This window comes from Cyclopterus lumpus, chromosome 4 (genome assembly GCF_009769545.1).
Source record: "Cyclopterus lumpus isolate fCycLum1 chromosome 4, fCycLum1.pri, whole genome shotgun sequence".
Classification (NCBI taxonomy): domain Eukaryota; kingdom Metazoa; phylum Chordata; class Actinopteri; order Perciformes; family Cyclopteridae; genus Cyclopterus; species Cyclopterus lumpus.
In genome coordinates, this window is record NC_046969.1 from 14,510,819 (window position 1) to 14,654,997 (window position 144,179).

Here is a 144,179-nt window from a genome sequence, read left to right on the forward strand (position 1 = left end):
CCCACTGACATCAGGACAGTAGAAAGTCTCTACATCTCCGCCGGTAAATAAAAACACATCTTTTCCGACTACACCTTGAATAAAAAACGATTAGCACTTCAGTGGCACTTGAATGGCACTTACTTATGGTATTTTTGTAGTTTGGCTTTCTTAAAGAAATGTTACTTTCTTGATTATTGTTGTTCTGAGTTTGTACTCATGGTTGAATGCACTTATTATAGGTCACTTTGGATAAAAGCGTCAGCTAATTGACATGTAATGTAATGATTTTTATTTATTTAAACTTTTATTTAACCAGGTGAATCCCATTGAGATTAAAAATCTCTTTTTCGAGGGTGACCTGGCCAAGACAGGCAGCAACATAAGAAACACATAGTTACAAACGAAAAAACACAGAACAAGACAACTTAAAAGAAACTAAAAGTTAAGAGACAAGTGACATAACCAAGTTAATTTAAGAAACATTTACATTTTTGGGAAGCTGCCTCCATTTCTTTCATTTTATTTTTAAAAGCACTAAGTGGAATCAGTTCTTTGAGTTTTAAATTATTCTGCAACATATTCCATGATGAGGGTGAAGAGTACACAAAAGCCTTTTTCCCCATTTCCGTTCTGGTATTTGGGACGGTGAGCATCAGGAAGTCCTGAGAACGCAAAGAGTATTGTCCGACACTTTTCTGCATGATGAAGACACACAGGTAGTTTGGGAGTAGACCAAGGATTGCCTTATAAATGAAGGTATACCAATGACAGCGCCTACGGGTGGCCAAAGCAGGCCATCCTACCCGAGAGGATAACTCACAGTGATCCTCACAGGTCATCAGCATAAAAGTGACAATTAACGTCCACCACATTTTGGTCCAGATTATTTATATGAACAGTAAATAAAAGTGGACCTGATACAGAGCCTTGTGGCACACCTTTACAGACTGTTACAATATCAGCGAATAGACCCTCATACCTGATGCACTGAGACCTATTCTCAAGGTGAACCAAGTGACCGCTTGCTCCGAGAGCCCTAAGCTGAGGAGCCTCAGCCTTAAAACATCATGGTCAACTGTGTCAAATGCTTTTGACAGATCAATAAACAGTGATGCACAATGTTGCTTCTTGTCAAGAGCAACAATAATGTAATTTATCACTTTCAGTGCAGCTGTATAGTGCTTTCTTTTTTCTTGAAGCCTGACTGATAGGTTGATAGAATGGCATTGGTGTATAAGAACTCCTTAAGTGGTTTGCTCACAAGAGCTTCGAGGATTTTAGCAAGTACAGCTAAATTAGATATAGTTATTTTAAATCGCTGCACCTAAACCTTTAAACAGTGGGAGAACAAAGGCAGATTTCCATTTCAATGGTATTTCGTTATTTTTTACTGTCAGATTAAAGATATGCAAGTGGCTCTGCAACAAAATCAGCAGCCAATTTCAAAAAGTAAGGGTCTATACAGTCGGGCCCTGAAGGTTTCCTATAGGCTTGTTAGGGCTTTATGAACTTCCTGCACAAGAAATGGGTTGAAGTTAAAAGGCTGGAACACCAGTACAAGGTTTTACAGACCTTGGACAACAAGAGTCAAACAGAGAGCCAGAAGATATGAAGTGTTTGTTAAAACAATTCAGTGTCTCCATTTTGTCATGAACAGCGACAGAATCCTTCATAATAAAAGCAGGAACAGCTTGTGAGTTCTTGCTCACAGAGAGGGATTATATAATTTTCCAAAATGTCCTCGGATCATATCATTTTTCCACAGTAACAGACGAATAATATTCAGATTTTGCTTTCTTGATAAAAGAGGAACATTTCTTTCTTAGTTGCCGAAACACTAGTCAGTCAGTGGCAGAACTTGTTGTTCTTGCCTTAGCCTAAGCCAGGTTTCGCTCATGAATACTGTCTTCTAGATCAGAGAGAACAAAGCTACTAAACTGTTTCATTGTTCAGTTTCTAACATGCGTTCATACATTCTCCCACTAACAATGTCTCATATCCCTTTTTGTTGTTATGGTTATAATTTTGATCATAAGAATATGCAGACAATAATTCATGAAACACCACACAATTCAGTACTTTCCTTTTGTAAAGGAAGGTCCAGTGTTTCCTATGCTAAAGCATCTAGTAAAGGAAGCATTGAAGCACCTTTTGAGTCACTCCTCCCAGGCCGATATAGTTCAAAGACAGGACAGATCGGATACGGAAAGAAGGAAAAGGCACAACATCGAGAAATTAGAAAGTTCCAAGGGAATGTAAGGTATGTATTGCTAGATCCAGTTGGTCTACTTGCTGCGCCATCCACATCACAGAACTCTGAGAACATGGAGTCAATGCTGCTGTTCTTCTATTTTAATTTAACTTTAAGTACTTATTTTGACTTAATTTGTTTTATTTATTGTTTGCTTACTTCTTACCTCTTGTAAGGTAGATTTGATAGCAATATGTATTGCTATCAAAAGTTGATTAAAAAAAACGTTATTAAACAATTTTCTTAATGTGCATTCCAAAGGTTCAATTAGCCACTTTAACTTGTTAAGCAAATATTTAGTGGTTTCTGTTTCCAGCTCTACAAATGAATATGTTCATGTTTTCTTAGTTTACTTACTATGATGCGTAGGCTATATAATATATAATATATAGAATTGTGTTGGTCAGACAAAACATGGCATTTGAAGTGTCATGTTTGAACACTGGGATATTACGGTATTGAATAAATCAATAAATTAATCAGCAAAGGAATACTACAACATGGTACGAATTATATAGACTTGGTAATAGTTTATACAGACTATTATAATAATAACTGTCTAATTGTTCCTCTCTTTCCTCGCCTCCTTTTCCTATCCAGCTCATAAGCACACACACAAAGCAATCATGTCAAACAGTCGCGCGCGCGCACACTGGGCTGTAGAAAGCGTTTCATTGTCATGCGGGTCCTTACTCTTCACAATGAGCGACCATCATTCTCCGTCTGATCACACACTGTAAACATCTAACTGCGCAACCTACCCCTACCCTTTCCTGCCCATACCCTTTGACCGTACACGTCTGAGTAGTTTTAGGCGGCGGGGGGCGGCGGAGACAAGGGAACATGTGCGGACGCCTCCTGCTTTAAAGACCGTGTTGGTCGGCGCTGTGAGCACATCTTTTTCAGTGGAAGCAATGGGACATATTTTGTTGGACCAATGGTGAGTCTCTTAAATTTTAATTCAACAATTTGTTATATATTATTCATGCTTTACTTAATGAAAGAATATTGTGGTTGGAGCATACTGAATTTCTTTTTCCCTAAATGATACCTTTATTCACACTTGGAAAAATAGTATTATTAGTTTACTTTTTTTTTTTTACAATTAAAAATAAAACAAAAGTAATCATCCAGTTTATATTTTGATGACAAACAATGAATGATGAATGTAGCTCCTTTTTTGTACAAGAAAACTCCACAGGATAACTCTAAATGGTAATTAACTACATTCATAGCAATTAGACTCATTCACACACACATCAGGGGCTCCTAGGGGTTCAGTGTCTTACCCAAGGATGTTCTTACATATAAGATAAGATAATATGTTATTAGTCCCGCAGTGGGGACATTTACAGGATTACAGCAGCAAACAAGGTAAAGTTCACACAAGATAGATATATGTCAAGTAAAATAAGTGATAATAATTAATAAACAGTAGAAAACAGTAATAATAATAATGACAACGTTGGTTCTACCTCCAGCTGACTCTGTGTCACTAGGGAAATTACGTTAAGTAACTATCATTAAAAGTTTTTATTTTTTTATTTTTTTACTTTAAATCCGTAGTAATATTGGAAATTGTAACACCCAGTGATACCCCACTTTTACATTTGACCACCAACTGTCACGAGGGAAAACTATCACATTTGAGATTTATAAATCCTATATAGTTATCACTAAGAATAAAATACATAAATGCCCAGTGTCAATCAATGTATTGTCACATATACTTATATCCTATTCACAGATCAATTAAACATCTGGATCCACCAAATTACAAGGAAGTGGGCAATACAGTAAACATGATGGAGGAGCAGTCTACAGGCTTCACCCTGGCCGACTACGCAGTCTTTTCTGTCATGTTGTTGGTCTCTATGGCCATCGGACTCTTCCAGGCCCTGAAGAAGAGGCCAGAGGACGCCACCGCTGATGACTTCTTCACCGGGGGTCGGAGCATGCCAGCAGTGCCTGTCGGGCTGTCGCTGTGTGCCAGTTTTATGTCAGCAGTCCAGGTTCTGGGTGTTCCCGCCGAGGCTTCTCGCTATGGCTTTAAATTCCTCTACATGTGCCTCGGACAAAGCATCAGTTCCCTGCTAACGGCTTACTTTTTCATGCCAGTTTTCTTTCGACTGAACATCACCAGCACCAATCAGGTCATTATGAGCTTCCAGTTATTGCTCCAGTTTTAGTCATGAATTGAGGGGAGCATAATGTAAACAATGTGGTATATAAATCAGATTTCTCAGGAGAATAATATAAGAAAGGAGTTTGATTTAAGGGTTTTCACTAACAAAGACCACGCCAATTGTAATATGAGTTTACAGATGGTTTATTGCGTGATACATGAATGAAGGTATCTAGGGATGATTATAGGAGCCGTAACGAGACGGGTATAGGGGTCGTGAAGAGAGGGTTGGAAGGGTGCAATGGGAGACTGAGAGAGAGAGAGAGAGAGAGAGATATGGGAAGACAAGAACAGGCTTTGGAGGGATATCGGAACTAAGTCGAAGAGGGAGTGAACAGGTTTGATGTGCTACATAGGGCTCGGATGATTGGCTGAGTTCGGGGCGTGGTGTTGTATACCTTGAATAGGGAAGGTAGCACTTTAGTAGCACTTAAATGGCTCTTACTGACAGCACTTTGTAGTTTAACTTTATTGAAGAAATTGTACTTTCTCGAATCTTGTTGTTCTGAGTTGTACTCATGGTTTAATGCACTGTAATGTAAGTCGCTTTGGATAAAAGCGTCAGCTAAATGACATGTAATGTAATGTAATGTAAAAATGTTTATACTCTAGACTCTAGAGTCTAGAGTATAAACACCTCCATAAACACGTCTACCACCCACAGGTGCATTTCAAAATGTTTGTTGACAGAAAAAACATCTGTCTAGACACTAGACAGATGTTTTTTCTGTCAACATTTTGAAATGCACCTGTGAGTCTGATGTGTGGGAGGAATATAAGAGGTGAGGAAGGATGAGGAATGTGTGCAGAGATACTGAGTTGTGATGTAACTGTTGCATTCTGCCGGTCACAGTATCTGAAGATGAGATTTGGCAGAGGGATGCAGCTGTTGGGGAGTATCCAGTTTCTGGTGGCAACGGTATGTCAGACATCGCTGTGTTTTCTGATATAAGTCAAAGTTGTTTATGAGGATGTCACATTTTTCCCGCAGACATGGTCTTTCATTTGCACAAACTGAACCCTCACAAACGTTGTAACCCTATTTGTTGATTTCCTTGTTTTCCTTTTTCCCAGCTGCTTTACACAGGGATTGTCATCTATGCACCTGCCTTGATCCTCAACCAAGGTAGGACATATCAGCTGAAACTCCTCTCTCTGTATGCATTGAAGGGAGGTTTTCATTCATTTGACATTTTGGTTATTATTCTAACAATTCTTTGGATTTAGTCGATCTTTCTCCATGATCTTTTCAATTGTCCATGAATTCATCACTTTCAAGTGTATTTCTTGCCAGAAATCGACTTCAATTTGGAGGAAAATGTTGTGCTTTCACCTCCACTAGACTTACATATGTTTTTGACAGATTTAGTTACACTTTGTCAGAATTTATTAAAAAACTAATAAATTGGGATGTATGGTTTAAGCAACCAGCATTATATAAATTAGTTTCAATCAGCTCCACATTTACTAAGCTACAGTTGTCTCTTTACACATTAATGCATCACTAATTATAATCCAGAATATATATTCTGAAGTAGGCCACTCTGCATAATGAATACTTTTACTTTTGGTAATTTCATTATATTTAAACCCATCACACCCTTCTTTAGACTCTATAGTTGGCTTGCTGACAGAGCATTACAACACCAAAGTTTAACTTCTTTACAAATACATCTAAATGTTTAGCATATTGGATAAAGAATGTGTAAATAACAATGTATAAAGAACTTCTGCAGGGAGGACAATGTTTTATCAATGTCATATTTTTCAAGAGAGCTTCGACATTACACATATGAGCTTTCGACATTACACATTTCCAAATATGTGTTTAAAAACATTCAGTCATCAAAGTGTGGTGAATTATGTTCAAACACTGTTAATGGGTTGTCATTTTGGTCACATTTTATTTGACAGTAAACAAACAGTTATACCCTAGATAGTACAAGTAATTTAAGCAATGATCAGAAACTGCATATAATACTTTATTATACAGTAGGCTACTAAGACACAATTATACCAACATATACTCTAATTATAAACCAAATAGGAACTTCTTATACACAATAAGAAACATTTGAGATTATATGGGTTGATTAAAAATCATATACAATGCCATATAAGATCCAAAATATATATCAGACAATATTATACTGTTACTACCAATTTATGCTGCAATTAGACACCACATTTAGTGCTACCAACACAGGCTCTATATAACAAAACTCTCGTGTCATGTTCGTTTCTCTCCCCTTACTTTACTTTGACCGGTCTGTTTTAACTGCTCTTACATGAACACAATAAAATATTAATCATCTCCAAATTTAATTTGACACCTTTTATTTGACAACAAAGAATAGACACTGAAAATGTATTGCAAATTCGGTCCGGAGCCTCTCTGACAGAAAATCGCCTTATCAGTCGCCTATCACCGTGTTTACAGTGTAAAATGAAGACACATATAAGGTTTATATAAGGGGAAAGATAAGATAAGATAAGATAAGATATGTACTTTATTCATCCCCAGGGGCAAAGTTCTTGAAGCAGCAGCAAACATGTTTACATATATACATTACAATAAAATAAAATAGCAGGGAAGGACATATTACATTTAAGAATTTAAATAACAAAGGAAATGAAAATGTACAAATACAAATAAAATAAAAATGCAAGTGAGAAGATATGAAGCATTGTTTCGTCTGGAAGGTGTGGTTCACGTTGCGTGATGGGCATATAAGCATGGGATAGGGATGGATTCCCATAACAAACTTTTTGTGTGATGTTTGAAATGTGTACAAGGTGTGTATGTGTGTGTGTGTGTGTGTGTGTGTGTGTGTGTATGTGCGTGTGTGTGTGTATGGGAGGAAAAAATATAAAAATAAATGTCTTTCTCGCTCCTCTTACGTGTTTGTGATGTTCACCGGGCAGTGACATGTAGGCAGCAGATCGGTCAGATTTGACCCGAACACGAGAGGTGAGTTAAATAGACAAGAAAGGCTGTAATTGTGAATAAACACTGAGATCTCAGGGGACAATATATTTTATTTAACACAGTCTGACTTTCCTAGATAGTCATGTTGTTGCTCATTAGAAGAAACTGTTGGGTAAACTAAAGTAAATTAACTATATTCCATATTAAACACTGTGTTGTTTTTTAAAGCTACGGGACTGAATATGTGGGTGTCTCTGTTTTCTTACTGGAATCATTTGCACCTGTACACAACGCTTGTAAGTACGTTTCTTTCCTTCCATTTCATCAAACCAACCTGTCTCTTTTAAAAAAGAACAACATATTCATACTTACACCCAATACCTAAACATACATACATACACACATACATACACACACACATACATACATACACACACGCACACTTACAGTACATACATACATACATACTTACTCACATACACACACACTTACATACATACATACACACACACACTTACATACATACATACATACTTACTTACATACACACAGACACACGTACGTACGTACGTACATACATACATACATACTTACTTACATACACACACATACACACTTACATACATACATACATACATGCATACATACATACAACACACACAACACACACCTTACATACATACATACATACTGACATACACACACATACATACATACATACATACACACACACACATACATACATACATACACACACACACATACATACATACATACATACATACACACACACACACACAGTGAAAAAGGTCATTGCAGTTTTCTAATCTGTTGAAAATTAAAGCATGAAACAGTTTCTCGGTTTAGGTTTGCAAATATTATGAATCTTTGATATTTCTTTTCAGTTTTTGGTAGAATGAAGATCTCATAATATTGTTATTGTTATTTTTCAAGGTCAGCGTCTAGGATAACACCCAGATTTCTGACCTTTTTTGTGATGTTAACCAAATCATCCAAAAGACAATGAACAACCGATATAAACCGTTTGGTGGGGATGAAGTCAAGTGAACTGCAAACTCATTACGTTTGTTTGAGGAAGAAAATTCAGAGGAAAGTGATCTTGTGGGATTAATCCATTTATCAGCAATAGTAGTTGTAGTGTAGCTTTTGAACATCTTTCTCAAGTTGTTAACACACAAACTTCTATGTAGACACTGAAACTAGTGGAACAACAGAATATATCTTGCCATTAACCTTTTTATTTGTAAAAGTAAAAGGTATTGTGGTCTGTTTCTTCCATCGTCTGTCTGTAACAGGGTGGCATGAAAGCTGTGATCTGGACTGATGTGTTCCAGATTATAGTCATGTTGGCTGGCTTCGTAGCCATTTTCATCCACGGGACAGTTCTGATTGGCGGTCCTGCAGTGATGCTGGAAATTGCCAAAAATGGATCACGCATTAATTTCAATGAGTAAAAACACTGTTTATTTTGTTTCCCTTTCATTTCAACACATGAGTATCTGAATAACCCAACATTGCTTTTTGAACACATTAAGATGCTAAAACCATAGATTATCATCATTGTCCTACTGCAGTTCCTTGGCAGTCGTATCAAGTAAATTTTAATAATGATGCATCAATTTAAGGATTATTTCAGGCTGATGTGAAAAATAAAAAACAGAAAATACGACATATAAAAGGTTTTTCACTAGCAAAAGTTCCTTCCTGACCTGGGAAATTATACCTAAACTTAAACTCCAGGTGTTTAATAATGAAAATAGCCTGTATCGTGTGGAGTGTAACTGATTTGTTTGATAATATTTTGTTTGATATAATTTTGCACTAGTTTTAGTGTTGACCCGCGGCAGCGCTATAGTTTCTGGAGCCTGTCTGTTGGAGGTGCATCGGTTTGGCTGTCCATGTACGGGGTAAACCAAGCACAAGTCCAGCGCTACATCGCCTGCAGAACAGAAAGAGATGCCCAGTGGTGAGTGGAGACCTGTTTGTCATTCACATTAAGATGTATCAGGTGTTTAGACCAACCAGTTCAAAGGTTTCATACATTCTTTCATGGGTCACTGAGTTAACATTCTTCTGGTCTGGCAGGTAGTACCTAGTATGTTGACACGCATCTACCAAACGTCAACAGTATTCCTTAGAATGACAGAGAGTCATTAAACTGTGTTTGGATAGCATGAGGATCTTTAACAGCCAATGTTGCAGACCAGAGTTTCACTTTATATACAGGTGTTGACATAATAGCGTAATGTTTGTTTTCGGTCAACAATATTAGATCAACATTCATATCTGAAAGGTGAACAGACTAGACCTTTTATATTATCATACGTCGTTAATTTTAAATTTTTATTTGTAGTATCTTTTCTGAAATATTCATGAAGCTCTTCCTCTGTAAGATTGTTCATAAATGACTGGTTTAATTAATGAATTTATGTTGACAGTCAAGCCTTTAGTTTACATGCAAGGCATCAATAAGCACCTAATTCCTCCCCAAAACATAACAAAATATCCAACAGCCCTTCAGGCTTCACCAAAGTGCCTGAAATTATAAATTGTATAATAATAAATCCATCATCGGGCAAATCTAAAGTTGTATCTTTACCACACAAGTGAGTAGTGAATATGCAGCAGTCTAACATTGAAGCTGTGTCACTTTAATGTTGTTTGCTTTTGATTGCAGGGCGCTGCTCGTGAATCAAGTGGGTCTGTGCCTCATTGTGGGCAGTGCAGCAACCTGCGGCATCGTCATGTTTGCTTATTACATCAACTGTGATCCACTGCAGTCTGGGAGAATTTCTGCCCCAGATCTGGTACTAAAGATAATCATATTGACCTATGACAAACAGAGCGTGATGCTGTGTCAGCTTAACATTTAAAGAGAAACAACTATTTGTCCAACTACTTAATGTGCTACTCCACTGCGGATGTTTGATTAATAACTAGCTCACCGTGATGTGACTAATGTGTCACATCACATCTAGTGTATTTTATAGATTAACTAATCAGTTACTTTTTATTTCAAGACTGTGAGAAAACATTCTTATTTACAAAATTAATTTGAGTTGATTCAATTAACAACAACTGGAAATATATATATATATATATATATTTTTTTAACGGTTTCCCTCTTTCTCTCTCGTCTAATAAAGTACATGCCGTACTTTGTGTTGGACATATTCAGAAATCACCCTGGATTTCCAGGTCTTTTCCTTTCCTGTGCATACAGTGGGACACTGAGGTATTCATTCTTGGTTTCTCTAAACTAAATGTATGACTAATTTTTACCGATTAACAATATTCAAAATACATTAAAAAAAATATCAAAATCCATCTTTGTAAAAAAAAACATGTCATGCGCTTACGTAAGCATGTACTGACCAATTTCAACTAAAAGGACATCCATCAATCTGCAACTTTTAGCAACAAAGGATGTGTGTGTGGCAGGACAGTCCTCTGACGCTCGGCATCAAGCTACATTCTAAGCCTGTCCACTTTTTAGCGGTACAACGAAATGAAAATAATTGTACTTAAATTCCTCTCGTAACAAGTCTTTCTTTACAGCACGGCCTCCACAAGTATCAATGCAATGGCTGCAGTAACAATGGAGGATCTGCTGAAGCCTCGTCTGCTCCTCATGACCCAGAAGAAATTGATACTCGTTTCGAAAGGACTGTGTAGGTCAACCCTCACCAAAAACATCCACTTATTTGAGTTGTTTTACCTTTGCATGTATTCTTAAAACTGCTATTCTTTAAAAAACAACCGACAATCATGATATAAGGCAGAACACTCTAGATTTACATTGGCACCTACAGTCACTTCTTGGAGTACAAATCTTGTTGTATCCACTTCCTGTTGTTTGAAACCTCGGGGAATTTAATTATCTTTTTTTCCTCGAAGCGTTCCTGTACGGAGTTAGTTGTATCACAGTAGCTGCTCTCGCTTCCTTCCTGGACTGGGGAGTTCTCCAGGTATAATATCTAAATATTACTATCCACTATCACATGATATTTAATCTATATTTGACTGTAATAGGAAATGCCCAATGGTTCCGAACTGAACTACAGTATAAGATTTACTTACTCCAGAACTGCCCTTTTCTTTCCTTATTCAGGGTTCGTTCACCATAATGGGTGTGGTTAGTGGTCCATTACTGGGTGTATTCATTTTGGGGATGTTTGTCCCAGCAACAAACAGGCTGGTAAGTGGATTGATTTGTTTCCTGTGTTGTGCATTGTAGTTCATTTATTTATTCTTTTGTTCAGAAAAAACGATACGAAATATAGGCATACCTTACATTTTTGAGCTCACTAAAAGCCAGTGTTTTGAGAACCACAAAAGGATCTGTCAACTTATTTGTGGCATCCTGTTTGCCTCAAATTGCCTCACGTCTTCTGTGAAACGTTGTACTTGGTCTTTCAGGGGGCGTTCAGTGGAATCTTAGTGGGCTTCTGTGTCTCTCTGTGGCTGGCTATCGGTTCAAGTCTTTACCCTCCCAGTGAGGAGACCATGGGTGTGTTGCCCAGCTACGCAGGCGAGTGTGGACCCAGCAACATCACCCTGAACAGCAGCCCTCCCCAGAACCAGCACTCCATCTCCACTCTGCATTACCCCGACGACCAGGGGTCAGTGATTTCAGCGAGGCCTGCACTGATACAGAATGTTTTACCCCATGTCGTTTATGTTGGTTAAAGACGGAAAACAGCATCTATAATCACTATTTATTTGTACTAAAATGAATAGAAATATAAATGATGAATGATTTCTTTGAAGGAGCGATATACGACATTCAGAGCATTGATATAACAGCACCAACTATTTGATGTTTAAATAGAGCGGAATAATGTCTACCTAAGCAGAGAATGAAGTCACTCTCCCTCTGTGTTTGTTGTTATCCAAGCTTCCCAGTGTTTTGATGGCATCAAATATGACAAAATATATAAGTGCCCGGCTGTGTATTTTCTTATCAAATGTTTTATGTCTGACTTGCCGTACTTTCATCCAGTTCTCGCCCTTTCACCCACTTGCTTGTGGACAACAACACCTACCAGGCATGCTCCAAGGCTGGGGTGTTCAAGCAGACGGAGGAGGATGCTTGTGTAGAGGGGGCGAGGGGAGGGGAGATGTGAAATAATGTGTACTTTACTACCCCTTTGCTGTTGTAATCCTGTCAATTTCCCCACTGCGGGACTGTTAAAGGATTATCTTATCTGATCTGATCTGATCTTATCTTATCTTATCAAGACCTTGTTAAACCTGTTCTCGTGGTTAGACCGTTGAACCATCTGTGGAGAAAGAGCTCTATACATTCAGCTGAATTATTACAAGTGTCTGTTTAATAAATACTGAAAGACATTTAAGGGTTTTCACATCACGTTCGTTTCTCTAAATGGACATGTTGTACCGTAAGCACTGTTAGTTACAAGCCGCTGGCTCAGGCTTCGCCATGGGGGGCGGAAATCTAAAATGCTTTTAATCTTGTATTATGCAACTTTAATGAATACGGTTTGATAGTATAGTAAATAAAACAAGCAAGTCAGCCTGTCGTAGAACTAGATATGTGTTCCGACAATACAACTGAAAAAAATATTTAAATAAACCTTTTCTTTTCTGAAACTAGGGGCTTGCTTAACTTTTACGCCCTGTCCTACCTCTACTATGGTGCCATGGCAACTAGTTCGGTTGTTCTAGTTGGGCTGATAGTGAGCTATGCAACAGGTGAGAAGATACAAATACACACAGGGACACATTCAGAAGTGCTGTTCTAATACACTACACTGAGTTGCCAGTATTTTAGATATACAACCAATGCCTTCCAACACACATTTCTGTGCAATCCGAGCTTCTAATGTTCCATTTTATGATATATACTATATCAAAGAGATGGCATTCAACTCTGTTGTTATTTGTGCTGGTTAATTGCATTACATTACATTTGTGTTTCTCTCTACACACAGGACCAACAAAGAGGATTCATATTAAAGAGGGTTTGTTATGGTGGGATCTGAACAAAAAGCAAGTAGAGGTCCCCTCAGCGCACAGAGTAAGTACTCTATCACAAACGTGTGACTTTGGTGCTCATTGTTTTACTTGATACACCTTCAGAATGTAGAAACATGAGGCTAAAGTAGAACAGGATTAACCAGACAATAAAAACAAGAGATTCTCTTTGCTTACATAATGTGAGCCTGTGAGTCTGAATAGCAATAACAAGGTAAAGAAATGACTAAATACAATATTACTCCACAATGTAACTAGTACAGTTACAAGCACCCTTATGGTATGAATTATGTGTTGAGATATAAAATAAACGTAACATTGAAAAAGATAACTGATTGGTATCATTTTAAAACAACATATATGATAATATTGTGTAAATTGTGCCTCTTAAATCCTTTCCATTTCCTTCACGCTTGCTTTGTCTCCCATTCATATTTTGAGTTTAATCCATGTGCCAAAAAAAAGAGACAAAACAATACGCAATTCGCAAAGTTTAAAATAATCAATTAGATTGATAGATTTTTTAAAGTTTATACAGAGACCGTGATACTTTTGTTATTGTGAATTCTCATGGCCACAATAGCAGAGTGAACATCTTATATCTTTGCACCTGTAATTTAACTGATGGCAGATATGGTAGATAAGATGGAGGATAGGTTACGATATTACTTTATTCATCCCCAGGGGGAAATTTAGTGAAGCAGCAGCTTCTTCTTTACATATATACAATACAATAAAATAAAATAAAATAGCAGGGCAGGACATATTAAATTTACATTTAAGAATTAAAACAATTTAATAATAAAGGAAATAAAAATGTAAAAATAAAATGAAAGTGTATGTGTATGCATCAACTCTGGAAATCTTTACACCACAACTACACATTTAAATCAACATATTTTCTAAGTATTGTGCACCCAATATGTGTGTATTGGTGTCCATCAATGTTAGTTTCTTATTGTTTTCACACCAGAACTTTGTCTTTTTTGCAGGGAGACGAGGTAACAGATAAACCACAGCTTGTGCCTTTGAGGGAAATGCATATAGAAGACACAAAGAAGAAGAACCAGCAGATACTGAATCACCACTCAGAGTTTAGGTGTTAAACATGTTTTTTAAAATTCCAAATAACACTAATGGGAGGTTTTCCTCTCCAGTGGCAGTCAGGATTTTTATCAAAACATTTGTAAACACTCAATTCAACTCTTAATTCCTTAAGTGTCTCTTTTTAAGTATGCTCCACGTTTGGAGCTATGTTTGATTAGACAAGATTTTAATAAAGAATGTTAATCCTGAACATGTTATTGGGTCTTTTAATGGGTTGTACAGGTCTTTATTGTTGTGCCAAGAAAGGTAAAGACTCTAATCACAAACCCTCAGATGTTATTTGAATTCCTGTAACGCGAAAAGCTCTTTCATTCCAACATGTTCCATATCTTTAGCAATGTACACCTGCACTTCAACCAGTGTAATTGGATATGGGACGGGTGACCTGGGGTAAACTGTGTGTGTGTGCTTGTTTCATGTTTAAGTTCATGTACATTACCTTAAATGGACAGTAAACGTAGTTTTTTTTTTACATTAAAAACAAGAGATCTGTTGTGCCTGTGATACCTGATATGGCTTTCTGTGAACTGCAGGAAACATTGTAACTCTATTGTATCATTTCATAATAGGTCTTTAAAAAAGTCTATAGTTCATAGGTAATTACTTCAGTTCCCACACGCCCGGCATCAGTTGAGACCTGCAGTAGATGGCATCATTACTGTCTTTTTTATTGTCTATTGCCACAGTTGCGGCTGGTTTCAACTAGTGTACACTACCAAGTACAACTACCAGTGGTATTAGCAGTTTTCAACACCGTTAATCTATTTCAAGTAGGTTTTATAAGAATACATTTCATTAGTATTGTTCTGTGGAGGCTTCCTAGACAACGCCATTGGTAGACAGCTCATCAAGATAACTGCTTGTTTCAGTTTGTAATCAGTCAGGAGGATCCAGTTTAGTGAATTTGTAATCCGTGTCAAATTAACACATACACAAATACAGTATATATTGGGTGCATCAAACTTGGAATAGTGTTGCAAACATAGATGAAGGGTAACAAGTCGTATTACTGTTAATATCTAGATATTTCACAAGCCTATACTTTTTGGAGTATGTTCTCAAAACACTAATTTATGTAAGTGTATTTTAAATTGAAATATTGTACTTGTTTTGTCTCCTTCCTCTCTAAATCGTAATAAATATTTCTAACGTTGAAAATATGTTCACCTCTTTGGGGAGTTGTTTTTAATAATGTTAAAACGGTTATCACCATACATTTTTAGGTGTTAGATTTAGGCTTAAAGAAAGTAATTGAACTTTAGGTACTTAATTTACGTTGTCTTCTTTCATGTTTAAGGACAATAGCCATACTTCTACTGAAGTAGGATAGTCTGTATACCATTTCTTTATTTAGTCTCTCAATTTTTAAGGCCATTCCAAATGAGAGTATAGAATAAGAAGCTACGTGATTATATCCTGCCATTGATAATGATATTAAGGCGTGTCACTGGCTATATTTGGGTGTATACTGACACCTGCTGATGATTGAATGTCACTTCAAAATTCAGATGCACATGGCTGCCACACATCCAGTATGGCTGCCAGATACATGTAACCAATAAGTACAAAAGCCCTTCACATCACATGGTGGTCATTTATTGCATTTTCTTAATAGTTCATCCATTCTCATTATACAAAAGTAAGTATAACATTTCCAGACACTCGCTCTTCCAGAATAAATCGGTCGACCTAGCTGAAACTATTTCTTTAATGTTGTGGGATTGTGCTTCCGTGCACTGGTCGTGAATCGCTCAAACACCTCCATGTTGCCTCTCTGCCGCTCGTCTTCAGCCCGGTGCTTCACCACTCTTCTGCGGCCCTGTTAGAGTCCTCGTCCGCTACTGCACAGTCCAGGCGCTGCACGCCGGGTAGCGCCAGGTCTCTTTCGTTAAGCTTCTCCAGAAACGAGGAGAGCAGCCGTTTGTTTAAATGGTCCGTCAGGGTCCTTTCCTCTTCGGCAACAGTTTCACCCGAATCCACTTCATCCGCCTCGGTGTCCGCGCGGAGCTGCGGAGGGGCCGGCTGGTGGTTCAAGGACACGCCGTTCGAATGCTCGTCCTCCCCGGACTGCTGCTCCGTGCACCGCCCGGAGTCCGCTCCAGACTGCGTCTCCATCTGTGATATTAAAGTGGTTTGCAGGGCGGCATTCTCCAGCTGTTTAAGGCGTTTACTGTGCAGGCCGCAGGCAGGGGGTTCATTTCCAGTCGCGTTGTTGTTGTTGTTGTGAGGTGGCTCACCAGTTTGCTCCATCATGCTCTGCGTCAGGAGTGCAGCCCACAGATATGAAAGGCTCGTGTGGCGCAGACTGGGTGGTGTCGCCCCCTCGTGCCCACAGATAATACTGCACCATTACCGGACACCCTGCAGCTCTTTGCCAGTGGAAGAAAGTGGGATAAAAGTATTCCTTTAATAAGTTACAAGTTGCAATATACTGCATTACAAGTACAAGGCATGTGTGCAAAGTAAAAGTTCAGAAAAATAAGCAACATACTACTTTAAGGAGTGGTGGGATGTACATGTGCAAAAGGCCTGTACATAAATGCACTTTCTACACTACTGCATTTTGGAGGCAAATACTGTTCTTGTGTATCTCAGGTTATAAAAACAAAATATATTCAAACTAATAAAGTAATTAAAAATGAACCCCTCCATTATTAGTTGCAAACATAGTGATGCTATTTACTGATTAATGCATCAATAATTATAATCCAATAATTTAACATATATCATTCTCAAATGTGACCAATGCATACTTTTCTTTTGGTGCTTTATATTTTTTATGCTAATATCTTGGTACTTTTACTTTGGAATTTTGAATGCAGGGCTTTACTATTGCTACCAACACTGCTTAAAAGGATCAAAAGTAGAAAAGATTTTTTTTTGTCAAGGTCAGATTCATTGAAATGTGTTTTTAAGCAATACAGTACCTTAAAATAGAAGAACTTAATACAAGTACATTAAAGTTGTGCTAAAGTATATGGTTGGGGGAAAATAATATTTTTATAATCACCTTTTAATAGTGTCGTACTATCTTTGATTCTTGAGTAAATACATACAGTCACCTCCCACCACTGTATAGTATTCTAATAATTCTTCTTCTATGTGTTGTTATTATTATTGTTATATTAATAATAACAACCACATGTTAGTATTGCTGTTGTTGTTCTCATTATTATTATTAGTACATTTTCACCTAAAACCACGGAAATTATTCTTATGTTATCTCCCTATTTCTGTCATTTCTATCAATTCTATAATTCACAATTTCTGTGTATGCTTGTCTAGTTTGGGAAGTGGCCTCACAAAAAACTTAATCACAACTAAATACCAACGTCTTTTTTGTTTGTTTTGTTGATTGAAACAAAAAGGAACTCCAAAACTGTGTGCACTCATGTTTATTGATGTAGACATGGAGACAACATGATACGTGGCAGCTCTTTGTACACATGTGTTCGACCAAAAGAATACATATACAATTATATTTTCATTGCATGCTTGGGAAATTCATTTCGTCAATTAAAATCAATTTATTCAAACCTAAACCCAAACCAACAATAAGCATTCAACAAGTCTACGACCTTTGTCACGGGGCAATGAGCATATTCTCATATTGTGCAGGAAATGAACACAAACAAGCTAAGAAACGATGACACTAACTAAACATTAGTGCAGTTAGAGGACAACACATGTGGACACAGTGCTTAAGAGAGGCACTGGTCCAAAGAATGGCCACTAAGCGTACCGAGAGACTGAAACCTGAGGGTGGCAGTAATGCGACATTGTGAATGCGAACTTCCGTAAAACATCAGAGAAGAAGAAGACGAAGAAGATAGGACGATAACTCGTTTCCATAGAGACCGTGAATGGCCACCTAGCTGAGACACAACAGCGACAGGTAACACGAGCAGGTCCTCAGACCACTTGTTCATCACACAGTTCAGAGACATGCGCTCTTGTTCCAGCTGAGCTGCAGCTAACAGCCAGCGACGCCCAGCTTTAATAAACCCTCTGCTAACGTCACTAGCCACAAGCTAGCCATGCTATGTGTTATACACTTTGCTAAGTTAGCAATGGGAGTGTTGGTTAAACTAGCTACACTAGCTAGCGTTAACTAGCTGACACTCATATCGCAACTCGTGTTGGAGGGATTTTGTTGTTTCACGCGAAGGTTTTTTGGGGTCGGCATCCATAGTCGAGTCGTGTCAGGTGTTATTTCTATAATGTTAGTTTAGCCCCAAATCAAAATGTGTCTCGACATAACTACGACGCCCTGATCCCTCACCTCTCACCGACTAAAACCCAGAGTTGACTGTAAATAACCTTCCATCCTCCCTCCTTTGCTTCTCGAGGAGGATCCGTTGCATATTCTGATTCACGGTGCTCACAGGTCAACATGTCATTCAGAGACTTGAGAAGTAAGTGATTGAATGCAATTAACATTATAGCTCTTTGCTGAAAATCTGTGTTTTATGTTGCTGAATTTGATTTGACAGATTTCACAGAAATGATGAGGGCCTTGGGCTATCCTCGGTTGATATCCATGGAGAACTTCAGAACACCAAACTTCACTTTAGTGGCAGAAATCCTAATATGGCTTGTAAAGAGGTACGCTAAAACCACACACTACTGATCTATCAAGAAGTAACCACCTAATAATCTTTGTTTTCCATAATTCTGCACACTATTTCACATTAATTTAATTAAAAGTTGTACTTTGTCATATTTGGAACTTCCCAAGAAAGGAGTTCAAAGTAGTTCAAAGTAGTTATTACATTTTATAATTCTGGAAGCAAATCTTTGTTTACCATTTACTTTTACTCCACATTTGTTTTCTGCATGCCTGCTGTTTGGATCCGATGTTTTGTTTTTACTTAGATCCGCCAAAACTACATATTGACATCATGCATGTGAGGGATAGTGTGATATATTTCACTCTATATCTTTTCTCTCTATCACTCTGTGTCTCCTTCTTCATTGTAGATATGAGCCTCAGATGGATATTCCCACAGATGTTGATACAGAGTCAGACAGAATATTTTTCATCAAGGCTGTGGCCCAGTTTATGGTGACGTTTGTTCTTGAATTTATACAGAATGTACAGCTTACTCTTAGCTAATTAAGGGGAGGCTTGTTGTTAGTCGGATGTTTTCAACAGTGTCTCACTTGGTTTCAGGCAACAAAGGCTCACATCAAGTTGAACACCAAGCGCCTCTACCAGGCCGACGGCTACGCAGTGAAAGAGATGCTGAAGATCACGTCCGTGCTGTACAGCGCTATGAAGACCAAGCAGATGGCCATTGGAGACAGAACTGACGAGGACAACAGCAAGTTCAAATTCGACCTTGGCTCACGGGTGAGATGCAATTTCAACAGAATGTTATATCTACATACGTGTGTATGCATGTTACTGTATCTTTAGTTCTTTTTAATCTGAATAACCTAATAACTAAGCTATCAGCTCAAAGGAGTTTGACATTAACTGGCATTTTAATCAGTCAGTGTTTGGAAAATACAACAGGTAAAAGCATGCTGTATATTGTCAAAATGTAGCAGATGTGATTGTGCCCTGTAATTAAGTTGATTTCTATTCACTTTTATTGCATTACCTGACTTGAACAGCATCTAGTTGGTCACTGTAAGTCTGACCCACATCCATATAAATTCTCATAAAAAAAACCTCATGCTATTTATTTTTCCTCTGATGTAATTTTTTTTTTTTTTCAGCCTCCTATTCCATGTTCCATTTTTAATCTACCAAATCCAAAGTGGAAGAGAAAACCGTGTATTGCTGATGAGGTCTCACTCTGTCTTCACTCTAGATTTCAGATCTTAAAGCAGCTCGGCAACTGGCATCTGAGGTCACATCTAAAGGAGCATCTCTGTATGATTTACTAGGAAAAGAAGTGGACCTAAGGGTGAGTGAAAACGGATAATAACAGATACACATACTGGTTTCCATTTACCTTGATCGTGAGTCCTCACCATACATGACAGTGTTGCTGTTTCTCTTCATTAATATCATATATATCATTTTTTTACAGTTTGAAGATGAAATTGTATATAGTGGTATAAGTGCATTTAAATAAATTCAGTAATAGCTTTTGTCTGAAAGGGTATTTGCATTTACAATGTTAAACAGAATTGGTGTTTTCTTAAAGAAACTTCAAGACCAGTTTGACCTAAAACTGCCGTTATCCTTCCAGTCACTTTTTAACCCTACGCTATTCTTCTGTTAGTGCTGATGACACTGGTCGCATGCTGTGGCTTTGTTCTTGTTTGTTTTTCTGCAGTAAGCCAACGCTGCTGATCTCAGATGATAGCAGCTGCACAATTTTAATGCTGTGTATTTAAAAAGACATTAATGAAAGTGATTCAGGAGATGACTCTGCTGTCTATGTTTTCAATGTTGCCACAGGAAATGAGAACTGCGTCCATCGCCAGACCTCTGGAGATCAATGAGACTGAAAAGGCCCTGAGAGCTGCCATCAAGCAGGTGTTGGTATGTATTCATCATGACAATCCACATTTTAAATGTAAACCTGTTCTTAACTATGAAAAGGCACTGATTATGCCACCATTGCTTTGTGTTCATTGTCAAGGAAAGTGTGGAGAAGACGAAAGACATGCTGAGTAACGTTGTTTCTGATGAAACCAGCCTGGACGCTAAGATAGAAAAGAAGAAGCAGGAGCAGGAGAGGAATCAGAAGAGGCTCCAGACACTGCAGAGTGTCAGGTCAGTTCACAAGCCTGATCACTAGCAGACATGCTCAATGACAGGAGGGAGTCCCCGGTGCCTTTGGCAAGTTAAAACAACAAAACATAGAGTAAATGTGAGCTACCTTTTTTTTGTGTGGGGGAGTTATTTGTACTCTTTGTTCAAACGTTTGTCATTCAAGTTGTACTAGATCTAAGCTTTTAGCCATCTTAGAGTTACTTACAACACGTCTTTGAATAGAACTTTGACTGACAAGTAATTGTCTGTGCTCATCCCGTAAGTGCTTGTTTTTTCTTCATCACTAATTTCTTTAGGCCGGCCTTCATGGATGAATATGAGAAGATTGAGGAAGATCTTCAGAAGCAATATGAAACCTTTGTGCAGAAGTTCAGGAACCTCTGCTTCCTGGAGTCTCAGCTGGATGAATACCATAGAATGGAGCAGGAGAGGTTTGAGGTGTGTGTGGCGTGTATATTTTTCATACTTTTCCTTAAACATATTGCCCCTCTGTCTCGGTAATGATCTGCATGACCCAGAGCTTCCTATTGGTCGTCAAATATTGGTTTGAAAACACACTGAAATATGAAATATGGAAATTGGTCAGTTTTGTAAGTGGAAGAATTATCTTCACTTACCATCAATTTTTTTTTCATCTACAGGAGGCTGAAAACACACTAAGGATGATGCAGCACGTATTGAGGGAGGAGGAGGAGAGGGATCTGACGAAGAGCTCCTGTGAGACAAACAATCACAGACTGTTAAAAGCAATAGTCACATAATCTCAACCCCCTTTATGATCTCACACACTTGTTTTCTGCAGTGAAAGATGAGGATTCTGATATGGACGTTCCAGAGGACGAAGGTTCAGACAGCGACATAGAGGAATGTCGACCGACTAAACCAAGGCCCACACGAAACGGTATCATGACAGGTACACACACAGAGAATAGCCATGCCCTTTTTATGATCACCTATTAGTTGCTTGGAAAAGATAATGTTTTCTCCATAATCTCCATAATCTTCAGCGTTTTATGATTCTGTTTGGATGCAGTTCTCAAAATGACATGCTTTATCTATCAAAATGCATCATCAACCTTAACGTAATCTGTGTTGCCTCTTTTTGCACCACAGGAAGAGGAGCTCGATTCGTCGGGACCATGCAGGGCGGTGATAGTGATGAGGTTAGTATTGCCAAAGCAAAATCAGTTCAGGAGTCCTCGTTTTATCATCTTAAGTTAAACGTTATGTAGCTACCATCTTTTAATTTTGAAGTGGTTTTTGCTGAGTTTTCTACCAGTGGCCCAGCATTCTCTGTGCTGCCTCTCTTTCTGATCAGTTTCTCATCTCTTTGGGTTTCAATCTTGTACTCTGTTCAATATCTTACCTTTCACTGTTATTCACTTGTATTTTAAAAGCCCTCTTTAGCGCTTTCCAGAAAGTCAGTTCCTCGTGCCAAAAAACAACGGAAAGGAAAGGTTTGTGCACAACTGGGATCTAGTTCACTCCTTGTTCCTCTGTGTTTTTAAAGGAAAAATCTATTCTCAAAATCTCTCACATGGTAGGGATTTTTCACACAGGACAAGGAATGGTTCCTCATCTGTTTCATGGCATAGTCCATGTCAGGAGTGTTCTTACGCCAAGAGCTTGCAGACCTGCTAAAATGATTTTGACACTTTGTATATCTCTCACAGGGAACATTAACTATTTTTTTGCATCATACCTCTACTCAAGCACATGAGCAGTATAAATCTCCTCACCTTTGTTAGTTATCGGGAGAAAGGGAAGAGAAGAAACACAGACTAACTGGAGAGAGAGGAATTATTGCTGCATTGCATTTTGCTCCACCGGTGCATCTATGGGTGTAGGAATTTGTCTTTTCTATAATGCGTTTTGAACGTAGTTGCAGATGTTTTTAACAGTTGAAGTGTTTGGAATGGATTTTTCCTTTTTTAAATGAGGTAAATTGTTTATCTGGTCCTTGTAGCTATCTGGCTCGAGATGTCCTAGTTCAATGCTTTTCGTCAAATCAGTTCTGGACTGAGCCTCATTCTCATTACAGCCGAAGAGTTGATTCCGTGATTAGATCTGTCTGATTAAAGTTTTTGTGAGACATTAGCTGGTTCAATGTTTAGTTAGAATGAGAATATGTCCATCCCTGTTGTAGTTCCACATTGTGTGTTTGAATAATTGTCCAGGAGTCATGAGTCGTGACAATGAACGCTCTGATATTTTTGAAATAGTTGTAGTTATTATGTATCCCTGCCTTCCTGCTGTTTCAGACTGAAGACAGCGAGATTGATGTGGACGAGGATGAAGAGGAAGATGAAGGCGAGGAGGAGAAGAGCAAAGATTTGGAGGATGACAGTTTAAAGGGCCCAGTGTCCAGGGGTGCCCGTCCATCCAAGGGGGGCATGAGACCAACTTTGCTGGAGGAGAGTGACAATGACTTCTAAAAGAATACAGATGAGTGCCAGCTGTACCGGCTCAGATTAAACCATCTAATTACTTCTGAGAGATATGCATTAATTATTTTGTTCCATCATGTCATTTTGTAAAATAAAATTCATTATAGTTCCTTTTTTTATATTTGTGTAAATTGTTCACTAAAATAAAAATTATTTACAATTGAATATTTCTTCTGTGTCTCTTGATTCAAGTATGACAGCAGCATGAAACTTTTTGTCCGAAAAGTCAATCCGGCATATTCTGAGTATTTCAATTGTCTGCAATTGTATAGTTTATAGTCCACTCCATTTAAGAGGACAACACTACTTCTAACTCTGTTTTACTTTGACAAGCAGTAAACCGTTAATTTAATACAGTTTTGCATGCTGAATATATGACCGGAAGTTCCTGATAGAGGAAGAACATCAAGAATAAAGTGACTTCCTAATTAAGAAAAATTAGGCAAATTGAAAAGTGAGTGCTGGGGGAATGTGTAAAGTACACTAATAGAGAGGTGAATTTTAAATACATGTTAAGCTGTATCTAGGCCAGAGATCTTTGGCAACAATAATGCCGTAATAACATTTTCCAGAATGGAATATACTTTTAAGCTGTATCTCATGGGGGCACGACCCCCGTTCTCCCCATGGTTTACATGTTGAAGTGTCCTTCAGCAAGAAACTGAACCCCCAGTTAATCCCCGGGCGCTTCCCTGGAGCCCACTGCTCCTTTCCCCCACTGGGATTAATAAAGGATACATTATTATTATTGATTGGATGACATTCATTTTTCTGAAACCTTTAGATTCAAATGTGACACTTGGCACACTTGGATAGTATCGATCCGAAAGCTAAAGAGGACTTATCTAAACGTCAGTGTTTTACGTTAGTGGAGTATAAAGTCTGAAAAATCACAACACCTGAAAGACTGTCCAGCCCATATATCTTTCCCTTTAACCATCGGAGACCATACGTCATCAGAATGCGCGCTCTTTCGGAGGTGGCAGATGCCTCTTCGAAATAACAGCCAACAGTCGTCTACTTGAGACCTGTTTCTCTTCTAATACTGGTATGAAACGATGTGTATACTTTGTGTATTGTGGTCATTATCCTCTCCGCTAGATGTTGGTCAAATTGAAATAGGGAATGACCGGCTACTTGACAAGCAAAGCATTCTTGTTTATAAGACTAATGTCAGCTAGTTATGGCTAACTAACGTTAGCTAACGTTACACAAAGCAAAACTGCAGTCGTTTGTGTCATTTTAGAAAATCCAGTTATGGTTTAGTTAAACTCCTCTTGCCATCTCGTCTGTTTTCTTAACCTGTGTGTTTGAGAACCAATCTTTTCAAATTGATGCTTAGTCATGGTAACGTTAGTCATCTAACGTTTACAAGAATCATTGTCTATTAACTGGCTTCTGTTTCGTTACTTTATTAACGGGTAAAAAACAAGCTTATATAGGAAACGTTGTATTAACTGGCGTTACCTATTCATCTATCTAACAAGAAGTGCTGCACACTACTCGTAACATATTGACTGCATGTTTTGCATTTAACAAAACAATTAATCTTTGCCATTTGGATAAAAACAAAGCTGCTAGTTATATCATTAAAATCAGCCTTTAAAACTATCTCGTCAGTCAAACTCCTCTCATTGGTCTCTTGTCTTTTGTTGTCTCTCAGCTGAAGAGCAGCTTTTGGGATGCCAAAGAAATTCCAGGGCGAGAACTCCAAGGCGGCCACAGCCAAAGCCCGCAAGGCCGAGGTGAAGGCAGTGGCAGACGCCTGCAAGAAGAAACAGGAAGAGGATGCTCTGTGGCAAGAAACAGACAAACATGTTCTCAAAAAAGGGCAGAGAAAGGTGAGCCATCCCTTCCGTGTCATGTTCATAGTTGTGCTGCTTACTTGGGCTTCAAGAATGAACTGTTTTGATGATTTTCTTTTTTTTTGCTACTTCTTGGATAATGTGTGTACAGTCAGCTTGACTTTTAGCAGAAGTAATTGTATAGGAAATCTCTTATTTTGCATTTATGTTACCATGGGTCTAAATCTAAATGGGATGAAATGGTAATTCAATTCAATTCATTTTATTTTATATTGCCCAATATCACAAATTTACGAATTTGCCTCAGAGGGCTTTACAATCTGTACACATACGACATCCCTGTCCCAATTATTCCCAGTAGGACATTGGGGTTAGCAAGTGTGTACAGTCAACAAAAACTGTTGGGTCAGTGGTTAGCAGGTCCGTCTTTCAATCAGGGGATCGGTGGTTCAATGCCCTAGTCGATGTGTCCTTGAGCAAGACACTTAACCCCAAATTGCTCTCTATAGCTGTGTCTACGGTGTATGAATGTAACATGATTGTAAATTGCTTTGGATAAAAGCATCAGCAAAATAAAATGTAATGTAAAAAATGGAGGAACTGAGGTATACTTAACAATCGGTGGTTCGATCTCCTGCTCCGCTAGCTATGTTGATGTGTCCATGGCCAAGATTCTTAACCCCAAATTGCTCCCGTAGCTGTGCCTATGGTGTATGAATGTTAGCTACTCCTGATAGGCAGGTGGCACCTTGCATAGTAGCTCCTGTCATCAGTGTGTGAATGGGTGAATGATGACATCTAGTGTTCAAGCGATTTGTGTTTGGAAGACTAGAAAAGCGCGATACAGTCCATTTACCATTTTAAGTGATTGCATGTATCATTATACATATTGTGGCCAAACTACTTTAAGACAACGTGTATTCTTATGAGCAAAAGTCTGATGAGACCGCTTTCGGCCTTTTGCAGGATGACAAGGAGAAGAAGAGGCTCGAGCTTTTGGAGAGGAAAAAGGAATCCCAACGACTTCTGGATGAGGAGACTTCTAGCATAAAAGGCAGATCCCTGAGGGAGGCTGGACCTGGAGGAAAAGTGACTCGTGCCCAGATTGATGAGGTGCTTCAGAATGAGATTCAGCAACAGCAGGAGCAGGAGCTCAAGCAAAAAGGTACATTTCAGTTTTAAGTTGACAACAGAAGTGTGCTGGTTAGAATGAAGATAACATGTGTGGAGATGCAATCGCTGTTTTGGAAATCAGTTTCTTACCATAAAATACAATTTCTTCCCACAGAAAAGAGCCATCTGGAGACTCCACTGGAAGAGAACGTGAACCAAATTATCCCTGATGAAGGAACCATACAAGCCAGAACAATAGAAGATGCCATCGCTGTGCTCAGGTACCACTTGTACTGTGTGTGACATCCTATCGTGCTTGTGATTAGATTGATGTTGATTTGAATTAGGTTTCTATAAAACATAGGCCTATAAAACAACATTGATGACATGAGAATTTTAACAAGCCGTCATTACACCCTCTCTTCCGGTCTCTAGCACGGGACCTGGGGACTTGGACCACCACCCGGAGCGGAGGATGAAAGCAGCGTTTGCTGCTTTTGAGGAGGCCAACATGCCTCGCCTAAAACAGGAGAACCCTAACATGAGGCTGTCACAGCTGAAGCAACAGTTGAAGAAGGAGTGGATGAAGTCGCCAGAGAACCCCCTGAACCAACGCTTTTCCACCTACAACTCAAAGTGAATGCACACTTTACCCCCCCCCCCCCCCCCCATTTGAAAAAAACTGTCTGCCGAGGCTGTCATTGAAAAATCTAATTTAATTTAAAAATGGTTGTTGCTAATGAGAGTTTCACCCCTTTCTGCCCAGAAATAATCACTCCAAAGCCAGATGGCTTGGTTGTTTCAGTCACTACAGAGGAGAAGCTCATTCTCCCCTGCCAAGGTCACAAGTGATCCTCATCAGCATCTAATACATTTAATTCCATTTTTTTTAAAGCACTTCTGGGGAGGTGGGAAGTCAGATGTTTTGAGAGAAACTTATTAAAGTTCACCACTCGATCATCAACATCTCTTGTTGCTTTCTACTCCTTCTTTGCTGTTAGGAGGCACAAATCAAGTCACACACTGAAATCCAAAACAATTTTGAGTTACAGTTTAACTTTTAGAAGACTGTTGCCATTTTGTGTCCGGGGTAAACAATGCTCACCAGCTAAAATCAAGGCTGCCTTTAAAATAGCTTTAAAATGGCTGCAAATCACATTTTTTTTCTTTCCTTTTCATAGTTACTTTGACAAGTGACAACACATTTTCTTCAAAGGAGTTGTTTGTTTAAATAGCAAAATAGTTTATCATTGAACATCAAATCCACTGTTGCCAGTGGATTAAGAGTCAAAATGCTGAATCTCAAGTCTTCCAAATACGAATTGTTCATTGGCTATTTAGCCATGTGACTGTCTGACATAATAGTCGGCCGATGCCTCTCGTCACATCCTCTGAAATATGTGCTTAGATCAGAATTGGTCATGTAGTTTCTAGTAAAATCCTAATGTGACACTTGATTCAATGCTTCAAATCTGGTCAGAGGCCTGGTATATATTTACTTTTAAGACACTGTCACTTCATTGCCTTTTTAACTTAGCTACAGTGAAAGGGTGAACTAATTCAGCCAAGTCTAAAGGCCCACAGATGCTCTATGATATTTTATTACTCCAGAATTTGTTTTTGCATAAAGCTTCCTCAGGTTTACACGACAAATGTGTCTCTGTAAAGTGAACAAAATGATAGAAACAGTCTTAACCATCTCCAGACCTCAAATGTAGCTGTATTTTTCCTCTCTTATCTTCTTTGGCAGCCCCTTTTGGCCTTTAGCCAGCAGTGACTTTAGCCAGCAGTGACTTCGATGATCCTATCAGTGTAAATTGATGGCGACCTATGAACAAAGAAGACTTGGGTTATGATCCAAACCCTCAGCTGTATTGGTGCTGTGTTTTAAAGTGTGATATCATGCTTCAGTGTGCATGAATGAAATAAACCTGTTTCCTAAAATAAGTCATATAAATGCTGGGACACGCACTGTTATTTCAAGAAACTAGTGCATTGACTCACTGCTGGGCTGTTTGTTTGACCTTTGCTATTGCTGCTTCCATCTTTCTCAAGAATCGCTTTTTCAAACAACTTTGCACGACACTGCAATGTGTGGAGTCGATTGGATGAGTGCTTTTCCAGAAACTTGAGGGACAGACATTTACAGACAGAGGCTTCTTACATTCAGTCTGAAAACAAACATTTTAATTCCAGTTAATTGAAACAATAAAATGAGCATTAGGGAAATAAATGGTGTTTTGTTTTTCTGTATCCCATCATTTGCATTTTGATGTAGGATTTAATTTTGGACCGAGCCATGTGTCATACCATAGTTATTGCTATTGAATGGCGTTTTGCATTCAGTTATGTGGCCAGCAATGGCGTCCAGTGCTGCCGTTGGCCACAAAGGTTTTCTCCAGCACAGCAACATTCACATACTGAGCTGCTGAGGCAGCAAGCTTTAGGATCGGTAGGTTTGTCCAGGCCAGACTAAAACCTGAGCTATAGTGGTCTTAAATGTAAGTAACATGGGGATAAAACAAGAAGAACGAGTATCTGCTGTGTTTTTTTGGAGTTGGGAGGCTTTTCAACAGCCCTGGAAAGTAAAGGGAAATATCCTAAGCAAGTGTAGCCATTTAAAGAATTTAAATGTTTGGTGAATTATACAAAAGTAGAGGAGTTGGACCTGTTTCATGTTTTCTACACAAATTGTAACGAGCAACATTAGAAAAGAGCTTGGTTGAGAAAACAACACTCTTGCTGACTGAATCACGATTTTGAACAGTGGTATTTCTTTGATATAATCTTTTAATATAAGTATTAAAATGGTGTTCATGTTGTTACATTTGTTAGGATACATCTGAAGAGAATTTGCACTTGGATGGATTTATTCAGAAGCAGATTTGAAAAAAAGACCACTTTTGTCCAGCCAGGCTGTTGTGGCGGAGGAGATAAGAGCCTCTGTCAAGGCCTTTGAACCACAGAGCTTCAATGACACATTAAACTGACCTTTTTGTTTTCCTTGTTTGCATTGAAAGCTCCTTTTATTTCATATTGCACCCAATCAGTCTACTCCCAATTTATAGGGATTTCTTTGAGCTTGTACGTGTGATGTTCTGCCTTAACACTGGTCTGATGTTCCAGGTTTTTGTTTTTCTGCATCCTAACCTGTCGCTGCACCCTCACACTCCCTGTAAATTTGCATTTCAACCCTTTACCAGGCCAGCTGCTGCTGCCTTTTCCTTTCTTCATGTTGAATTCTAATGATTACTTTCAAAGGAAAGCCGTCTCCAAAGCTCCTTTATCAAGTGTTTGTACTGGGAGGAGGGAAGCCGCTGTCCAGCAGCCACTCAGGCTTCTCTTCTTCTTCACACTTGTGTTCTGCAAGCGGGAGCTTTTGCCAGTAGTAAGCTGCTTTTTCAAGTTTGGAGAAAAATAACTCATGGAAGAAAAAGGTAAGGATCATCAGTAGTAGTCAGGATTTGTTCATACATTATTTTGTATTTGTTATGGAAAAGATTATGGAAATTGAGATTTAAATTGAAGTTGAAGAGTTAAAGTAAAAAAAAGACTACCATTGGGAATAATGATATTGCATTTTTAGAAAATGATGCCTTAGTTGTTAAGATGAACTATTACAGTTGTTTGCATCAACTCATTTCCCCAAGTTTATTTAAGGGTGCACTTATTTGCAGAATTAGCTTCATGTGAAACATAGTATATACTATGTAGTATCAGTTGTCAAGTGCGTTGCATCAGGATGTCATTTGTTCTAAAAATATATTTAAATTTGCACTTTTCAGTGGTTCAAAAATGATAACTGAGGTCTTTGTTTTGTTTTTTTTAGCCTTTTTCACTGTTCAAATTTGTCAGTGAAAATGACAAAAAAGATGATTACACCAAATTACATCCTCTTCTTAAACCTGTATTGGTAGTACTTGAATAAAGACTCTGGAACTATAAAAATTAAATAATGAAATTCTTTCAAAAAATAGAATGTTTATTAGTGATAATTCTTTCAGATTTCCATGTCCAGTATGCTAAGAGGGGGACCACATCTGCTTTTGACAGAATGTTTCACATTTATAACCAGCTGTACACACAATCTGAGATAAAGCAAATCATTACTTTTACAACAGTGATGATTTTTCTTTCAATAAATACTCTGAGTGTAAACACAGTAGTGTGTGTTATTAGTCAAATGACTTTAAGGACTAAGATATTGTAATACACTTTTTAATTAGAATACTTTATTTCTAAAGAAAAATAACACTTGTTTCTATGTTGTCTGTGAAAACATCTTTAAAGGTCCTCAGATTTTAATTTAGTCCATTCCAGGATACTTCTGCAGCCCAGTCGTTGTACCTTAAGCTCATTTAGGGGCTATGTCTGTGGCAAAAAAATAGAAGAGAAAAACATGGATACTGTGTGCACATCATTCATGGACATTTGCTGCATGTCATCTTCATCTTTCTGATCTCCCTTCTTTCTCAGTTACATGTAAAACAAAAATTATTTGAGTGTAATCTCATTTCAGCTCTGCAGTGATGCCATGAGGTTGATTCTGGTTAAACCCACCAACGCAACGCGACGTCTTGACTCAACAGGTGAAGTCTTCCATGATGGGGACCACGAGCATGCTACTTCAGGAGGTCCATCACCACCGACAAAACCTCCTGATGGGATGCCTGATCGATACTCAGGTACCTCTGTGGAAACATCTTCTTCCCCACAAGAAACAAGTCTGTGCTGTGTTTCATCCTCACCTCACGAAAAATCTAATGGAATCAGTCCACCAAGAGATTCAGTCCAGATGTCGCCAATGAAAACCAGAAACCTAACCTTATCACAGCTGAGTGATCATGACTGGCTGCTGCTTTGTGGCCAGGTTAGCAGTGTTGGAGATGACTCGCCATCAGCGGAGAAAGCTGGCTCCAGTGTGGGACATCCAAACCACAATGACAGATGTGGTTGTTCCTGTCTTGATGCACACCAACCTCCAAAGGCTTCGAGTTTTCATCCTCAATCAAAACAAGGCACCGTCCAGCAAGACTGTCTCTCCAGAGTTTCAAACAAGAGAAGCCTTTCATCTTCACCACACACTCAGCCTTTTCCCCAAAGCACCCAAGCGTTGACCACTTGCCAGGTTTTACCACAGCAAACAAATCAAAAGGATCTTTTGAAACCTGCAACAAACCATCCACAGGAGAATTTCCTGCTCCGCTGCAGTGACCAAGAAAGTCAAAAGAAGCTATTTCAACAACAGCCTTGCAATCATTTGCAACTTAAAGAGAGCAACCAAGCAACTTTATTCAACATTCCTCTGAACTCCATTGAGTGTGTTGAGACAAATCAGACGCTCTACCAACACCCTCAGCCTGCTGTCACTGCAGACTTCAACTGGAGAGAGCTTTTTGGCAAAGAACCACTGTTAGTTCAGCAATGTCAAAAACAAGACTCTAACTGCTCGATGAGCGGTGATGAGACCTGCAAGTCACCTGGAGATCCCTCCATCGGCCTCAAGTGTCGACATCTCCCTTGCAACCCTTTGACCAGCACTCCGCGGGTACAGAGGTCGTCTACTCCAGCCAGTAACAAAAGTGTCCAGTCCTTCTATACCAGCCATTATAGCTCACTTGAGAACCAGGATTTAGTGACAAAGAGAGCTAGACAGCGACAAAGTCAGGTACATGAATTTTCTTTAAATGCTGTTACTTCCAGACTTGTGCTGGGAGGTATTCCCCCCCCCCCCCCCCCCCCCCCCACACACACACACACACACATTTAATACAGCTTATGGAAATGTTTTTGTGAAAAGGCAGCATTGTAACTAAACTTCATTACCTTTAAAAAAAAATAAAAAAGATCTTGTAACACGTCTTGAAAGACATTATACCAGTCTGTTAAGGAACAAGAAAACAAAAGACAGCACAGTTAAGAAGAAAGTTATTGCATTGTTGCAAGTTTCAAATAATATTGTCTATCAAAATCCAAGTCCAGTTCATGATTGTAAAGGCAAAATATATTTTCTTATATTCGCAGTCCTCTGTCTCTCAGCATACGGTGTGTTGTCTGTGTTACTTTCTTTTGCAGACAAACCCTCAGCACCACAGTAGATCAAGACTCTCCCTCCCCAAACACACTCCACCTACCTCCGCCTTAGACACCGGTGACATAGTCAACGGGGACGCGGTGCGACCGCTAAGCAGCCATGGCAATTTAAGATCCAGTCTTGCAGATCTTTACTCGGGTCAACAGCCTCTTCAGCTTCTTCATAGTGCCGTGCTAGAGGATGCCTTCTCCAAAGTCATCAGAGAAGATTCCAGTAAGGCCAACAGTGAGAACCTGACCAGAGAGGAAGTCAGCGTACCACAGAAGAAGACCAAGGACATTAGCTACCGGCTGGGCCAGAGAAAAGTTCTCTTTGGAAAGCGCAAACAGTTGAGTGACTACGCCTTGGTCTGTGGGATGTTTGGCATCATCGTTATGGTCATCGAGACTGAGCTGTCGAGGGGATTTTACAGCAAGGTGTGGTACTGTAGTCTTCAGAATCACTGTATTCATGAAGTATGTATACAAAAAAGTGTACCGTACAGCAGAAACAAATCTGTTTATGCTAACAAAACATCACTAGAACTGACAAATTATAGAACCCTAACTTTTCAAAACAGAATGCTAACGACAACCTTCTTCACTTCCAGGACGCCTACTTTTATTGTTTTGGTTCGTCATTGTGTCTTCAAAACTGGCTCCACTCATCATGTTTATGTTTTTGTCTCCATTATTTATAGGAATCCATGTGTTCATATGTACTGAAAGGCCTGATCAGCATCTCCACTGCTATTCTTCTTGGACTCATTGTGATGTACCATGCAAGGGAAATCCAGGTATGTGGATACAAATGAAGAGAACTCCCTGCATACCTATAGTCCTTGGTTCCCTTGGTTAACCTTATTTTTATCCTAGAAAACCTAATACCAGGGTATTCTTAGTACTCTGACTGGACAAACTTGCCAATTTGATCTGATTTGTATTACATCCTGGGTCATAAAAGTCACCAGAAATATGTTTTAAAAACATATTGTTTCACGGTATGCAGTGGAAGATCTATTAGCTCAGTTGGATGAAATGCCAAACCTGCTGACAAATCTTCTAAATTTAACAATGCTTAACTAGTCATTTCACTACTTGTTTTAGAAACATTCTACTGTGAAAAAGAAACATCTCAATTGCATCAATAAAAATGTAATTCCAAATCTACAGTCCAAACAAAACATTTAGCATTAATATTTCTCTGCTTTTGAGTTATGTGGGTCATTTAAGATGCAAAATGCATCACCCTGAAATCCCACTACAGCTCTTCATGGTGGATAACGGAGCAGACGATTGGAGGATAGCGATGACCTTTGAGCGGATTCTCTTTGTTGCGTTTGAGCTCCTTATCTGTGCCATCCATCCAATCCCGGGCCAGTATGTGTTCACCTGGACTGCTCGACTGGCCTTCAGCTACACAGCATCAGTGGCGGACGCTGACATTGACATCATCCTCTCTGTACCAATGTTCCTGCGCCTCTACCTCATTGGCCGGGTCATGCTGCTTCACAGCAAGCTGTTCACGGACGCTTCCTCCCGCAGTATCGGGGCGCTCAACAAGATCAGCTTTGACACTCGTTTTGTCATGAAGACTCTGATGACCATCTGCCCTGGCACAGTCCTGCTGGTCTTCAGTGTGTCCTGTTGGATCATTGCAGCATGGACCGTGCGTGTATGTGAAAGGTATCAGTTTAAAACTCCCGATCGTCCCACTCTTTCTTTTCTTCCCTTAGTACCCAACAATGGTGGAAAGTAACTAAGTACATACATTTACTTAAGTATTGTACTTTACTTGAGTATTTCCATATTCTGCTACTTTATACTTTAACCCCATTATATTTCATAGGCAAATATTGTACCTCTCACCCCAATACATTTAAGCAAAGTATTTAAGCACTTATACCTCCATTGGTAACCAATTGCATTGCTTCAATATCATAAGTTTGTGCTTTTTCAAAGATATTCAAATAGGGGATAACTAAACTCTGTGATAGTCTACTTGTAAAACATTTTACTTAGTGTAACTGAGCGAAGATGCAAAGTCTTTCAGCCTTCAGGGTTTACATCCAGGTGTCATGTGTCCATAGGTATCACGATGCACAGGAGGTGACCAGTACCTTCCTTGGAGCAATGTGGCTAATCTCCATCACCTTCCTGTCCATCGGCTACGGCGATATGGTCCCTCACACCTACTGCGGGAAGGGGGTTTGCCTGCTGACAGGAATCATGGTGAGATTTGTACAGATACAGTACAATGTGGTGGAGGGTAATCCCAAACATTCTTTTGCCCTACATTTTATAGTGAATTTCATTATTTGTAAATATATTTGTAAACCAATCAAAGGAAAAAGAATATAAACACAACATAGTTTTCTTAAAATGTTAGAGGTTTTTACAAAACGGTTTACCTGACACTAACACTGTTATACATAATTATTTTAGTGCCACGTCATCATTATTATTTCACTTCTGCTTATTAAAGCTTGAATTGATTCGACTTTACAACAATGTCACCTAAATAACATTATAAAGATGACATTAAGGCCACAGTATGACACAGAGTCACTATCCACTGCTCTTTTTCTTAGGGAGCAGGCTGTACAGCATTAGTGGTCGCCGTTGTTGCAAGGAAATCAGAACTCACCAGAGCCGAAAAGCACGTCCATAACTTCATGATGGACACTCAACTCTACAAAAAGGTCAAATTTATTGTCCAATTTGTGTTTTGTTTATTTTTTTTTTTACATATTGGGTCAGTTTATGTTTTGTCTGATCTCTATCTCAAAGAACTTTACAGAAGAACCAAATCAAGAAAATGATGCCGTACAGTAGACCAAAACAAACAAACAATAACAGAAACAATTCAATAAATCCCTCTTCTGCACTTTTATCCGTATGATTTTCTATCCTCCTTAGGTAAAAAACACAGCAGCCAATGTCTTAAGGGAGACGTGGCTCATCTACAAAAACACCAAGCTCGTAAAGAAGGTTGACCGTGCCAAAGTACGCCACCATCAGCGTAAATTTCTGCAAGCCATCCACCAGTAGGTATAGAAATGTCATCACCCGGGACTGCAGAGTTAAAACAAACCCAAATAAACTCACATAGATGGGTAGTTGCAGTTTGCTGGGATGTCTATTCTTATATTTATTAAGACCATTATTTCAATTATTATCAAAACAAACTTTGCATTTATTTTATTAAGTGACTCTTTAGTCTCCTGACTAAATACTAGAGTGCTGGATTATGCAACTTTCGTTTTTTTATGTCCAATTAATTTAGACTCTTCCTTGCTCCTGGATCCATTTAGTTGAATTTATTTTCTGGAGGTTTTTTTGTGTGGAGGTTTTGTTGCCTAGGTCATAGGTCAAACTAATTATTACAACACTAATTATTAACACACTAATTATTAACACACTTACTATCAAAACACTAATTATTATAACACTAATTATTAAAACACTTACTATTAAAACACTAATTATTAAGGCACTTATTATTAACACACTATTATTATCATACTAATTATTATCACACTAATTATTAACACACTATCTTTAGAGTGAAGTGAAGTGAAACTGTAATGAAGACGAAGAACTTCACTGCATACTGTTTTCTTTTGTGTGAACAATGTGGGAAGTTGAATACATAAATAAATAATATATATCTTCATAACTTCAGGAGCTCCACATTTATCTTCAATTCAAGCAGCGGTTTTGTAAAATATTTGCGGTGAAGTTCTTCAATTTGAGACTTGTTTTCTTTCCCTGAATGAAGCACGAAGTAACTTCCTGTATTTCAAAATTACTTCCTGTGTTTCAAAGTAAATGTTTTCTGGCATGTCTATTCTTATATTTATTAAGGCCATGATTTCAATTCTTATCAAGACAAACTTTGCATTTATTTCATTTGGCACATACTTTTGTTCTCATTCTCAATTTCAGACTGCGAAGAGTCAAAATGGAGCAAAGGAAACTGGCTGATCAGGCCAATACAGTTGCTGACCTTGCCAAGGTTTGTATATGCAGTATGCATGTGCAGAGTGAGACATTATAGAAGGCTGGTTTCATATTCATCCACTAAAGAGAGAAAGAGAAAGTGTCTCTGTGCTTTTAAACGTGTACGTAAGAGTGGGATTTTGTTACATCACAATTAGTTTGAAAGTCAATCATGGTCCAATATGAAACTTATACAAGTGTGATGTGGAAACGTGAATCCTCCAGCCAGAATTTGTAAAGTGTTTATTTTACTTTTCTTGTGGAAAAAAAACATTAGACAGATATAAATGTGCCTTATGTCAGTGCATTAATAGCTGACAAATTATGACGTATTACAAAACGTTCTTTTTGTTTGGCCGTTGAAATAAAATCTCAAAACTTTTCTGCAATCATAATCTGTTCGTACAAAAAATGTGGAGAGAGTTTTGCTGCTACACTCACACCCAAACATCCTGTAAAGTCAGATGTACCCACTCTCCTTCCTGTTGCTTTCCAGACTCAGAACATGATGTATGATCTGGTGTTGGAGCTTCAACATCGAAGTGAGGAGCTGGACAGGAGGATTGTAGCTCTGGAAGAGAAACTGGACTCCATCCTTCTCAGCGTGCAGTCGCTGCCTGTTGTGCTTTCTCAAGCAATAACAAAGCTACAGAAGGATTTCCTGGACGACTTGGCCTGTCGTGTCCACTTCCTGTCATCCTCCCTGAGCTCTGAGTGCTGTTCAGTCCCTGCCAGGCAGCTCTGTCCAAGACCAGAGACCCCATACAGCTCATAGGCCTTACACAGTGGTTTCCTCTTTAGTCTGCAACCTTTTTGTCATGCTGAGAAGGATTTTCTCAACATGCACTCTTTTTTCTTCACTACTTTTTTTATTTTTTTAAGTAACACATTAATTTAGTTACACACAGAGTTACATCTATAGTCTCATACTGAGCAGCTCTGATGAAAAGGGAAGTGCCTCAGCCAGGGGATTCTAAAGCGAAGAGCATTATCCCTTTATTTCCTCTACTCACTGTTTCACAGTTTGTCCGGGGACTGGGTTTTCACCTCCAAATGTACGCACATCACTCACATTTTCTTACTCCAGAGATACATTGGAAGATGATTTGTAAGCTATATGGAGAATTACAATGTATTCGTCAATCAAATATATGATTAAATTAGCTCATATTATACAGTCTAATTGAGTTCACTCCTAAGCAATACATGAGGGAATAATTTCTCCCCAATTGTTTGAGGACACAAATGAGCTTACAGACCTCATCGGGATAAGCTTTTCTTGTTTTTACCCACCTATCTTGCAATATTAATTTCTGAAAAGATACTCATCTTTCATTATGCCATTGTGGACCTGGAACAGGTTCTTGAAACATAATGATAGCAGCTTTGATTACTAATTGATAGCCCTCTCAGAAGTGGGATTGTCACTGGCTGGTTTCTCTAATGAACTATGAAAAATATCAGAAAGGTTTCCCATACATCTAAGAGTTGTTGTTTTTCCTGTTCTATTAGGACAATTTTTTTCTGCAGTTTAGAGTAAATAGAGAACATATTTTCTAATGTGTATGTAATTAGAATTATAATGTGTTACTCTTAAAGCAATAATGATCTGGTACTGCCTAAGATTTCATTCTTAGAATTTTTTTCAGATGGTCAGACATGTTATTTCCTAAAGGTATAACATTCATTTAACACTGCAACTTGTTCACTTATTTACTCACGCCCTTCTATTTTTGTTCTGCTCATTTGAGATATAATGTATGTTTTGTGATTGGCTGCTTCTTGTAAAATGTTCCTGTTTAGGCCAAAGTTAAGTATCGTTTAAAGTTGTAAACTTGAAAATCGTTCAATAGAAATAAAGTTAATTAATATTCAATAAATAATTAACATTATTTAAAGCTCAGAAATCTGGCTTTGTGTTTCCCTAGCCTTAGCCTGCACACCATTAATATGACTTATACTTTCAATATTTAAGAACTTGTAAGCCACTCAGTATTATATGTCAGACTTATTTTAATACAAAAGGAATAAAGATTGGTTTCCCAGAACTCTGTCATAGGTTTCTTTATGTTTGTCATGGCAGGACTCTTGAATAAAGTGAAACTTCTCTTGGGAAATGACATTACACATAATGTTTCTGTGTCTCAGTATGGCAACCCTGCACCAACAGAGCAACTCACTATTTACTATTTGTGTTGCTTCAGTTGATAGTTGAAACTATAGTGACAGATAGGCCTGGGCCTAACATTAGAAGACCAGACTTGAGCTGGGGATGCTGTGGTCACATGAATCAGTGGGACCACAATACAAGGAAACCCCTACCAGAAGCTTATTATACAACATTAGCCACTAAACAAATAGCAGAGATTTAGCAAAAGTAAGTGACAGAAGAGGGTATACTGCACTGTGTAGGTCATATAGCAATTTTGCAAGCAAACATGCACCCATATACCCAAATACAAATCCCCCTCTCACACACGCACCTGCTTATTTCCAATGCTCCAGTTTGAACTGCGTTTGCCTCATTCACTTTTAGAAGGGGAGGTACTTTTACATTATAATTAAGCAGCGTTAAGTCAATCATACACGTTTAACACATTTTGACGATTTGTTTGAGGAAGTAAACTCATAGTATAACCAAATACCGAAGCAGTCACACATCAGACATGATAAACAGCTCTACCAGTGAGGTTGTTTACAAGAACTACCATCTGTCTCTCCGGGTACCGGGGTCGAGGGCGCGTTATAATCTCGCGATAAGTGTCCGAAGGCGAGCTGCACCCACGAGAATGTCGTTTCGCGCGCTGAGGCTAAGCTCCAGTCACATTACAAACTGACAGCTCTCTTAGCCAATGAACTCGATTTTCTCGGAGGAATTCATCCAATGGCGAAGCTGTATTTTTAGAGTAGGCGGGGTATGAAAGTCTTGAAGAATAACTCATTGATTAATCTCCAACAAGCCATAGAGTTGGTCGTGCAAACCTTACTAAGAAGTTATTTGCGGAAAACCTGTGCGGTACTCCGTTAACGTCAATTTCGTGTTTTCACTTGGACGAACAAACAGGTATAGCATTTTTCTCTTATGTTTTAACAACTTTAAAAAATGTTACTCATTGATACTTTGAATCAGTTGCTAGCTCACTATGGTTAGCTAACTTGACAAAGTCCTACCTCGTTTCTGTTTGGTTAACGTTACTGCACCACGTTTCCCAGCCAGTCAAATGTACAAAACAAAACAAACCGACATATTTAGTCACCGGGACAGTTTTTCGTGATGTTGAATATACTGATTTCTTTTAGCTAACAAAACGTTCCCAGAAAGCTCTGTAACAATAAGTTGTAACGTGGTTTGCGGTGACGTTACGCATTGATGGGGGCTGACGAACTTGACTACCATGAGCTGTTATCTTATGTTGTTGATCTGTAGTGTGGCCACATAACGTAGGACACATGGGGAAAGTAACGTTACATTTAGAGTTGGCACCTCACCGCTTCTTATGAAACAAAACAAACACGCTAACCTCAAACACGTAACTTAGCTTACTTTCCTGTTTTTTTCCCCGTTTTGGCTCGTGGTGAATTGGCTCATGTTTTTCGTATGCATTTAAAAAAATATAATAATGGTGTCTGTGAAATAAAACCTCTGCGTTAGGAGGAAGTAGTTTGTTTTCGGTGTTATTACTCGTGTTCACTGGCGTTGTTTTATTTGGGGAAAGCGGAGCGAACAACACCTCAGCTGAGAGCGCAGAAGGAAAAGACAAGCAGCCATCGAGCTCGAAAGAACAAAGCGCGGTCTATGTGGTCAATGAAGTGTTTCATCGTTGCACTATAATCGAGTTCAAACTAAGCTACATGCAACGGAGTATTTATGCGTTTTATTGTCGTAGAGCGAAGGCACATTGTTTGCTAGCGCTCCCTCCCCTCCGGATGTGCTTGCTTTTAAAAGAACTGGGAGTGGCCTGCGTTCAGTTTCCCGCACTGTATTTAAATCAGCTTGTTCCCTCCCTTTCTGATATTCTGTTGAAGTGACAGCCCCGTACAATATGTCCACAATACACGGGTCCAGGACTGACATATTCATATTCGCTGCTGGGATCATTTAATTAATAATTTGACACCCATTAATTTATTTTCGACTATTAAAAAAAAAAACGCCTATGATGGTGTTGGCAGGAACCTCATGCGTGACTGTCTAAAAAATGCTCTCAACAAAAAAAATGCATGCCTTTTTGGAGATTGGAGGGTAAAAAGAGCATTCATTCAAATTCATTTTAAAATATGGCCAGCTCAGTTTCCAGCCACAAATAGTTTCATTTTATGTTAATCTGTATTGTCATTACAATGATATAAGGAAATGTGTCTTTGCAATGGTTCACAAGGAAACAATATACACACAAACGTAAAAGCAACAGTAAATGCAACAGTGCATAAGCATTAAGAGCAAGTTGATTTTTCATGGGAATCCCAAAGGTTCATCATTTTTAGAACATCAAAATGATGATTGCTACCCGGCAAGTCACATGTAGCGTTGTCTGAATAGCCTCATATAATATTGGCATTCAGTTATTGCATGCAAATAATCATGAACCATGGCTAAATCCTTATTAAGGTAAACAATAATAATTTTGGGTTTTAATAATGCTGTTAAATTGTGCAATTAGCACGACAAATCTATGCTTTAAATTGAATTCTAAAACACTACACTTCTCTGGTTTCTAGCAGAAAATGCAAAAAACAAAATAATTTGGATTTATGAGCGACTAAACCATTTCTTATCAGACAAAGCTATAGTGGTTATTTATCACACTTGATCAATGCTTTTTAGTGCATGTTTTGCTTCTTTTTTTTTGCAGTGGATGCATTTGGACACAAATGCAATTAAATACGAATGAATAGCCTTCAAATATTGTTGCTGCTCAGCCTGTTGGAGTTTTAACAATACTGGCTAGCTTGTGTATAACTGCTGGAGGTGACCAAATGCAATTATCCATTACACAATACTGATTGCTTAAAGGATCATGCTTTGGCTGTTGACACAGGGCAGCTGCAATGTGGATTCAGGTGCGCACAATGGATGGGAGGGAAACCCACCAGGTGGATTCCCTGTCGAAACTTACCAAGGTGGATGACCTGCGTCTCAAAATCACAGAGCTCTTCAAGGTGGAGCCAGAAAGGCAGAGACTGTTCTACCGTGGCAAGCAGGTGAGGCACCATGGTTCAAATGTAGGTCAGAGATGTCCTTGATGCTGTTTGTGTTATTTGTGTCCCAGTTCTGAAAAATATTGGAATAAAAAAAAAAAAACATAACAGTATAGGAGATATGTTTGGGATGGTCATAGCTCATTCATGATATCTCCTTTAATTCCTCATGAACAAAGCAAAGAATGAATAAATGACACAACTTTTATTTATTTACTAAAAGCATGTGATGAATACAAAGTTTATGTAATAAATTCTCTTTCATATGAGTGAGCAGAAACCAGAAAGAAAAATTAGGGACCAACAAATGGATAGTGCTGCCTTTCTCTTTTTTAACGGTCATATTTTTGTTTTTCATCAGATGGAGGACGGCCATACCATATTCGACTACAATGTTGGTCTAAATGACATAGTGCAGCTGCTTGTTAGGCAGAAAATGCCTGCTGTGGATGTCATCAAAAGCAAAGACAAGGAAGCCGAGCTTTCTGACTCTGATTCTGGTTGTGGCTCAACCCAGAGTGAGTCCGACAAGGGCTCAACTCACGGGGAGGTAGAAGTTCAGACCGCCGCCAGCACCTCTGCCCCGACAAACACCTCAGAGCTCGTCGATGCGGGGTTCGGATTTTACAAGGTTTGTTTTAAAGCTGGTTGTTGCGATTTAAATTGGGTGTTTTTTTTATATTTTGCGTTTGCAGGTTACTTAGGAGGAAATCAGAAATTTCTCTGCATCGCATAGTGTTTGTAATTGGCACCCGTCATTCAAATGCAAACGATGGAATTTGCAATGTGTCTGGAAAAAAAGTTGGGCACTTGATTGCGTTTGGTGGAGTAGTGTTTTTACCTACTGTCTATTGACAGTGTGTAGGAGGAAGAGACAGCTAAAAACGGATAATCACAAAACACTTTTTGGGGGTTGTTACTAAATGAGGTGAAAACAATTTGTACAATGTCTCTGAAGATCTTTCTTTTCTTTTTCTTTTAAGATCAATGAGCTGGTGGATGCAAGGGACTTAAACATGGGGGCTTGGTTTGAGGCCCAGGTCGTGAATGTTACCAAGACAACAAAGACTCCTAAAGTGGAGGCCGCTGAGGCGCAGTCAGCAGAGGAGGAGATCCTGTACCATGTTAAATATGAAGAGTAAGAATCCTTTTTTCTTTTACTTATGGTTAAGGTTGTCATTATGACATTTTGATCTCATTATTGTTGGAGGAAATATCACGGGTTTACAGTTTTTACTATTATTAATCAGAATATTTCTAATCGGCCTAAAGCTAATGAACCTATTATAATTACCAGCTTTATCCCTTTACTTTGTTAAAGTCATCTATAGTGGTTATTTGCATAAAACAGACAATATAAATTATTAGAATATACATTATTGTATATTTATTGATATTTTGTGGGGCATTAATAGTTATAATGTATTTTAAGCTACTTGGTGCTAGTACGTTAAACGGGACACAATTCCTTGTTGTATCAATTAAAGTTTCTCGCCAAAACTACATTTTACACAATTTCATTTGAACATCATGGTAAGTTTGAAGTGCGTTTTGTGCAACTAACCACGTTGGATTATGATAAACTAAAAGGATAACGTTAAAGTAATTCAGGACTTTTGAAATGTTTTTTCGTAATATAATAGTTGGATGGAAAGGGTCCAGTACAGAAGAAAAATTTTTCCATTGAGATAAGATAGCCGGACTAATCTGCTCTGACGGTTTTTCATTTTGACATGTTAGTTGATACTCTGATATGATAAGATAGTCTTGTTCAGGAAGATTAGACACTTTGCAAGGAAAATGTTTTCTCCTTTCAAATTATGTGTAAATATGTGAAAAAAGACAATGCTAGCTAGAAGCATTGTAGATGAGAAGGCACCGTACTAATTTAAACTAACAAACCCAATTACCAGCTAGGCAACATGACTTGTGTGTTTATTGGAGTTGAAATAAGTTTCTGTTTATCTTATGTAATATAATCACTTCCTGCTGCAGCTTCACATACAAGGCTTATGATGGAGCCTCGTAGAATGACACAATTTCAGATTCAAAGACCTGAAAGCTTACTTGGGAAAGCAATGGCATTGCCTGTGAAATCTTCAATATGGGGCTAAAATTTACTTAAAATAAAGATGGAACATTTGACAAGTGTGGAGCTTATCTCCCGGATCTAACAATTAAAGCAATGTTTTTTTTGTGGTATCTATGGCTTTTGCCCTCCTGAAAAATGCTTGTGTGTTGTGTGAGTATGCCAGTGTTTGGGGAACATTCTTCTAAGTAGTTGATCCTCACCATTCAAACATTTTGAGTCATTGGGCTGCACTCTCATGCAGAATTATGTAGGAAACACCTGTGATGGTGTGTGGCTTGCCTCTGAACTGAAAACTGATATGGTATCACATTTGCCATCACAGCTACCCAGAGAACGGAGTCATTCAGTTGCTCTCTAAGGATGTTCGCCCGCGGGCCCGTACGGTGTACCAGTGGCACCAGCTGGAGCCCGGAATGATCATTATGGTCAACTACAACCCAGACGACCCCAAGGAGCGGGGTTACTGGTATGACGCTGAGATCCAGAGGAAGAGGGAGACGCGCACCATGCGAGAGATCTACGCCAAGATTATCCTTGGGTAAGAACTTTGATGCATGTAAAGCTTTGGTTACTGCATTCTGTTGTGGTAGGCAGAGGAGGGGGAAACTGCCACCAGTCGCATATCTCCTCAACCTGCTGCATGGCATGTGACTAAGACAGTTAGTTTCTTTTTTTTTGCAGTGACGCTGGTGATTCTCTTAATGATTGCCGTATCATGTTCCTGACTGAAATCTATAAAATTGAGGAGCCTGGTTCTTTGGGTGACACCCCAGCTGGATCTGAGAGTCCGTTAAAAAGTAGGTTCAAGAGGACAAATTTAAATTATGAAAATGTTTTTTTTAGTAGCTATTGATTTTGTGGACTGTTGTTTATTGGTAACTTGCCCCACCTTATTGAAAATACAGATTAATGATATAGAATACATCATTTATTTAATATCTGTATTCTCCAGGATCAAATGGACCGGAGTGCAAGCACTGCAAGGATGATCTCAAGAAAAACTGTCAGTGGTGTAACTGCCATATCTGCGGCATCAAGCAGGATCCTGACAAACAGTTGCTGTGTGATGAATGTGACATGGCCTTTCACACTTACTGCCTGAACCCTCCGCTCACCACCATCCCTGAAGACGAGGACTGGTCAGTAGGATCCAATGCAAAACTCCACAATTCACATTCATACATTTAGATATCCTGACATTTAATGTTGGGAAATAACCCGTCATACGTTTATGATTAAAGAGCCATCTTGTGGCAATTGTCACTTGTATTTGGGGATTTCAAAGGTTTTTAAGTGTTAAAATCTTTATATCTCTTTTGTGCAACTGTTAAGCGATGGTGTGTCATAGCTGTTATGCAGAATCAAAACAATGAACCAGAGTCTGTTTTGTTAATCAGAAATCTCCGAGCCAACCACCCGTATTTACTTTGTGACATGGGGTTGTTTTGGTCTTCACTTGTGTTATTAATTTGTTGTTCTCTACCTTTTACTCCACATTGCATACTATCCCAGGTATTGCCCAGGTTGCCGTAATGATGCCAGTGAGGTTGTGTTGGCTGGAGAGAAGCTGAAGGAAAGCAAGAAGAAATCTAAGATGGCTTCTGCCAGCTCCTCGAGCCAGAGGGACTGGGGCAAGGTGAGTGCTGACACAGGGCTGATGGAGAATCTTGCGTAGATGTGCAAGTAATATTTTTGATATGTGAAATATATGTGATTTTTTTTTTTTGCCAAAGAAAATGCTGTAATGTTACTGCTAAGTACATACAGTATATTGTGAGAAATAAGCTTGCAGCTTACTTGCTCTGTACCCTTGTAGACAACTACCTACGATGCTATACTCCACTATTCTAACTATGTACTCCTCCTTCTCCAGGGAATGGCCTGTGTTGGTCGAACCAAACAGTGCACAATCGTCCCGTCCAACCATTATGGACCAATCCCCGGTGTCCCCGTCGGCTCCTTGTGGAAATTCAGAGTGCAGGTCAGTCACTCAACTGGAGAGTTGAATTTATACTGTAAAATGTTTGGAACATACATAGAGTACCAACCATAGTAAGGTTTTGTGTGGCCATCAATAATGTTTAAATTCTTTTGCTTCTGTAGGTCAGTGAATCTGGCGTCCACAGGCCTCATGTAGCTGGGATTCACGGCAGGAGCAACGATGGTGCCTACTCTCTGGTGCTGGCAGGAGGATATGAGGATGACGTGGTATGCTTCTTTTTTTTTCTTAAAATTAAATTCTGCTGCTAAACCTTTTGTAGTTTTTAATGTGTGGTAATATGTGATGCGTCTTGCGTTGTAGGATGATGGTAATGAATTCACTTACACTGGCTCTGGGGGACGAGATCTTTCTGGAAACAAGAGGACTGCTGAGCAATCGTGTGATCAGACACTTACCCACATGAACCGGTATGACACGAAAGGACATAATGTATTTTAACTTCCTTTTTTAACTAACAGGTTTTATACGTTGTCATGTGTTGCATATCTTAATTGTTTACTCTGGTTCTCACCAGGGCGGTGGCTCTCAACTGTAACGTCCCTGTCAACGACAAAAATGGAGCGGAGTCCAAGAGCTGGAAGCAAGGAAAACCAGTGAGAGTTGTGCGCAGCTGCAAGGGCCGCAAGCACAGTAAATACTCCCCTGAGGAAGGAAACAGATATGATGGGATATATAAGGTATGAGGGAACATTGGACATGTTTCTGTAGGTTCTGTATCAAACTGGCTGATACATGCAACACTTATGCAAACTGTTTTGCATAGGATCTTGTGTTTAAAATTAAGAAATAGATGAAATTGGTTAGCCTCACCAGAACTGAAACACCAGTAAGCCATCAACTCCACATGTGTGATAAATAATCTTGTGACGTTGAGTATCTATTTTTATTGAATAGTACTTGTCATTGACTTCCTTCAGGTGGCAAAGTACTGGCCAGCCAAGGGCAAGTCTGGCTTCTTGGTCTGGCGGTATCTGCTGAGGCGTGATGATGAAGAACCGGCTCCATGGACCAGAGATGGCAAGGAGCGCATCAAGAAACTCGGTCTCACCATGCAGGTAGAGATGATCATTCAGCCTACATTGTACCAAAGGTTTTTTTTTTTTTTTTTTTTTTAATATACAAGTTTTATTTGGGATTTATACATGCGTATGGTTGTGAGATGTGATCAGCTCCCAATTTGAATAGATTCCCACTAGAATAAACTTGACGACAAAGTTCCTTTTTATTTACACATACACTGTATCATTTTTCATCACTTACCTTAGATTTGTGTGTAGAATGCTACAATGACTTGTTAACTAAATAATAAAAACTGGCCTTGTTTTACAAGCAGATCCTCCACAATGTCTAAAATCCATATAGCTGTGCTTTGAATTGATTTCTTGCAGTAGCATAACTTTAATTAAATGTACTCTAATTTTATTCTAGTATCCTGCTGGTTATCAGAAGGAGAAGGAAAATAAAAATGAAGTGGAGGAAGAGGCGGCGACACCCAGCAAGACAAAGAGGAAGAGGAAATCTCAGAGCAGTGGTATGTTCTGTGGCCGTTTTTTTGTTTTATTTGAGTTTTTACTTGTATATGATCTGCCATTGCAAATCACCAAAGAGCAATGCATTGGTATATGGTATCACTGGTTGCATACAGAAAAGATTTATAATTTCCAATTGCAGATGACAATAATGTTTCTCCTGTCAATTATCGTAGGCCACCTTTTTATACTTCACAACACTGTAGTGATTTTATTTTTTCCCTAAACGCAGATACCTCAAAAACCCCACCAGGCAAGACTCCTAAGAAAAGTAAGGTGGAAGTGTACAAACTTACCCAGGAGCAGAAATCCCTCATCAAGAATGACAAGCCAAACAAGAAGGTGTGGGATGAAGCCATGGAGTCACTGTCTCTTGGACCGGTGAGTATATCTGTGTATTTGGTGAAGTCACCAGCAGGATTTCTAAATGCTTTTTTGGGGAAACTGTTATTTCCACCACAGACCTGGCTCATCTTGATCGAGCCTGTGACACTGAGGAAATGTATGATTTGTGGTATAGAGTTGAATAGAAGCCACAGCATAACCTGTTTTTAATACAAGCAAAAACGTCACATAGGTGTGATTTCAATCGAAAAAAAAACAAATGCGTCAACATGTTATACCCTGAAAATGAAGAGTACATACAAAGTTATGTTGACAGCAAGTCTGTGCTTGTAGTGGATTCATTGCTGAACTGAAAATGGCTAGTATGAATGAAGGGTTTGGTTTGCTTGTTGGATTGTGTTTAAAGAGTTTGTTAATTAAACTTTGCCAACAATAACAGGTGTTCAGGAAATCTCTCGCGCTTATGATGTGGCAGAAGACTTTGTCGGTCGGTACAAAAAAAGCAGCCGAACTGTTTTAAACCAGTTCGTCATAGTGCCATTTGTAAAGCTGTTTCACATGTTTTAATGTTTTCTTTCTGCAGAAATTCTTGAACAAAGTTGAAGAAATTTTCCTCTGCATTTGCTGCCAAGAAGTGGTCTATCAGCCTGTTACCACAGAGTGCCAACACAATGTTTGCAGGGTAAGAAACATCATCTCAAACTACTTGATAGTTTGGGTCTTTTTGATTTGGTGAGGCATGTATGAGGTACTTATTCATATTCAGTGAATTAGTTACAGATTACAGTGGGAACACTCCCGTCCCGTTATTGCACTTGAGCAAAGATACTGCTGTGGACATATCAGCTAAATGTATTTTAGTCACCTGTTTTTTTTTTTTTTTTTAAAAGAAGACTCCCGTTGCAATACTTTGCACTTGACTAGATGAGCTTTAAGCTTGTAGACACTAGGGGTGTCACGCACAGTTCTGGGGAGGTTGCATCGACTTTCGTTATGATGGGTTCAAGCTCTATTTTGTAAAACTGAGTAGATGAGTTAGGTGATGGTAAATTATATGTGTTCAAATGTAATGTTGTGCCTTAAAGTGAAAGCCGTTCTTTCTGTTAACCCCAGGAATGCCTGCAGCGGTCCTTCAGAGCAGATGTGTCCACCTGCCCGGCCTGCAGGCACGACCTGGGAAAGAACTACCCCATGACGGTCAACAAATCCCTGCAAGATATTCTACATCAGTTTTTCCCAGGGTACAGCAGTGGGCGATGATCATTGGTTCTGCACACTCAGTCCTTGAGGAATCGTGACGTAAACTGTAAGGGGAATTTTTCAGTAGAGGCAATAAATAATCAGTTTCTCTTAATATATTTTTATGACTATAAAACTACAATTTTTGTGGACTTCAATTCTACCGTTTTCACCTTGGATCTGCCATGTTGTGTAGTTAGAGTAATTGAAAATTCCTTTGTAACTACCATTTTTCCGTTAATACCTTACACCGAGACCCAGCATTTTATTTTGTTCCATTAACTAATGCTAATGTTATCCATATTGTAAAATGTTTTAATCAAATCCCTCCATGTTGAGCACTCAAGAGAATGTTGAGTCTAAAGTGGTTCAGCTGTTTGCTCAACTTGTTTGGATATTCTTTTTACTGCTTTTTATTAGAATCTGGATCCCATCGGTTTGGTTGTGGTTGGTTGCCATTTTGGTGCATTTCCCAAAAATAATTTAATTGTGTAGTCGGGGGGGGGGGGGGGGGTTAATTGGCTGACATTGAGATCTTACCTGGAAGCCTCTACTATGGGTCTTTTGCACAGAATGCAGCTACTGTGCTCGGAAACCCATTATTTCCAATAGTTTGCACAGCGCCGCGACAGGTTTTTGTGAAATGTGCGCTAAACTCCAGTGAGGGTAGTGCACACCGCGTCCTGTGTGAAAGGGTTAGTCTCCTGGAGATATGTACTCTTCTCTACTGGACTTTTATAATCTCTTATGGTTCCATAGACAAACTAGACACAAATGGACAAACTATCGACATAATATAATCTTGGCAGACTTCCAGACCAAATGTGACATTTTCTATTTGTCGTGACATGATCAGATAATAGAAATTGCACCAATGTGGTGAGTGAACAAAGCTGCTCTGTACAGTTCAGATGTCTGACATGAAAGCACGAGCTGAACATGTTAGTTTTTAGTTTTTCTGCTCTTGAGCAGTCCGAGAGGAAGTGTCTTGTTGGGGAACGGTGTCCTCTAATGTGGTTGGATTTTCTAACTAGTGTATTGGTTGCTTGAATATTTTCATACAGTAACTTTATACCTGTACATTAAGTTAGGGAGGTTTTGTTTTGAAAGTAACTATGAATTTGATGCAACCTGGAAAGCTAAACATTACACTGTGGTGAAGATTGACATTTTCCCTGTTTTGAAAAGTTACCTTTGTTAAAGTCCAAAGAAACAAAAGTGCTTAAACCAGAGTGTAATGTAGGAATCCATCTATTTAGATCCTTAGACATAGTCTGACAACCAAATCTAACAGAGTCTAGAACTACTTTTGTACTTTTTTTTTTTTCTTTTTCTTTTTTTTGTCTAAAAATAAAATTGTACTTCATCTTTTATAATCCATTACTGCCATCTTTGCGGGGGGGGGGGGGGGCTGTTCAGTCAAATTGTTGTCTCTTGTGTTCACAAACTTATTTAAAAACAGGAAATGCTTGCATTGAGATGACACGTTAAGGAAATTCCACACACTGCTCCTGAAACATAATATTGAATCAACTAAATTATTAGAATTTGTTATTGACTACTTTTGCCGTTGCCTTTTTTCATTTGAGTTTTTGGTGTTGACTTTCAACAGCAGTGTGTGACGCTGTCTTTCTACATGCCAGCTGTTTGAGTTTTGATGGAGAGACAAATATTTTGATACTGGGAAATGTATATTTTCTAAGATTGTATAATTAGTAGTCCATTATTTTAGTTGATATGTAGTTTTAAAATTGCTTGCACACTTTTGGTGCAAAAAAATGTCAATACATTTTCAGTGTTATTCAATAAAAAAAGTTTAAATATCTTAAATTTTTTTTCGTTTTTGGGGGAGGGTGTTTTGAATTGATGGAAATGTATAATCTAGTACATTTATATATTTATATATATATATATGTGTGTGTATATATATATTTGTATATATAAATGTATAATATTGTACATATATATTTATACATATGTATATCCATATATATATGTTAATATATACTATATATGTGTGTATGTATATATGTATGTATATATGTATGTGTATGTATATATATATATATATATATATATACGTGTGTATATATATATATATATACGTGTATATATGTATGTATATATATATATATACGTATGTATATATGTACGCTCTGACGAGAAATAGTAGACTAGCGTTCTACAATGATCCATTTCAATTATATATCTGTTTATAAACTTCTTTTTTTAATATTAAATAAAATACTTATTGTAAAGACAGAACGTCACTCAAACACTATTCAGAGAAACTGGTTATGAATCTTTGAGCAATAGAGCTCGGTGAACACGGTTTTGGACAAACATTTCAAAACATTCAGGCATTGGAACAACATTGGTTAAATGTGTTCAATTGCCTTGAGGCTATTATCAGTCAGTGGATAGTTGAGTTAAGTAACGACCTGAGACGTGCACGTCGGTTAAGTACGAGCACAGAGGATCAGTAGTAACGAGTATCTATTTTCATTGGTTGATTTGTGTGTCTATTAACCAAATAGACCAACCCGTACTTGGGTTTGTGAAGAAGAAACCTTTCATTCGGGGGATTCAACCAATTGCGAGGCTTAATTTCTGAGGTGGGCGTGACTCCAAGTAGCCCGTGCTAGCTAATGCTAGAGGAAAATCTATCCTGGGAATTTTTACAAAACGAAACGAAATCGATTGAATACAACAAGTACGGGACAAAACATTGCAGCAGGAGGTAATATTTCCCAAACGGAAAACATTTGTTTACATTCGGGAAGACTCGTAAAATGGTGTTGTGTGGTGGTTGTCGTCGCGTTGTTTTGTTTTTTTCGAAACGAAGATATGGAAGTAGCTACCGAGCTAGTGGCTAACCAGCGTTTGCTAAGAACACATAAACGGTTTAAAAGTGTTGTTGATTATAACTGTTGGTTTTGCGTATACGTAGAGTCTTAGACGGCATTGAAGGTGAAAGTGAGTTCCACGTTTTCATAAATTTGAAGCGCGCCAGCTAGGTTTTTTTGTTTGCTGACTTCGATGAAATGCTAACAGGTAATGCTGGTTGTGCATAGCCGTCGTCGCCCTCAGCAACAGCAGCAGCAGCAGCCTTCACTAACTTCATTTGAGAACGAGCAGAGGCGTTTTACTCTCTTCGAGTCAGAGATATGAATTAACTATTATTTGAACACATGCTGTGTATGAAAATTTGCATCTTCATAAGGAGGGCAGTGTGCCGCAATATTAAAACAAGTTTCAGGCCCCAGATATAGTTAAAGGGGCCGTGTAGGCCCTTTTTTGTTGTGATTAGACAGCTGGGGGTCATGTGGCCTGCTATGGTTCACTCTACAGACCAGTACTGGTTGGAAAGAGGGCCAATGCTTGTGACACGTTACAACATTTTGGGGCTAGTGAAATAAAACGTGTTGTAAATTCTTGTTTTTATGACCACCGGTTATTATGGAAGACAAGTATTGGTCAGTCACTGAACAGGAAACAGGAACCGTATTGTGTTGAAGTCGATCATACATTAAATTCAACAACATATAGCTGATGCTAGCTGGAAATCGAACTGTGTCATTCAAAGCTCACGTTTCCTGCTCAACAGGGTGTTTATGCATAATGCAAATTACGTGTTGAATTGTCTCCATTTGCCTTGCCCACAGAGAAGCTACATGCATCAATCAATGTGTGTTTATTCAATTACTTAATCTAAATATATTTTCAGATGTGATGAAACATTAACAGTGGCATATTTATGGCAGTTTGGAACAGCAATTGAGAAAAATGGAGGGGGAAGTTAACATTATTGATAATTATCCGCTAATATTCCAGGATTGCCATGCATATAGGGCAGGTTGATGAGGTTGAAATAATTTTAACATTCTAAAATGATGTTCTAATTTTGATGTATATTAACACAAATGTATATGTATTACATGCACATCCGGAGTGCACATTTTACAAAATGGTCTGTCATTCTGTATATTTCAAACTCGTATGTTATTTTTCATTCAAACGAATTCAGGAAAACAGCGAGAGCAGAATTTTTTATGACTAAAGCTGAGCAGTGCTTTTGAATTTTACATTCTACCAAATGGACGTATTTTTGATTCCATGAAGTAGGGGAAAAGGCATCCAAATAAGAACCATACATTATAGATGCTACTGTGTCATGTAAAAAGAAAATATTTAGACAGTAGCACTACATTTAATATATCATGAAATGTTGCATCCGGGAAAAAGGGGAAAAACACCCTGTTGACTGAGATGCCAAACAGAACCACTAAGCAATTATTAAAATGAGTCTTCATTATAGAAGATTAAGAGTATTTTTCTTTCTCCCCAGTATTAATTGCAATCCAAAGTACACACAGCGTTTCTCCAATATCTTTGATACGTCATATTTATATATTTTCTAAACAAATGTCTTGTTCTTTAAAGCATATTTATCAATCATTTTTACAGGAATTCTGAAACTGTTTTTGGAACCAATATTTCTGTTTTTGTTGTGCTTAGGGTCCCATCTTTGTCAAACACAAGCCTCAGGGTAGTTTGTTTAGAGCTTCTATTCACACAGTTAGCAAGCACTAGTTGCCAGTAGTACTTTACTTTAGGTTAAAATGTTCTATCTAGTTTGATCAAAGTTTTCCTGATTTGTCTATATAGAGTGAGATAAAGCAAGAGTTATAGTAGATGACAAAGAAAGGGAGGTGAGGGTAAGAAAACTACATTTAATAACTGCTAATTCAAAACAAATACCTAATAAAATATATCCATTAAATAAATCAAGCAAACTTTACAGGCATGTAGCATTAAACCAGAGTTTAGAAAGAAAGTTTCCCACATTGGGAAAATTAGTAGAATTTCATAATTGTATTACTCTAGTGGTCAGTTTGACTAAGTTTAACATGTTTGGGGACTTGAGAGGCCACTGTATGTTCATTATATTGGGGCAGTATACCAATAATTCATAATACAAAAACTTGACTATCCATTTGTAAAGCTTAAATGCAGCTTGGGGCGATGGATGAGCTGTCCCACTGATCTGATTCAGTACTTTTACGGTTAAGCACATGTGGTTTGTTGGGATCCCAATTTTATTTATTTTGTAACATCCCTAAATGTTCATCCTGGCCGTCACTTCGTCAGCCTTTGGAAAAAGTTGGATTATTATTTCAATTTAATAAAGCAACCCTGCACTCTGCTATTGGCAGTGTAAAAGATGCTGGGTTGGACTGAATATGCCCTGATTGCCCATGTTTTCCCCTCCCAGGTTTACCTGCAACCCTTAAAAGACCTGATGGCTACCGACATGCCCATGGACACGGTGCCGGCTTCTCATCCTGCCCCATCCTCACCCCCCGACACCGCCCCAGCTTCTCCTCCTGCTCTCAGCTCTAGTGCAGCCCAAGACCATAATCCCACCGAGGTGCCAGCAATAGCTGAAATCCCAGACACAGCAGTGACCTCAGAACATGATGCTGCTCCAGATCTCACCCAGGCTCTTCCTACAGACCCAGACGCTGCCCCAGTTCTTGTTCCAGGTTCTGAGCTGCCCCATGCCCCCCTGCTGCCAGTCAGCGCTAAGAACCCCAGCTGCAAGATCATGACCTTCCGGCCAACCATGGAGGAGTTCAAAGACTTCGCCAAATACATCGTCTACATGGAGACTCAAGGAGCTCACCGTGCGGGCCTCGCAAAGGTGAAGACAGAACACGTGTACTCTTTTACACATACACTCACATATTTGCTGTAGTCCTTCACAGTCCTCTTACAGTAAGGTCTAATTATTTCATTACATTTTCAATCCCATCAGCAGCTACCATTTATATCCAATGTAATCTTGCATTGCCAAGTTTCTAAAATTATTTATTGATGTCTTATCAACCAATATTGACAAATTACTATTGCAAGTTATTAAAGCACAACATTCCATATTTTGTTCATTAACAACAAAATAACTATTCTACATTATATACTTATTTTTGTATATCATTTTTCATTTAAGGAGCTGAAATCTGCAAATGTTTGACAATTTATGTTAAGTTGTCGCAAAGTCATTACTTTGCGACAATTATTATCAGTCAAATATTATTATTTTCAGTCAAATAATTAAGAGATAATTATAAATATCAAAGTGAATGCAGTTGAATTAAATAAGATTTGAATCTCCTGCCCAAATATAGGATAATAAAGCTTCAATGGGCTATTTGAAAGATTTAGCTGCACGTGGCTACAGGTCATCTTAAAGCACTCAATTTGAAAGTCGGCTTACTGAATGCAAATATAAATACCATCAATCTGTGTCTTTCTCCAGGTGATTCCTCCGGAGGGCTGGAAACCACGGAGGTCCTACGATACCATCGAGGACATGGTCATTCCAGCTCCCATCATGCAGGTGGTGACTGGACAGTCGGGTCTTTTCACCCAGTACAACATTCAGAAAAAGTCTATGACCGTGAGCGAGTACCGCAAACTGGCCAACAGCAAGAAGTAAGTTGATCCAGAGGCCTCATTAATAAACGTGTATGCTATTTTTATATTTGTAGATGCATTCAGACATGTTTTTAACAAATAAAATATACACATAATGTCTAAGGACCATTGGTTTATCAATAATGCTGTGAAAATGAAAAAGTAACATTCCAACAAATGGTTTAAAACGTACATTCCTGACAATGACTGTTTCAAAGTAGAATCGTTCTGATTAGTTTAAATGAGAGTAGGTTGTTTTCTGTTGCGCAGTTAAAATAAAAAAAGAAGAAGTAATCTACTGATTCAGTTAGAGACCAACTGAACATCAGAAGACTCGTTACTGTAGGTTGGTTTTTGTGTCTTTTCTGCCCTCTTGTGGTCATACAATGTCTAGATGAAGGCAATGGTAAAACCATATCTAGCTTAAGGATTTATCTAGGGATCGGCATGTAAAATACTACTACTAATATAAAATACTAATGTTGATCTATTTCATATAAAAACAGTGAAGTTGTCCTCATGATTTTCATTTGGGCTGTTAAGGAGTTAATGTTATTTTGATGATTTTGTCTCTCATTAATTGTATCAAAGCTAGTATAATTAAAGCAGAATCTAAGGATGTCTGTATGGATGAGTTTTTATTTTAGATGGCACCTGTGGCCCGTAATAAAGTAGCTAACAAGCTACATGTTAGTGATTTGAAAACTGACTTATTGCTGGATGCTTGTTGACATGAGTTTCATTGAAAAGCCGTCTCACTGCTCACAATATGACTCATGTGCTGTTTTCAGGTACTGCACACCGCGCCACAAAGACTTTGACGACCTAGAGAGGAAGTACTGGAAGAACCTGACATTTGTGTCACCCATTTATGGTGCTGATGTCAGTGGCTCCATCTATGATGAGGTGAGGGGTGAGGGGTGAGGGGTGAGGGGTGAGGGGTGAGGGGTGAGGGGTGTGTGTGTGTGTGTGTGTGTGTGTGTGTGTGTGTGTGTGTGTGTGTGTGTGTGTGTGTGTGTGTGTGTGTGTGTGTGTGTGTGTGTGTGTGTGTGTGTGTGTGTGTGTGTGTGTGTGTGTGTGTGTGTGTGTGTGTGTGTGTGTGTGTGTGTGTGTGTGTGTGTGTGTGTGTGTGTGTGTGTGTGTGTGTGTGTGTGTGTGTGTGTGTGTGTGTGTGTGTGTGTGTGTGTGTGTGTGTGTTCCCAAGAAGTGTGTAAGAGCTGGGGCTAATATGTTAACACTGTTTTTATTTTGCTAGATACTTTAATCAGGGTTATTAATAAAGACTGTTATTCAGTGAGTTGAGGACAAAGAGACGACATGTCAGCATTTGAACTGTTTTCAACAACACTACCTTTTTAAAACAACAAAAAAAGAATTGCTTGTTTACAAGTATTGGAAGTGTAATGCAAGTATTTTTGGATGACCTGGGAGCTAAAGTCAAAAAAACACATTGTGATTAATTAATATACCACAGTGAAGCGCAAAAAAATGTATGTTGTCTCCATTCAGGACATTCAAGAGTGGAACATTGGCCATCTCAACACACTGCTGGATATGGTGGAGCAGGAATGTGGCATCGTTATCGAGGGTGTCAACACTCCCTACCTGTACTTCGGCATGTGGAAGACCACATTTGCCTGGCACACTGAGGACATGGACCTCTACAGCATCAACTACCTGCACTTTGGACAGTCAAAGTCCTGGTCAGTCACTTTTAATTATGATATTTCTTATATTCTGTACCAACAATGGAGGCTACAATTTAGATATCAGCAGTAAAGTTCTGCATATGTAGCTTCGTGAAGGCTTCAGCATAGCCAAAGACACTTTTGGGTTGTGCTCTGAAAAGGTTTTCTAGCCCTATTTCTGATCCCTTTGTAAATGCAATCACTGATTATGATTAACAAATCCACCAATGATATCCCATTGGTTGTTGTGCAAAAACTCTTCCACAAGGGACCTTGAAAAATACATCACTTGACTTTATATTGTATGGTTAGTTGAGGTTATTTTCAAAATATTAAATAAAGAGTAACTTCTCCATACTAAGGGTGGGTCAAAATATAAATACAGCAATATCTTGTTTTATTTCCGCTTGATATTATCAGTATTGCCAAATACTATATCTTTATAAAAACATGTAGATGCTCTAAACGGCTGTGTTGGGTTGTCCGTCCCCCATTTCTTCTGAACGTGATATCTCTGATATTCCTGGAGGGAATTTCTTACATTTTGGTCCACTTGGGCTCAATGATTAACTGATTAGAGTCCTAGAGGTCAAGGTCACTGTGACCTCACGTCTGTCCCATCCTTAGGAATTTGATATCTCAAGATTTAATTTCATTACATCTGGCACAAACATCCACTTTGATTGGATGAACTGACTAGAATTTAGTGGCCAAAGGTCACTGCGACCTCACAAAAACATTTTTGTCCAATACAAGAATTCATATGCTAAATATGATGATTTTACACAAATGTCAAATGGGATAAAATAATGAAATGATATTTTGGACGGACGTGGATGTAAACTGCAACTTGACTGGTTGGCGGAGACAAACAAACAAACTGTTAGGCTGTAATTCTAGTTTTTCAGGAGCAGTAAACTTGGATACTACGACATCTCTGCTTTAGACTCTATTACACTTTGTTGTGCTACTTTGAACGTGCTTTGTTGTGCTCACGCTATTGATGCCTCATTGGTTATTTCACCTTCTGAGGAAAAGTTTGAAATATTTGATTGCTTGACATTCTTTTGCTTTTGAAATGGCATTTGACCTTTTCGATATTAGGTTTGTTCATCTCTTCTATCATTTCCAGCGGTTATTTTTTTTATCAATTGTATGAACATTTCTTCCTCTTTGTTTTCCCATCAAATCACTTTGATTTGTTCTCTAAATGTTGAACAAAAGACAAACTATATCATGACTTGACACTTACGTGTTGTAAAATTCGTTACTTGTAAGTGGAAACCATGTTTTGCAGCTGTTTTGTAGGCATAGCTGTGAGCTATTTGGCTTTTCTATTCTGTGCATCATGATTACATTTCCTTCTGTTTCTGTCACTCACCTCTGGAGGTCCTTGATACCTGCACAAAAATACTTTGTTTTGTTTTCTTTCTGTCCCCTGATTTTCTTGTGAGTCTGTGTTTGTTTGTGTGTTTGTTTTCCCCCATTTATTATTATTTTTTTACTTCCACATTGTTGCCATCAATGCATTATAGAGGGTGAGCAGTGCCTGCGTGTGTGTGTGTGTGTGTGTGTGTGTGTGTGTGTGTGTGTGTGTGTGTGTCCCTTTTTGTCACAGTGTGTATCCCTCCAAATTCTGTGTGTGTCCTATCTGTGATGTGATCTCTCATTAAACTCATCTATCTGTCATGTTTTCACACCTCTGCTAGAGAACGGGAAGGTTTCATCGTAACCGCTGGCCTGGCGTTCCACACATGCGCATTTCCTGATTTAAAAAAATCCTCATAATGCTGTTTGTCAGGAGTTTAACGCCATTTGGCTTTATTTGTATTTCTTGAAAGACAAACTATCTAAATGTTAGTAATGGCGGATCTCCTCGCACAACCTCTCTTAAAAACAAACATCCACTTTGTAATCTTCTTCCTGTTGGCAAATCAACTAGAAGTGCATACACCACCAACTGGACTGGAGTTTGGAACGAAATTGGAGCGTGCACAGTTGGCTTGCATGTTATGCGTACAATTTGGTCACAGATTTCTGGCTGAGCATCCAGACCTTTGCAGACATAAATATATAGGTATGAATTGGCTGTAAAACAATCAAAAGAAGTTGTTGACATTTACAAGCAATTGTTTATATTTCTCTCTTTTATTAAAATGGGAGAAATGATTCCTGTATATGTCATACTGCCTCTGTGGCTTTTTAAAACTTGAAGCTGAGTCTGCAGTTTGCCAGCACATTAATGTATATTAACATTCTTGCTTTCGTCATCTTTATACCTCCACTTACTTTTCCGATACCATCATCCATATTAAGACACATTTATTTTTTCATGGATGGATGCACACCGTTCATTTCTTTTAATTCTCTCACTTGGGTTTTGTTCTCCCCCGTCACATTCTCAGTGCTCGCCGAGCCACCCCAGCCTCATTTTTCTGAAATTGAATCGATTTCACTTTTACACGTGTGTGTGTGTGTGGGTTAATTACATGCTGTTAAACAGAGCATGCCCCCTTAAAACACACACTCTCTCTTCCTCTCATAGTGCAGTCGTTTGTGAAATTAAATCCATTCCCCCTGCAACTCAACTCCCATCAAAGCCAGACCCCGCCGTAACCACCACGACTGCTACAGCATACACACGCTGGCGAGCGTGTAAAAGATCTCAGCCTTAGCAGTCTGTCACGTTCTCCTTGTCTTTATCCCTCCATCACTCTTTTCCTCTTTTATTTTCATTGCTGAAACCCTCTCAATCACCCTTCTACTCCAACACATAGCAGCAGATCTGCTGTCAGATAAAAGATTACCCTCGAAGCATGTAAGGGAGAGTTCGGTAAAAGCTGACGAAAGAGAATTGAAAGGGATATTTTGAAGTGTACCCCAGCTGCAGCTTCCCGAGTTTATTATGAATCCATCACTCCTCATCATCTGTAGTCCAAAGGTTTAGAACCAGTCTCCATTTTTGAAATGCTGAGCTGAAGATCTGCATATAGCATTAGTTGTATTGTAACTGAAATGTGGATGTTTGGTGGGGGTTCTGTTCTGGATAGAGATATCTATCTATCTATCTATCTATCTATCTATCTATCTATCTATCTAACATCCAAATTTCAGTTACAACGCAACTTGTTTGTGTGTGTGTATATACAAACAATGTAGCTGCTGCCGTAGTGGGCCAATCACACGTTGTATTCAATCAAAGAAAGCGTGCGGTGATTGGCTGCGAGCAAAACTATACAAATATTTAGATCTGACCGGAGAAGAATGAATGTAGGTATTGTTTGACTTGGGTCGATAACTTCAGAGGTCGCAAGAACCGATACCCAGCTCTAGTCATCAGGCAGATATGTGCACTCAGTACTTGCATTACACTTCTAATTTTTGTGAAGACTGGAATTGTATGTAGTTGTCCGAATGATAAATGTTAAACGAGAGAAACTTGCTTGTCACCATTTAATGGCATCAATAATTAGCGTTCCTCTTCACGCATGTGGCCGTGAATGAACCGAAAAATTAATAAGAAGATTGTGCCTACATGTGCTGCAGTACATGTATGCCCGCTTAATGTGTGTAAAACACGCTTAATTCCACCTGCCAGCAATGCTACCCCAACATGGATAAATAATACTTACACTCAGTGTGTGTGTGTGTGTGTGGGGATGTGTGTGTGTGTGTGTGTGTGTGTGGGGGTGGGTGGGTGGGTGTGGCCAGAGTGACAACGTGTTGCTACCGTGGCCTTGGGAGGGTGCAGGAGGAGACATGCTGATCGACTGATTTGTTTAGTTTGAGACTGGGATAGAAGGGTTCAGATCTGAGTGATGAAATGGGAGCAAATTTACAAAGAAAACATTACAATGTAATCTCACACACAAAAAAAAGACACAAAACATTTTTTTAAGTTATACGCTGACATTTGAGGAAATGTACTTATTTACTGTCTTACCAAGAGTGTGACGCGAAGACCACTATTAATTCCACCTTGAGAACAGAGGTACGTGTTTAACCTCGCTAACACGACTCGTGACGTAAGGCTCACCTTGTTTTATCCTTCGGCAATGCCGAGTTCCACATAACGGACCTAACATCACACGGAGTGCTGTGGGAATTGAGTCTACTAAAGTCCTTTTTTAAAAAGCCACATTGCTTTAAAAATAATAAATGCTACTAATGCACACAAGTGCTCACAGCATGTGCCACAAAAGTACTTTATGACATGTTTTCTATATGTAACTGTTAAAAATAATGATCCAGGACCGTTTGCGTGGTGCTGTTGGAGGTAATCTTTTGGTTTCTAGGGGACAGATACTGTATCAAAAGTAAATAAGACACAGTGATCCATGTGGAGACTAAGTCTGAGTGCTATATTTGCTCATATTGACACTCACAAGTAGGCTTGTTGCATACTACATTATGAGCAAAATGCATGAAATAAAATTGTATTTGGAGAATGCCAATTATGGTCTCAAAACTGGTAGGCTGCATATTTATTCACTAAAATAGGCCAGTTACAATTCTGAGATAATAACTTTAATTTCAAGACATTTGTTCCACGTCAAATGTCACTTACTTGCTCCAAAACGGAATGAAGGACATTAGTCCGAGCCTCTGATGCGGACACTTGCGTAAATCAAGGCTAGAATAATAAATGGAGGAGGCTCTAGGATTTCGTCTACAGATGGCAGTGTGGCTCCATATATTGGCATCTCTGACTGAATGTGACTTTGTCTGCTACTTTCATTGTGTTAATTATTTTTCTCTCTCTCTGTCTTACTACATCTCTCTCTGTTTCTCATCATCTCTCCAACTTTGTGCTTTCTTTTTTCTTTTCTCCTTTTCTTTCTCCCGTTGTTTCAAACGGCCTTTCCCCCGTATAGTTCATTGGCTGAGATCTCTGGAGGATTGGGCAGGCCAGAGGAAATAATTGCAGTAATAAAGAACGTGGTAATAAGTTCACAAATGAACACATCGGATTTTAGCTTTGCTGGCTCCCTCCCACTCTGTTTTAGAAATAAACTCGCTTTCTAAATGTAGCATCTGACATTTGATGTAATGGTACATTCTTCACAGTGCCTACCTCATGTATGTATTAACAGCACAAGGACTTGTATAGCTTGGTAATGTTAGAACCGTGACTCTACTTTTTCTGTCCAGTAATAAAACAGATGCAAAGTTGAAATAGGAAAAACACTCATATGATTAAAAAAAAGGTTTGTTAATTTTCACAGAAACAAAGCAGTAATGAACAAAGACCAACTAGAGTAGATAACAACAATGCTAGTAAACTTAAAGCCCCCTCTTCCCAATCACTGATGAGAATGAGTGTTTTTCATGAGCTATGCATGTGTAAAAGAGAAGGTGAGGGAGGGGTGGTGAGGTGTATGTCTTGGGTAATTTAAGTTCTCCAAATGGTGACTACTGAGGGGAGTGAAATAACCCAGCACTCCCAAAACAGTGATTTCTCCTGGTCCTGCCCTTCACGGTCATTTCATTTTTTTCACCACTCTCCCCTTCTTTTCCCCTTCAATTTATAACTGTTTTTAAAGTCTCTAGACCGCGTTGTTATCAAGGGCAGTATTTAGTGATTGATACTATTGTGTTCGCTTTAATTATTACGGTATGTTAAGATTGAACTCCCTTCCCCACTATTTGCGCAAATTTGATTGCTGGGGTGAATTTGCAGTCCATGTTTTTTACCCCCAAACAGTCTGAGTGTGCCAATTGTGGAGATGTTATAGCAAGCTAGCCGCACATGCCCGCATGTCTGCACTGTGCCTGCGCTGTGTTGGTTTGATAACTCGGACTATGACGGCAACTTAATTTGTCTGTTATTTCCCGGTGTCTCTTGCTTCTGGGCGCCAAGACTCAAAGTAATCGGAAACATTGCGCGAGTTGAAATGCAGCTTCAGTTTGAACATGCCCATATGCCAAGACTTTATGTATTGCTAAGTGAGGTTTCTATTTTGTTCAGTACCATTAGAGGTTTTTAAAGAAAATAATGGTGTCTTGACGGCTGCCCAGTAACACACTGATGGACCGACAATTTCCATTTGTCTTCCATTTTACTTTACTCTTCTAGTTGCGATTCATATGTAAAAGTATTATCATTCTAAAGGGATTATATTTGAGAGAATATGCACAAAATATCTGACCCGTATAGGAAAATGCTTGACAGAAATAATCGCAAAATATTCAGAGGCCGTTTGGAAGGACGAGAATATTGTAACGGAAAGGGTGTGCTACAACTTATTTTGTTACAAATGTCAAAATCTTTTCCATCTGGTAATAAGACAGCATTTCTTAACAATAGGTCACCCTTTTCCCCATCTGTCTGCAGGTATGCCATCCCACCAGAGCATGGCAAGAGGCTGGAGAGGCTGGCAAAAGGTGAGCCCCAATGATGCTTTCAAATACAATCCCATATATTTGTGTTTATTCTACCCTTCTCATGCCCTGCTTTGGCTTTCTTTGTGAAGAAGGACGTTCAGACTGTTCAACACATTATGAAATCATGCTACCCACTTAACGCATGCACTGAATACACACTATCATGTATCCAAAGAGCTACTGGTTCTCCCTGCCACACGAACATAGAAAGTAAAGTTGCACTCCTCATTCCTCTTCAGCACAACATGTACAACATTTCTGCAGGTTTCTTGTTTGGCTCTCACGGGGTTCCTCCCAGTGAACCAACCGTGTGGTACACGTTGTTGGTCACGCATTGAAATACCTTTTACATGTATTTAGTGGCTGAGAAACTTTGACGTCCCACATTCTCATTGCATACAATAACATTTGTTTCTTTGTCACCTTGCTTTGCTAAAATGGAGCTTGAGGAGAAAGAGCAGCTTGAAGCACTTAGTGGGTGCAGTCACTTGTATTAAAAGGAGGGCAGAAGATGCTGAATTTGGAGGAGCGGCTGGTGGAACTGTAGCCAGCAGCATCAACTGTGTTCTGCAGAATTAATTGGAGGAAACCTAGAAAGCCTGCTGTTGTGGGAAATTGGCTCTTTATAAATATAAAGCATGAATTCACAGAGCGACTCTGTCTTCTGGATTTTAATTGCAATAACCAAGGTTTACATTTGCAAATGCAGATCTTCAACCATGCCAACCTGAGAAGAGACAGACAGAGGAAAATGTTTCAGAGGAAGGTAGTCGGCAGGTTTGTCCCTTGCATAACCTCACGTTTCCAGTCTCATTCAGACTCCGTCTGATGGGAATTTATGTGCAGGGCTTGAGATTTAGTTTTTCCTCAATGTAAATAGTGTGTTTTTATTTTTAAACACCATTGCAGCCTCTGAGTTTTAACATTCAGTTGAAAGAACCTCACATTTTTCTATATTAAAATGATATATATTCCACGATGCACAAAGTGTTTCTATTATCCCAATTTTGCTATTTTTATTGCCTCCGGGAAGATGGGACATCCTTAATTTCATGCGCTGCATATGTGTCACTCACACCACATTAGAGACAGTTTTTGAGTTTGTCAGAATGTATCTCTAATTTGCTTAAAATATTATATATGAACGAATGTTAGTTTGTTCTGACATGAGGGTCTCAAATTCTGAAGATGGTGATGGTGCCTGAAGTGAAATAGTCTTAAGCCACTCTGCCTGGTGTTGCTTCAACCACCTCCCCCTCTCCTTTTGACATAAGATTTCTCTTCGCGCCGCTCCCTTTTTATTCCCACCACTCATGTTCTCCTCATTCTATTCCCCATTTTGATCAATGAGGATTAACTTGTGTATTGCAAGTTGCTCAGAGTGAGGTATTAGATGCCCCAGTCCAAACTCCATTAAAAAGACACACTGTTTGTCCTTGTTGATTTGTTGAACCAATCAATAATCACCAATGCATAGCCCTTTTCACTTGCTGTCCTTCTTCTGCACTTGTGTGACTGAAACACAGTTCTTGGTAATATGTAATGCGCAATATGTGATATTTGACAGACAAGCAATCTTTTTACAGGGAAGCAAACTGTCCAGGTAATATTTATCCATGTTGTTATTTACACCTGTGTTATGCTGAATCCTGATCATCAACGACCCATTCCCTTTCACCCTAGCCCTCTAATAATGTCTGTTTCGCACTTCAGTGAAATACCTGGTGGAACGCAGACACAATCTGTATTGGAAATAACCACTGCCTTGGATAAAAGGACCAATTTCACAGCGGACATTAATAAGAGTAATAAGGGCTGCTTTAGTTGTTTCAGTTTCACAGTTCACATTGACTCCCTGACCCATCTTTATGGAAGGGAGCCACAGTTGGTGTTATTACTTCCCCTTGCACTATTCCTACAATGGCAAGTCAAATATCTGCTGTGAGAAAGGCCTATTGAAATAGTTATAATACACAATTGTTGGTAACTTGCCATAAATATCAAAATGCTGTGCACTGACCTCAAGCAGATTGCAATGTCCAGTCCTGCATTGTTTGTCAAGTGCTTCTCCAAAGTGCCCTGTTTGCCTTTACAGTGTTGCAGTTTAACACGAGTAAACGAGTGGTGAGTCTCTCCTCGCTGATTGGGCCAACCGATTCATATTATTATCGAGAGCTTATCAACCAATAGTTCTGAATCTGAACAAGTGCAAAATGGATTTAAGATTACATTAGTTACACATTTAGTTTATATCATGTTTTCTGTTATATTGTTCAAGATTTTCAATGAGATTGATCGAATCTGTTTAGGTTTTCTGTTAAAACGGATTCTGAATAGCTGGCGAATTCAAAACTGAATTCATAGCTATCAAACCTCAACCTTGAAATGCACACTGTAGACATGTTTGATCACTCTTCATGTGGGCCTTGAGAGCTCAGATTGCAGCCTTCCTCTCTGCTCTCATCAAAGCAGCTGGCAGTGGGAGGAAAGCAATGCCAATGTTATTTAACAAGCACCCACTGTCCTATCAAAGCCATCGTCAGCAAAGGTAGCCAACTGTTTACGAGGTCCTAAAAAGGAAGTTATGGGTGTAGTAGGAATTCCTAATGGGGCTGAACAATGGTCTTGTTACTTGAAAACTCCTCTCCAAACATTCGACACAGCGACAGCCGTTGGTCTCATCACTCGTCATCTCCACATTATTTCAGTCATGGCTTCAGACTTTTTTGTTGGGGGGAGGCGGGGAGACAGGAACTTAATTTTCAAACTCAAAAGGACAGAATGAAGCCTTTAAGTTAATATAACCCCATGGAGAGCTCAGAGAGCCAGCTGCATTTTAATGGGGATTAATACCGTGCTCTCTCGTCACATTATTCACCTTTTTATCAGCTCCAACAAGCAGTCAGGCAATGAGAGAATAGAAGCCCTCACTCCCTCTCTTGCTTCGTAGGGTGGAACAGAGGCTGAAACAATGCATTGAAAATGAAGGATGAAATTGGTGTCCCTTATACTGTCAGTCACATTAAACTTTAACTGGGTGGAGGCTTGGATGGACCCCCCTTTGAGGCACTGGCGGGCACAGACAGTAAAGAGTGGGAGAGTGAGCGATGGAGGAGAAATTCTTTCTTTTGATTATGCCGAGGCCGAGTCTCCAAGAGCAAAAGTGAGTCTTTTATTAGACACAGTATGTGGTTTTGAAAACCCAATATGTCAGAGGGGTATATTATGATCTCAAAGTATTGTGTTTTTAATAGGGAATCGCCGATCCAACTCTTTGAGTTCTGATACCTATACCTGGGCTTTGGTGGTAATACCTAATTAATAAGTCTTATGCCTCACTGTGTGGAAGAGACTGGATCCTTACTTTACATCAGGGTTAACTTAAACACTGCTTTCCTACCTTAGAAAGACAAATTGCAATAAATACGTAGATATTCATTTCCTGAATTGTTATTTATTAATAAAAACAAACAAGTGTGAAATATCTTGAGACATCCTGATGTTTGTTATTGCCAGCTCTGCGTCTACTGGAACGCCGCTAACGCATGATGTACACTTTTAATTAGACAGTAATAGAGAAGCACTGATGGCGATTTTCTTGCCATATTCCGATTATTCAAAGTCGGACCTGAGATTCTGCTGAACTTCTGCCAATTCTGATTGATTTTGCTTTCTAAGGACTAAAATAGACAGCTTACACTTTCAGATACATGGAACTGTTCTGACTGCTTCTCCTGCAGCAGCTCCTTACTCTCTTCCACAGACCCTCCTGCTACCACCCCATCTCTCAGTGAAACGGGGGTCAGCAGATAGGACTGTATCAAATGTCATTTTTACATTCAAAGCTTTTTGATTGAGGTTTTGAATGAAGACAATAAAGACAGGCAGCCTCTGCCTTCCAATCTTGTTGGGGCTGCCGCTTCTTAAAATTAATAGCGCAATATGTCTGTCCACAATTGCATGCCGCTGCAAAGTAAATCTTCAGACAAATGTTCTTTTTTCATGGTTGTGCCAAATGGGACAAAGATTCCTAGTTTTGTGCAGTTGTCTTTTGTCGAATGTAATCCAGAAGAGATTCCCTAAAATCCCACCTGGAGGCCCACAAACAAAACAATGCATTGAACTGCAGTAATGTCATTATTCCACACTTTGGGCAATAGAGTGATTCACGCCCATCTCAAGGGGAAACCGGATTTTCTCTTGTAGGTTGTGGGATTCAAAATAATATAGGAAACACCGCTACATTTCTGCTGCAGAAATATTTTGAGCCTAATTAGCAAAGCTTATCTGGCATTCTTTAAATATTTACATGCCAACTAAGCCCTCTTCCATAACTGCCAAACACCTTCCCTACAGCATCATCTTATTACTAAACTGTTTTCTAATATCTTCCATTGGATACGTAAAAAACGTTTAAAATCAAAATTCATAAAAAAAAATTTAATGCACATATGAAAATATCCAGTAAAATAAAGGTAGCATACACATCTGATTACTGATTATACAGCATGAGAACTGATTCAAAACAAATGTTATCCTTAAACGCAACACATGTAAACATGCTCCGTGATTTTGCTTTTAAGGAACACACAGTCATCTCATTTTAGTACAAGTATTATGCTTTTTGTGTTGTTGTGCATATTCATGTTTACAAAAGTTGTAGTCTAAAGGTTGGTGGTCTGAAGCGCCGATAATCATAATATTACTGGGCTGCAGTGTCTGATTGTTTCCCCATTCATGTATTTAATAATGTTGGACAGTCCTCTCTTGAATGCTATATCGGGAATCAAATTTTAAGCAGAATATTGTTTTTTCTAGCTTTTGAAAGTAGTATTGGTTGGAATATCTTTTTTTTTTTTCTACCAATCTATCTGAGAAAAGAATTGATCAAAGTTCAACAGCCAGCTATGACGTCTGCAATTGTTGCAATCCCGACCACGGGAATGGGCATCGTAACATGGGGGAACCGGGACCGGATTATTATAATCAAAGGTTTTCAGGACCAACTGCTGCATTAGTGTCAGCTCCTAACTGATGACCTTTAAATTGCTGAAGATCCCCAATCTTTCTGTGTGTGTGTGTGTGTGTGTGTGTGTGTGTGTGTGTGACTGAGTGTGTGACTCTGCATGCCGCTTGTGAAAACACAACTGAGTGCATCTAGGACGTTGGACGATGTGGACCTCACCGCCATTCAGACGCTGCGAAGTTGTTTCATTTGAAGCAAGCAAACGCTATTTGCTGGTGATCACGCTATACAACATGCATTTGCTGCATTGAATGTCGTGAAGTATGTTAAATATTCTGTGTTCGCTGTCACCCCTTTCAGGCTTCTTCCCTGGCAGCTCCCAAGGCTGTGATGCCTTCCTTCGCCACAAGATGACGCTATTATCTCCTTCCATCCTGAAGAAATATGGCATTCCCTTTGACAGGGTGAGTGCCAACTGGTCCGTGTTGCGTGAAACAAAAGGAAATTTTTTTGATCGGTGTTCATTTTGGTTGGAGTATAAAGGGACCATTTCTGTGTTACTGTGACACGTTTCTGCATCTTTACTTCAGCCAGTATTGAATGTATAAGATATATTTTTTTTTAATTCGTAAAGTTGACCCATTTGACTTTCTCCCCACTCTCACCTTCTTCATGAATATTTATATGGTATATAATTTGCAACATCATTTTGATAATACGTACATGTAAAACCATTGTTGTCTGAGAGGAGCATGACATCCATCAGAGTTCCCAAAGATAATAATAATAATAATAATCCATTTAATTTATATAGTGCTTTTCTAGATACTCAAAGACACTTTACATTATACACCGTAGACAAAGCTACGGGGAGCAATGCAGGGTTAAGTGTCTTGCTCAAGGACACATCGACTAGGGTGGGGATTGAACTGCCAACCCCTTGATTGAAAGACGGACATGCTAACCACTGACCCATAGTCAAACCAGGGGTGTTGGGGTCATATTCGAAGACCTTCACATCAACATCAACATCAACACACACACATTTGTGTCAAGATGTGGCGAAGGCATTGATATTGACATAATACAGAAGTCTAAAATATATAATGTTTTGGAAGAGGAAGTTTGGTTCTGTATTCCTTACTGTTCGCTGCCTGATAACATTTGTGGCTCTTGCATAAGAAGGGGTGGGCGTAATTTGAATGGCTACGCAGAGGGAGTTAGTGGCTCAGCTTTGATGCAAACATCACAACTCCCGCAGAAATGATTTTTGGTTGTGTCTATCATAGGAAATTGATTGGCATCCTCTCTGTTTTTGTTCTATTCAGCAGGCAATATAATTCTTCACAGTGCAAAAACTAATAGATAGAAGAAGAAAAAAAACTGTCACAGAGCCGGCATACAAGGTTCTCCACTGTCGCAGAGGGTCCCCCTCACCCCATTTATCTTTTCCCTCCCCCCTCAGGACGTCATTATCACAGCGAACGTGTTACTCGTTACACACCTACAGTACCTCTCTCGATTCATGTGTAAAAATAAAACCGCCTTATTGCGTTCTTGCAAGAGTAAAAAGGGATGTTTGATATCTGAACCACTGCCTTTAGTTGAGGAAGTTTGTCTCTGACTCTCAGCCTCTACCCCCGTTTCTCCCCGCATGCCTGACACCTTGTCTGGCTTGATGTGGAGCCTGAATGCCTGGATCTAGACTTCGCAAAGAAGTTGCGATCCACAGCCAGACATACGGGGCTTAAGTTTTGGAGCAACACATTAAAGAAAGAATGTGCTTAACTTGTCCTCACATTTTTAAACATTCTCAGAATAACTCCGAGCTCATGGGAAGACACTCAACCCTTGGAGCAGCAGATATGTTCGGCTGAATTCATTTTGCTCGCAAGTCAGAAAAGCTTAGAGAAAAGTTGCTGCGGTTGGAAGACTCATGAGTAATAATGGAATATATTTTAGAATAAGATCAGATAATACTTTAATGGACAGGACATTTGGACTCTCAGCTGCAAGTAATACATGTGTTAATCAAAAACAATACTTCGTAAATAAGATTAAAGCAAAAGGGGTTATTTTGTTCCCTGCATTCCCCAGTCGACTGCCCTGTGACCCGGCCCCGGATCGGTGGAAGAAAATGGCCAAATAGCATTCACCTGACATAGTGGCATACACATAGAACAGATACTGTACATTTAGGCTCCCCAAGTACTGTACTTGAGTATAATTTTGAAGTACTCGTACCTTACTTGAATATTTCCATTCTATGTAACTTTATACATCTACTCCATACCATCTCAGAGGGAAATATCCGTTACTTTGCGGATTCAGATTATTTATACAAAATATAAATCAACTAATGAACTATGATTTTTATTATGTAGTATATCCTAATTATTAAGGTGATCAAGTAGTTAAAATGAGCTCCACCTTTTACCAGCTGCAACATAAAATTGATGAACACCGTGCAACAGCCCCACCATAATTATTGAAATGGGCCTACATATTGAGTATACTTTTACTTTTGGTACTTTAAATATATTTTGAAAGTATTTTTTCACTGTACTCACTAGTGAATAGTTTGATGATAAACACATTGGTTGTATAAATATGAATGGTGATGACACAGCATAAAAGTCACACTCACAAAAGGTGGTGGTCGGGTGGGTTGCCAACTTTGTCGCCGATTAACAGTCACGTCGGGAACAGGGCGCTCTGTCGCTCCCCGCAGGGAGAGCCTTCAGGGCCCCAGGAAGCAGCAGTGTGGGGGAGAACTGTAGCGCTGACATGGCCACTCTCGGCTAAACTATAGGCACCTCTACGATGTGCCAGGAGAGGCCAGCCAGCCGGCCCATCTGTTGAGAACTATACAAATATTGTCAGTTTATTAGTAAACTATTGCGGAACAAAATAGACTTTAATGGGCTGTCATAATCTTATGGGAAACACATTTATTGATAGTGTAACAAGCACCGAAGAATGTAAAGAAATTACCATATTAATAAAACTGGACAAAAAAATTTAGAAACAAGTGATGTCTTTCAAACAAAGTGTTTTTTTTATTTATTTTTTATATTCGGAACAGGTTAAGATTTGTAACTCTTGTTCTGTTTTTCTTGCTGTATGAACAGATAACTCAGAATGAAGGGGAGTTTATGGTCACCTTTCCCTATGGCTACCATGCTGGCTTCAACCATGGCTTTAACTGCGCAGAGTCCACCAACTTTGCCACCCTGCGCTGGGTCGACTACGGCAAAATGGCTACCCAGGTAAGATAAGACGGGCTAATTGAGCTTATATTCAGTCCTGTAATTAGAGGAAGGAAAAAAAGTTAATATTTCACAAAGTGAAAGAACACATATGGAAACCTTTACTTAAATCTCCACCAATGTTGTCGTCATCACACAAACCACATCACACTCCACTTGAGCAGGTTTGATCCAATGTATGATCCAGCAGCAACTTTCAGCAGCCTTTTTGCTTTGGCTGTTTGGTTCTCTAAAGGAATGAAGTAATGGATCATATCGAGATACAAGAGCAGCGTGTGTCTCTCTGCTTCACACCATCTGTTACTGACACTAAACGTACCCCCGCATTTTTGCATTGACGCAAGCTGCCTCCTTGCCTGTGGGCTGCTGCACATGAAATTGACAGGGCGTGGGGTTGGTTATAGACGGGAGCCCATATCCAATGTCTTCTTTACCCGTGTTTCCTTTCTATACATTCCTCTCAACGTTCTTGTTCATCCCCCTCTCTTTCCTTATGTGAGAGACCCTTTCCCCTGCTTCCTCTCTACTCGGCTGTATGTTAGATTCATGAGGTGCCAGTTTGAAGAACTACATATCTGTCCCTTCTCCTTCTTTTTCATTTTTGCCTTCCTACTTTACCCATGTGGCCCCTTATAATTTAAGAACCACTGGTCCAGGCTCCAGCAGTCTTCCCTCCATCCAGCCCGGTGATCAAGGGAGCATCCCCACTACACTTGTCTCAGTGTAATAAAAAGGAGCGGTCCACGCCGCACTGCTAATCCAAGTTGACAAATCGCCAGTGCGCAAGACACACACATCCAGAAATACGAAGGAGAACAGCTTGGCCAATGAGACGGGCTCTGTCGCCCTGTCCACCTTTTTTCTCTTTTCTTCGTCTTGCCCACAGACTATTTGATTCTCTCTGGGCGCAGTGGGTGCATAGCAGTTAGAGATTGTCCCAAAACCAGTTTAAATTCAGTGCCAACAGCAGTCGTTCTGCTTGTCCTCAAGCAAAACCTTGAACCCATTCAGACTCCCTTACTCATGAATAATTGAGTAAGAAGGAAGGCTTAATGCCCCTTCACGGAGTTTGGCTGTCAAAAATGGCACATGCCCTTTTGAGATTTTGACTGTTCCTTTTATCTCATTTCATCTCATCCTCTTTAATAAGTGGGCCCTTTAAGAAATAGGAATGTCTTGAACCATTTCAATGTTTTGGGCACTAACCAAGCATTTCTCCTTTTTACAGGAAATAAATCAATCAACAAAAGACTTTCACTGAATGTGTTTGTCTCACTATGACCTTCCTGTATGTGCTTGTACGCTTAAGGCGGCAACATTTCCAAACTCCCACTAACTCGGTGACTTAAACTGTATTTTCTTTGGCCGCAGTCTCAGTTCTCAGCGTGAAGCTACAGATACATCTCGATAGTTTATTGTTCTGTAGTCAATAACCTTCTCTTGATATGTTATAACAAATGCCTGGAGGTCCTGAACACATAAATTGCACCACTTGTTTTTAAGCCCTTGAAAGTCAAGTTTTTGAATACCACTTTGAGTACAACTCAGCCCTCGAGTCAGAGCATGAACTTTTGAGAAAAGAAACAACGCCTTTTTCTTACAAAGGAAAAGCAGAATTTCGAAAGAGTATAATGCTAACTTGGTCAATTCAATACACTCGGGGGAAGATGCACAACAATATCTTTAGGGCTCTACTTATAAGTAGAGCCCTAAAGATATTGTTGTGCATCTTTAGCGAGAATTGGTGGGTTTTATAGAGCTGGCCTCTGCCAGCCACTTGCTTGGCAAAAAAATGAAGTCTTTCTAACTCTCCAAACCTCCCTGTGTGGTCTTAAGCTCAAACATTCATCTGTTAACTCCTTTGCCCCCCCCTCCCGCCCCCCACACCCCTCAACCGTCCTCTCCCCACCAAGCCTTATTCTGTCAGTGCCAAACAGGACAGTGAACGATGGGGCTCAAGATTGAATTTGTCACTGTTGGGGGGCTGCCAGCACACAATGGAGAGAGTGAGCTTGGCCATGCTTCATGTCAGTCTTCTTAAATACAGGCTCCCCAACTGCTGACCCATCTGTCTATATTACTAAGCGAACACACAGTTGCGGTCAAAGCAGTCAGCCTCCCTTGCAAGCTGTGTGTGCATCTACTTATACTTCTATTATTCACGACATTGCGGTCTTAATTAACATTCTCCTCAACCATCCTGAATATGCATTAGATTAGGTATAGACTTTTTTTTGTTTTATTGTTTTATAAAGTGATTCAGGGATTCAACGTCTATTATTACTACTATTTACTCGTGTTGACTTTTGTAGGGATCGGCTCATACAAAATCATAAAAATAATGTACCAGGTATCGATATCCATGCACATACTGTAAAATCCCATTAACAATAGATGCCAGGGACATAGGTCCCTTGTTTTATTTGGAAGAAATAGTTAAATTTAAAGCCATCTTGATCTGGTCAAATGCCATCATAATGCGCTTAGAAACAAATTCACGTACACCGTTAAACTGGTTTGTTTGAAATAAACTTAAAGCAGCTGCACTAGTAGCCCCAGATGCATTATTTGTTAAATGTATTAGATTGAGTCAACTGAAGATGGAAAAAGAACCGTACAGATTATTCCTGTTGTGCGCAGCACCATTATGTTGCTTAATGTCATAAGTTCCTGTGTTCTGGTCCGTAGTATTCTCAACGAAAGCCTCTTTCCGTGCGTTTGGTGCTTCGTCACACTTTGCTGAGGTACCTTCAGGCTTCCGCTGTGATTCTTCTGTCTGGGAGAGAAGCAGAAATCATCCTCTCAGTTCCCCGACTAAATCACATCACTTGTTCATCCTAAAAGGGAATAGCAGATGACTCACTCTGTTTAAAAATAATAATGCATGTTTCAGACTTGTCTGGGTTTGCCCAAACCAGACATGTTATGACTAGACATTCAGGATTTCTTTAGGCTTTATGTGCAACCTATGTCAATTTTAACAAATCAACAAAATGCATTATTTTAGATGTGTGGTCGGCTTACTGCAAACGGATAATAAAACATGATTTTAAGGGTTACTGCATAGAGCCAAGGACAAACATTTTTAGCAAACAAGGTTTATATATTTGGTAATGACCATGAAAAGATGATTATTGCCCACTTTAGTTTCAAGGCAAGCTGTGTAATACCCTGCCACCATTCACTTCCATCAGAGGGCACCCATATTGTAATGAATGACTGAGACTTCTGGCCACACAGTGAGATTAGTGGATGCCGTTTCATCACAGTAGAAATATTGATGACATTTACAAGAGAAAAGATAAACTCTATGGATGCAGCAATGCAGTGCTAGATATACTGTTTGTTTTACACACAGTTGCAGTCTACAGTTGTGAGAGCCATACACCACTTATTAATTAACATTTCTACATAGCTTACTGTTTATTTATATCTCCCCCTTTCTATTCAGCATATTAAGCAGCTGTTTTTGGATGGGGTTGTATATTAGGAGATACTTAAGAGAAAAAGTGGGAGGAGGGAAGATGAGTGCAATTTAGTCAGTATTTAAACCATAGAAACATTTGTGGAACAGACACAAGCAACTAAAGCTGCAGATATGTTTTTGTCCCTTTTCACAGTAGGTTTTAACAGCATGAGAACCTGGGAGATATAAATACATGCTGTTCAATATGTTCTGCATTTTAACTGCTTTGAATCCTCTTGCCAATATTTCTGGTTTCTTAGGATCATCATTCAGTTTTTTTCTGTCATCAGTCAAAGTGTGATCAAAGCGAGCATAAATTCTATTACATTTTCCCAGTAACTGTTGGTCGGGCCAGACAGACCACACTAAAACCCACTTTTCTTTTATTCGTACATGGTACATCCAATGTGTCCACTAATTCATAGTCCCCGGGCTCGAGGTCTTCCGTGACTCCAATGATTTGGCTTCATTAGGAGCCCAAGTATACTTCAGGGCTCATTGACTGGCTGCCTCAGGCCGAGTTGTTGTTTTCCCAGATCTTGTGCTTCTCCAAATCTTTTTCTCTAAGTTTTTATATGATAATAAAGTGTAATTTGTCTTGGTCCTTGAGGATGGCAAGACTCTCCATAACCTCTTAATAGTTTCAGAAGAATAAAATGAGCCTTTATATCCTTTTGCAAATGATGACAGCACATTTTGCCAAGTACAATCCGTGTTAGAGCAATACTTATTTCTTATTTATTTTATGTTCTTTTGCATTTGTAGTTTCTGGCACAGCAACATGCCCCCTCCCCCCCCCCCCCCCCCCCCCCCCCCCCCCCCCCTCTCACGTCCCCCTGCCGCCCTCCCACTTTCTACTCCAACACCTTCCACTCGACAACATATTTTAATGTTTCCGTCTGTCAAGTGGTGTCGAGTTGAGATGTAGGCTGGATATTGTTTTGCTGGGGAGGGTGAGTTGCCGTGTTTCCAGTAATTGAGCACAAGGCTCTCGGTACAACTCTTGAATTAATAGTGCTATTATTTTAGCAGCAAGACACAAGAGAAAATATTTTTGTGTCTGTCCTCCCCCATCTTTGTTTGTTTCATCTTCTTCCTTTTGGTTTCCTTCTTTGCCAAACTTTTCTCTGCTTTACCCAGGCATTTCACAGCTCCTCCCTTTTCTTGTCGGCAGAATAATTCATTGATTCATAATGCAATTATTAAGGTCTGTGCAGGCAGCTTGAGGTGTGAGTGGTTCTAGGATACAGCTATCTCACACAGATGTACCACATTGACCAAAGTCTTATTACCTGCCTTTTTACTCACTACTCTGTTTTAGCCCGATGCACATTGACATCCTTATGGCACACCAATTATTGGCCACTCAACGGGACATGTATGGCCTTGCAGAGACCGAGATTAAAGTGATGTATTATTCAAACATTTTTAGCCCACTTACTATCTTTCAAAATAAGTTGCCCCAATAAGTCTCTTGCTTCAAAAGTCACCAGAAGCAGCTCAACAAACTAGGCGCCTGTCATATATTCTATGATGAACCTAAAGACTAAAACAGTCGCCACTTTTGGTTTGCACTAACTGTCTTTAAAGTTACAGCTGGACCCTGACTCTTTTTAATTGTTATTCCCAAAGTGCTCTTTTCACTCCGCACTGCAGTAATATGTACAATAGGATTTAAAAATCACGATCATTGGTAAATACGTCTGTCAACCCTATTCACCGTCTGCATACATTTTACTTTGCTATTGTAGCTCTTTCTAGTCTTGGATATAAGTAGGATGAAATCAAGGTATGTCAGGCGTATCATAATTAATGCGATTAATGTTTAATTGTTCATTGCAAAGAGTAAAACCTCTTCAGCGGGGAGTAAAAAGACACGTTCTTGGCAGAGTGCAGAGCACTCTTGTCATACAAATAGATTTAATGATGTATCAATTATACAACACGGACAATTCTTCTGTCATATGGAATTTCTGTAGCGACAAAGTTTTTTTAGCACCCCCTTCCATTCTTTTGTTTCCTTGTCAGTAATATTGTCAAATGAAGCACCTGGTCCATCTGTAGAAAAACACCAGTGTGCCCTGTAGAGGAGTAGGCTTGTTGCTCTACTCTTAACATTCAGGCATCTTATCCTTCTCTGCTTGTTTTTCTGCAGTGTACCTGTCGTAAAGACATGGTGAAGATCTCCATGGACGTGTTTGTGCGCTGCTTGCAGCCAAATCGCTATGAGCTTTGGAAGCAGGGCAAAGACACCACGGTGCTGGACCACCTTAAGGCCACTGGGCTCAGCTGCCCCGAACTAGAAAGCTGGAGGGAACATCGTGTAAGCCACAGAGCAAATGTCCTGAGAAGGTGAGAGGTCAAACTACATAAATTGTCCTAAAGGGAAACTTTTGACCAGCTTTGTATCATTTCAATGGGATTAGTACATCCAAATGACCAAGGTCTAACTTCCTTCCATGTTGCCAACACCTAGAGCTCTCCACTCAATTGCCATCAAAAGGTTTGTCATCTGGTGGACTTTTGACAGCTCTTGTCTGTAGTTTGAACAACAGCCATGAAGCCAAATGGCAACCTCATTTAAGGCATTTTCGTCCACACAACTGCTGCTCACTGGATATTTTCTCTTTTTCAGACCATTCTCTGTAAACCCTAGAGATTGTTCTGCGTGAAAATCCCGTCTGGCACCAACAACTTAGCAATGTTCAATGACACTCAAATCCCCTTTCGTCCCCCCATTCTGATGCTCAGTTTGAACTTCAGCAAGTCGTCTTCACCAAGTCTAGATGCCTAAATGCATTGAGTTGCTGCCATGTTATTGACTATTAGCTATTTGTGTAAACAAGCATTTGAATAGGTGTGCCTAATAAAGTGGCCACACACACACACACAAATTTAGTAATTTAATGGTCACTGTGCCTCACCGCAGAGCCATGCAGAAGATGAAGCAAGTCCGTCGTCTAAAGCTGGAGGAAGTGAAGGTGCTGGCACAGGAAGGCATTGAGTTGAATGCTGCTGAGTACCAACGTCAGGTAGAGGAGCGGGAAGCCCAACGGAGGCAGGAGAGAGAGGAGCGTCTGGCCAAGGAGGCCATGATGACCCTGGAGGCCATGGAGCGTGAGGAGCAGGAGGCTGCCGAGGCTGCTGCCAAAGTCGCAGAGAATCCAGATTTTGAGGGTGAGGACGATATAAGCAGTAAGAGTGTTTTTTTTTCAGATTGTGTGAATTTTTCTCCAGCTGCACCATGGAGGTGGATAATTCAACTCAACTCTATCAAAAACATTCAAGATGGAATATTCCTAATTCCAAACTCATCCTGTCTCAGCTCATTCCCCATCCCAATAATATCCTCAGTACTTCACCAGTTGCTGTCTATCACCTTTTCAGCCTCAAAGTTTTTCACGAGGCTTCACTACTGCCAGGGGAAGTGTTAATTGTGAGTGTAGCTGCCAAAACAAGTATAACCTAAGAATGAATGTATATCTGTGTAAAAGTATCAGTTTGCACATCAACTGCATGTGAACAGGTGAAGACTGCAGGCATGTAAAGGAAGCCTTGCTCGGAGAGAAAGACGGGGAGAGAACGGGTTTTGGTGTGAAAGTGTGAAATCGTAAGGGGTTAAGATTAAACACCCATGTATGGTTTACATGTTGTACTACCTTGTCTTTTGACAAGTGCCTTCTTCATTTCAAGTGTTAATCGTAAAGTTAAATGTTATTTAAAACAGCACCCCAGAAAGGGCGAGCGGGAGTGCTGTGGCCTGTGTTCTGACCTTGTTGATAAGCTTGCACATGTTTTTAAACAAAGAATGACATTCAACTATAAGCTTCAATACAACCAATTTCTCTTCAGTCTTATGTGTGTCTCCCCGAGGCCCACATGGAGGCTCTTGCAAACAATAAATAATGCTTTGGAGTATTTCTTTGCCATCCATCTCACTAGACGCAACAAGTTTTCTATTTGCCAGAACAGCCATCACGATCATTCTGAAGTTCCTGTTTTTTTTGTATTTCTCCTTGCCAAGAACCTGAGGCCAAACCACAGAACCTGACAGAGGACACAGCGAAAAAGAAGCCGAAAAAGTCGAAGAAGATGTCAACTATCCACAACGCTATCACTGGGTTTGAGGAAGCATTTGAGCAGTTTGCTACATCCAGCACCAAGAACAACATGGTGATTAAACGAGAGGAAGGGGACCTTCTTACTCCAATACAGAGTGACCTCCTAGCGGACAACAAGCTGGATGTGAGTGCCACCCTGGTTAGATTGTTCAGCTTTAAGTTGATTGGGAAGCACATCTTTATTAATCTCAAGCCACAGTTGTTGGTATTTTCTTGCACAAACCTTTCTGTTGTATATTGCAAGGTTAAAAGCAAATTCAAGAAATGTAAAAGTAACATCAAATGAAACAATCTTGTGTTTTATCAGGCAAACTTCTCCAAGGTGAAAATGCCAACGGAGGTAAAGAAGAGTCGCCGTCACCCCCTCAGCAAGCCACCCATGCGCTCCCCTCTGTCCATCCTCAAACAAGACCCGACCAGCGACAAAGGTGTGTGTCTGTCATTGCACATTTGTTTAAATCTTGAGTGTATTTTATTGTAATATATTATTTTATATATATATGTATGCATGTGTGTGTGTGTATATATATGTGTATGTATGTGTGTGTGTGTGTATATGTGTGTATATATATATATATATATATATATATATATATATATATATATATATATATATATATATATATATATATATATATATTCAAAGATCTGTAGCTACGACAAGACACTTTAATTTGGTGTTGTTTTTGGCGGTTTGTGTATCCAAGTACCAGATTCCTTTTAGAAAACGTCTCGTTTTACTGCAGCGGGGTTTGACGGTCTGCCCCCAGTCCTGGTTCTAGCTCTTCATGCCCCTTCAAGTAGGCCTAGCAACACGGCCTGGGTCTCCAGCTACGTGGTGTTGGTTCCCTGGATGTTGCCGTTTATTTTCTCTTGATATGAATACAAATATAGTAGAGCAGGTGAATTTTAACAGAATAATAACAAAAAATTATATATATATTCACACAAATCTATGAAGAACATGACCATGTCAGACCAAGACACTGACCATCATCTATCGTCATTCCTCTTTTCCCTTAATTATTCATCCCATTACATTACATTACATGTCATTTAGCTGACGCTTTTATCCAAAGCGACTTACAATAAGTGCATTAAACCATGAGTCCAAACTCAGAACAACAAGAATCAAGCAAGTACAATTTCTTCAATAACGTTAAACTACAGAGTACTATCCGTAAGTGCCATTTAAGTGCTACTAAAGTGCTAAACAACAAAGTGCTATCGGTAAGGGACATTTAAGTGCTACTACGGCATTTAAGTGCTACCTATTCAAGGTATAGTCTTCTCCAAGGTAAAATGAAGAAGACACCATTTCTGTTTTTGATTAAAAACAAACACGACTGAAGCTCCCTTTGGGGATAATGAAATCAAGATGGCAAGGCCTCTTTTGCCTCCCTGTCCCTTCTGTTTTTTTCTTTTCATTTTCTGATGGACACTTATTGATCAGGGGTTCATGACTTCCAATTACCTGCTTTCAAAGTCACTCTAAGTCCGCAGCAGGGGACCTGACTCTGTGCGTGTCCTTCAGAAGGGTGGATGGGGAACAAGAAGAAAGGGGGCTGGTGGGGGAAGAAAAGAAAGGGTTAAATGGTAAGCTTATGAGGAGTTCTTCCTGCCTTTTGTCCAGGTTCAACAAACTGTCTGGATCAGTAGCTTCAGGGGGCTTCACTGTAAAATGTATTCCAGACCCACAGCAGTGAGTTGTTGATGCCTCTGCTATTTGTGTTTATCAGCCAATTATATCAGGAGTGGTGGTGTTATTCTCTGTAACAGAGTGTGTCATTTGTGTCTCTTGGCAAGGGCTCATTCTAAAAACATCCTTGTGCTTGTTTCAGGCAAAAATAAAATGATTACCAATAATGGATCTTCCAACAACTCTTCAGCGTGCATTACTTGCATGTTACTTTCATTACTTACTTCATGTTGTAGATGTCGTCTTTTTGAAGCATCATGTGTGTATTTTTTCTTTTACCCACAGAGTTGTCCTCCCCCATGCCACTGGACAGTGACATGAAGAAGCAGGAGCACCTGTGGCAGAATCACTCGCCCAACTTCCTGGCAGAGAAGGCCTTCAATGCTGCAGTGGCAGCCCTCCAACCACACTGCGCTATCTGTTCCCTCTTCTGTCCCTACACAAAGGTACAGCCACACTGCAACAGAAGCCCCAATGGGATTGTACAAGTAGTAGTTGAGCAGGTTAGTTGTATTAGTGAAGTTGGTCAGTCAGTATTGTGAGTATCAGCAGTTTATGTGTAACTGTAGTAGTGGCAAGACCGTAACTGTATAGTTAACTTTCAGAACTACAAATAAGAACAATAACTTTCTCCATTCATTACCATTTGTGAAGGCTGACCAATAATCCACATGGATACAATCCCCTAACTGCATTTTATTTTTTCCTCTGGCCTTTCAAGCCACACAAAGACATTTTTGTTCTAAATGACACCCAGCGTGGCTCCCCTCCCCGCCTGACTCGCCCCCTGGTCCCAGAGATGTGCTTTAGCGTTGGTGCAGGCAACACTGAGCCTCCACCCACCAACTATCACATTGGAGAGGATGGAACCAGTCCTCTGCTCTGCTGTTCGTCCTGCCACATGCAGGTTCATGCCAGTAAGTATAAAACCCTCAATTGTTCAGCCTGGTTTGCAGTAGAGTAATAACCAATAACCAATGGGCAACCAGTGCTGAGAAACTAAGCCAACACGGAAATGGCAACAACTGCAGTTCCCTAAATGGCCACTCAAGGCTGGCTCCAAAAACAAAACAATCCCCATTATTATTATTATTATTATTTATTATTATTATTAAAATGGCAAAATGCCTAACTGTACAGCAGAAATAAGCTTGTTCGCACACATGTACTGTACCTTTTGTTTTTATTATACCCGTTTATTAGAACTATACGGGGGGGAATTCTATATCTTTATATTAAGGCTTACAGTTAGCCATGAATTAAAGCGCGGCCGCGTTGAGGGATATGGATGTTGTGCCATATCGCTAGCTGCAAGCTGTCTGCTTTGCTGCGTCACCCGGGTTCGCCCCAGGTCCACCGACCACCTCTTTGCCCATTTTTAAAGGAAGGCTGTGTCTTTACTGTCATTGTGGTGATGGCATAACCCACTTTGAGCTTCACAATGTCTCTTCACAAAGCCTATGGCTGATGTCACAGACTATGCTTGGTTGCAACTGTACAAGTTATAGTCTGACCCAACCATGCATATCCAAATATATATTTTTTACATAAGCAGTACAAATGAATGTACTAATAAGAGCCCAGGAAAGTACAGCTACTGAGAGCAGCCTCAGGTTTGTCAGGATGTTAGAAGTTCTATTTATCACATTAAGAGCATATAATAATAATTTTAACAATTAAAGAGCACATTTTTTAAATACTTCTGATTTATAACACTCCATGGGCCCGAGCCCATACACAGACCAACAAACTTTATAGACGGACTCTACTGGGCATTTCTCTACTTATTTTATCCCTATACCCCTGAGAATAGTGTTGGGAAAATAGGAGGCACAGAAGATGAGACTCCACTACAGAGACTTCCTAGTTTAACTCTCCTTGACTCAGGTTAAACTAGCTCAGAGGCTGCTCAAGCAACGCAAAGGCCTCTCTGAAGGCAACACACCAAAAACTACCCAGCTCTTATTTGCTCTGCTTTACGCACTAACCCTTTTTCACAAAGAAAATCAACTATTAAGGGAATATGGCTTCTGTCAAAGCAAAGCGGGAAAGGACAGGCAGCTTGTTAACTTTGTGTATGAGCTCTGTGAGCTCTGTGCTTGGCTCTTCTTCTCATGGCTAAATGTTAACAAACGTGCATGCGTGCGTGTGGCATACATCGCCGTTTGGATGTAGACCATTTATTTAGCTCAATAAGATGAGCCCAAAGAATGAGAACTTCTTAGACACTGTAGAGTCAGCATATCTTCACATCAACTCTGGTTTGGTTGAAATAAACCCTTATTTAACAGAGTTGCCGATTGGTGGAAAGACTAAGCAAGATCTAATCAGCTGATCTTACAGCTAAAACTATGGCAGGGGTGAGCAGTTGTTGAGGCTTGACACACACACACACACACACACACACACACACACACACACACACACACACACACACCAAACCTCCTGGGTTCTTATTATCCCAAAAGCTGGTGCGCACCTTTTTAAAAAGGCCAGTTCATTAGTGATCCAGGGATAAGCGGAACTCAGCTGGGAAGCAGCGCTGCTATTGAAGAGAGGATATGAAGCAGAAAGAACTCCTGTCAAAAACACCAGCTCTGCGCTCCATTTCTTTGCTCCTCGTTGTTTGAGTGGACGTTCAACTGAAAATGATTCAGACCTGTCAAGGTGCGATGTAAACGTACACGCCTTTTGATTGGGAAGCTTAAATTGGAGATTGTGAGGAGAAGATTGTGAAAGTTATAAAGGGAACGCTCTAACAAAATGGTTAACAAAGGTATGGTATCAAGTGCATCGCAATTATCAAAGAAATTGGAAGCCTTCAAAAGAAATTGAGCTTGACTCCAGTTTCCATGTAGCCCATCCTTACTAAAAACAATTACACTTCATTGAGAAGATGCTTGGGAAATGCAAAATGTTAGTGAAGATATGTGAAGCAATTATCCTCTCCTGTTTCATAGGCTGTTATGGTGTAAAGCCAAACTCTGTCAGTGATTCCTGGATGTGCTCCAGGTGTGCAGCAGGAGCCTGGACAGTGGTGAGTAGCAGCACTACATTATGATCATAGGGTTTCAATGCAAATCTCGAAAAAACTGTTTGATCTTCTCCAGAACTGCAAGTATTAGGATGAAAACATTCTGCTGCCGCATATGAAATGCATCCATCGGCACCCATAGCTCCAATAGGAGGTGCCGCGCTGCAGAAGACCACTCGTAGTGCAGGGAATGCCAATGTCTTTTTCCTACTACACTTTATGGAAAATGGTCCAAAAATATGAAAATACCATGAGCTTGTTTAAAAATGTATAATAAAAATGTATATCTGAGTCGTGACATCATGTTTTTAAATCCATTCTTTGACACACATGAGAGACAGCAATAGTTGAGGAGAGGAAGTTGAGCTGCCACGGGAGCAGAGAAGAAGAGCAGTGGGAGCCAGGATGTACAAGTAGGAAGAGTGGAGAAAATTCTTATTCTTTTTCATGGGCGACCAGGCTGGAAATATGATATTGAAGTGTCACGGGGCGGCGTGCCTATGAGTGCTGGTTTACGCGTACCTGCCAGTGTCAGGGTTGTACACTGTACATAGAAAATAAAAGGGGCGGCTGTTTGGATATGATTTTAGAATTGAGAGTCTTAATAAATAAATGAAGATATTTCTCAAAGTTGTCAGGACCGGCAGCTTCTATTTCTTCACAACTTCTACTAAAGTCAGCTGTTGTAAAGATTGTTATAGACAGGTAGGTAGATGGATGGATAGTTAGTTAGTTAGTTAGTTAGTTAGTTAGTTAGCTGATTATGGACCCCAGCAGCTATTGCAAAAACAAACCAAAGCTTTGCTTGGAAAAAGACTGAATTGACCAAAATATGAGGGTTCAGATGATCTGTGTCACTGTCTTCAATTTCAATCTCTGCCTACACACTTAATCCTCATTTGCTTCTGGTTTTCCAGGAGTGTTGTCTCTGTAACTTGCGGGGAGGAGCTTTGAAGACTACCACAGACAACCGGTCAGTAGCATATTTATAGCTTTTATTTTGCGTCCAAAATTTAAAGTAACAAAACCTCGGACATTAGGTGAGTCTTTAGGTGAATGTAGCATCTCATTGCTCTTTTCTTCCTCTTTAACCAGGTGGGTTCATGTCATCTGCGCCATCGCTGTAGCTGAAGCTCGCTTCGTCAACGCCATTGAGAGGGAGCCGGTTGATGTTGGTGCCGTTCCAGATACACGCAAGAATCTGGTAAATTCAGGCCGAGATTAAGCAAAAAGGCATTCATCTCTCATAGTTAAATGTGAGGATCAACATTCAAACTAAAGCCAGGTCATCTTTACTGTCGCCATCTTAGTTACTAACCTACTCTATGCAGCCGTTTAATTTATTTTCTTGTCTCAGCGTTATGGAACTCTCTACTTACCCAATCTCCTTTTCTCCCTCCTTCGGCCTTTTCCCACATTTAAGCAAACGTCTGCCTTTTCTGCTCGCTGCTTCTGTATCCGTCACTCTCTCCGTAGCCCTCCCTACTGGCCCTGGTGGATGGATAGATCGTTTTTAGCGAGCTGTGGAGGACATGACGTACACATGTGCTGAGGAGAACGGCTGAATAGTCAGCTGTCATTTCTCACTGCGCCAAATAAACTGCATCGATCCCGTGGGTTGGATTTCCTCACTGCTGCCGTGTCTTTGAACACAACTTGTCCCCCATTTCTCTCCGTCCCTTCTTCCCAGTCTCTGCTTATCTTCCAGTCTCATGATCCCACCTCACAATGGCAGCGCTTGCTGGTGCATTATAACAAATCTACACATAATGTCACCTCTCTCCATCTCTCTGTTTAATCTGTAGTAGATAAGACGTTTGTGTCAAGTGTTGTCAAAGCAGGTTTCCTCCACCATCTCTTAAAAGACCATAAGAAGAAGCTCTGCGGTCTAATGATTCGGATGACTGGGCTGATCGAATGTGAACATGCACACTTGGAAACCAGTTAATATTGCAGTGTGGTCAGCATTCTGTGTTTTCTCTCTCTCTTTAAACATTTGGTTTTCAGGCACCAAGTGGCTTTTGTCATAGCTGATATAGAATTTCTCAGCCACAGTCATTTCTCAAAAATGTACCTTCCCCAAAGGTAGTGTTGTATCTTACGCCTAGAGGCACTGCAGTTTCTGTTCCTGTAAGAAAATAGCCTCAAGCGTAGAAAAGCAAGCTGCTTAAATAAATTATCGTACGATCTTTAAAACGACCATTCCAGGTGAATTTGCCTGTTACATGCAACAACACACAGATTGACAATGATTTTTTGTTTTCATATTACTTTAGAGGGCGGATATTGTGTGCATACAACATTTATTATGCTGCCAGAGAATATGGCCAAAATCTGACATTAAAAAAAATATATAAATGGATGCTCATAAGGTCGTTGTTGTTGGCTTCTTTCAAAAACAAACAAATGGACATGCAACTCATGCTACTTTGTGCGAGTTCTGTTGGTACTAGATGTCATGTCACCACCTGCCTGTGATTTCAGCAGTGGAAAAGTATTCCAGCCATTGGAAACTAAAAACCATACCAGCCTGTGAAATATCACACAAGCTGTTTTTCCTGCACTTCAAACATGAAGTATTGACACAGACAAGAAGGAGTGCTGAACTTTTATTAATTTATATGTTCATTCATTCATACACATATGTGAATGAATGAATGAATGAACATGCATTACATGCGAGCCCTTGCCAAACAAGCTCACACAATGCAAACTTATTTGAACAGGAAGACTTGAGGGCTCACCTGCAGACGTACGTCATCAGCATGTTTCACCAGTGTTTTGTGTAATTACTTCTCTGCCAGAGAGGGGAGACAAAAAGTTCCGCATTGCAGGTTTAATAAATAAGTTTTATTTTGTATTGATCGGCCATGCGCTGCACTGCTGCTCGCAGTGTGATTTGTCAAAGGAGGAGGAGGAGGAGGAGGAAGAGGAAGGATGAGAGTGAGAGTGAGGGATTGGGGAGACGGAGAGTGCGATGATAGATAACCCCAATAAAACAAGTACAAAGAAAGGTACCAGTCTCTTAAGATGAGGTAGCTGTCAAAGCTGGTTGGTAATAGGTTTGTCTGTTGGAACTGGGGATGTTGTCAAGAGTTCATTATATATTATTGTATTGTATTTCATTGCAGGTGATTTCTCAATAGATACATATTTTTGAACAGAGGTACTCTGAAACATACCTACCCTGGTGTATTGAGAGGATAACTCTCTTTGACAGGCCACAGGATTTCTTCACATGCTGTTATTCTCTTTCCTTGGTGCTTCCTGACTTTTCATCGCTCGCCCTTGTCCTCTCCATTTTACCTAAATCGAGGAACAAATTAGGTTTGGGGCAGGAAGGTTTGAAGACAAGGGGGACATGGTGGGTTGAAGGATTCAAAGTGAATTTAAAATTAAAAATGAATGTCGTGATGCTGTGTGCAGGGTGTCACATGTCAAAGTGTCTCTGGAGAGGGGACCAGCTTCCCGGCCAAAGGCAAAGGTTTGGTTGACTGGTGGTAATTTCACACTCAGGCTGTGAGGCTGGAATCGAGGGATTGGAAAAGGAAGTGTTTCCAAGGGGGAATAGCAAACTCCTCGTTTGATTGAGCAGGAGTTGAACAAGTGATGCAAGACACCAAAAAGAATGCAGAGGAAAAAAAGAAAGATGGGATTTTTTATTTATTTTTGAAATGCCATTGGTGGTTCAGGAAGCTGGTATAAACTCGCTGTTCTTCAAGAGAGTGTTGACGTTTTCAGTCTGGTCTCAAAGAGAATCTCATAGCACTCCTTACACCCATGATTGCACAAGCATGTTCTGTGCATTTTTCAGCTGTCAGTCATTACTTTGATCAGCGAGTTTTGCCCTCGACCCCCTCACATAAAAAAATTAAAGAACATCAATTCACGCTCATAACCTCCTTGTTGAGTGTACGTTCTTTTTTAAATATAAATATACATAGGTGTGACTGTAGACAGACATCTGTTGGTTGATGTCAGCTGCAGGATGTAGTTTAAAAGTCATTTTTAAACAGACTGTTTAGAGTCTGTATGTTTTAACACCATTTCAGAGACCGGGTTTAAATTAAATTAGCTGAAATAAAGCCACAGAATACTGTCTGAAATTGAAAATCAACTGTATTTGAACCTTTTTTAAATCACCAATCATATTATTACTGGCTCAGATGGAGCCAGTAATAATATTCATTTGCTTACTTCTGTGTTTTGTCCCTGTCAGATTACTGCTGCACAAATTGATTTAAAATGTAATGTATGCTGCAGTCAAATTCCACCACTTTGTCATCCATTAAGGAAATGTAACACAGAATAAAACACAATTGTTTTACATTGTCGACACTTTTCCCTGTTTCCGAATCAGGCTCTCTTTTAAATTAAAGATACATAATTAATATCTCTACTTCCACTGGATTCAAATGGCGGCTGTGCCTCTTGTCTCCCTGTTGCCATGGTGAATCTTGATATGGCAGCTCCATTGATGTCTTTTTCCCTTCACCCAGCTGGAGCCTAACTCGGAGTGAACAAACTCAAAGTTGATTGTAGAAACTCTGGAACCAGAAACTCAGAGCTTTCCATCAGTTAGTTGAACTCCGAGTTTGTTAAACCTGCTTTCTAACTGAATGTCCATGAGGGAACAACCAAAGTCTGTATTTTCTGTTTTTATTGTAGAAGTGTGTTTTCTGCCATGGCAAGACTGCCAATCGGAACCGTGGCGCCTGCATCCAGTGCTCGTACGAGAACTGTGCCACCTCCTTCCACGTCACCTGCGCCCAAATTGCTGGAGTCGTCATGACGCCAGCTGACTGGCCCTACGTGGTGTCCGTCACCTGCCACAAGCATAAAAGGGGCTCCTCGAAGGTAGGTGCAAATCAAGAGAAATAGTCAGCCATTAAAAGAGGTAATTGGGTACGGTTAGGACAACAAAAGGGATCGTTTTTAAAGTGACACCACAATTTGGTGTGAAGAACACAATTTCCCTTCAGAGTATCTGATTTTAATGTTTTTAGGAGCCTCTGCCCACATTAATATGTATTAATGTATATTTTACAACTGAATTCGTATTGGTACCACTTTTTGTTTCGTGTTAACGCAAGTTTAAATGCCTCTTCTTTAGGTTTTATTCATTTGGGTTTTGAACTGACTTCTAGTGGATGAAAAGTTAATCTTTCGGTATTCATACTAATGTATACAGTATAATATTTTTTAGAGTAAGAGGACTATATGTACCACTGCTGATTGCAACAAGTGCTGGATGAGCGCACACAAACAGATTTAATCTCGTTTTAATGTCAGATTATCTGTCTGGGTTTTTCTCCCTCCAGTCTCGGACAACGGCGAAAGGCCCGCAGAGTCTGAACCTGGGCCAGAGGGTGATTGGTCGCAACAGTGATGGCTGGTACTACCACTGTACCATCATCGGCATGGCAACGCAGACATTCTACGAGGTCAACTTTGACGACGGCTCATATTGTGACAACCTGCACCCAGAAAACATCGTAGTGAGTGTTCTTACAGCTTATTTAGACACCTACCAGTGTACAATGTTTAGAAATAACGTCAACTAATTACAATAATTTTTTTAAGCCAGAAGAAAATATCTTAGCAACTGTTATATACTTAAATACTGTGAATTCAAATACCCTTTCATGAATATAAGTGCACATATTTAGAGGGTGAACAAAAAAAAAAAATGCAACAACTATATCAACTATTTTGATAATGTCAAAAAACAAAACTTAAAAAGCAGTTTGAATTGTGAAAAAGTGGAAAGTCTTTATTGAACAACATGCCACACTTTTTACTCATCAGGGGGCTGTTTTAAAAAGAAGTGTTTTATTAAAATGACAAATGTGTGGGGGTTTATAGGAATAATGTCCCGACCATAAACACTTCCTCTCAAGCGTATTCCTCTTTGACGATATCCTGTTTCTCTTCCTCCTGCTTCAGAGTCATGACTGCTTGCGGACCGGTCCTCCTGAGGTGGGGGAGTTGATTATGGTCAGCACACCCGAGGGTGAGGTTGTCAACGCTTCCTTTGTCAGACAGCACACCCACAAATCCTACCAGGTGAGGAAAAACACAACTATTAGATATTAGCTTTGCTCATTTACAATCAAACCTGGCTGGAAAGTCACCATTTTATACAACAAATGACATCACTATTTAGATTTGTGAATAACACTGAGTCAAGTACACCGTTTTATAATTAATTTGATGCTATGCTGCAGATTGACTTTAAGTGAATGCACCTTTGGTAATGGGGTGCTTCGTCTAATTTCTTTGCCACCCTCTAATTTGGTTCCATGGTTCTGGTATAAATCAACGTGTGAATCGTTTGCCTGCGCTTGTAGATTACAGTGCATTTAAAACGGTGTGGCATTAAAACATGAAGCGGGATGTAGCGTCACTGATGCATGCTGAGGAATTTATGGAGCAAATATGGAGATTGCTCACTAAGTAGAAAATGCAGAATTGAAGAATATTCGAGGACTGGTGTCGGGGTAAGGCATCTTGAAAGTCACTTGCATGCATAGATGATGTAGGAATGCATTAGCAGATGAGGTTAAGTGAGGTTGGTAATCTTTTGCCCTGATGCTGGTTTTGTGAGCACATCTGTAAGTGCTTTTCTAACACATGCACACTGACGGAACAGGGATAGTGTTTATGGAGACACACAAAGATCAATTCCTGAACAAGCTATTGAACCTATTGAACGGCTCATGCATCAGGGAAATTATACTTATGTGTAAAATATTGAACCAGCTGTTCAATTGTTTATTTTTTGCATTCAGTGTACAGGTGAGCTTAAAAGGATAGGTTTATATAGTGTCTCATTCCGGTGTCCCCAGATGGCGTGTATGTTAACGCCGACAAACTCATTTCTTTTCTGTTTTTTTTTTTCAATGAGTTCCTCTTCATAAAGTAAATCCGTGTTGTATTTTTTTCTGCTCCCGTCCCACCTGTGCCCATTGGCTGCAGTACGGAGAATCATATTGGAGACAAGGAGCACTGTTACAATGAATTAAACAAGTCTCCAGCTGGCCACTGTGTCAGGGCCACAACCCTGACCTCGTCCTTGCATTGGTTTTGTTTTTAACTGAAAAAACAGAAGAAGCTAAATAAGCGTCAGGCTTCAGGGCCAAGGTCAAAGACATATTGGTGGTTGTTGATATAACTATTTGTTATGGATGAGACATCCATGGCTTTCTGGGTACATGTTTGAATTTGTTATCACTAACCCACTCTGCTACTCTTTTCTTCACTACCGATGGTTGCATCTTATTCTGCTTTGCAAGCTCTGTAGGTTCCTCCTGATGTCGCCCTCAAAGCCATGGGACACTACGCCTATTTAAATCAGACATGCCACATTATTAGCATCTGTTAAATCCCTTCTAAAAACCCTCTTTTATCTTACAGCTTGTGTGAATATGTAATATGTTGCTGTGTTTAATCATCTCCCCCAGGCCATTTAATATATTTTCTACTTTATTTTGTATCCTCTGGTATTTTTATTTGTATCAGTTGTTTGTATTTCATTCCATTGTTGTTGGATTGCTTTTTTTCTTGAAGGCACTTTGTAACCTTGTTAAGAAAAGTCTATTTAAATTCAAACTCATATTATTATTATTATTATTATTATTACTACTACTATTATTATTGGTCCAGTTCAATTTATTTTGTAAAGCCGAAAATCACAAATTACATCTGCCTCAGAAGGTTTATCTACAATCTCCAAATACGACATCCTCTGTCCTCACATCAGATCAGGAAAAACAGGGAGAAAAGGAAAGAATCCTTCGGGAGAGCAACAGAGGAGGATCCATAAGTACAATAGATGTCATGTGCACAGAATGAACAACATAACAGACTTGCACACATTCAATGCATATGACAGAAATAATTCATATGAGAGTAGTAGCCGAGATGAAAAATTTACGACTACCAAAAATATCAGCAGCAGTGGATATAGTAGAATAATAACAATAAAAGCACTACGGTCCACATATAACCACGATCCATCTAAACCTGTGAGGTGAAAAAGCACAAAGACTAGTAGAGTTAGTAATGTGCATTGATGGGACATGAATTCATACTGAAGAGGAGAGAGGAGCTTATTGTATCCTAAGATGTCCCCCAGTAGTCTAGGCCTATAGCAACATATATAGGTGCTGAACCCGGTCAAACCTGAGCCAGCCATAACGATAAGCGCTATCAAAAAAGAAAGTCTTAAGTCTACTCTTAAATGTGGTGACACTGTCTGCCCCCACTAACAACTAGACATTCAGAAAACGGACCTGGTGCATGCTACACTATAACAAATATAATTGTCTGTATTGTTTTTCCAGGTTGGATGTGAAAGACTAAGAACAAGGCGGTGTTGACTTTTATGAGGTTATTTTGTAGAACTCCTCTTTTGTATAAGTTGAGTGTCATTGAATATTATATTTGTACTCTTCTCCAACTGTGCTTTCTACTCTCGGAAGACAAACCAGTTGGAAATGTGATTTTCTTAACACAAGTTTTGTTATCTGCCCAGGTTGAGTTTCAGGACCAGAGCCAGCTGATCCTAAAACACTCAGAGATCCATCAGCTGGAGCATGAACTGCCGAAGAGGGTCAGAGCCAGACTGGTGAGTAGATTACCGAATGCTGCTTTCTACTAACACACCTACATGCTGTACTAATAATCAAGAAGAAGACGCATTAGTTAGGAAGATGTATCTCTTGATTGACAAAGTAGATTTCAGAATGAGGCAAATGATAAGAAAGGGCTGTTCAACAATAGCTTGTATTGGTTAATAAATGGACACCTAAGTGGTTGCAGATATACTTAAGAAATATTAATTTAAAAGATAAGATAAAGGATTGTTCATCATCCAAAATGTGTTTGTTAGTTTTCATCTCTAGTACAAACAAAGGGGTGCTTGATGTGACTATTTGTGTCAGAAGAAGGCAGAGTTGACTTAAATGTGTAAATTAATAAATTACTTCGTTATCTAGTGGAGGAAGAATTACTAAATGTGTATTACGCACATTATTCAAACAAGAATCAAGTTATGTTTTTTAGGCTGTGAACATTGAATAGAGTTTTTTTTATTGAATAGAGTTTTTATTAAATACACCCTTAACTAATAATATCGGATGTTTGTTTCAAAGGCAAGGATAGTCGAATACGGTTGCAATTTGAGACGTACCAATCGTACCAAACGTTGTGTTCCTAAGCGCCTGTTTTTCAGGACGCCGCGGCCAAAGCCTGAAATAGAAGTTAAATGCTGCAGCGCCATGGGACGAGGAACAACCGCGAGCAGATATCTTTTCTTTCTTACGTAAATACCAGTCTACGATAAAATGGAGGAGAAGTTAATCATTTTAGTGCAGTACTCTCCGTCCAACAGAATAATTGAATATTTCTACGCATTAATTTCTACGCATTAATTGTCGTGATACTCCTGGGTGCAAAATGCTATATCCTCCAAACTCAGTTAGTTCACTCAATCACTACGTCTGAGACTTTAGGACACCTGTATCTTCATCGACAGGCGTAGAGACATACGACCGTAAAGGTTTCATCGATATAATGTGGAGCATGGCATTGTGGAATTGTTGGCAGAAGTTAGTGTACATGCAATGGACACTTTTTTGTTCCAGTGTAGCATTTTTAAGGGATCCATTTTCACAATTTGGACACTCAAATTATGTTTCGGACATTAAATGTAGTCCACCATAAAAAGTAAATAACACAGTCGGACGTAGGACACATGAGTACCATCAGGAGTGTCTAAGTCTGTACCTGTTTGTTTTCAGGCCATACCTGTGCCACTGGAGGAGGTTTCATCAGCAGATGAAGCCCAAGCAGCCAAACGCCGGCGCCTGCCCTCAGACTCGGCTCCAATGGCGGAAACCTTCATGGAGCTCACCAATAAGCCGGGCTGCCCCCCAACTACAGCCCCGGTAGGAGCACTAGCAGCAGAAGATCACAGTATTCGTATACTGCCAACCTCACAACCTCTATCCCAGCACAACCCACATGATGCCGCCGCCCCAAGCAATGGTATACAGATGGACGCTGAGACCCCCATGGACATGACCGTCACCCTCACCGATGCTCTAACGGAGTCCACCCTGGACCCGACGCTGACGCCACAGTCGACCCCTTTTTCAGTTGACGTTTCCTACATGGAGAGCCTCCTCGATTCACATTTCACTCAGGACAGTAGTCAAGGACCCTTGTATTAAAAAGTCCACTATATTATTACTCAGCCAGTGGAGGCTGAGTCGTTAGGAAGTAAGCTGATGGAGGTGGATTCTACGGAGTGCTGTATTATTATTATTAAGGGACAAAAACATTTACTCCACCGGCTCTAAGAGTTCAGGGCGGGAGCGAAAAAGACACACAAGCACTCTTTTAATGCATGTTAGTTTTTCTATTTTTGAGTTAATGTATTTGCAGTGGTGCTTTAGCTTGCTCTGAAGCAGCAGCTAAAGAAGTTTTTTTTTTAAATTTTAACATTATTATTATTTTTCTTTTTTTATGGCCTTGTGGTTTTTTTTCGTTTTTGGTCAGCTGCTGTGCTTTTCTCCTCCATCTTGATATGAATATGTCTCTCGGTGGTATCAACTCCATACCTCGTTGCATTAATTCAATAACTGCACACTCCCATTTTCTTTGTACAGGAAGCTAATTATTATAACAGCCTCTGAGCACTGAGGCCCCCGGTGAGTTTTCTTTTCTTTTTTTAAATTCAAATAACCAGCAAAAAAATATCTATTTTTCAATCCAGCCACTCGTGGCTTTGAAACTGTTTGGTGGAACTAAATTATCATGTTGTCCATCTGCAGGATATTCTCAGTAAGGTGTTTTATTGTCTGATTACAAGAGGTAAATGGGGAGAATGAGGTAAAAAAATAAATGTATTGTAGGGGGAACTCAGTATTTATATGTCTTAGTCAAATATTAAATTAATTATTTGTAATAGAAGAACTATGTTGAATGCACACACTAGTAGATTTGTCTGCAGGATCCATATAAACTTTGTGAAGATGTGTCATGGTAGTTAAGATGAGACCTTTATGTATTGACATCATTCAAACTGTCATTTGGCAGCACCACTTTTCACACCCAAAAGCGTCTCAGGGTTCCTACATTAGGAAAATAAATGTCATTATATCGTTCTAGTCTTCACACAATTACGGAAGTACAGAATAGCCCAGAGAATGTTCCTCAGTCGTAATTAAAATAGGAATATCCTTTGGTTATATTGTCATATTGCTACTGTTAACAGTTTGTCCACTATAATGAGTGATATCTTTGTTTAATTTCAGCTTTCTCCTATTATCACATCAACTGGCCAAAACTGAGGTCAATTTAAAGGATCAAAGTCTGGAAAATGTTTGATATTTGGAAGGAAAATATGTATTTGTAGGAACCCTAAAATCTGGAATTATGTTTAAATTGTATGTAAGTCAATATTGTATATTATCTGTTTTTTTTCTATTGTATCCTTTCCATGTTAATTTGTTGACTTGAATTCCCAAACTTGTCCAATCTAAAATATTCATGATTTTTAAAAAAAAAAGGCATATTACTCTGTTTGTACAGCTTTCTTTTCCCGGATCTGACCATTTTGTGCTTCAGAGGTGCTACTGATGGACTGAGTTTCCCAACACTGTCACTTTGTACATACCGCAGGCCTCGTGTATTGTGAATCAAATGTGTAAATGTCACGGATACCTTTCTCTTTTTCTTTTCTTCATGTCGCCACAAATGATATTTTTGGCCACAAATGTGTTCCTGTGTCCAAATGATATTCATCAAGGAAATTTTATTTCATAGGGATTAAAGTGGGTTGCTAGCTCTTCAGTGTTTTGTGTGTTCAGTAGCCAAAGAGCAGTTTCTGGTCCCAAATCATTGGACTACTGATGGAAAGATAATGAAAAAGCCCGGTCAGTGTCTCCTAATAATGTCTTCTGATTATTATATGTCATTTCGAGAGATGAAAACACTATGGACATGTATGGGATATCGATCAAGATGTAGGACATTTTCTTTTCAGTGGTTAAGCTATGGAATATCATGTTGGAGCTAATCCAAAATTGAATAACAAATCAAGGTGTCATAGTAAAAAGTATGCCATACAAAATGTGTCATAAGTTATAGTAGTGTAGTGTAGTGGCTAGCACTGTCACCGCGCCGCAAGGGGGGCCTGGGTTCGGTTCCCGGTCTGAGCGGTTGTCTGTCTCTATACGCGCCCTGAGAAACTGGTGACCTCGCCCAATGTCAGCTACGATCGGCTCCAGAGCCCTGCGGTTTGGATAATGGAGTGGATGTCTAGTATGTGTGATGGCTGCTCCCTTCCACTAGGGGTCTGGGTCCTGTTTGCAGTTGTTTTGACTTCATCAGCTTATGAGCCACACAGCCTGATGGGTACCGGCTATAAAGACACACCATCTGAACATGGATCTCCGGGTCGCTCCCTTGACTTATAAAAAGTCATAGTATGTCAAAGTAAGTCAATGAAATAGTCATGTTGAAAAAAGGGTTAAAACAGTCATTTTGTAGTATCTCGAAAAATCGTAATAAAAAGTAATAGTATAAATACGTCATTGTAGTATGTCCAACATTTTTTTTTTTAAGTAACAAAGTATGACTAAAAAAGGAATGAATTCATAGTAAAAAAAATAATACAAAAGTCCTATTATTATATTATGTACCAAGAAAGAAGCCATTAATTATATTGAAAAAGTCGTAGTATAGTATGTCGAAAATAGTCATAAGAAAGTCAGACTATAGTCAGAATCAGAATAATTCATTGGCCAAGTACGTTTTAAATACAAGGAATTTGGCTCGGTGAAAGGTGCATAACAATAAACATGGACATAGAATAAAACAATAAAATAAAAATATATATATATTATTCCATATACAAGTGTCTTAAAAAAGTAATAGTAGCCTATAGTGTCTCATACTTAATTTTGATCCAAAGGTATATAAGTCATATAGTATGAAATAGAAAAGACTTGTAGGCTATATGTTTATGAATGAGTGTGAATGGGCTAAATGTTGGCATGTAGTGTAAAGTGCGTTGAATGGTTGGAACATCTAGAAAAGAGCCAAGTCTATTTACTAAACACCCATAGTCCACAGTAGGCCTATCACAAGCATGCCACAGTATGACATACAAATGTAATTCAAAGTATATTGTGTGACTAAAAATGTCATATCTTTCAATCATCATAATATAGTATGTGTCAGAATCCCAAACACAGATGTCGTGAGGAAGCAGCAGGTAGTGGTGAATGGTTGAATGAAGAATTGAACTGACAGCTGAAGTCCAACAAACAGGAGACATTTAAGTACTACACACGCTTAACACGGAAGAAAACTACGAAGGTAGAAAACCAGACAATTCTGAGGACAAGAGGGAAAACATACAGCAGGGACTAATCCACAAATGAAACAGGTGTGATAGAAAACAGGCAGTAAAACCAAACATGACAAAAATAAAACGGTACACAGGCAACAAGCAAAAAACCCAGAACAGGATATTATGCCATAAAAAAAAATCATTAAAAAAGTAAACTTTATAGGTACATGTTATTAATTATGTGGTATGGACCCTATAAATAGTCATGTGTAATATCAATTGTTCTGTTGGAGATTTTTTGATCAAACTTTTATTTCAGACTCAAGCTCCAGATACATCCAAAGTCCAATTTGTATTTGTATTTATTGTATTTGTATTTATTTAACCTATATTTTGTCTTCAGAGAGCCATATCTCAAGCCTTCTTTTTGGCTTACTCAAGTCTAGATATCTGGAATATGATACCTTTAAAATATATATATATATTGTAAGCTTTCTCCTCCCAATACTGTTATTTAAATGTTAACCACCCAAACTCTGAACCAACAGAGTTTAATACACACTAAAACATAACTGTATACATCTTTGACCTATCCTTTTCCATCAGAAGGCTTATATATATATAACCTCTGTGTATCTTTTAAGTAAAACCAACCTTCTGGTTTGGAGGGCCAATCACAATGCCATAATCTTAAAGAAAATACCAGATTCAGTATGATATTTACTTTACAACATCTAAATGCTTCCCCTTAAAGAAATATATATATTTTAAATATATTACTTTAATAATGATGACATTGTATTAAGGCTCTGGCATTTAATTACTTTCTTTTTTGAGACACGCTCTTGCGCTTCCTCAGACGAAGAGATTGTAAGTATATTTTCAATAATCGGCATTCAAACAGCACTGCTTTATATTTCTCACTGCAGTGTCTCATTTGCAGGAATTCTGGTTTTGCACTTAAATCACACAGCAGGGAATTTATTGTGTTGTGCTTCGTTGCTGGTTATTTTACTACCAAGCTGAACCCTGCAAATAAATTCTACATTTTATATTTTGGAAACTGAATGAAGTTTTCTGTGAGGAAACCATTCTATTTTCATTATTACAAATCTTAATAAATGATTAAAATGCTTAATTATGCATTTAGTGGTATTTTGGCCAATTGGGCAGAGCGGAAACCAACTCTGAACACGACACTGACATATTTAAAGTTGATATGGTGAACAGCGTATTTACACATTCAGCAGATACAGAGAAACATCAGCATACATTTGGTGTTTGGGGCTGTATGCTCTTCAGGAAGATGTCTGTCTCTTTAGCGGCTGAATGTTTCACTAAGTTCACCAGCTAGCTGCTGACTGTCTGCTGTCTGCTGCTAAACAGGGAGTGCACAGCGAGTTTTAAGGTCATTTGCCCCTAAAAACTGCTGCCTGCTTTCATCAAGAAACAATACTGGAGAGAAAAGCTGAACGGCTCTGTGGACCTGAGGGGAACTGCTGAGTCGAGAGTTTATTTACTGTTGGTTTGTCACTATGAGCGATGCCTTTCACATTACCAGTATTACGAGTTGGGTGAGCTCGATAGTTTTTGGTGCCTGTTTCATGAAAGTGTTTTGCAGACAATTATGTGCTGATTCACAAATGGTTATAGATCACACATTGCAGTATACATTTAAAGTATAGCATTTTTTTTTTCCATCATTGAAATATAGGAACATGTTTGAGAGGCTCATGTTGGAAATATTTTATTATTTAAATTTTGGCTCTAGAGCGACACTCTTGCTCCACGATTCTGATAAACTGTCAACATGTTTTTACCGTTGTTTTAGATCGCTGAAGATTTCGCTGTTAAAATTACAGAATAAAAATACACTTCTGTGTGATCAGTGAGAGCTGTTTTAACAGTATCAGTGTTTCCTTCCTCCGTGTCCGCATACTAACAGGATTTACTTTGACTTTTCAGTGTTAAGAGCCTTTAAATTAGGAAGAAGCCCGATGAGAAGGGGACTGAAGTGGAGAGTGAAGGTCACTGGAAGAACAAGAAATCTGTGTCTTACGGGAAAATCGTTAATGTGAGCATGTTCTCTCTCTCTCGCTCTCGCTCTCTCTTTCTCTCTCTCTCTCTCTCTCTTACACACACACACACACACACACACACACACACACACACACACACACACACACACACACACACACACACACACACACACACACTCTGTGCACTGCCCTCGCTTGATCAGGGTGGACATTAACATTCTGAAGTGCCCGCTGTGTCTTTGCAGAGAAACTGGGGATGTGCCAGCTTGGCAATTACTTTAACAACTTCAGAGTTTGATTTCTTTATTCAGTTGAACCCAGCCAGGGGTAAAACCGAGGAGAAACATGAGTGCGAGGACTCTAAAAGGAAAAAAGTTTAGGCTGACCCAACTACTGTTTCAATAGGAAAAAGAACAGGAAACTTTTGAGATTTAAATAATATTGAACTATAACTATAAGGTCATTAAAGGTAATTCAGGATGAGGCTGAAACCTCAAACCCGCTAGATGATTACATGTCATTTTTAGATGACTATAACAGCTGAATGCGGTGATATCTGATTGTAGAGGAAAGTGGTTATCATGTCGACAAGCTCGTTGATATGACAGGCTCCATTATCGCCATAAGCTTTTACTACATTTCTGCCTTGTAAATCACATCACTGAGTGTTATGATGATGAGTGTCAACACTGTTCCAAGAACCTTTGCCTTTGCAACTGAATTATAAGGGTTCATTTAAATGCAAGACTGAATGAAAATTGCTCTTAGTTGGACATATTTTTGGCTAAAAAAACTACTTTGGCACGGCATTATAGTCGTAAACTTGTCAGCAAAAAATGTAGACACCCTGCATATATGGTGCAACATTATCATCAATTTTGATTAATATTTTGGTCACCTAGTAAATGTAAGATCAATATTCACTCTTTTAGCTGTGTTTGGTCTCCACCAGTGAATATCTGTCTTGTTAGCTGCTAAATGCTCCAGTTCGCCAGTGGTCTGTCTGCCTTAGTGTACGAGGGAGTTTATCAGTACTTTTTTCACTGTTAATAAACATAAATATGATGTTTAGATGAGAACACAAATTCCATCAAAGAGTTTCCCGTCATGTGCATTTTAACCGAAGAACCAAAGATGAGCTTTTCACACAAACCACCAAAATCACATCCAGAAGTGTTACTGGCAGCCCAAACTGAAAAGGAATTGTTTTGCTGCACTATAGTCATCTTTCCAGTATTAACTACAGTACAATATAACTATAATTATTGTATTTTAAATAACACACTGGTCCATATCTATGGAGGAAAAAATGTCTTATCAATAAACAAATGTTTGAATTTATCATTGCTGCTCTGCTAATGAAAAAATTAATAGTTTTTGTATAAGATACAAATCATACGAAGATGGAAAGGTGGGAACAAAACCAAGCAACCACAAAGGAAACTCAACTGTAAACACATTTATGAACCGAAACCAAAACACGACAACATAACATTTGCAAACTCCAACTGAAAGTGTGATCAACCAACATGTATATTAAAACATACTACTTATTTGATGACACACAATTTGTTTTAGCTATCTTGTGATGCTTGTCCCTTAAGATTTCATTCTACATCCTCTGGCGTAAATGTTACAAGAAACAATCCTCGAAAAACATTTTAACACTTAACACATTGTTCCATATATATTCATTGTCTGTTTTTCTTGTTTTGTCTCAAAATGAATCACGGTTTATAAGAAGGAAACCGCCTTGAACATCTACATTTGGTGATGTAGTTGTTTTGCTCTGCTGTTGTTTTTCTGTCCCACAGGCGGACATTTGTTTCTCTTGCTCCAGACACAATTAACTGCAGAGAGGCTCTTTGGAGAGCGGACGGGAAGAAAAAAAAAAACAATGTCGGTAAGTGCCGGGCCTTATTAATGAAGTGAATCTTCATCCAGTCACACACAACAAATAAATGGCTGCCTCCTTGAAGCTCCTAATCGGCCCATTAGTCTTGAGTGACCGCAGCCCCCCCCCCCCTTTGGCTTGTTCCCATAGACAAGACCAAATACATCCATCAGCTCGTATTTGCATGCCGACCACACACGTTGACAGAGCCGAGTGCCCAGCTGGAGATGATACATCATAGTTAGTCCCTTACTGGTGCAATAAACACTGTACTCCACATCTCAAGTCCGTCTCCTTTCTCTCCCTCCATCCTTTATTTACTCACATTACTCATTTTCACAAGTAACCTGGAAACTCAACTGTTCAAGAGGCTCTGTCACATTTTCACTTGTTTCTCCTCCTCTTGCAGTAAACACCCTCCTTACTTGTCTTAATATTTCTTTTAGTTGGACTTCTTTACCATACACATTCATTTGTAGGAGTATTTTTGTTCCATCTGTTGCCAGGCTGCAGTGACTTGTATTTGCTGATGTATGAATGTAATCTTATTCTGTGACTCACTGTAAACTGTAAGAGGCTGTCTAAGTGACCGAAACGAAAGATGAATATGCTATGACAGGGTTTGCGATTCTGAGTCAGCCTAATTAATCACCAGACGGTGTTCTGCATGGTTTAAAGAGCAGCACAAACACAGAGTCAGACTCTCAGAGTGCTGGCATGCTTATCTGTATGTGACCCGCGCTTATTTCCCCTGCATTTTCCTTTCATTTCTCAGCCGCCTTGTGCTGCACTCTCTTCTAATTCAGCCGCTTAAAATCTCATTTCAGACACAATTAGCCTTTAGCCCATCCAAGTGCCGTCGCCTGAGGTGTTCCCCCCCCCCCCCCCCCCCTTTCATCCTCTGTGAACATTTTCTCTTTCACTTCTAGATAAAAATCATTATTGAGGTTACTGAAAAGGAGTTTTGATCGTTTACAGGAAAAAACATATTAAAGACCCTTTTAGCAGGCCTATTTGGAGCCTGTTAAAACCCTTGCTTGTTGCCACCCAAGGGTTATCAATGCTACTGGGAGCCTTTAATTCATTCCTTTGCCAGAAGTTTTTTTAATTACACTTAAAGGGAGAGAATTCACTGCGGCAGAGCTGGCTCTTCTGCTATAATTTCTTTTTTTGTGAAACTCTTAACTGCGGAGCTTGCAAATCGAGGACGCTTATCATTTTTACTTTGCAGGCAAGTCACAACTAAATTGTTCTGCGTCGGCTCTGCAGCTGGCTCTAAATGTTTTTTATTTCACATGAACCTTTGGGTAATTTTTGTTTGTCTAAGTGCACAAAGTCTCTGTCTTTCTTTCGAGCCTGTGAAGTTTCTGAGAAGTAAGACATTCAGCTACCTGATTATGTTTCTTATTAACTTTAATTACATATCCTCAACAGGATTTGGAAGTGGGGTTAATGTTGTGGTTCGGTGGTTATACGTTGTCCTTCAATCAAAATGATTTAATCAGAATTATGAACAATCCAATAACTAAAGTGCTAAAACTCAAATTTGTGAAGTAATGGTGCCTGTGGCTCAGTGTTAGTGGTTGTCCTTCAATCAGAAGATCGGTGGTTCGATCTCCGGCCCCACTAATCCATGTCGATTTGTCCTTGGGCAAGACACTTAAGACCAATTTGCTCCCTTAGGCTGTGCCTGCGGTGTGTGAATGATGAGACAGTCCTGATGGGCAGGTGGCACCTTGCATGGTAGCACCTGCCATCAGTGTGTCAGTGGGTGAATGAAATGTAGTGTAAATGTTATTAGATGGAGTCAACATGAAATGTCAAGAACTGCAGTTCCTCAAATGGCCACTTGAGTCTGTCGCTAAAAGCAAGTAGACCCCCATGTTATCGGGACCAACTTGACAAACAATATGTTTACAGCCTGGAACAAACATTTTTTTGGGGGCTTTATAGCTAATATCCCCATTCATAACAAAAGTACATAGGTGAATTTTAATATAATTCACCCGTTTAAATTATATTAAAGCTTTAATTTATGCATAATTAGCAGGACGTCCAATGGTGACGTCCTGAAGACCATGTACATATTTTTTATAATCTATGCTTCTGGGGATATATTTTGTTGTCACAACCATGTTTTAGTATCAATGTTACACATGTAGGTGCGTCTAGCGAGCATTCTTCACTACCGATCTATTCACTACCATCACACCTAGATGGCAAAGAACAGAAAAGGTATGCAGATAAAATAATAAGTCTTAGGGAATCTCTCTTACTTAACAGTCTCTCAACACTAGAGAGTAGGCATTAGCACTGAAAACGAAGTAATGAAAGATCATTCTTCACTTACAAGCACACAGCATGAGAGACAATCACATCTTCTCCAGCATCCCTGAGCCGACCTCCAAGATTCTCAAACATTGCTAAAAGATTCATGGTACACAGTTAAGTACAATTAAATACATTCCACTGCGTTAAATATCTAGTGAGAAAAAACTAAAACAGCAAATGTCAAAAGAGAATTATTGAACATTTGGACATTACAAACATTACAACACCAAGGAAGCAACTTTAAAAAGGGACAATAAAAGACTTACCAATATTAAAAACAGCCACACTTAACAATATTTAATCTAAAAAAGAAAATCTGAAATCAGCTATGGTGACAATATGTGTAATTTAATTTAATTAAATCAGCGCCACAGAGAAAAGTGTGTTTTTGTGTATGTCTGTACCATCAAGGCTTTGAGGGTCAACATGGTCAACCAAGGACTTAATACAAGAGAAATTATTTGTTCTTTGTCAACGGGAACGAATATGTTCAGTTGATTAATTGTGGACTAGTCAGCAGGAGAGAAAAGCCCTTCACATGTTCACACAGGCTGCCCGCCAACAACAGGCCCAGGATCATTAGCCGCACCATTGGAAAAAAAACATCCATTTATTTATCTGGGGCCGGGTCGCGGGGCAGCAGGCTTAGGAGGGTTCTCCAGACATCCCTCTCTCCAGCTCTTCCTGGGAACCCTGAGGCAAGATCTCCAACATGTTTTGGGTCTACCCCAGGGCCTCGGCGTAGAAGAAATAAAGATATACCCAAAGATATACAAAGATAAAAATTGGATGAAGCATTCAGGGCAACTTCTGACGTTAAAGTCTGTACCTAGTCCTAATAACCAGTCACACAGCAACATGTATATTTTATGATCTGCATATCAATCTGATGGGAAATAATGTATTTCGTTGGCCAATTCCACCATTGACTAGATCTGTACCAATAATACTTAGTTAAATAGTGAGTGAAGTATACATTTCCAAGGTCAATTAGGCCTTTAACCCATACAGTTGTGTTCACATTTTATTAGATGTTTTTCTTGGCCACAAAGATGCCTCAGTCTCATTGGGTTCCCCTTATCCTCCCTCTTCAAAATAAAATATGTTGATGTGAGGAAGAAGCCATGAACACACTCTTTGCAACCGCCGTTGTGTTGTGCTGACATTATCACAGCAGTTAATGTCAGCAAACTAAACTCTTGCCTGTGGATCTATATTCATCTTTGGCCTTGTAAGGTGACATGCCACATACTTCACAACCAACCCGCCCTTTTGAGTGCATCAATGTTTGCTTTTCCAAAGAAGTAGCAGTTGCCTGAAAGCTCTGCTGTCCATTCCTCCATCATTAAGGCTAAATGTATTACTTCAACAAAAGGCCACAGGCATTTTCCTTCCCCATTTTTCCCGTAATGGCGGCAGCTGTATGTTACGTTACAAATGGAGCCGGGCAGTCACATAATTAAAACCAAGATGCTAGGACATAATTCTAAATTAAGCACTAATGTGATAAAGTGTGAGTAGGACAGCACTCTCTTTTAAGGGAAGGGAGGCCTTTGTAATGAGGTGATTAATGGCTTAAGATGTAATTGGCTGGTCTTCCCTCCCAGCTGCGGAGCTGGACACCACTCGTCTCTGCAGAGGGCTGCTCACAGACCAGAGAGTGATCTTCAAGAAAGAGGCTTCTTCATCAACAAATGCTTCTCAATCTTAGAGATTCTTAAAAATTGTGAATATCTGAAGGGACTGCTTAGCTACTATAATAAAGGGATGAGTTTACTGGACGCCTCGGGCTTAAGGAAAAAGTCAGGATTCAATGGGTTTAAAATGGCAAAAAGGTACCAGACAAAATAATACGTTCACAATCGTGAGGGCGGGATGAACAGACTTCCACAGACTAAGTCACTTTCTCTCGTGAAGTAGGGGCTGTCCGGTCAGTTCAAGCTGAAAGAAAAGTAAAAAGAGAACGTTTCCCTCAGCACAAATCCCTTTTATAAGTATCCAGTCACGCCTTTAACACCTTTAAATGTTAGTAATTTGCTGGGTCAAACAAACATCACCTTTGGTTGGCTTAAGGCCACTTCAAAGATCAGGGGGTCAAATGTCACACTTCCGATCAAGACGAGAAGTTCCCCTTCAGAATAAAACCTCTTATCTTGCCTTCAGAATAAAATAACGTCACGGGATCCACTCCGCTTTCAATTTTAACAACATTTCTAAACAATAAACTATCATTCATTCTCATGCATCATACAGTTATAATACATACAGTTATCAACAGTTACAATAATAGAACAATGATCATCTTATTCTTTACAATATATTTCTGCTGAATATTCTCTATTAATATTCCCTATTAATTATCATAACTTCCTTTATGTATTAATATAAAACACAAGACATGTGCAAATCAAAATAACCTTTTACAACTCTACACTACCGTGTGCCAATCAGGATGTACCTACCTGAATACAAAGGCCCCACAATATCTAAGGCGACACACACCCTGATGTCTATATCCTACACCTCCTTCAGTGAGAAGCTTAGGAATGTAACGGCCCCTATAAAGGGTTCCTCTACACTCCATGGGTACAGTGAGTGGAGCACACCCTGTCACTGCTGCTATAGTGGACAAATAAAGGTCCCCAACCAACCTAGTTAGTACACAACTGCAATGGCCTTAACTTGCACACCACATTTCCCGGTTCATCAAGGAGCACGAGAACATGTAGGTGCATCAATGCAAATGGGCAACACAACCAACGCACAACCCACCCTTTTCTCCGGTCCTGTGGCGTTCCAGCATGCACACACACTGAAAAAGAGCTGGAAATGTCAAAGAGATGGAACCCATCGGCCTGCGGCTGATCAAACTTTAGAAATCAGATTATTCATTTAGCCAATACTGTGGTCCAAAATGTCATTCTGAGACGGTCGAGCAGGTGCAGTCTGGGAAGATGCCTGCAAAATGCCCAACAAACCCAAAAGCTGGTCACCCACAGTTTAATGTTGTTAATAATTCCATTGTCTCCCTGTCAGGCCACTGAACACCGCTCTCTGTGTAGTATGCACTGAGGCAATTTAAGTAGAAGTTGTGAAGATACGTCCCAGTGCTGAGACCAGGAGCGAACAGGGATTTGAGTGGGCAAATCCCTGTTCGCTGAGGAGAAAAAAGATGACAGAGAGCGATCTGTGGTACCTTATATACTGTGGGATCCGCACGCATTTGTGATCCTGATTGCAATGCTTATCCAAATTTTCCATGCCAAGAATACAGGTTTCAACCTAAAAGAATGAAAAAGCAAGAACAATGATTAAATAAAGATAAAAGACCTGAAAGCTGAATGTCCAGACAGGCAGGAAGCTAATTCAAACAAGTCAAATCACAAGAAATAAACTCAAAACATGAGGAGTAAATTAACACCAGTAAAAAAACATGTGAAACACTGCACAGCAGGAGCAATGGTAGACTGAAAACGAAACAGGGGAACAGGGTGATTACACACAGGTGGAACACATCAGGGCGGGTAGACAGTCACCCAAAGGCTGGAAGTAAAACATGACAAGACACAACAGGAGATGACTTTCAAACTAAAACAGGAAATAAACTGAGCCTCTCAAACTCCTCCACCACGTTAAGGTGGCCATTCGCGGAGGAGTAATTATTGTCTAATTCTTGTCCAATTCTTGTCCTCTCTGCTCAAATTCAAATGTTGTTTAACATTCCGTAGGAAAGGAATTTACAGCTTTTATGGAACATCCAAGCCCAAACCTTTCAAATCCTGTTTTATGAATGAACAAAGCAGCTTGATGTCGCTGCCTATTTATTCTTCCTGAATATTCTGCCGTTTAAAACTAAGAATGTGTTTAGAAACAGTGGCAGTGATAAGCTGGAGTTGCTGAATTTTGCTCACCATCACAGTTGCTTTGATATTTTTGTATCAAGAAATCTTACCTGTAGTATCTTTAAAGTCAAACACAAGAGGTGAATTTCAAGGAGAAACTCCGCCTCTATAACCACCCTCAAATATTCCATGACAACTTCAAATATTGACAAGCTTTTAAGTTTGTCTTAAATCTTTCTCCTTTTATTCATCTTCAATGAGGTCCTACGATCTCTTTCTGGATCTTCTTGTAATTGTATGCATCCAACACTGTCACAACTCAAAGCCATCATTGGCTATATCTAAACTTAGTTATTTAAAGTTATCTTTAAAGTTCCTATTTGCCCAATTAATATATAACTGCATGTATGCATCACTTTTTCACGCTTTTGGGATTGTACGTCTCGTTCCACTCTCAGAATAATGCTAACAAGTTCGCTAAAATATTGATAGTGACATGTCCCTCCCATCCATATGCAAACCCATGCCCCTGAAACTGACTCACAGACAGACCTTGCTTGCTAGCTAGTAGTGTTGGTATCAGGTAGAACTAAATGTTCCATGAACTCACATCAATGGGGTGGCTGCTTGCTATTGTATCTGTGTAATTGCTGCAGACACTTGAAATTTACATAAAGATGAGTTCTGCTCCTCTTTTGGCACCTCACCTCAACACCTTCCCATAAACCTCTACACCATGTCTGCATCTGCTCTCATTCAATTAACACCTGTGACTAGTGCTCCTGAATGGACTTCCCTAAGCACAAATACAAAAGGAATTCATGATTGTGTGAACATCTGTGACCCGTGTCCTGCACCGTGTGTGTCTGCTGCTCAGCTTCTCAAAGTTAAAGGGTCATCAACCCCTCTGTGTATAAATCCCTGAAATGGAAAGTCTAATATTATCTTCCACCTGCTCCTCCACAGTTTCTTGTATGTGCTGGTTTGTTTGGATAGACTTTTTATTGTAGCTTACATTTCTGGCTCTACTTTTTGTTCTGTCCCTCTTTCTACGTCTCTTCTGAATTTTGCCTTTTTCACCTCTATTTTCCTCATACTCGTGGATTGTCTTTTGGCTCTTTTTCTGCATTCAGACCAAAACTCTCTCTATATAAACTATATATATGTATATATATATATATATATATATATATATATATATATATATATATATATATATATATAGAGAGAGAGAGAGAGAGAGAGAGAGTATATAAAAATACACATGAAATAAAAAATCATATATGTTTATCTGTCTTTCATAGCAGAGCAGGAAGCTCTGCTATGAAAGACAGAGCAGCCGCGTCGGGGCCACAGCCCCGACGCGGCTGCTCGGGGCTGTGGCCGGAAGGTCATCGGTGCCTGTCGTGGCGGCAACCCTAGAACCCGGTGGTGGACACCGGGGGTGAGGGTAGCCGTCAAACTGAAGAAGGAGGCCTTTCGGGCCTGGCTGGCCCAGGGGTCTCCTGAAGCAGCTGACGGGTACCGGCGGGCCAAAAGGGCTGCAGCGACGATGGTCGCGGAGGCTAAAACTCGGGCATGGGAGGAGTTCGGGGAGGCCATGGAGAAGGACTTTCGGTTGGCCTCAAGGAAGTTCTGGCAAACCATCCGACGGCTCACGAAGGGAAAGCAGGGTCTACCCCAGGCTGTTCTCAGCAGGGGGGGGGAACTGCTGACCCGGACTGGGGACATCGTCGGGCGGTGGAAAGAGCACTTTGAGGAACTCCTAAACCCGGCCAACATGTCCCCCGGAGAGGGGGCAGCGCCGGAAGACTTTGGGGTGGATTCACCCATATCCCTGGCAGAGGTGGCTAAGGTAGTCAAAAAGCTCCTTGGTGGCAAGGCGCCAGGGGTGGATGAGATCCGCCCTGAGATGCTGAAAGCGCTGGACATTGTTGGGCTGTCTTGGTTGACACGCCTTTTCAGTGTCGCATGGGGGTCGGGAACAGTGCCCATGGACTGGCAGACCGGGGTGGTGGTTCCCATCTTCAAGAAGGGGGACCGGAGAGTGTGCTCGAACTATCGTGGTATCACACTGCTCAGCCTCCCGGGAAAAGCTTATGCCAGGGTGCTGGAGAGGAGGCTCCGACCGCTTGTCGAACCTCAGATTCAGGACGAACAGTGCGGATTCCGTCCCGGTCGTGGAACAGTGGACCAGCTCTTTACCCTCGCAAGATTACTGGAGGGGTCCTGGGAGTTTGCCCAACCAGTTTACATGTGCTTTGTAGACCTGGAGAAGGCTTTCGACCGGGTCCCTCGGGGGTTTTTGTGGGGGGTGCTGCGGGAGTATGGGGTGCCGGACCCGTTGGCACGGGCCATCCGGTCTCTGTACGCCTGCAGTAGGAGCTGTGTTCGTCTCCTCGGTAGTAAGTCAGACACGTTCCCGGTGGGTGTTGGCCTCCGCCAGGGCTGCCCTTTATCACCGGTCCTGTTCGTGACCTTCATGGACAGGATATCTAGGCGCAGCCAGGGGGCGGAGAGGATCCGGTTCGGGAGTCTCGGGATCGCCTCTCTGCTGTTTGCGGATGATGTGGTCCTGTTTTCCTCCTCGGACCGTGACCTCCAGCATTCACTGGGGCGTTTTGCAGCCGAGTGCGAAGCGGCAGGGATGAGAGTTAGCACCTCCAAATCTGAGGCCATGGTGCTCTGCCGGAAACCGGCGGATTGCTCCCTCCAGGTGGGGGCAAACTGCCTACCCCAAGCGAAGGAGTTCAAGTATCTCGGGGTCTTGTTCACGAGTGAGGGTAAGGTGGAGCGGGAGATCGATAGGCGGATCGGTGCGGCTGCAGCAGTAAAACAGGCGCTGTACCGGTCCGTCTTAGTGAAGAGGGAGCTGAGCCGGAAGGCAAAGCTCTCCATTTACTGGTCGGTCTACGTTCCAACCCTCACCTATGGTCACGAACTCTGGGTCGTGACCGAAAGAACGAGATCTCGGATACAAGCGGCCGAAATGAGCTTCCTCCGTAGGGTGGCCGGGCTCAGCCTTAGAGATAGGGTAAGGAGCTCGGACATCAGGGGGGAGCTTGGAGTTGAGTCGCTGCTCCTTCGTGTCGAAAGGAGTCAGCTGAGGTGGTTCGGGCATCTAGTCAGGATGCCTCCTGGACGCCTCCCATTAGAGGTTTTCCGGGCACGTCCAACTGGTAGGAGGCCCCGGGGAAGACCGAGGACACGCTGGAGGGATTATATCTCCCGGCTGGCCTTGGAACGCCTCGGGATCCCCCAGAATGAGCTGGAAAGTGCTGCGGGTGAGAGGGAAGCCTGGGTCGGCCTGCTGAACCTGCTGCCACCGCGACCCGACCCCGGATAAGTGGGTGATAATGGATGGATGGATGGATGTTTATCTGTCAATGTCCCTGCACTCATATCCACACATACAGTATGTCTTTTACTCTGCTGCTTGTTTTCTTTTACCACACAGTTGTATTAACAAGGATAAAATCAATCAATATTTTCTGAACAACAGGTCAATTTCACCCTGTCTCTGAAATTGGATGGACTCAATATTTTTGCCACACATCTTCTTACATTTGAGTGAATGTGAGTTGGAGCCAATATTTGCCAAAGCTATTTCAAGTGAGACCAAACCCTGCCTGCATTTCTTTATGCCTTTCTTCTTTACCCGCTTCCTTTCAGTCCTTTTCTTTTGCTGTTTCTCAAGTACAGCCCATCGACCTCTGTCTTTATTTATCTTGCTTCCATCACTTCCGAGGACATTACAAGACTTACATTAATTTCCTGGTCTCTTACTGTAACATTAACCATAACTTGACTGATACATAACGTAAACCTAACCTCACACAATCACACACACACACACACACACGCATGCATGCATGCACACACTCACGCACGCACGCACGCACGCACGCAGGCACGCACGCAGGCACGCACGCACGCACGCACGCACGTACGCACGCACGCACGCACGCACGCACGCACGCACGCACGCACGCACGCACACACACACACACACACACACACACACACACACTTCATAATTGGTGAACTCTCTGTCTATATGTTGCCACTGGGAGGCAGTAAACCTCCACATGTTCACCCATGATAACATTAATGCTGTTAAATGGTGTGTGTGTCTCTCTCTCTCTCACTCTCTCTCACACACACACACACACACACACACACACACACACACACACACACGCGCGCACACAAACTTTCAACTATGAAACTGTCTGCAATAATTTTCTTTCTGCCCCATGATTTTACCAACTTTTTTCCATCATAAACCATGAAGCAAGCTGTATCTGTTTTGGAAGTGAAAGATCACCGTTCCACCTTTACCTGAGCATTGTCTGCTCCCTCTCAGGGTCTGTGTGGGTCAGTGGCGGCTAGTCACTCAAAAAAATTGAGGACAGAAAGAAAACCAACCCATGGCGTTATATTCTACACTATTTGGCAAAAGGATGAGCGGTTTAGATAATTGATTGGAATACATACTCTATACATATATTTTTTATAAATTACAATTTTTTATACAAATAAATGTATTTTTCTGACAAATATGTAACGGTCTTGCTGCAATTTCTTATGGTGAGAACAATACAGAAATACGTGAAGTGCTTCTGAATATTCATCACAGAAAGAAAAGCATTTTGTGTTTGTCCTTTAAAAAGTCTGCATCTTGTGATTGGCAGGATTATATGTTGTCCTCTGTTTGTGTCTGTCTGTGAGCTGCATTCTCTTTGGTTATGGCATGGATCTCATTTCAGGAGGTGTAATTAAAACCAGCTGAGACCTAATCCCAGCATAATTAAACCTCATCTCCCCACCCCATTTTATGAAGCAGGAGGACAGAGGAGGGTAATACAATAAAAAAAGATGTAATTTGAGGAGTAAAGACTAAAGACAAGGAGGTGAGGAGGTGTTTGGGGTGAGAGGAAGAATGGACGAGAGGCAGATGAGAAGACCAACATCTGGTTCATAGGGTGTAATATTAGATCTCTCAAGTGAGAAAATTAGAACTCTATCTGACATAAGGATACATAGGTAGTTGTGTATAAATTATACTAAGATATATATGCAATGTAACATATTGCTGACGTTAGTTAATGTCACCATGGTTAGATTAGCACGTTTACCATGTACATGTGCTCTGTGGTAGAAAATGAAAGGTCAGGGAAAGTAATTTCAATCAGGAGAGACTTCATTAGAGGGAAACAATAATTTATTGCACATGCAAGATGCAATGAATACTGAAGAGTTTTTTGGTGATTGGATTCCATAGTGACGTATTATATTTCAAAGGGGTAGTGATATTGATTAGATCAAGAATGTTCCCCCTGGAGTCTAGACACAGGTGTTGGTGATAGTTAAACAAGTCGGAATTTCTCCCTTCTGACCGGCAAATGTCAACTTGAATAGGAAGAAAGTGATCCATGGATGTTATCTATCTCTTGCTCTGAACAATACAGGGATTCTGTGAATCTTCCTTCTGCATGTTAAAGTGGCGCAGCACATGGCAATTTATCAGTTTCCTCCTTTGGCATTAAAAAAACTGTCTATTGTTGGTCCAATGAAGTCTAGACCCGGGGTTTTCTTTCCAAAAACGTTGTTTCTGCACCTCCCATCAGCAACCTGAGTCACAAGGACGGCAGAGCCAAGGTGAGCACTGGGTTATATAGCCCTGGTGACGTCATGGCCGTATCACAAGGATCCCCTGTGATGCCTTTGGCCCTTTAAAGCAAATCTCACCAAACGTGAGATTTGATGGGGGATGGCGTGGTTTAACCCAAATCAGGCTGTTGAAATGCAGTGTAGGCCATGCCATGTCTTTGTTTCAACCACATGGTGAAGTCCAAACCAATGAGAATCAGGACTGGGCACTAAATATGATGAAGACTGGAGCTGAATGGTGTGAAGGAGGGTGCAAGAGGTCGGTGATGGTAAACATAAAAAAGTATGGCATAGACCATATATTGAAATAAAGCCGGACCATTTGTTACAATAAGGTACATTATTTTATTAATCCCAAGTGAAAGAACATATACTTTGTAAGGGGGAATTCAGACCCCAAAAAAAGCTTTGTGTCTTGTTTCAGGTAATGGTGGTGAAATACGATCCAGGAAATACAGTTTGAGAAACAGATGAATATGTTTAAAGGCTTATGAGATGTCATCAGCTTTGTCCTCTTTACTCAATAGCAGCAGCTTTTAAAGGGCAAAGAATAATAAATAGAAAATTAGTTTTGTATTGTAACTCAAATTCTAGGTAAAGCCCTCTTAGCCCCTCTGGTTCCACCTACTCCAGCTGAAAGGATGCTGGTTTGAACTGGGAGCAGACATATGGTCACATGGTGCCTTTATATCGCAAGTGCAGGTGAAGGAGTAAAATAAAATCTTCACAACTGCGCGTTCAAATGGACATGAACCCAATAGCGACACCTCTTAGAGGAGTACGCCTAAACTTTTAAAATCTATCAGACACTCTTGTTAGATAGTAAGCTACCAGGAATGTGTGTGTGTGACAGAGTGGGTGAGAATGCACCACTTGTCCCCATGTTTCTTTGCCTATTCAGTGCGGCATCCCATTAGTTAATCATATCTTTTGTTATGACTTACCACAAGGCCAAAAGGAGGAGGCGTCCAACTATATTTATACACTGAATGGTGTCAGCTGTGACATCATGGGGTTAGACCAATAGGGGGGGTGGAGTAGATTATGGGAAGTTATGGATTTAGGTTGAATCTTATTAGTATTTAATATACTTAATTATTCATGTGTGCAATGTAAATATGATGAAAGGCTATTTAAAAGTGTTCAACCTGAAGTTAAGGTTTGAAGGGATAGTTGTTGTGGCTTAGCATGTTTAAGGAAGTGAATGGTTTACCTGCACTCATAGATTACCCTGCTGATTGGAGGCTGTATTTAACCGGATGCCTTTGGCTGTTACGGGGGGAAAGGGAACATTACTGTGTAGCAGTGTTCATTTGAGGCTTTGTTAATCTAGGTTACCTTTATTCAGTTCAGTTAACGGTTTGTTTGAGTTGTTTGTATATAAGTTTGGTTCACGTGCAGCAGAGCTATTTATGTAAATAAACACCTTGGGTTTCTCGACAAAGTATCTCATGACTGCTCATGACCACTTTCCAAAGCCAGGCTTCACCACAGTGTGCTTGCATGTATGTTATTGCCAACGCAACGCCTTGCATGACAACCCTAAATAAGTTTTTAAAAGCCTTTATTGACACCCCTGTGAGTATGTTTTGCTTATCCTGGTATGGACACAGATTGACAGGCAGTAAGCGGACATAATCAATTTCTGCCGTCGTGGGCGTTTACACAACGGCAAGGTATTTTGTGAAGGTCATTGATGTTGCACTGTTTTGGCTTTCAGGGATGAGAGCCAATCAGATCACTCTAAAGCCGTTTTCCCCAAATTCTCATTACATTATATCGCATAAGCCCTGTTGAATCAGCGGCTATTGGACTAGCAGTAATCACCTGAGCTTAGCCCCACTGTAAATATGCAAATAGTATTTGGTGATTAATTGACCCCAGAGAGAGAGAGAGAGAGAGAGAGAGAGAGAGAGAGAGAGAAATGGTTGTATGTTGAGTATAAATATATTTGGGACAGAAACTGTTTTGACAGTGTGTGTGTGTGTTAAAGATCATAGAAATATGAAGTATTCACACAAAGAATTTAAGTTAACCTGACTACCTCCCATGGTTGAAGTGTTCAAGCTTTTTGCACCTATAACCAGACCAAACATCCTTGTTGTGTTCTGCGTTTGCTTTATCAAGAGTGAACAAAAAGCCATTGCTTGTGCTTTTAAGTAAATATCGAGGTGGTTCATGGTAGGAGTTTGTCGTCCTTTCGTCATTTTTTTAAAAGTCTTTTGCGTTATCTACGTTTCATCATGGCGATGGGAGTGTGTGTTCAAGAGAGAGTTTGGCGGTGTAAGTGAAAATAAATAAATAAATGAAAGCAGAAGTTGAAAAGGATTTAAGGAAGAGACGTCAACACTGCAGCTATGTACACACACTTACAAACACACACACAAACAGTGCCCCCACCCCTAGGGCTCAAATGTCAACAAGGAAAATTGGAAATGAGTAATTCTTTCATAGTGTGAAATAGATTGCTTCTCATATACGTACGTCCCTGAATATGACAAATTGATTCTTGGGGAGAGGCGAGCGGCAAATCCACCAGACAATTTTTATTGTATATTCTTTTGAATTATGATTGTTTTTTTATTTATTTAGTTTTTTGCCAAACATGACTCTCCATTGTAATTGAAGTCCCCTCGACCCGCAAGGAAAGTGTTCTTTCTCCAACCCTCTAATTTGTTCTTTTAGCAGCCTGGATTTTCATTCCGCCAGAGTCAGAGAAAAGTGTGTGTCAGAAATAAGCCAGGGATTAATCAATATTAACACGCTGGAGCCATCTGAGATGTTTCCTTCGATTACAGTATTCATAATGTACCCCGCTGTCATTTCCAGTGTGTGCGTGTGTGTGCTGATTCAGCTGAGAATGAGGGAAATTAAATCGATTAGACGTCTGTACAGTCCTCTGAATTTGTCGACTTTCTATTGTGTGTGTGTATGTGTGTGTTTGATTGTCCAATTTTCCATCCTGTAATTTTCTGGTGTGTTTCAAATGCATGCAACATCCACCCTCCACGACTCCCCCTGAACACATTATCAATTGTTCTGGTTTATTCTTCCTCTGCTGGCTTTCTTCCTGTCTCATGTTTCTCACTGTATGCTTCCACATTTCTCTTTCTCCCTCTCCATGTTTCTGGAGGATCAGTGTTTTATGAAGTTGGAGGTTTGCTGCTCGGCAGATGGCCAAAGTTAGTTGGTAAAAATAACTCCAATTGCAGGTTGTCTGACTTCTGCTATTACCCAATCCATAATTTCTTAAAGTATTACTATTAAGGGATTGGATTTTGCTCATTTTATGCATGAATACAAATGATCTGATCAGTAATCTTTGTTAAACTAAATTTAAATGAAAAAATGTCTCGGAAAGGAGTAACATACGAGTGAGCAAAAGAATCAGGCAACACCACTCAGATTATATCAGATCTCACATTTCAGCTATATCAAAGAAATAGATATACCAATATAATTAATATCACTAACAGTCATGAATGAACAAGTACAACTACAACAAAATGGGATGTTCTGTCTTTGAAAATAAAGAGCAGCAAAATAAAATAAATAAAATACTTTTTATTTAAGACAATATCATTTACATGGAACTTCTAAGCAAAAAAATATGACTTACTAGCCTACAGCTTATTAAATAAAACTTTCATGAAAGAAGCGAGAGGTTAAGGCAGGTTCTTTACGAGCATACTGAGAGTCTGTCCGTCAAACTGAAGAGGAAGATTCTGTCTGTGGAAGTTCATGAATTACAAGATTAATCTCACTGTCATGGGTGAGGGCCGAGAAGCTATTGTTTCATTAACAATCAATTCCTCCATATGACCTCTAGCTTCATCCAATAAAGACAGAAGTTGGAGATAAAAAGGAAATACAAAAAATGGTCAAACTACATGGTGACAACATCTTAAATAACATCCTGGATAACTGGTAATGGGGCAATATCACATGTAGAGTATAAATGCACGTATGTAAAACGTACACAAATGCAGCCATGCAGGGTTGTGTTCACACACACACATTCATACACTTCACTTTCTTTGACATCTGACTACTTCCATTATACCTTTTGCCAGGGCTCCAGATAGTGACAGGGTCGCATTTGGAGTTTAAATATCTTTCTGCTCATTAAGCTTGGACAGGGTTTACATTCCACCCAATTGACTTTCCCTCCTCCGCCACCTCTCTCTTCACCTCTTTCCCCTGTCGTTCTTCTCCTCCCTATTTGTTGAGGCACTCACCCGGATGAGACAAGAGCCTTTTAACATGTCTGGTGATGCTTCATGGGGCCTCTCCTCTGCATCGGGGATCGACTTATCTGGACAATTTGTCCCACAAGTTGCCGAGACACTAATGAGATCATCCGCAGCAAAGTTTTGGAGGTTGAAGTTACAACCAGAGAAAAAGGTCTTCTCTGACCATTTGGCTGCCTTGAGTCGCAACTCAAACCAACAGGCGAACATGCACAATATCCATTATTAATAATATAAATTAAGAATTAATTTAAAATAAATAGAAGTCCCAATTCAATGTATTAATACTGTACTTTCAATATTTCTTTCTTAGTTTGCTCCTTTCCTCAGTTTTCTTCATTGCAAATTTTCATAGCGAATTACTGAATCAACAATATTTCAGATTAAACTCAGCATAACATCAGAGAATGTACTCAGTCACTGCTGAACTGAACTTGACCTTATCTGTGCAGGTGCTGCCAGTTGCTTTCACTCTCAAACTGCGAGTGCCACAGGTCAGCTGGTATTTGCAGGTCAGCAGCAATTTTATGTGAAGTGAGAGGGCATCGGGAGCCTGTGTAGATGGGGCGTCTCATAAATTAAGTTAACTCCTTATCTACCTGCCTAAACACACCTCAGGCCTTTTATCTTTCCTACCTCCACAGATAAAACAACAGCTCTAGGTTTCATCAGTGGGTGGTAATGTAACGGTGTCCTCACATATTGAAGCCTACTTTTGTTTAACCTTTTCATTTTGTTTATGTGTGCGAAGAAAGAGATGCAGCCCAAACAAACCAATTATAAAAGAGTACTTTGGCATTAAAACAGAATACAAAATGATGAATTAGAACCAAAGATAAAATCTTTTTTTATTCCACACATTCTTGTTCTTGTAAAAACCTGGCTAGCCTCCAGTTGTGATGAGAAGCGGATGTCCGGTAAACTCACTTCTTCCTAACTCTGCTACCCAGGAGTTGGAAACCACATCGTTACGTTACCGACTACTTCTTCACCTGACCAACCACCACCTGTTTAATGTTCACATTCAGACACATACTCCTTACCATAACTCTCAAGTTGTGGGACAATGGTTGAAATGGTCCTTCATTTTCCCTTTTGTCCCTATCGTTTCATCATTCACCAAGTCTCAAAAATAAAAAACTTGATGTTGAAATTCTACTTTATAGGTAATACTCTCCTCCAATCACAAGCGCGCATGAGCGTAGCAGGCAGATTAGGACTTAAATACCCGAATACGTGTGGACATAAAGTATCACACCCCACTGCTCATCAATCTATTTTCTCTTTAGCACATGCTGATTCGCCCACTTACTGCTTACCTCCACGGATGGAGTCACCGCTTCAAGAATCTTGTCAGTTCCGGTCAAGCCCTGGCCTTATCGCACAGTAACGGCATTAACCATCATGCAGGCGCTGGGGATTTCGAAAACTGCCCATCAGCTGGCTCTCCAGCCTATGCGGTGCCTGCAGAGGAATTTTGTCAGCCTTCATTTGGATGCTGGCAACTACAAATAACGCTTGGTTACCTTTCCCTGTCCCTGACAGGGGGAGGAGGGACCGACCTGGGTAGAGTGATGGCCCCGTTTGAGGACTGACACATCTACCTCCTTGATATTCAGGCATTGTCCTTGGTCCTTTAACACTTTAGGCCCCTCCTACAAGGAAGACAAATGTTGGTGACCATGGTGGCCTACATCAACAGGAATGGCCGGGTTTGGTCCGCTGCCATGTTGAGGATTAGATATGTACTTTATTCATCCCCAGGGGGACATTTCTTTATAGCAGCAGCAAACATGTTTACAATATATACACAATAAAATAAAATAGCAGGGCATATTACATTTCCGGGAGGCTCTGTGGATGCAACGGGGTCGACGAAGGAGTCTGAGCGCCCCGATGGCCGAGACGAACGGAGGAGCAGAGAAGCCATTGAGCCCAAGGAGCTGCGAGGTGGAACACTGCAGAACCATGCCAGCCGGGGAGGATACAATCGCCAACCACGGACCGGACCACCGGAGCACCAGGACCGCTGAGAGGCGACCAAGCCTCAGAGCAACAGCATGGAGCAGGGAGTCAGCCGACTCACCGGCAGCCGCCGGCCAGCAAGAGACTGTCGACTAGCCAGCCAACACCAGTTGACCAGATCGCAGTGGTGAAGAGCAGGAGCCAACGGCAATCACAAAATAAAAAATAATCCAAGATTTGCAGAATAATTAAGTCAGAAGAATGGCTACACTGTTAAATAAACTAAAAAAATAATTTAAATTAATTTTAAATTGTAAAAAAGGTAGAAAAAAACAAATAAAAACAGTCCTAGACGGAGCGGCGTTAAGTTTCGCCAGCGTCCCCGTTGCCAGGACTGATTAAAGGAAATGAAAATCTAAAGATAAAAATGAGAGTATATCCAGTGTATCTAAGTGGATATAAAGTATCAAGTGAAAGCAGTGCAAGGCTTATTGATGTTCAATTTGAGGAGGATCTGGCCAGAGGTGATTTATTGTAAAGTCTTATTGCAAAGGGCAGGAATGTTCTCCTGTATCAGAAATGTTCTCCTGTATCTGTCTTTGTGACAGCGGAGCTGAAGCAGTCTGTTGGAGAACGTGCTCCGCTGTCCCTGCAGTAGGTGGTGGAGAGGGTATTCCAGGTTATCCAATATGGACAATAACTTTTTCAGTGCCCTCCTCTCTACCACCTGTTCTGGATAGTTCTGTTTGCAGCCAATGATGGAGCCGGCCTTCTTCACCAGTTTAGTGAGTCTGTTGGTGTCTCCGGCTCCAATGCTGCTCCCCCAGCAGACTACGGAGAAGTAAAGAGCACTGGCCACAACAGACTGGTAGAACATCTCCAACATCTTGCTGCGCACATTGAAGGATCGAAGTTTCCTTAAGAAAAAGAGTCGACTCATCTGCTTCTTGTACAGAACGTTGATGTTGGCCTTCCAGTTCAGTCTGTTGTCGATGGAACAGTTCCCTGTGGGGCTCCAGTATCACTGACCACCGTCCCAGACAGCACACAGCCCAGTCTGACATACTGTGGTCTGCCTGTGAGGTAGTCAGTGATCCAGGAGACAGTGACCTCACCACCCGCAGCTTCTCACTCAGCAGCAATGGTTGGATGGTGTTGAATGCATTGGAGAAGTCAAAGAAAGTGATTCTCACAGAGCCACCGGTTCCATCCAGGTGCGACTGAGCTCGTTGCAGCAGGTAGATGATGGCGTCATCCACTCCCACACGAGGCTGGTAAGCAAATCGCAGTGAGGGTCCAGTGATGATTTCACCTGTGGTCGAAGGTGAGCAAAGACCAGCCTCTCCAGCACCTTCATCACATGGATGTGAGGGCAACTGGTCGGAAATCCTTGAGGTCAGAAAGTTGACTTCTTTGGAACAGGAACCAGGCACGACGTCTTCCACAGCACCGGAACTTCCTCCTGTCTCAAGGCTCAGGGCATCAACGCACTGTGATCCGGAAAGTCTGCGTGCAGCCATGTCTCCATGAAACACACAAGGCTACACGTATGTAAGTCCCTCTCAGTCTTAACCAGCATGCCAAGCTCGTCGGTCTTATTCGCCAACGACCACGTTCCCTGCTACAATCGCCGGTACCGAGGGTTTATATTTCCTCGCCTTAGCTCTCCGCTTAGCACCCGACCTGCAGCCCCCGAGCCCTTCTCCACAGCTCCTCCGGGATCACAGGCTTGGCGGTGGGCAAAAGCCGCGGTTTGCTCAACGCAATTAGCTGATCGCGGGAATAGAGAATGGTCCCGGTCATTGTGTGTGGCTCTCTGAAAAGTAACAGAAAAGCCACGAAAAAGTTGAGATAAAAGTTAGTCAATTTTCCGTATTTAAACCAAAAGTGAAAAAAAGACAATAAATTAAAACACACACGGGGAGCTGGCACGGCGCCATCTTGCCATCTTCCCATCTTCCAATAGCAGAGAGTCTGTGTGCCTTATTCGGTTTCTGAAGGCTCTCCACATTACCGGGTCAAGTGGGTCTGTTTGTCAACCCCGATGCCTGATCAAACTACCAATGCCTGCTTCGGTTCTCTCTGGCACAGTTGGACAATCCATCCTGTCCGCCTTTGCAAAAGTGCCATGTCCAAGATAGCTGCATTGTGTCTTTCCTCCGGGAGTCGGGATCAATTGTCATTCTGGTAGCCTCAGCTTGACAACCCTCTCTTGAAGAGGTTATAAATTAATTTTAATTTAGAAAGAACTGAAAGTATAGAACAAAAACACATTGTTTAACTATCTAGCTGCATACATTGTGGCAACCCGGGGGACTTGGAGACAAGACTCAGAACAAAACAAGTAGATTCAGAGACAGTGGTAGAGTAACAAAAACTGTCCTTTTATTAATAGGATAGGGTAAAAGGGGGTTGGGGTCACACGTCAACTAAAGATTCCTCCCGGTCTGAGTCTTCCTGTCGAATGCAGCTCCTCTCTAGCGGTTCAGGAGATCCTTGTCGTCTCCTGTTCAGTCTGTCTGCCTGTGTTGCTTCCCAGCTCCAAGAAGATATGCTCCCTCTAATTACCTGATGGGCTGGCGGTGTGACCACTGCCATGTGCCGATTGGCTGCAGTACCTGCACTGGTAAGTACAATCCCTCGATCACCTCCCCCAACCTGAGCTTGGGGATCTGCCCCCTGTGCTCTGTCTGCTCGGCTTTCCCTCTGTTTTACCACAACTTCCATAGCTTTACCCCTACTTGTCAACATTTTCACAATATTGTGAAATTTGGGATTATTTGTCGGAAGGCGCTTAAATACAGTTGAAAAATGCAGGTTTATAACATTGAGGTAGCTGATTTTATTTATTATTTTTAAGTATGTCCTAAACAAAAAATCTATATTAAGAAGGATCAAAAAAATCTACAAAGAACCTTATTAACATATTGTTGAAAGGCTGAACTATTCTCAAGGCTTGGGACTCATCTCATTTGAGGAATTGCTTCTCCCTTGTGTAGTTCCAATTTGTTATTTAAACCCAAGCAAAGTCTTTATTTGCACATATCTAAACAAATTAACTAGCTGATTAATTAATTAATTTGTGCCTTCATGTTGAGACCAACGATTTTTACCAGGTTTCACATGAGATACAAGGTGTTGGAGAAGAGGAGACTATCGACAACCTGGATGACGTGTTATCGATGTGATCGCTCTCACTTAGCGAGGGGAGCCAGTGAAGTGTGACTAAATAATCAGCGTCGGCATACATCACCACCACATTTTCTACCAGCAGGGCTTCTATACGCCCTCTGGGATGTTTGTAAACCAAACCGGAAACGGTGATGTTTTTTCAGCTGGAGACAGTGGCTGGTTGACTCAAGAGGTCAAGCTTAATATCATGGCAGAGTAATAGGTTTACATTTAGATCACTTGTAATCATATAAAATACTGCAAGTATTTGAATCACAGACGAGAAGTAGCATGCATCCTGGGGGTGTCAATACATTAAAGCCCTGCAAGTAAGGCAAATTCATTATGATTTAATATTTTGAGACAATATTGGGAAATGACCAGTGTGGAAGAGATGCTCAGATCTTTCACTCCAGTGATGTAGCAATACAGCAGTGTCAACTTACTATGTTAAAGTGCAGTACTGCATTTCAAATCTAACTTGTAAATATATAATTTTAGCATACCAAAAAGTACCAAAAGTAAAAGTACTAATCATACAGAATAGCCCATTTCAGAAGTATTTAATTAAATAATCTCAATGCATTTTAATTGACAAATTAATGTTTTAATGAAAGAAAGAAAACACTTACATCTGCAAAATAACAAGTAACTAATGTCAAATAAGTGTAATAGAGTTAAACGTACAATATTAGCTTCCCGAATGGATTAGAAAAATAAATTAGTATACAATGTTTAATTCCGCTACAGGTAAGTCCATAATATACAACATATTAATCATCACATTGAATATTATTTCTAAGCCAGGTCAGATGGTCGTAAGCATTTTCATGTGATGCATTGTTGTGTGTGTGTGTGTGTGTGTCAGGTTTTCATGTGGAAAGGATTTTTCTTCTTTATCACAATCGAGTCATATTTTTAGGGGCTGCATGGTGGTGTCGTGGCTCGCACTGTGGCCTTGTAGTAAGATGGGCTTGAGTTTGGTCCCGGGATGTTGTGCTACTGATGAGGTGGTGTTGAGAAGTAATTACATGCAACCAGTGATGTACGGATCCTCGCACCTTTGTGCACGTCAGAGGTACTGGCGAGATGTCGGCTCACTGTGACAAAATGTCAAAAGCTTTCTGGGCTGGCATTATGAACTTCTTATAATTGCGTGGAACAAATTTGATGTTGATCTGATTTACTTACGAAGAGAAGCAAGCCAAAGTATACAGACTTTAACTTCCTGTTACAAGTAGGTGGCGCTATGACAATGATATACAATTGGCCTGTAGATGCCTTCAGGCCTGGGGTTTCATCAAACATGATATTTGGAAAAGATCTGATCATGTGAAGTCGAGTTATATCAGTTTATTTGTTCACGGCGAAGGATAAAAAATCCTCGATGCTCCACGCCGCCGCCCTTTAACGAATTCTTCACAATGAAGCATTATTAATTGTTTAAGGCTTTTCTGACAACATTTGAAAGGGAATATATATGTGTGTGTGTGTGTCAGGATGACATATGAGAAATATGGAGCAGATTAGACAATGTACGGCCGAGTTACAACAACTTCCTGTTTCTGAATGTTTTTTTCTTCCTTTTTCGTCAGCCCACAGTTACATAGTGCAATACATGTTTTGATCTTTTCACTGCAAAGGTCTCAAGATCATACTGAGAAAATTTGAAATCAATTGGGTTTAATATCTAGGAGGAGTTTGTTAAAGTATGGTGCCATGAAATGGTCCAAAAAAGTAATAGAATACAAAATGTCCGACTTCTAGTTGGGTTTAGGGCATACCTCCAATTTGCCATTTGTCAGCTCAAGACCCCAATCAGAATGCGTCAGATTTCAAGAGTAGTTCAGTATCCCAAGCACATCTTTTTTCTGCTGAAAGACATACGATAATAAAAAAAAACATGAGAAGAACAATAGGTCCTTCGCTCCGACTACGTCGGTGCTTGGGCCCTAATAATAAACATGATAGTTTCAATAGGGCCTTTGCTGGCCCGACGTTGTTGCTGCTGGGGCCCTAATAAAATACAAAATGATATATATATGGTTTCAGAAATCTTGGTTTCATGCATATCCCAATAAATGTGTTTCTGCTTTCAGTCTCATTTTTTCATTATATCTTATTGTTGCTGTTATTTGTCACTGTTTTATCATTGTCCGTTATGTTGTAAAAACAAATATACAACTTTTCAAGACTAAAAAAAACTATTAAATCTCTTGTAATTAGCTGTTGGTTAAATAAAGAAAATGCCATTGGAGTCAGGTCAATTCCAAGTGTCTCTCCTGTTGTGAAGTGAGAGCTGTAATTTAGTGGAAAAGCGAGAGCTCGATCAGCTCGTACTTGTGATACAGAGTTGTAATTCTCTTCTCAGTGGGGATTGCATGGATGTAGACATTATTATTTAATCTTTCGCCCCGCTTGACATTCACTCAGTCCTCTACTGTTTTGAGTGTTAAGTGCGGTTTAAGAGTCAATCGTTGGGCTTCAAATGTCAAATTAGACATACATTGGTCATCAATTTGCTGAAAGGACACTGAAAGTTAAAAGGCACAACTTCAGTATTCTCACATGTTCACAATGCCAACATTATAATGTTATGCAGGTATGATGTTTACTTTGTTCATTCTATGTTAGCATATATACAATTTGCAAATAAGTCGAAAACGTGAACTGAAGTTGATGGAAATGTAGTTGGGCTCTTAAACTAAAGTATTGGTAAAGTTGACCTGATAATTGTACGAGTATTATTCATCTGAATGGGTGACATGAATACCTGGACCAAAATGCATGGCAATCAATCTACTGTAGTTCTCAAGACATTTCTTGGAAGACTGCCAATATGGTTTTATGACGGCGCATGATCCCTACTTTCATCTGGTCACCATGTCTCCACAGACTTTGGTGCCAAGCAATCAGATGTTGACATATCTCATATCTCTAAGTTAAACAATTTGACCTGCTCGTGGTGCATAAACATGCAAGGTGTGACCAAAGTTGCTACGTTTTGTCATGTGTATAAAATGTTCCAACTCACACAGGCTCCGCTCTCTACTGTAATGTATGGGTAAAATACTCTCTTCCAATCACAAGCCTGCATTTGCCCACTGAACATTTGTTGCTCGCTGTAACGACACAGGAGTGGTGAAAGGGGTGGATGTGTGTAGGTTGTGTTGCACCTAACCCCCTGTGGGTTAGATATTATAACCCTTGTTTGCTAAGCACAGGCGGAGCCCTCTACCAGATGTTGTGCAGCAATATGAGCTGCCTTTTATACGATGGAATTTGCATGTATTCAGCTAGGCATGTCCGGATTGATATGCTTATGCACATTCTCAGTTAAGCACCATAAGTTACTTGACAACATAAAGTAAAGAGGCTACGACAGTAGCAATTCAATTCAATGTGAGATAAAAGTTTTTAAAAAAAGCAAAAAACAAACAATGTTGCCACAGTATCAAAATTAACTTAACAATAGTTGGATGATAATTAATATACAGTATTACAATTACATGTATCATGCTAGTTTATCGGGCTGCACGGTGGTGTAGTGGCTAGCACTGTCGCCTCACAGCAAGAGGGCCGCGGGTTCGATTCCCAGTCGGAGCGGTCCTTCTGTGTGGAGTTTGCATGTTCTCCCCGTGGCAGCGTGGGTTCTCTCCGGGCTCTCCGGCTTCCTCCCACAGTCCAAAGACATGCTGCAGGTTAATTGATCTCTAAATTGCCCATAGGTGTGAATGTGAGAGTGAATGGTTGTATGTCCCTACATGTGCCCTCGATGGACTGGCGGCCTGTCCAGGGTGTCCCCTGCCTTCGCCCTATGTCAGCTGGGATAGGCTCCAGCGCCCCCGCGACCCTAATGAGGATAAGCGGTATTGAAAATGGATGGATGGATGGATGGATGCTAGTTTATCCATATTTGGGATCTATATTATTCCTGCTCTATTCCTGTGCCTCTACTCAACTACCTTCAACTACCAAGCCACAGTCATATCTAATGTGGGTATAATGGGAAATGTTGTTGGTGGTTCTTTTGGTTGTAGATAAAATGATAAGTGCAACCTCACGTGACTCAAGCATCGGCTTAAAAGGCATCAGCTGTGGCGGACACAAATTACACCTGCTATAAAGCTCAGTCACTCTACATGTGCAATGAAACAGAGGCCAGCAATCTGGAAGTTAGAGGAATAGAGATCAGACATAAACTTCTCATAGGACAGTTTTCTCCTTTTTTCCTCCATTTGTCTATCCATCACTGCTCAGAGAAATAGCCAGTCAGCAAAAAGTGAGTCAAGGGATTGCTTTGTGGCAGTGTAAGGTGACTAGAAAAAAGGGGGGCATCTTGTCAGCTGTCAGCTTCTTGTCCATTAATTCTGGTGATAGATAGAAGCAATGGAGCCTTTATCTCAAGTCTATTCGCCAGCACGTAATGCACAGACACAGGCTCCCACATGCCAGCAGGTGTATTTACACAGCCTCACTGAGTGGACTGATTTTACCCTGTCGTCATTTCAAAAGGATTTCTGGAGTAGGATCACTAGTCATTTCCTTCTCAAATCAGAAGAAAATGGGCGGTGGGTGGGGAGGGGTGTGCAATCAAAGCTGATTTTGATGGATGCCATTATTATTCAGAGCTCAGTCGTCGGCCCTGAGAATGCTGTCTATGTTTTACTGACAAGCTCCTCTTTCAGGCTTTCCAGGGCATTCATTTGCTTTGAAGAATGTTCTTGGAAGTCTAGACATCAACAGCTGACCAGTTGCTACCTGGCACATTACAAAACACTGACCAGAAAAATGAATAAAACAGACAACATTTTTTTCAATTCTTGCAAAGGACCTCATGTTCCTGTGGAGGAACATGACCTCATGTTCCTCCACAGGAACATGAGGTCATGACCACAGTAACTATGGTCATTGATAGTGAGTGCAAAGTTACTTAGTAACACCAACTTTTTGCAATGAAATTTAAAAATGCAACACAAAGATCTGGTTTTATAACAGTTTATTAAACGTAGGAACGTTCTAAATCAAGCTGTTTTTTTTATTCATAGCACAGATGCTGCTTAATTCTTACCAGGTGTAGAATATATATCAAGATATAGGACAGAAATATCAAAATAAAAGCAGGTATGGTCTGTCATTAAGTTGAATTACATCCAGAAACCTTTTCCCCAACACACACACACACACACACACACACACACACACACACACACACACACACACACACACACACACACACACACACACACACACGCACTGCACCTCCTTATAGCATTTATTTTGTGCTAAATGTGTATGACTAACATTACCCTTTCTTGTAAAATGTATAAAAGCAGTAGCTGTGAAAGCAATTTTCTCCACTGATGTGGTTTTGTTTTTGAGCCTAGTCTTTGAAATTGATTTCCCAACTGTCTATGTTTCTGGTTTAGTGGGTCGACTGTTTTGCCACCTCAGCAAATGTAAGACATTTATTTTTCAGAGGCATAACAACACATGAAGTCCTACAATTGGGCACATATTTTGGATTATGTTACAGCACCGCGTTAGTTAGTGAGTTCTTATTCCAAAATGTTGATAAGCCAGAGCCAAAAACATCTGTTTGGATGTTTTGTCATTCATTTTTCTCAGAACTTGGCCGGGCAATGTCCAGTAGCCCCTGAGCAGTGTATGAAATACCTGGTGTCAATCACGGGGTCCACTTCAGTATTATTATTATGCCGTATTAGTCCTACACAGACTCCATACATAACATACAAGATTTCCTGGATGCAGGCCAGGTACACACTTTGCAGCCACTTCACAAAGGCTTATATTGTTAACAATAAGGCCAATCTGCACTGCAACGACTGCACTGCAACTAAATATTCACAGAACTCTCGTCTCTCACTAACTGGACACACATGCACACACTCAAACCCGACCTTGCCTCGGTTTCTTTTCAGAACTATCCTGGTATCCAAGATGAGGAGACACAATGTCCTTCTTTATTCCAGGTTCTCACTGGATCAGATTTGTCCAAAGGGGATGTGTTTTACGGCGGAAGATCGTCTCACGCACTCACTATTCATATTTGTGAATACATGTTTTGCAACTCAAAAGATATTGTAGTGAGAGTTTTAACTGACAACAAATTGTCCAACGACTTTAGAGAACCACCTGAGACCCCCTGTATTTCACACACTGCACCTATGGCCTGCTGCCCATGAGCTCGCAAGGAGCTTAACTAGGAGTGCATAATTAGTGTGGTGGACATGGGCAGATGGATACCAACTTGATACTAGGTACTAAGTTTTAAGTATCATAACTTGTTTCATAATTTTTCAAAAGCTCAGTTAGACTAACTATCAAAATATCTATGCAAATGGTCAATGACACCTCCACATTCCCTTTTACGAGCCTTTATAAATAGTGGATATTTGCCTGACATACAGATCTGTTACATCAGTCTGACATGCAGCCAAGGCCCTAGGAAAAGAAATGCCTCAGTAGTGAGACAATATATTACACAACTGAGTTTCATGCTGCATGATGGAGGAAATATTAATCTTCACAAATAATGTAATCTTGTGATCTTTTTCAGTGGAATTGATCAATGTGTCAGGGTAAATCAAATCATTTAACGTTTGTTTTCATTTTTAAATATGGTAGAATACTTCAGTCGGATTAATCTTATGTTAATTAATTCATAAAGAGTATATCATTCTGAAAATATCACATCTAGTTTAAAGATAAAAAAAATGATCATCCTGGGTTTCTCTCTTGTTCTGGCTGGCATGCCTGAGCTGGATGGGAATAATTACCTCCTGAAAGGATATCTGATGTGTCTATTTCAATGACTTTATGACATAAACTGCACACCATAATGTAAATGTAATGACGTAAGTGTGCGCCTTTTTAAAATCGGACCAACATAAATAATTATTTCTAAATGGTGTTAAATAAATGTTTTTGTCTAAATAATAAAATAAGTAAAAACATCTGCCAACATTTTGGGCCAAGCCAACATGCTGTGTATTATTGCATTATAACACATTGAATTAAGCCATAAAGCGACAATATGAAATAAATTTTTAAGTAAATATCTATTTTGCATGTCTTTTTTCATGATGGATTGCATAAATGATAACTGTCTTCAAAATTTGCAACGCCTTTGGTGTGAATGCAGCATAATGGTTACGAACTGTTCATTTTCATTCCAAGAACAATTAGTGCACATGAAGTGATATATTTCACGACTGTTTTATTAAATAATTTTATAATATATGTTTGAAAAAACAGCCTCCTCTGTGACTGACCAGTAAATATCCATCAAAGTAACTCCAACACTGTTGTAATGAAATAGGATTTCTGGGATGTGCATATAATGATAACAAACACAAAGTACATCTGAGGCCAAAAGGAAACTCATAAAACATAAAAAGATATTACGATTTCTACCTGCAAGAAGAAGAACAGTTAAGATTACCAAAGTTATAAAGTTGCGTTCAAAGTAAGTCTCTCTCTCTCTCTCTCTCTCTCTCTAGAAATTAGTGTTCACAAGTGGCACCACAGTGTGCTGTAAAATAAACAACAGAACATGCATCTAGTATATTTCTATATATATTAGTGGTGTGGACCAGGATTGCTTATTCCTATTAGTTCCATTCATTACCCGCTGGAGGGAGGCCTAATGTATCTTCTCCCCTGCCGCCGTCATAAGCCTCAGATTGGTTCTAGGTGGTCAGTGGACTGCAGCCCCCTGCAGAGGAAACATATTGAGCTCCTCCACAACTTTACTTGGGGTCATTTCATCCAAGGAGGGGCCTTCTGATTAACTTTCTCTCAGCCTCATTGCTTTGAGTACCCAACAGCTTTTTTTTTTTTTTGGGGGGGGGGGGGGGGGACTCTACTGTCCACTGATTCTGTACATTAACATACTCTGCTTGATGAGTCGTTCAGAGAAAAGTCATGATGGATATATTTTCTAAAATTAGCATTACAACAGAAAGTCTGAAAGTTGGTACAGGTACTATGACTTGCTTGCAAAGTGCAATACATGGGTTTACATTTGGTTTGGTTTTAGCTGTGCAGAGGGGCAGGATCCCTGGCCCCTGGAAGTGATGCTTGCAGCGTTGTGGCGAACCGCTCAATGCTTGTTAATTTCAGAGAAGTGAAGAAGAATTCTGGTTGTAACGTTAGTATATCAAGCATCCAATAGCAACAGTGAACTGCAGTAAATAAGCCGTGGCCTGTAAATGTCCGCTGGGAGAAACATGCTGCTGCACAGAGAGCTGGTCGTTTGGTATTGAAAGGAACTGACTGACAGGCACACATGATGACAGATTATTTGATTTAGATATGGTGATGCTGCTACAGCTCCACCAAAGCACCAACTTAGTGCTGAAGGCATCATATCTCCACATCTCCATAAAGTGTGGTTACGATGGCAGACAGTGTTTAGGAGGTGGGGCATTTTGTAATATAAGCCCTGTCCATACTCTTTAATCAAACTTTGAGGGCCCACAATAGCAACATCGTATGGAACTTAAAAAATGCAATTTGGTTTGGATATGGAATCTACCAATTTTTGTGAATTTTGCTTAAACTTATCAAGGGACAGCAAAAAAAAAAAACAGATTAAGACACAAATTAAAATGCCGGAAATTGATAAAAAAGAAGCATCTGGACCCATAATCCAAGAGCTCATGTGCTCTTTGGGCACGTTTGGCCTCACAGATCTTTTTGTGTACACTTGAATGGATTGTGGCCAATATACAATAGAACGTTTTTCAATTAGAAACTATTTGTTTAAAGTTTTTTTTAAAGAAAAAAGTATTTTTTAAATAATGCAAACCCATAAAATAGGCTACTCAAAGATATAAGGATAATTTTGAATAGTCATTAATAGTCATTATGCAACACAGGGTTTCACAAGAAAATGCATTAACCCATTTTTTACAAGAACAACATGAATAGTGCATTGCTGTAGTTTAAACATTTTTTTATATCAGGAGGACTGTTAAAAAAAAACATTTATGTAAACAAATAGTCTGCTTCCTCTGGTCCCACTAGTATACACACATACATTAATTATGTAATTTTTATTCAGTAAAGTATTGTGGTCACATCAGGAACTCACTCAATGCATGTGCCATGTACTGTATGTGCCATGAGTTTTGCAATTCATTTCAGCTCGCTTTAAAATAATGTTTTTTTCATTTTGGCCTTAAACTTAAGTTTCTATGAGACAGGGTCGTCATAAATGAAGTATTAAACTACAACTAAACTGCACGTTACACAGGACATAAACAGCAGTCTCCTGGTCTCCACGCCGGACCTCCTATGACAGAGTTTTGAATGTATTTGTGAAATGTCAAAAGCAAATGTAATCGATGACTAAATGTGTGCCCCTTCGAAACATAATTCACTATGCAGTTTTGTTGTATTGGCTCGTAACTTTAGGGAAAAGCATTGAGAGCTTTGGAGCTTGAACTTAGAGATCGCTATCTGACAGTATAGATCTTTTTGTAACAACATAATATACATCCAGAAACACTTAAACCCCCAGGGCAGCGGGTGTAGCAGGGGTGGGTTACCTTTCTGCAGGGTATCACCATGCTCTTGACAGCAAATGGTGTCAGCTTTAATTGGAACAAGCACAATGTAATGGAGCGTGTCAGATGGCTTCCACTGCGCCTGAGAGGAGGAGGTATGGCTTCTAGGTTTCTGTGTGGTTGGAAGGTCAGAGAGGGAGGGAGAGGTGCAAAAGAAATACATTGAAAGAATGAAAATTAAAGGAATAAAACCAAAAGATTGTATTTCACTCTTATCATTGCAAATCAAAGATGACAGGAAACCTGTACATTGCTCTGCAGGGAAAGTATTATGATATATTGCATCAAATCCAACAAACAGCTGCACTGTCAGGCTATTATTCTTTTACTCTATGATTTGATATGGATCAGCTGAAATACATTTATTTTGTGTAAAGGTACTGTACTACATGAGAGGAAGGGCAAGATATAAAATCATAAAGAGAAAAGCATATAGAGAACAGACAGAATGAAAACGCAGAATTTTTTTTCAAGGAAAAGTAAAGGGGGACAGACCACCTAATAAAGAGAGTAACATTCAAAGCCAAATATTTACTTAAATGTATTGACATGTATTGAATGCAAATAGACATTAGAACACCAAACCATGCTCCAGTGTAAGACTGAATATTGTATGTTTTTTTTTTACATAATCTTAAATGAATGAATATCTTTTAAAATATTGGTAGGTTAATTGATTCATGTACAAACAGGAAAAACAAATAGTTACCAGATTGTCTCCCATTTGGAGAGTGATTAGGTGGTTTTATTGGACAACAGAAATGTCAACCAAATTGTTTTCACCATACTTTTGTTTTAAAAGATTCACAATGTTCGAAGCAAAATTGGAGAAGTCCCATCTTGTATTTGGTGGAGACAACAAAACCAAGATGCAGCTCCTAAATTTTGGAAAAATCTGTAACATCGCCTCCATGAGTTATAAAAAGGAGCAGACCTCAAATCGAGGGGGCAATTCAAACCTTCACAAAGGAAAAAGGAACTTTGGTCAGTGTGATGATGACTCACACAAGTTTTGCCGTACATGAATCCGTTTAGAAGTTATGCACCTTTTTTCCCTTGCAGTCCACTCTCACTGCCACCCCCCCATTTTTGCCAAATGGCACAAACACAGACACACACACATTCGCAACCAAACACTGTTCAGCCTCCTAGGGCGAAAACTGTGGCCGCCAAAGATGGAGGAATTTTATTTTTGACCCACCGACCAATTGAGTCAGCTATAGAGCTGCAGGTCACAGGTTACAGAGAGTTTCTCTGCAAAGAGAAACAGCTGACCGGCCGTGTTGTGCTTGTAATGCCTGTCAGCATGCAACACTGGCTAGCCCATGGCTGCCGCTCTGCACTGCTCTCATATGCCGGTTCCAGCTAACAGCATTGCTGTGCCCCTTTAGGTAAACACATGGTAGCTCTGTCAAAACTATTGTCATTGTTTGCACCATTAGCTGCGACCTTCATACTTACTGTAGACCTTCATACTTACTGTAGACCTTCATACTTACTGTAGAGTAGACCTTTATGCTACTGTAGACCTTCATGCTTACTGTATACTTCATACTTACTGTAGACTTTCATAGTTACTGTAGAGTAGACCTTTATGCTACTGTAGACCTTCATGCTTACTGTAGACCTTCATACTTACTGTAGACCTTCATGCTGTACTGTATACCTTCATGCTTACTGTAGACCTTCATACTTACTGTAGACCTTCATGCAGACATTATTTAGCTCAGAAGCTGTCTTGTAGCTGATTTCTCCCTTTATTGAAAAAACTAAAATCTGCCACATACTAGACATACTGATTGTTCTTGTTTTGAGCCTAGCAACACCATTGTGTAATTTACTGTTTATCATGCACCTTTATTATATTCTTAGTCTCTCTTAAAAACATAAAACACTGAGCAGGGTTTGTTTCCCTTCTGCTTGAACAGCAGTGAAACTTTTTGAAGGTGATTTGAAGGTCCTATACATTTAGAGATACAAAAATTCTGGCAGCCTGAGCTTTTACATACCACTTGTACTTTAAGCCAAATAAGTTATGATTCTCCTCACATGCAACATGCATAAATGATCTTAAATAAGCTTGAGCTTTTGAGCTTGACTTAAGGTTAGAAATAATAGATCAAAGCAAGAAATTGGACTGCATCAATTTGATTCATCTGTTACTTCTGATGGTAATAACTGAGGTGGTGGATGCTGAGCTGTTGCGTCAGAGGGGTACTGATGAAAATATCTGGCAAACGGAGGAACTAGCTAAAAAAATCCAGCAGATGACTAAATCATGAACACATGAGGACACAGGCGGTTTGCAAGGATTGGCGCTGGGATGATCAGATTTTAAACAAATCTCTAAATTTCTGCAACTTGTAACTATTATTCTGTCTTGACAGATGTGATTGTACACTGTGATTGAGCTGTCAGGTACACAGTTGTAAAAATGTACAGCTCCCTGTGAAGCTTTGGTGGGGCAGAGAGTTTTACAGGTCGCCACCGGGTGTCGCTCTTTAGTTTTGTCTTTGAGATTCAAAGCACCAAGACCCCTCCCAAACAGAGGATTACACATAACTGTAAATACAGCAGAGCTGTTACTTACAGTGACAATTATGTGGCATTTTTCAACCCAACTAATAATTTGCACTGTTTCTGGTACGGCAAGATCTGTCTGCACACCGTTGTGACATACTGTATTGGAAATACTGTGTGGCTACAATTACACATGCTTATGCTATGGGGGGCCACAGTAATTATTTTACCAGCTGAAATTATTTTGTACTAGAGCAAAGAAAACCCAGATACAATAATTTAAATAATCTTTCTTCTCTGAATTCATGGGGACACTGATGCAGTAATACTGTACACCAGCTAAGAGAGACAACACTTCTCTTTCACTATTTAGTTCACAAATGTATCTACTCCATTAATGCCGGTTGTTAAAGGAATAGTGTGCACAATTTAGAGAGATTAAGTGGCACAAAGGCAATAATGGAATATACTATGCAAAGCTATGTTTTCATTAGTGTATAATGACTTGAAACTAAGAATTGTTATGTTTTATTACGCTTAATCAATTCAAATCTACATAGGGAGCGGGTTGTCTTCGATGGAGTACGCCATGTTGCATCGCCATGTTTCTTCAGCAGCCAAGAAAGGACAAACACTCACGAACACTGGCTCACCATCAGATGGCATCACATCTTACACACTTTTTCTTAAAAAGATAAATGCAATGAAGATGCAGCTTTGCAACCGTTTTTACAGTATTAAGACAAACAGATAACAGATACTATAGAGTAACTACAATTTCAGCAATTCTTAAAGCAGAGGGTTGTTGTGTTTCTCCTATGCTTTCAAGTTCCCTTCCAGGAATAGTCGTTTAGCCTCTGTGCCGCCTGTTTGCTGAGCCTTTGACAGCTCGCTATGCAGCACTGCTGTGGGAGTAACTCCTGCTTTGACCTTAGCACCCTGAAGACCTTCCACTGTGGAGCACACAGACGGATAATAGGAAGATGCTGTACATACAGTAGATATACTGTATATTATGTGGCTCTTGCAGAACAATCTTACAGACGGACTGATAAATGTTTCTTCTTGCAAACAGCTTGTTGCTTGCAGGTGTGGGTGTTGAAGTGTGAGTTAGGACTAGGAAAGGGGGAGAGCAGGAAAAAAATAGAGGGGAGTGGGAGTGTTGCATCATGCTGTGATGAGCTTTGATGAGTGTCTCAGATTCGACATTCAGCTCAGATACAGGGTGAAAACTACAGAAGAGGAGGCTGCAAATCAACAAGATCTCGATCATAACAAACCTTCGCTGCTGGTGTGTGATGTGAAACATTGTTAGTCTGTTGTGAGATCGTCTCCAAAATATGCTTGGCACCTTAAGGTGCTCCCATTAACCATGCAAGCGTTACAGAGAAAGACTGAAGAGTAGGTTCTCAAATGAGTCAGTGAGTGTGTGTTTGTGCTTTCTGTGGATTTTTTCCAAGGGTTGCACAACATCCACATAGAAGCATATCCTTTTTCAGACAAACCTGAAATGCAATTGACTTAGTCAGGTAATTTTGGTGGGCTGCACGGTGGTGTAGTGGCTAGCACTGTTGCCTCACAGCAAGAGGGCTGCGGGTTCAATTCCCGGTCGGAGCGGTCCTTCTGTGTGGAGTTTGCATGTTCTCCCCGTGGCAGCGTGGGTTCTCTCCGGGCTCTCTGGCTTCCTCCCACAGTCCAAAGACATGCTGCAGGTTAATTGATCTCTAAATTGCCCATAGGTGTGAATGTGAGAGTGAATGGTTGTATGTCCCTAGATGTGCCCTCGATGGACTGGCGGCCTGTCCAGGGTGTCCCCTGCCTTTGCCCTATGTCAGCTGGGATAGGCTCCAGCGCCCCCGCGACCCTAATTAGGATAAGTGGTATTGAAAATGGATGGATGGATGGAGGTAATTTTGGTCAAAATATTTTGGGCAAACCAATTGTGGTGTTAATAGTATTGTTTAAAGAGTAACTGCACACTTTAACATGTTTTCAAGCTGCAAAATAAGTAATATGGCAGTGATTTGATGATATTTACATTTCTTACCAAATTTATAAAAATCTTAATTTCATCTTAATTTTGGAACTAATCTCTGTCATAAAAATAAACATTGCCATCTAATCACCCTCCTTGCCTCTCCCAACAGCCTGTCGGTGTTACTTTTACTTGACCTCTGACTAGCATTACAATCACAGCAGCAAAGCACAAGCCTTTTGTCTCCTTTCTGTTTACTTGAAATTAAGCTATCAGCACAAAATCTTTTGGAAACATGTTTAAATGACTGATTATCTGGAGAGTGTTGTGCTTTCATATGCTATTACAAGAGTGTGTAAATGAAGCATTACGTTTTAATTTCACTCATTTAGCGACTGGCTAATTAGATAGCTAACGTTAGCTTGCTAATTCCACCACCACTGGGGACAGTAAATGAGAGGAACAGTAGGTTGGGTCCCGGCTCGCTGCCGCTAGGAGACTAAAGCCAGGAGGAGAGCAGACAGCCGGCTGAATTGTAGTTGCTACAGCCACGTTGGTCTGTCTCTGAAGCCGGCGCCAGTTCTCCTCCCGGCACAGTAGTCTCCCAGCGGCAGGGTTTAAGTATTGTCTCATTTGTGGTTTGATAAACAGTGAATCCATCCGTGCTCCATATATGTTGCTATTTTTCAAGCTACTGTAGCTGTCATATTTGTTGATGCTGCCTTTGTCACTACTGAAGTGGGAGTGGTTTTATCTCTCCCATGCCCACACATGATTGTTTGTTAAGGTTTCAAGTATTAGTAAGGGAAGAAAGGGCTCCTTAGTGTAATCCATGCTCCATGGTATAGTAATTACAGGAGACTTAAAGTGTTGTTTCTCCTGTGTCTCCTACCATATTAGTTATGTAATTCACTATTTTTGCTGATTGACAGACAAAGACAGAGTTTTACAACTGTATTGGGTTATTTTTGAGTTGTTTGTATGCTTAATTATCTCATTGATTCTTTTGTTTTGTTTAATATTAAACAGTTTAGATCCCCAGAGAAGGCAATCCAAATAATTATTTTTAAAAAATCCAAAGAATGTTGGAGTACCTTACTCTGGAACTCATCATCCTACAGCATCTGGACTCCTCAGGAACCTATGCAAGGATCCTGTATGTCGACTTTAGCTCTGCCTTCAATAATATTATCATCCCAGGTCTGCTGCTAACAAGCTCTCCCAGCTGCATGAGCCTGAAGGCAGATCACAGATTTCCTATCTGACAGGAAGCAGCACGAGAAGCAACACCTCCCCCCCACGCCCCATTCCTCTATGGACCCTACACCTTACATTTACAATCTTCACATCCCTTTGTATGTGATACATTATACACATCCAATACTACCAAAAGAAAATGGACCAGGAATTGCAAAGTACATATTCTATGGAATTAGGATCCTATTGTCTAGTGTTTTAGGATTGCATTTATATTTGAATTGTGTTGGCGCATTACAAACACATTACAGCAGTTTCCGCTCAAGCTGTTGGAAATGAAGAGCCTTCCAAAGCCACTGTGCTGCAGGTGGGCACATTGCACACTGTTCTAATGCTGTGAGATCTTATCACTTTCGGTTTCCACTATTCTTCTCATTTTGCCTGCTTTAAAAAAATAAATGCTCTCTCTTTCTGCTTATTCGTTCCCAGTTAATAATAATAATAATAATAATAATCCATTTAATTTATATAGCGCTTTTTAAGGTACTCAAAGACACTTTACATGTTACATTATACACTGTAGATACAGCAATGGGGAGCAATGCAGAGTTAAGTGTCTTGCTCAAGGACACATCGACTAGGCCGGGGATTGAACTGCCAACGCCTTGATTGAAAGACGGACATGCTAACCACTAACTCACTCTTCCTTGCATCTTGTGTATCTCTTATTCAGTGTTGGGCCAGTTTCTTGACACATTGGATCAGTTCTGTTGCCTTACTTCTAACAACTCAAGTGAACAGAATGTGAATATAGGCTCACAACTGGCTAACTAGCCATCTAAAAAGACACAACATGTAAGTAAGACAACTTTGATATTATGGGAAGGTGTATTCCTTCACTTTTGGTAGTGGCAAATAGTCTTCCCTACCTCCACCCCCTGCACCAAACTAGAGAGATAGGCCCTGGACCGGATGAGTATTTCAAATCAACCCTCACAAATACAGTACCTCCTGGCAAGACAGCAAACACATTGGGCTTTGTAAAACTGGAAATATCAAAGCAAAGCAAAGTAAGTGTGATAATTTATCTTCATATACACTACTCAATACCAAAATAAATCGTTAGATCATCACAACACGTTACTCTTCTCTCCCCTTTATACTTCTGTCTCTAATGCTTAATGTTCCCATCGCTGCTTCTCATTCTCATTCTCACTCTCACCCCTTCACACCATCTGCCACCCCATCCCCTCTTTTTTCAGTCTGGATTGCCTATCTATTTCTCCCCTCCTATCGCGCCATCTTCAACTCTTCTCGGGTCTTCCTTTCTCTACTTTCTTCTCACAAACAGTCCTCATTAGCAGCAACAGCTTCTTTTTTCTCTCTGTATGCAGCCAATGGGCCATTAGTCTGTTGTGTGCAGGGCAATAAATCGCATCAGGCAGGAACCCAAGCGCTCTGACTTCCTCTCTATGTTGGCCAATCAGGACAATTTGCTATGGTTTTGTGAGCAGTGTGGATTCGGGAAGAGTAGGCATGATGTTCAGTCCAGTGGAGTTGTGCTATAGCCTCGGCAATGCATTAATTAAGGACCAGTGTGAAGAAGATGGTCATACTGTACACAGGGGTTAAAAGCAGCCCTGGTCCAATTTAACCCCTGACTTTACATGTATTTTATTTCAATAGAAATGTGAGTATAAGTAGTTATTTTCCGTGTACAAAATAAATCGCTACATCATCGACTCAAAAAGCTTACCAACCATTCTTCCTAAATTGCAATTCAGGTATTGACATTTCTCTGCACACAGAAAGTAAAAAAAGAGTGGAACAACAATATAATTTGTTGTCTTACTTGCAGTTAGGAAATTAAAAACTTTGTATCCTTCAGTACAATGCCACACAGACAAACTGGTGCTGGACAAAAATGATCAACCAAATCATACATATAGATTCCGTGTCTGCATGCAGGTTTTTATAGTGCATCCATTAAATCGTCCTCTTATTTTGTTTGACAACAGCTGGCTCTGCATAGCCATAAACCACCATGCAAACTAGACCCTGCCATGAGTCAGTCTACACTGTCTAAGTTACTGTGACAAACTGTAGCTTACTTTTAGCAGTGTGTGGAGTGCTTTGGGACTTATACCATAGCCATGAAACTGCAATGCTCATGAAGTTCAACACTACTGGCAAACCTGTATACTGGACACTGCTCGACTTGAATGCTCGGTCACATAAAGATTAATTTATTGCCACTAGCTGGTTTGCATGACAGTGCTGTGTGCAGTTCCTCATACAATATATTTAAATACTGAAGTAAAAACTTTTCCTTTTCCCTTTCACTATTTGGGACCGGCAGTGTGTGAAGTTATGCAACGCTAACGATCCCTGCGGGGAAACTGCTGAACAAGTAGTTCTAAGAAAGGAGTAGAGCAAAGAAGAGTTGAGCATGAGCTAAGACGAGAGGAAATGGATGTTATGAAGAAAGCGTTTTTGAAATCCGACATTCAGACATGGAATGCTACACCCACAAAATGACCAGTTATATATCAATAACTTAGTCTGTGTTACCGTGAATTATATTTCCCTCAAGATAAAAAAAAAACAGAGAAGTCAGAAAAACACCCTTTCACAAGTACAATATAATCCACGTCTCGTTTATCCAGTAGGATGCGCAGTACTTCCAAAACACATGCAAGTGTTGTTGGCTAACTACAGACCAATCTCTAACCTTCCCTTCCTCTCTAAGATCCTTGAGAAAGTAGTCGCAAATCAGTTGTGCGACTTCCTACATCAGAATAGTTTGTTTGAGGAGTTTCAGTCAGGATTTAGAAAACACCACAGCACAGAGACAGCACTGGTGAAAATTACAAATGACCTCCTAATTGCATCAGATAAAGGACTCATCTCCGTACTGGTATTATTAGACCTTAGTGCTGCGTTCGACACCATTGATCATGACATCCTATTACAGAGACTGGATCAGTCGATTGGCATTTCAGGTACCGCACTAAGTTGGTTTAAATCCTATTTATCAGATCGATCTCAATTTGTATTTGTAAACGATGAAGCCTCAATGACCACCAACGTTAATCACGGAGTTCCACAAGGTTCTGTGCTTGGACCAATTTTATTTACCTTTATATATGCTTCCTTTGGGCAATATTATCAGGAAACACTGCATAAACTTTCATTGCTATGCAGACGATACTCAATTACATCTATCGATCAAACCAGAGGAGACCAACCAGCTCGCTAAAATTCAAGAATGTCTTAAAGACATAAAAACATGGATGACCTGCAACTTCCTGATGTTAAACTCAGACAAAACTGAAGTTATTTTACTGGGCCCTGAACACCTCAGAGATCAATTATCTGGTGATGTGGTTTCTGTAGATGGCATTTCCCTGGCATCCAACACCACTGTAAAGAATCTAGGCGTTATCTTTGACCGAGACTTGTCCTTTAACTCCCACGTTAAGCAAATCTCAAGGATTGCATTTTTTCATCTACGTAACATTTCAAAAATCAGGCACATCTTGTCTCAAAAAGATGCAGAAAAGCTGGTTCACGCGTTTGTTACTTCCAGACTAGATTACTGCAACTCCTTATTATCAGGCTGCTCTAATAAGTCTCTTAAATCCCTCCAGTTGATCCAGAATGCTGCAGCTCGTGTACTCACAAAAACTAAGAAAAGAGATCACATGACTCCTGTATTAGCTGCTCTGCACTGGCTCCCTGTAAAATCAAGAATCACATTTAAAATTCTTCTCCTCACCTACAAAGCCTTGATTGGTGATGCACCATCATATCTTAAGGAGCTTGTAGTACCATATTGCCCCACTAGAGAGCTGCGCTCACTAAATGCGGGGCTACTTGTGGTTCCTAGAGTCCTAAAAAGTAGGATGGGAGCAAGAGCCTTCAGTTATCAAGCTCCTCTTTTATGGAACCAGCTTCCACTTTCAGTCCGGGAGGCAGACACAGTCACCTCATTCAAGAATAGACTTAAGACTTTCCTGTTTGATAGTGCTTATAGTTAGGGCTGAATCAGGTTTGCCCTGGTCGAGCCCCTTGATATGCTGCTATAGGCTTATAGGCTGCTGGGGGATGTTTTAGGATACACTTAGCACCTATCTCCTCTTCTCTCTCTCCTTATGGATGAATTTACATCTCTCCATTGCACCTTATTAACTCCCCGGAGTCGTTGTGACTTCACATCTTAAAGGGTCCATTGGACCTGGAGGTCTCTGATGCCTGGTGAGCCGGCCTCCCGCATTGGCCCTGCTGATGTGCCCCGCCCCCCCTCCTCTCTACCTCCTTCTGTTTCATGGATTGGAGTTCCATTCATACATTGTCATATTCATGTAATGTGTTTATGTAACTTTGTAAATGCTGTTCATTCTGTACACATGACATCTATTGCTTCTGTCCATCCGGGGAGAGGTATCCTCCTCTGTTGCTCTCCTGAAGATTTCTTCCCTTTTTTCCCTGTCAAAGGTTATTTTTGGGGAGTTTTTCCTGATTCGATGTGAGGTCCTGGGACAGGGATGTCGTATGTGTACAGATTGTAAAGCCCTCTGAGGCAAATTTGTAATTTGTGATATTGGGCTATACAAAATAAACTGAATTGAATTGAATTGAATAGTAAGGTTTTATCAAATTTGCATGGAGGCTTGCGAGAAAAACAAAGTGTTCTTCAAGAACACGGGTGAGTAATTTATATACATTACCCACACTACTCCGCTCCTCCGCGACCTTCACTGGTTACCGGTGGCCGCCCGCATCCGCTTCAAAACATTGGTACTTGCGTACCGTGCTGCGAACGGATCGGGTCCGGTCTACATCCAGGACATGGTCAAACCGTACACCCCAGCCCGTTCACTTCGCTCGGCTTCTGCCAGTCTGCTTGTGGCTCCTTCACTTCGAGCTGGACACTCGGCAAGGTCACGGCTGTTTGCTGTGCTGGCTCCTCATTGGTGGAACAAGCTTCCCATTGACATCAGGACAGCGGAAAGTCTCTACATCTTCCGGCGCAAACTAAAAACACATCTTTTTCGACTATACCTTGAATAGGTAGCACTTAAATGCCATAGTAGCACTTAAATGTCCCTTACCGATAGCACTTTAGTAGCACTTAAATGGCACTTACGGATAGTACTTTGTAGTTTAACTTTATTGAAGAAATTGTACTTGCTTGATTCTTGTTGTTCTGAGTTTGGACTCACGGTTTAATGCACTTATTGTAAGTCGCTTTGGATAAAAGCGTCAGCTAAATGACATGTAATGTAATGTAATATACATGGTCATTTTGTGGGTGAAGTACACCTTCAAGTATATTTTATATTAATTCAAATAGAAATCGGCAAAATTCGGTAAGAGTGTTTACACGAATGGCAAAAAAGCATATATTGCCAGCATGCAGAACTTGCCTGCTTGTATTCACGTTAATGTCCAATGTCAGAGTAACTAACTAACAATATTGAATATATATTGTTTTATTTTGACACTTAACAGCTACACGAGTTACAATGTTATCAAAATGCATTGCCTATAATGCCCACTAAATATAAAGAAATATATTGATTCATGTATTGAAAATTCTGATGGATACAGTGCTCCCTTTAACCTTTTCCGGTTCGGACAATTAGCACATTATCATATTATCATAATAAAAGGTACAAAATCCTATTTGAATGTTGCAGAGACACTGGCGCAGCAATGGCTTAATTTCCATTCAGACTCAGTAACTGCAATGTTTTATGATATCTTAATTATGACTGCAGTGTTACAGATAATGTACATTTATTAATGGCCAATGATTAAATGTACAGTATGTATACAATATACATAGATATGTACATACACTGCATCTGCTTATGTATGCTGGGAAATAAATGTGAGGTTTGTTTTTGGGTTGGTGCATGGATTAGATTAGATTAGATTTTACTTTATTCATCCACAGGGGGAAATTTGTTGAAGCAGCAGCAAAACATTTTTTTTTCTCCAATGCTGCTCCCCCAGCAGACTACGGAGAAGTAAAGAGCACTGGCCACAACAGACTGCTAGAACATCTCCAACATCTTGCTGCACACATCGAAGGATCGAAGCTTCCTCAAGAAAAAGAGTCGACTCATCTCCTTCTTGTACAGAACGTTGATGTTGGCCTTCCAGTTCAGTCTGTTGTCGATGGAGACACCCAGGACATTGTACTC

The 144,179-nt window shown here is 40.0% G+C and overlaps 6 protein-coding genes across 12 annotated transcripts; all 6 read left to right on the plus strand.

Moving 5' to 3' along the window:
• The first annotated feature begins 273 nt into the window (after positions 1-273).
• Positions 274-15,626, plus strand: slc5a5 (solute carrier family 5 member 5). 2 transcript variants are annotated; one of them, XM_034531547.1, is made up of 16 exons: positions 274-3,173; positions 3,981-4,386; positions 5,272-5,337; positions 5,493-5,544; positions 7,576-7,643; positions 8,664-8,818; positions 9,194-9,334; positions 10,046-10,175; positions 10,515-10,603; positions 10,927-11,039; positions 11,266-11,336; positions 11,480-11,566; positions 11,788-11,990; positions 12,986-13,083; positions 13,323-13,408; positions 14,358-15,626. In XM_034531547.1, the coding sequence occupies exons 2-16, from the start codon at positions 4,036-4,038 to the stop codon at positions 14,469-14,471; spliced, it is 1,824 nt and encodes a 607-aa protein (XP_034387438.1). In that variant the 5' UTR covers positions 274-3,173; positions 3,981-4,035; the 3' UTR covers positions 14,472-15,626. The 2 variants fall into 2 exon arrangements, with proteins under 2 accessions (XP_034387438.1, XP_034387437.1); XM_034531546.1 differs by having other exon boundaries at positions 274-4,386; positions 14,358-15,498.
• A 2,653-nt stretch (positions 15,627-18,279) lies between these two features.
• cluap1 (clusterin associated protein 1) lies at positions 18,280-23,815 on the plus strand. 5 transcript variants are annotated; one of them, XM_034531678.1, is made up of 13 exons: positions 18,280-18,367; positions 18,822-18,887; positions 18,966-19,077; positions 19,453-19,537; positions 19,646-19,825; positions 20,292-20,387; positions 20,888-20,971; positions 21,072-21,205; positions 21,502-21,643; positions 21,847-21,922; positions 22,008-22,118; positions 22,319-22,368; positions 23,467-23,815. In XM_034531678.1, the coding sequence occupies exons 2-13, from the start codon at positions 18,866-18,868 to the stop codon at positions 23,638-23,640; spliced, it is 1,266 nt and encodes a 421-aa protein (XP_034387569.1). In that variant the 5' UTR covers positions 18,280-18,367; positions 18,822-18,865; the 3' UTR covers positions 23,641-23,815. The 5 variants fall into 5 exon arrangements, with proteins under 5 accessions (XP_034387569.1, XP_034387572.1, XP_034387570.1 ...); XM_034531681.1 differs by having other exon boundaries at positions 22,008-22,106; positions 23,467-23,753; XM_034531679.1 differs by having other exon boundaries at positions 18,289-18,367; positions 18,825-18,887; positions 23,467-23,753.
• A 785-nt stretch (positions 23,816-24,600) lies between these two features.
• On the plus strand, positions 24,601-28,514 carry ccdc124 (coiled-coil domain containing 124). The gene is made up of 5 exons (XM_034531649.1): positions 24,601-24,700; positions 25,316-25,493; positions 26,424-26,622; positions 26,746-26,851; positions 27,006-28,514. Exons 2-5 carry the CDS (start codon positions 25,335-25,337, stop codon positions 27,208-27,210), a joined length of 669 nt encoding a protein of 222 aa, XP_034387540.1. The 5' UTR covers positions 24,601-24,700; positions 25,316-25,334; the 3' UTR covers positions 27,211-28,514.
• Positions 28,515-31,104: 2,590 nt separating this feature from the next.
• kcnn1b (potassium intermediate/small conductance calcium-activated channel, subfamily N, member 1b) lies at positions 31,105-37,419 on the plus strand. The gene is given in 10 exon segments (XM_034530395.1): positions 31,105-32,238; positions 32,646-33,080; positions 33,344-33,439; positions 33,910-34,328; positions 34,733-34,874; positions 35,234-35,344; positions 35,562-35,693; positions 36,355-36,359; positions 36,591-36,660; positions 37,141-37,419. Coding segments are annotated over 10 exon segments (2,823 nt in total).
• A 2,142-nt stretch (positions 37,420-39,561) lies between these two features.
• Positions 39,562-50,880, plus strand: uhrf1 (ubiquitin-like with PHD and ring finger domains 1). Its single transcript, XM_034531237.1, is given in 18 exon segments — positions 39,562-39,644; positions 39,646-39,708; positions 41,684-41,846; positions 42,205-42,474; positions 42,827-42,981; positions 44,258-44,473; positions 44,617-44,732; positions 44,888-45,074; positions 45,448-45,571; positions 45,809-45,916; positions 46,039-46,143; positions 46,238-46,344; positions 46,452-46,614; positions 46,855-46,992; positions 47,366-47,468; positions 47,699-47,847; positions 48,395-48,493; positions 48,925-50,880. Coding segments are annotated over 18 exon segments (2,496 nt in total). The 3' UTR covers positions 49,072-50,880.
• Positions 50,881-51,408: 528 nt separating this feature from the next.
• Positions 51,409-96,008, plus strand: kdm4b (lysine (K)-specific demethylase 4B). 2 transcript variants are annotated; one of them, XM_034529951.1, is made up of 23 exons: positions 51,677-51,790; positions 54,326-54,481; positions 54,567-54,754; positions 55,370-55,545; positions 56,319-56,433; positions 57,037-57,230; positions 63,550-63,599; positions 68,926-69,029; positions 71,697-71,834; positions 77,456-77,652; positions 78,230-78,477; positions 79,325-79,545; positions 79,729-79,849; positions 81,406-81,566; positions 81,842-82,037; positions 84,081-84,157; positions 85,072-85,127; positions 85,250-85,358; positions 88,823-89,011; positions 89,476-89,652; positions 90,101-90,220; positions 92,691-92,783; positions 93,958-96,008. In XM_034529951.1, exons 3-23 carry the CDS (start codon positions 54,659-54,661, stop codon positions 94,387-94,389), a joined length of 3,270 nt encoding a protein of 1,089 aa, XP_034385842.1. In that variant the 5' UTR covers positions 51,677-51,790; positions 54,326-54,481; positions 54,567-54,658; the 3' UTR covers positions 94,390-96,008. The 2 variants fall into 2 exon arrangements, with proteins under 2 accessions (XP_034385841.1, XP_034385842.1); XM_034529950.1 differs by having other exon boundaries at positions 51,409-51,790; positions 54,326-54,754.
• The last annotated feature ends 48,171 nt before the right edge of the window (positions 96,009-144,179 follow it).

Coding starts and splice junctions, on each gene's coding strand:
- slc5a5 (XM_034531546.1), top strand. CDS start 3,946: ATGTATTGTCACATATACTTATATCCTATTCACAGATCAATTAAACAT. Junction 11,991..12,985: donor CATTACCCCGACGACCAGGG/GTCAGTGATTTC, acceptor TTCTGAAACTAG/GGGCTTGCTTAACTTTTACG. Junction 13,084..13,322: donor GATAGTGAGCTATGCAACAG/GTGAGAAGATAC, acceptor CTCTACACACAG/GACCAACAAAGAGGATTCAT.
- cluap1 (XM_034531678.1), top strand. CDS start 18,866: ATGTCATTCAGAGACTTGAGAA. Junction 19,538..19,645: donor AGGCTGTGGCCCAGTTTATG/GTGACGTTTGTT, acceptor ACTTGGTTTCAG/GCAACAAAGGCTCACATCAA. Junction 21,644..21,846: donor TGGAGCAGGAGAGGTTTGAG/GTGTGTGTGGCG, acceptor TTTCATCTACAG/GAGGCTGAAAACACACTAAG.
- ccdc124 (XM_034531649.1), top strand. CDS start 25,335: ATGCCAAAGAAATTCCAGGGCGAGAACTCCAAGGCGGCCACAGCCAAA. Junction 25,494..26,423: donor TCAAAAAAGGGCAGAGAAAG/GTGAGCCATCCC, acceptor GGCCTTTTGCAG/GATGACAAGGAGAAGAAGAG. Junction 26,623..26,745: donor GCAGGAGCTCAAGCAAAAAG/GTACATTTCAGT, acceptor TTCTTCCCACAG/AAAAGAGCCATCTGGAGACT.
- kdm4b (XM_034529950.1), top strand. CDS start 54,353: ATGGCTACCGACATGCCCATGGACACGGTGCCGGCTTCTCATCCTGCC. Junction 81,567..81,841: donor TCTTCTGTCCCTACACAAAG/GTACAGCCACAC, acceptor TGGCCTTTCAAG/CCACACAAAGACATTTTTGT. Junction 89,012..89,475: donor ATAAAAGGGGCTCCTCGAAG/GTAGGTGCAAAT, acceptor TTCTCCCTCCAG/TCTCGGACAACGGCGAAAGG.